The following is a 111,621-nucleotide window of genomic DNA, read 5'->3' as shown; positions in this document are numbered from 1 at the left end:
TATAGATGAGGAAACTGAGGCAAATAAAGTTGTGACTTGCCCAGAGTCTAAATGTCCAAGGTCAGATTTGAATTCAGAAAAATGAGTCTTCCTGACTCCAGGCCTGACACTTTATCCAATGGGCCACCTAGCTGCTTAAGAAGTTATGATTTGGTGAATTTGGGAAAGTGGCTCCCTGGGAACAGTACTGGAATTCTGAAAAATAATTCCTTGAGCTTATGATGTGAACTACTGTTTTATAAGGTTTTTCCTCTCATTATCATGGCATTGACTATGAGACATACATTTTATAATGTAAAGATTTAGGGATATGACTTTGTATATTAAAGTGACCTTTTTATTATTATAATTATCTTCTTCTCTCCTTCCTTCCTTCCTTCTTTCCTTCCTTCCTTCCTTCCTTCCTTCCTTCCTTCCTTCCTTCCTTCCTTCCTTCCTTCCTTCCTTCCTTCCTTCCTTCCTTCCTTCCTTCCTTCCTTCCTTCCTTCCTTCCTTCCTTCCTTCCTGGGAAGTGTGTAGGTTGAGGAACTGAGTGACCAAGATATTTGAAGTAGACTCTATCTATTGAAATCCCCTAGTCTGAGGGCAGGAGTTGCAGAAAAGAGAAAAATTATAAGCCAGGTACTGAATTCATTGAGGAGGAAAGAGGAGTGACCTGAGGATCTGTAGACACTAGCTACCAGGGCTTAGATTGGGTTGTAGATGTGAATAGCATGAACTTGTAAGGAAGAAGTAAAGCTCATGCCTCATTATGTCCTCCATATTTCTTTTCCCTATTCTAAACTGCTGTTACTTGGGATTTTCCCAAGTCTGCATTAAGACTCTTATAAAGGTCACTCAGATAATCAATGGCCAACCCAAGACTAGAACCTGGGTTTCTAGACACTCATCAAATATAAAAGAGCTATCAAATTGATTCTACAGGGGTCCCCCAACACACTATTTAATGTATATGCAAAATTCAACTGTATTGCATATTATGTGCAGTTTGCCTAAAATTTTAAATTACAATAGACATCAAGAAAGTATTGAATTGACACTGGTTTTATGAGTTTTTGTAGATTTACAAGGGGTTTGGGATAAATGTGATGGTTTTTATGGCTCTAGTTTTAAGAAGTCTATCCAGGAAAGTTTAAATATTCCTTTTCTCATGAAAATTTTTAGTGAAACAATAAACATTCAAACTAATTTGAATAACTGAATTCAGTATTCTTGTCTTACCTTACTTTCCATCTTAGAATTGATCATTCTAAGGAAGAAAAGTAGTAAGGGGTAGATACCTGGGGTTAAGTGACTTGCTCAGGGTCACACAGGTAGGGAGTATCTGAAGTCAGATTTGAAATGGGGTCCTCCCACTCCAGGTCTGGTGCTATATAGACAGAATAACCACTGCTCTTTTTGATTGCAACAATTGAGGAATCTACCCATTTAAAGGCCTTAGTAAGGAATTTGGTTGTGAGGGTTTAGAGAAGGGAAACCCCTGACATCAGTTCCTCCTGTTTATTATTCTTTCCAGGTTCTTCCTTCTCTACACCCCTCTTTTCTGCTTTGCACATTAATGGCAGCCTAGAATAATTAAAAAAAAAGAAATCTTAATGGGACAACCTGAGGCAAATGCATATGAAAGAAGGTCTAGGAAAGTTGTACTTCTTTGTTTTGGTGCTTTTGCTGCCACCTCCTCTATGCCTTTGTCCTACCAGAGCCCTAGAAGCAGAGAACAATGCCTAAGAACCAAAGAAGTGAAAAATGGGTGTTAATTAGTAGCCAAAGAGTGAAATGTTTATGTCTTCTTTGAACAAATCAAGTGATAGAACTCCTTCTGACAAACTAACAAGATTCAGAAAAAATATAATGTATAACCCATTTTATTTTAATGCATAATAATAAATGCACCTCAATATTGTTTTTATAAACAAATTGAATGGACATGTCTTTAAATATGTTAAATTTGCAGTACACTCAAATGCACACTTAGTCAAACATGGAAGCCGACACGCATGCATGGGAGCCAACATATGTACAGGCACATAAAAGCTAGCACATGTACTGGACTATATACATGGAAGCTAACACAAGTCTTTAGGTAGAGTATATGAATTTGACCACTTGTGTTCAGTGACTACAGGTCTCTTAGCTCTGTCTCATGAACATCAAAATCAAGTTTTCTAAATTTTCAGCTCTTTTACTACATTCGAAACAATTACCTTGGCATTCCCTTTACGGTTCCCTTTAGGATAGCTGTTCCCTGGGCATGGCCTGTTATACCACCTATTACTGGTCCCTACCTTCAAGTCTTCTTGAGGGCTGTGGATGACCAAAGGCTCTCAAAGGAGAGTACCAATTTTGGCACGTCCTACCAAGCTAGAAAGGCTTCCGAGATCGGCCCAGGGGAACATGGCTCTCTCTGCCAAAGACCATCCTAGCTCAGTTCAGAGAGGCTAATCCCCAGACCGGTTGTGGGCAATGATTTTTTATTTTGGCCCCAGCAGCTTTCCAAGATTATCGACTAAGTCATGGAGAGAGATTGATGTGTTGCGCAGAATAAATTTTATAGAAAAAATTCTCAAGAAAAATTAAAGTAACTGAAAAAGCTCTTCAAGTCAAGATTCCTATATAGAGTCTCCCTAGATTCCTTGAGTACCCAGTGTAGAGTTTGTGTAGATGTGTTTTATATAAAAGTTTTGAGTACTAGTATTTAAAAGATTTGTATTACCTTTCATGGCTCTTCTAGGACTCATTTTCGTAGATCTAAATCTCCTTTTTGGGTCTATCACTTTTTTGTGATTATAACTTTTGACTAATTCAGTATCATCTTCACCATTCTTTTTTCTGATCAGAGTTTTCAAGCCATTATCATTGTTAATGCTAACCAAGCCTCTTTGCAAGCATTAATATAAACTCTACTCAAACTATTTATAGACAAATTAAAAGAGAAAAAATTATCCAGAACCACAGACTTAGAGATCATATTAAAATCTATTATGCAACTAATAAATGAAGTTAATTCTTTTTCAAGAATACTTGACTTTAGACTCATTTGAGTAAACAACACTGTCTTTCCTTTGGAAGTTGTCCACGTGTTCTAACAGGTGCCAATAGCCTTCAAAGCATTCTTTAAAACCCTTACTTTTCCTTGATAATAACTATTGGTTCCAAAGCAAAAGAGCATTAAAAGCTAAGCAATGGGGGTTAAATGACTTGCCCAGGGTCACACAGGTAGGAAGCGTCTGAGGCCAGATTTGAGCACAAGATTTCCCATATCCAGGCCTGGCTGTCTATCCACTAAGCTACCTAGTTGCCCTGCTCAAAGCATTTTAAGAACTGCTGTAGGAATTCCTTTTGAGGGCTTTTTGTGGTACAATGGAAAGAGCACTGGATTTAGAGATGTGGGTTCAAGTTTCATTTCTTGTCATTTTCTACCTGTGTGATATGGAGAAAAGGGATAGAATTTATATGCTGTAAGTTTGGGAGAAAACCTCTGCTCCCCAGAAAAAGTAACTAGAACTTAAAGAAAGGGAGCTACAGAACAGTGTAATGTAAGTAGACAGACTCTCATTCGCTACTTTATTCAAAACCAGAATAAGCTGGGATGTGAGAGATGCTATTTTCTTATTTTTTATTTATTTTTTTAAACCCTTACCTTCCACGTTGAAGTCAATACTGTGTATTGGCTCCAAGGCAGAAGAGTGGTAAGGGCTAGGCAATGGGGGTCAAGTGACTTGCCCAGGGTCACACAGCTGGGAAGTGTCTGAGGTCAGATTTGAACCTAGGAACTCCTGTCTCTAGGTCTAGCTCTCAATCCACTGAGCTCCCCAGCTGCCCCCAGAGAGATGATATTTTGAAGGGGATCTTCCCTAGATGGGAAGCTTCTTGTCCCACCTAGATATTCTGATAGGATGAATAAAAGAGCTCTAGCCTTCACCAAGGGTGGTCTGATGGGACTAATTATAAAGAAATATCCATACCAGAACAAGCCTGATGTTTGGTAACTTCTGAGACGAGGTTAACAAACTATAAACCCAAAGTTAATACATTCTCTGCCCTCAGCCCCAATCATCTAAGCATCTTATCCTGATTATTCAACCTCCAAATAAGGAAAGGGGCTCAGGAGCCTCACCCAGAAGGCTTCTTTGGTGCTCTGTAACGTTATGCCCACTTTACTCTAATGGGGACTTGAGAATACAAAAGCATTTACTGGTAAACCCATTTTTAGGAAGCTCCTCTCCTGGGCAGGCATTTATTGTGAGTCAGGGCCATTTTCATAAGCATGCTCATTCTGCTCCTGAGTGTATGCTGATTAAATATTGATTGCAAGAGACGGCATCATCTTTATGGCCATTATTGAAACCATTGCAGAAAGTGATGTCTAGTGGTAACTGCTGAGCCACATCTGCAAAGCAGGAGTAAATATCAGGACGGAACCTGTTATTGATACTAACAGAAATAGCCAGAGGAAGATACGGTCAAGGACTTGAGCTACAAACTTCCAGTCCTGTACTACCTGCAAAAGGAAAAAATGACATTTTAATAGAGCAAAGACACCAAGTAACTCACTGGACTTCATTTGAAGGATGCATGATGGTAAATTTCAGGTTTATAATTCTTCTGTTTGTAATAAGAGGTAGAATGATAAGATAGTCCATGTTGGACTTGAATTCAATCAATATATATCTTTTAAATCCTTACCTTCTATCTAAGTTTCAGTTCTTTTTTTTTTCTTTAAAATTCTTACCTTCATCTTAGAGTCAATACTGTGTATTGGTTCCAAGGCAGAAGAACAGTAAGGGCTAGGCAATGGGGGTTAAGTGACTTGTCCAGGGTCACACAGCCAGGAAGTGTTTGAGGCCAGATTTGAACCCAGGACCTCTAGACCTGGCTCTCAATACTCTGAGCCACCCAGCTGCCCCCTAAGCTTCAGTTCTAAGACAGAAGAGTGGCAAGGACTGGGTAATTTAGATTAACTGGCTTGCCCGGGGTCACCCAGCTAGGAAGTGTCGAAGACCATATTTGAGCCCAAGTCCTCCTGACTCTAGGCTTGGCACTCTATCCACTACCTCACTAACCCCAGGCAGTAAACACTTATTAAGTACCTCCTGTGTGCTAGGCACTGTTAAGTGCTAATGAAGAGACGTAATATATACAAATTACTGATTTCCCCTTCCTGAATGTTCATAAGGACTATCTGTGCCCAACTCGTGGGAGAGTCTTCCTAACTCATATTGGTCTGATCAGGCACAGTTGAACACACTGAATGCTGACTCTGACATAGTGATGCCAGTTTGATCCTCTTCCAGTTAAAAGGACAACAACTATTAAGCACCTACTATGTGTCATGTGCTGGGGATGCATAGAAAGCCACAATTAGTCCTTTCTACCAAGATGCTCAAGGTCTAATGAGGAGACAATAAACAAACAACTCAACAAATAAATTGCATGCAGGATAAAGTACCAACAGAGGGAATTAAGTTATCAATTAAGAATTAAGAATCAAATTAAGGGGGAGATTGAGAAAAGTTTCTTATAGAAGGTTGGGATTTTACTTGGGACTTGAAAGAAACTCTCAAAAATCTTAAACTATGGTTGGGGTATTGATAAGTTACAGATTTGTGTTAGTGGAGGGATTTCCCATCATGGTTTGTAAGTTTATGCTTTCATATTCCATATACTCTATTGTACTAGCTTAGTATGGGAAAGAAAGAAAGGAAGGAAGGAAGGAAAGAAGAAAGAAAGAAAGAAAGAAAGAAAGAAAGAAAGAAAGAAAGAAAGAAAGAAAGAAAGAAAGAAAGAAAGAAAGAAAGAAAGAAAGAAAGAAAGAAAGAAAGAAAGAAAGAAAGAAAGAAAGAAAGGAAGGAAGGAAGGAAGGAAGGAAGGAAGGAAGGAAGGAAGGAAGGAAGGAAGGAAGGAAGGAAGGAAGGAAGGAAGAAGAAAGAAAGGAAGGAAGAAGGAAAGAAAGAAAGGAAGAAGGAAAGAAAGAAAGGAAGAAGGAAAGAAAGGAAGGAAGAAGGAAAGAAAGGAAGGAAGAAGGAAAGAAAGAAAGGAAGAAGGAAAGAAAGAAAGGAAGAAGGAAAGAAAGGAAGGAAGAAGGAAAGAAAGAAAGAAGGAAAGAAAGAAGAAAGAAGGAAAGAAAGAGAAGAAAGAAAGAAAGAAAGAAAGAAAGAAAGAAAGAAAGAAAGAAAGAAAGAAAGAAAGAAAGAAAGAAAGAAAGAAAGAAAGAAAGAAAGAAAGAAAGAAAGAAAGAAAGAAAGAAAGAAAGAAAGAAAGGAAGGAAGAAAGAAAGAAAGGAAGGAAGAAGGAAAGAAAGGAAGGAAGAAGGAAAGAAAGGAAGAAAGAAAGGAAGGAAGAAGGAAAGAAAGGAAGAAAGAAAGAAAGAAAGAAAGAAAGGAGGAAGGAAGGAAGGAAGGAAGGAAGAAAAAGAAAGGAAGGAAGGAATATTCAAATAACAATAGCTAGCATTTAGATTGTGCTTTTAAAGTTGGTTTGCAAAGCGATTGACATATATTATTTTAAAGATATTTTGTTTTTCTCCAAATTCATGTAGAAACAATTTTTAACATTCATTTTTCAATTTTTTGAGTTCCAATTCTCTCTCTGCTACCCTTCCTTCCCTTCCCCTCCACTGTGAGATGGTAAACATTCTGACATAGATTTTACATGTCCAATGATGTAAAACATTTTTCCATATTAGTCATTTTATGAAAGAGATCTCCAAAATACAGAGAAAAAAATGAATATAGTATGTTTGGTCTTCATTCAAATCCATCAGTCCTTTCTCTGGAGGCAGAAGGCATTTTTCATCTTGAGTCTTTGGGATTGTCTTAAACCACTGTATTGCTGAGAATAGCTACTTGAAATATATTATTTCAAATAATCTTCAAAACAACCATGTGAGGTAGTTTTATCATTTCCATTTTATAGAAGAGGAAAACTGTGGGGCAGAGATATTAATTGCCTTTGTTACCACCTAACTAGTAAATATGAATCAGAATTTGTACACTGGACTTTTTGGTTCAAGTCCTGTATTCCATCTATTTTAAGGCTAATACTAATTTGAATGTATATGCCATTTTATATAATTTATATCTTTTTAGTTCATAAGCACTTTTAACCAGACAATATCTCTTTTGCAGCTAGAAAATGTAGTGTACAGAGAGCTGGGCCTGATTTCAGGAAAATTTATCTTCTTGAGTTCAAATCTGACTTCACACATTTATTTGTGTGACCCTGGGCAAGTCACTTAACTCTGTTTGCCTCAGTTTCCTCATCTGGAAAATAAGCTAGAGCAAAAATGGCAAACCACTTCAGTATCTATTAAAAAACAAACAAAACCCAAAGGGAGTTTCGAAGAGTTAGCCATGACTGAAAGGACTGAACAACAGCAATAATTCTGTTTTTTAAAAAAGTAATGCAATTATTATTCATCCATTTTATAGATAAAACTGACATTCAGAGAGCTTGACCCTGAAGGACTTATGGTTAGCCGGTTACATCAACTCTTTCACTCCAAGTCAAAGGTTTTCTCCAGCACTTAGCACAGTGCCTGGCTCAGAGTAAGTGCTTAATCATCGTTTATTGACTGATTCTCTCTGGCAGAGCAAGTACCGTGAATAAGTCTAGAGTCAAGAAAGCTAGATTTCATTCTCTGTTCTGTCTATATCTGTGTGGTCATAAGCAAATCAAATCATCTCTCTGATCCTCATTTCCCTTATTCTTAAAAAGTGGGTAACTTCATAGCTTAGCTCCCAGAGTCATCGTAAGGAAAATGCTGTAAAACTGAAAGCACTGGATATATAGAAACGATTATAATTTCTTCTGGGTCTTGCTGCTGCTCTAAGATGACTAGAGATTTGGGTTTTAGAGTGACATAAATTAGGATTAATTTTGAAGATATAGATATTAGAAATCTCAAGTGACAATTTATTGTCATGTAGGTGGCTCAGTGGATTGAGCCAGGAAGACTCATCTTCCTGAGTTCAAATCTGGCCGAAGATACTTACAACAATGAGGCCCTGGGCAAACCACTTGACCCCAGTTGGCCTCAGTTTTCCCAACTTTAAAATCATCTGGAGAAAGAAATGGCAAACCACTGCAGCCTCTTTGCCAAAAAAAAAAAAGCCCAAATGGGGTTATGAAGCATTAGATATAACTGAAACAATCGAACAACAAAATCTATTGAATAAGCTGCTGGCAATGAGAATTTTGATACTGAAGAATAAATTGATTACTTCAATATCTCCTTGTGACAAGGAGGTGACTCTGGGGCCTCAAAGGCTATTCCAGCAGAGCACAAACTCTTCCAAGTTCTACTAGGTAGTCTGACTTAGAATACACAACCAGGGTTTGAACATGTGTCAGCCACCCAAGGGTCAGCCTAGCTAAATGGCATTAGTATTTTCTTATCACCAAGTCAGCTGACCACAGCATAATGAATTTTTTGGCCACAACAACTCGTGAAGGCTTGCTAAGTCATGGGGTCGTCTGTGTCCAAGAATGGAGCGCCCATTGGGTGAAATCATGGAAGGCAGCCCAGCACACTGGACAGAACTCTGGTTCTGGGTTTAAATTTCATCATTGGAGCTTACTTCCAGTGGAAATTTGTTTTCTGTGTCTCAGTTTCTTCATATGTAAAGTGGAAAGACTAGACCAACACTAGAGATCCTGAGAGATCTAAATGGAAAATACATTTCATAAAGGATGGAAGAAAATACAGAATTATTTTATGTCATAAGTTCAACTTATAGGGAAAGTCATTGGAAAGCCTTGAAAGCATAATGCTAATGATGATGAAGAACAGCTAGCATTTAGGAACTGTGTTAAGCACTTATCTGAAAGCTGAAAGTATTCTCTTACTCCTCATATTTCCTATGAGAACTTGGGATCCGTCCCTTACCCCCACTTCCATCAGATTCTCAGTCACACTTATCTGTGCCCTCTTGTGTCCCTCTAGGAAAATATAAATTCATTGAGGGCAAACACCAGGTCATTCTTCACATCTCTAGCCATGGCACCAAGCACAGGGCTTCACACAGAGTAGGTGCTTAATTATTTGTTTAATTAAATTAATATTTTATTAAAGATGATCTTATGTTGTTACGATTCTTTGGGTCTGATGAAACTCATTCCATTTAGGCCGAAACTTTCTCCTGGCTTAGTGAGAAGCTCTTCCAAATATGTTAACAAAATAATGTCAATGGAATGAAAAAATTCAAAACCTGGACTCTGAGTTTTTATTCCAAAATCCTGTTGATGAAATAAGTTGTCATCCTGTGAAATATGAGAAACCACCAGAGCTTTGGATAACCAACTTAAAATATAAAATTAGATTACTTAAAAATAGAATAGAGGTCAAACAGAATAAGCAATGCTTAGCCATGATCTTTTCACCTTTTCTCATAGTGTTTCAGCCTGAAAATTCTTGCCTCCATCATATTTTTCTCAGGGTTTACTTATTTTATAAATACCATTTCAGGTAAATAGAAAACTGGAATAATAAAACTTAGTGAACACTGCTATGGCCCTTTAATGTTCTCAAAGTACTTTACATACATTATCCCATTTAAGCCTCATATTAACAACCCATTTATTATTTTTAATATTATTTAGACATTTACCTTCTCTATTACTTTCTTTCTTTCTTTCTTTCTTTCTTTTTTTAAATACTGTGTATTGACTCCAAGGCAGAAGAGTGGTAAGGGCTAGGCAATGGGGGTCAAGTGACTTGCTCAAGGTCACACAGCTGGGAAGTGTCTGAGGCCAGATTTGAACCTAGGACCTCCTGTCTCTAGGCCTGGCTCTCAATCCACTGAGCTACCCAGCTGCCCCCTATTAGTTTCAATTTTAGGATAGAAGAGCAGCAAGGGCTAGGCAGAGGTTTAATCACTTGCCCAGCATCACACAGCTAGGAAGTATCTGAGGCCAAATTTGAACCCAGGACCTCTGGACTGTGCTACCTCACTGCCTTTTATTGTTAACCTCATTTTATGTGAGAGAAAATTGAGAGGTTGGAGAGTTTAAGTGAATTGCTCATGGGTACACAGATGGTAAATGTGGGAGGTGGGATTAGAACCCAATTTTCTTGGTTCTTGTTTTCTTGACTCTCAGCCCAACATTCTGACTACTATGCCAGGAAAAAAAAAAGATGTAAAAATGAAGTAAATTACCAGGCTCCTAAGAGGATATTTGGCAATACTTGCTACAAGGACATTTTTTCTTACTTTAGAATATCCATCACCATCATTATCAGAATAATTTGACTAAAGATTACGCCAGTGAAGAATTGCCAAATTAGCACGCTGTGCATCCTTTTCCTGGTCTAGGATCAGTGTGATTTCCCATACTGAGAGGCAGTGTGTCATAAAGACTACAGGATTGGCTTCGGGCCAGGAAGATCCACCATGGACAATCCCTTATTGCTCCCAGGCAATCCTTGAAGGCTATACAAGTCACAAAGGAATTGCTTTGATGCATTTGTAGAAGGAATTTCCATACTGATTTTTGTATATTGGAGAAATCACAACTATGGATCAAATCCAACCAGTATGAATCATTTTATAAATGACTTAATTATAAATGACTAAATGAGGCAGAGTAATATAGTGGAAAGTGGATATGGAATTAGACTGATGAGAAGTGAGCAGTGGAGAGAATGAGAAATGGTACTTTAAAATCTTAGAAGTGCTTTGAAATCCTTTTTCTTTTCTTTTCTTTTTTTTAATTAGTTGGCAGAAAAGTATATGTTCCTCTGATCTTTCCCAGATATTCCCAGTTGATCAGAGCTTAAAAAGCCAAGCCTGGAGGGGTAGGGGAGCATCTGAGCTTTGTTAAGACTTTTTTCCCTTGGATAAAAGTTTGCAAAGCTGGGAAGGGACACCAAAGCATCCAAAACAACTTTGAAAGCCCGACAAACAAGATCTGGGAAGGAACGCTACCCAGGCATCCTGGGGATCTTTGTACTCCTTCCCTGCCCCTTCACCCAGAACATCCCCTAGAACACCCCTGGGAGGAATAATCTGCGGGAAGGCAGGGAATTCCCAGGATGGGAGGAGGACAATACCCCAGACCCCTAATCAAACCAGTCACTTGAAATCCTGCTTTGGCTTTTCCATCACCCTGGCTATGCTGTCTGTAACATCCTTGAACAAACACTTTCACACCTTAAGATGAAGGGGTCCGAGCTGCAATTCTTTGGACGAGAACCAGCACTTGTTCTCCCACAACAAGGCAACTTGGCATCTAATTCCAGTACCAGAATTTCCTATAGTACTTGTGTGATGTGGGGAAGTCATCGAATTCGTCCATCTCTGTTTCTTCATAGGATCTTTGTGCTACACTAGAAAGGACCTTAGTGAACATCCTCCTTTTACAGATGAGGAAACTGAGGCCTGGAGAAGTGTTTTGCCCAGGGTTGCACAAGTAGAAAGTATCTAAGGCAGGATTCAGGTCAGAATTCCACATCTCCACTGTGCAAGACCTGTGATCTATTCACTGTACCAATCTGTTTTTCATCCATTAAAAAAAAAACGAGGGGCAGCTGGGTAGCTCAGTGGATTGAGAATTAGCCCTAGAGACGGGAGGTCCTAGGTTCAAATCTGACCTCAGACACTTCCCAGCTGTGTGACCCTGGGCAAGTCACTTGACCCCCATTGCCCAGCCCTTACCACTCTTCTGCCTTGGAGCCAATACACAGTATAGACTCCAAGACAGAAGGTAAGGGTTTAAAAAAAAAATGAGCAAGATGAGCTGGAGGAACGTAGTTGGCATATTGACTAGAGCAGGGGTCCCCAAACTTTTTACACAGGGGGCCAGTTCACTGTCCCTCAGACCATTGGAGGGCCGAACTATCAAAAAAAACTATGAACAAATCTGTATACTGCTGTCTGGGATAGTGGAGGCTGCAGCGCTGGCTGTGATGGGTCTGTCACACCTTGCACAGGCCCATCACTGCCACCACTAGACCAGGCAGCAGTATACACAGTGTGGAATCCCCTCCTCCAGATCGCTGCTCACCATGCTGATGTCTTCCATTGTGCAGCCACATAATTCTTTGTGCGGCGCCTTGATCTCATTCAGTTACTCTCAGAACAAGGCACCATACAAAGGATGATGTCATCGGAAGTAATACTGTACGTGAGCAATACCACGCTTTGCAGCACCACCACATACAGTGCTTCTCTTACTGACTACCAATGAAAGAGGTGCTCCTTCTGGAAGTGTGGTGGGGGCCGAATAAATGGCCTTGGGGGCTGGGCTGTAGTTTGGGGACCCCTGGGCTAGAGGATCAGGCCTGGAGTCAAGAAGATATGAGTCCACATCTGGCCTCAGACACTTACTACCTATGTGTCTGAGCAAGTCACTTGACCTCTGTTTGCCTCAGTTTCCTCAACCATAAAATGGGGATCATAGTACACCTTCCTCCCAGGGTTGTTGTGAGGATCAAATGATATAATCATGGAAAAGATAAAAATAAAGGTAAAAATTATTTTCAAAATTGTACAAATAATTATAAAAAAATATAAATGAGATAAAAATTATTTTTAAAATTGCCAAAAATAACAATTGTAAATAAAATTGTAAAAGTAAAAAAGGAAGTACTATAGAAATGCTAGTTATGATTATGATGACTATTTATTAATATTACTAATTATTATTATTATCATAACCTATTATTATCATCATCTCAGCTGGTACTGACTTCTTTATTTTTTGAGTTCACTCACCTCGTTGATGAAATGTTCTTTCTTCACGTGCCTAGAGATGTACCTAATAGACTCAGCAGCCTTTTCCAAAAAGGCAACCAGTATTTTTTCTCCATCTTTCATTTGTTTCTGTCTCTGCTTTGCTGGCATTTTTGCTTTAGCTTCTGGCTGGCTTTCCACCACATCTGGGAAGGGGTAGCGATCAATGGGGCCTCTCATGCAGAGAAGTTTCGGGAGCTTTTGGAGAAACAATCTTTTTACCCAAGGGGCCATGGGGTGGTAAGTGGAAGAAGAACGGTGGTGAACATTGATAACAAAGACTGTGATGATGATGGACAGGGTGACAAAAATCATGATGAATAGCAGATACTCCCCAATCAGGGGGATGACCTTTGAAGAAGATGGGATGATTTCTTCAATCACTAGGAGAAAAACAGTCAGGGAAACTAGAACTGATGTGGAGAGAGAGAGTTTTTCTCCTTCATCAGAAGGCAAATAAAAGACAAGGATGGTCAGGAAGGACAATCCAAGACAAGGGACTATGAGGAAAAGGGTATAGAACAGAGGCAGACGCCTCAGAACAAAAGAATATGTAACATAAGGGTAAGAATACAAACCCTCCCTTCTGTTTCCTTTCATGCCTTTGGCATAGAGTATTTCCCATTCTCCATTATCAAAGAAGTCTTTCCTGTCAACATTCTCATCGATTAAAACAAGGTCAACCATGGTGCCATCATAAGTCCAGGAACCAAATTTCATTGAACAGTTCTGTCGGTCAAATGGGAAAAATGTCACATCCATTGTGCAGGAGCTTTTGTAACTAGATGGAGGAGTCCAAACAATGGTTCCATTGTGTCTTACTATGACCTTGGTCATCAGGGAACCTTCGAAGCGTCCATCAGCACTGAAAGAGACACAGTCACTTTCAATATAAAGGTTTTTCATGTGTAGAATGATTGGTTATTTCTTTCAATATATTCAATATTCAACTGCATTGCAGTTGTATAATTATTCTTCTCTCACTATTAGAATAAATGAGAACCTGGCTCTTAATCTTGGTTCTACTCGTATTACGACCTTATTTAAATAATTTTATTTTTGAGGCTTCATCTCCCTCCCTTCTAAATTAAAGGAATTAGACTCTCTCCTTCTCTCCTTCCTTCCTTCCTTCCTTCCTTCCTTCCTTCCTTCCTTCCTTCCTTCCTTCCTTCCTTCCTTCCTTCCTTCCTTCCTTCCTTCCTTCCTTCCTTCCTTCCTTCCTTCCTTCCTTCCTTCCTTCCTTCCTTCCTTTCTCCCTCCCTCCCCTCTTTCCTCCCTCCCTTCCTTCCTTTTTTTTTTTTGGTCTTAGTAACAACCCTAAAACACAAGGGCAAAGGCTAGGCAAGCTGGGTTAAGTAACTTGCCCAGGGTCACACAACTAAGAAATGTCTGAGACCACATTTGAACCCAAGTTGTCCATATTCCAGACCTGGTATTCTATGCATTGTACCACTTAGTTGCCTCTAAGATACTTACTTTTCAAAAAGAACTATATCAGGAAGCCAAAGAGATTCAGAAGGAACTTTAATGGAGTTTATTCCACCATATTCATCAGGGTTCCAGCGCAATTTGTGGTCTATCCATTCCTGTTGAGAATCAATGACAAAAATTATTAGAACTTTGTCTTCATTGATTGCCTATCCTTCCTACTAGAGATCATATTGGGGATTCCCATGATATGGAGGAGTATGATTTCATGATGAGAAGTGAGTCTGAACACCAGAGAAAGCGAGAAGTCTCTATCTTTGCCCTGAACCTCCAATGCTTTTATAATTGTCATATTTAAATATTAATGTAATAATCACCATCTTTAACTCAGTAGTATGACAAAGGAGATAGAGTGCCAGCCTAGGATTCAGGTCTTGTCTTTGTGTGATTATGGACCAGTTACTTAATCCATATAGCAAGCATTTACTATGTGTGTCAAGAACTATTAATTTCTTGGTGCCCCAGGCAACTTTTCTAAGACTGTAGGTTACAGATAAGTTTCTGAGAATGCAAACCCCTTGAAGTCAGGGCCTGTTTTTGCCTTTTTTAATACTCTGTAGTGCTTAGTGCAGTGCCAGGCACATAGTAAGTACATGATAAATGCTTGTTGACATACTGGGTGATCCATATCAGGGGAAGCATTTTCCATATCAGGATTTCCAAACACTGACCCCTTATAGGGGTCATAGGTCCGACCCCTCAAAAACATTTAGTTGTAAATCCCAACAATTTTTCTTTGGTTAACTTTCTGCAGCTGGATTTCTCATGAAAAATAATATGAATAATAAAGACAGGGAGAATAAACTAAATTAATTCTAGTTATCTAGTTTATCTATGACATCTAACATCAGATCTGAAAAGTATTCGATTGTCATTAGCCTTGAATATTTTCCTTGGCACTATAGCCTTTGATAGATGAATGTGATGAGTAAAAATTCTGAAAGACTAGCTTCCAGGTAAGAAAAAATCAATTTATTTATTAGGCTAGCAATAACCAATAAATTAATGGTTCATGATCATGATTAGAGATTGTTCATCCATATTCCTGAATCATTTAAATGTAATCCTGAGAGCTCATTATTGGACTCTCCTAGAGAGTCCAAGATATCTCTAATTAGTGGATTCTTGATGAAGAGGTGGGCTAATATTTTCCAGTCTGCTGATCCCTTCAGGATGATGGGGTAAGTCACATGCCGCATCACAGGATTCCAATATCTTTGCTGATCTAGATGGAGAAATCCAGTTAGATCTGGTTTCACTTCCATTGTTCACCCCAGTGGAAGTGGGTAAGGACATGGCTGTGTCACCCTTCAACATGTTTGGTCAAATCTAATTTTGTTCACAAGAAAAAATGGAGTTTACATGTTCAGTCAATTATCCCAATTTTAGAAGCTTTGCTTTGGTGTGAGAGCATTCCTATGGTTGTCAGGAGAAAGGAATGAGGAAAATATCTAAACATAAAATGTAATGTTGTAGACCAATCTTAGAATGAAATAATACTGTGTTAAGAAGAAATCTTCTCACAAATTAATGTATGCCAAGATTTTCCTCCTATGCTGTCATCTAAATGCCTTCTTATGGGCTCCCACTTAGATTGGAATCTGGTTATCTTCCATATACTCATTTATGTTTCATTTTTAATAAAATAAGTTTATTAATTATGAAATCAGAGAGTTCAATGAATTCAGGCACCATTTGAAAAATGGGGCAACCCCCCTCCCCCCCCCCCGATCCCAATGACTTACTTGGCTGGATTGTGAAGCATGAGTGGATGATGGATGGATATCACAATTATAGTGCATGTGGCTTTTAATAAAGCTCGAGATACAAAATCTCATGGAATCTGACCTGAAAATTAAATTCTTCTGCATTTCTGTCTATTGTCTGGACAGTGAGCAATTATAGAGTCTCTTGTGGAATGACATTATACTGAATTAAAGAGTCCTGTTCCATGTGATTCTTTCGGGGTTACTGTGACATCCACTCTTATAATTGAGTCAGGAGTATACAAATGGATGATGTGACTGCATGCTAAAATCATAATATATTCATGAAGCCTGAAGACTAATTGACTATGGCAATACAGCCAAGCCATCATCATGATTAATATTTACTATGCTCCCAGATTTGCACAGCATTGTGCTCCATCTTGGAAAAAGAAAGTTAAGTAGATTCAATCCCTTAAAGAGCTTGTAATTGCAGACATAAAAGTTGCATCACCATGGGAAAAGGCCTTCCCATGGACCAACAGTTCTTTAGCACTAGCAGATTTTTTTTTCTGTGCTTCTCTGAGAAGCCTGGACAGGTGGGATACTTCTTTGTGCTCTTTTATTGAAAAGATTTTCTCTCCTTTTTCTGTAGGAATGAAAACATCCCAGTACAAGTATCTCACTAATCTGAATGCTTTCTCTACTGATTCAGAAAATGCAAGCAATCTATGCCTACCTGTCCCATAACACTTGTGCAGATCCTTCCATAAATTCACCACAAGTGGTCTCCTTAATATATTGGAGGTCTTTCTTGCATACTTCTTAAAAAAACACACACACACACACCTTACTTTCTTTCTTCCTTAGACTTAATACTGTGTATTTATTTCAAGACAGAAGAGTGGTAAGGGCTAGGCAATGGGGGTTAAGTGACTTGCCTAGGAAGTGTCTGAGACTAGATTTGAACCCAGGATCTCCTATCTCTGGGCCTGGCTTTCAATCCAGTGAGCCACCCAGCTGGTCCCCTTGCATACTCTTGACATCTTACTCTTCCATGTCATCAAGATAGCATAAAGACTGTCCATAAATTATTGTTCACTTTTTTCATGTGCCCAGTCTATCCTTTTTTATGGTCATATGTACATTGAAATATATGAATGAAAATTCTCTCTAAAAATCTAATCTGTCTGATCTCGATCTGGGCTATTTCCTATGGAAGCAAAAATCTCAAAGATTTCTCCCATAGTAATGTAAAGAGAAGTAATTTCTGCTTGGGAATCATATTTGGGTAGTTACTAGAACTCTAAAATTCTCCTTTACGCTGCTAGTTGCTATGGACCTTTTTAGTACTTAGTTGCTAAGTATCTAAATCTAATTGATAATCAGGAATATTGCTCCAACAATTTATTTCATTGTTGCATTCCTTTTATTCTAGGTAAATTTTTTGTGTTTTTTGTTTATTTTGTTTTTGTAGTTGAGTTCTCAGGGAAGATAATGTATATGAGAGGAACAAAACTAGGGGAAAATTTTAGATATAAACATTACTCATACTTCTTTAATCCCTTATCACGTGGCCTAATGCTTTGCAGTGTTGACCACAGTTAGGATACTATCTCTCTCTCTCTGTGCTCCAATTTAATCAGGAAAATATCAATTCCAGTCCAAAATTGGGAACACATAATGTCACGTTGTTTACTATGCAATTGGAGGACAGATGGTTAGAATATAGACTAGTTGGAATGATGAAAGTCTTCATTTAATTTCCACTTGAGTAGTTCCATCAGAGGAGGTGGTATTTCAGAAAATATCTAGTGGAATGTACATTTATAGGATAGTTCGATTCAATTCAACAACTTTTTTTGAGCATTGATTAGATGTAGAGCATAACTTAGCAATAATGTTTAGTCATATTATTCAAAGAAGAAAGAAACATTTCTGAACTCGGGGCAATTTATAATCTAGTGAAAGATATGAGACATATTCATAAATAACGTGAAAAAGGGAGGAAGTTCCCTTTAGCCCCATGGATAAAATTGTAGAACAGTGGACAGAAAGATGGACAGTTAATATATTAAATAAAATATAAAGATATGTTTATGCCTTGTTACCCTTTTACAAAACATGAAGTTCTTTAAATTTTTATTTTTAAAATATATTTCCATGTTTCCATGATTCATTTTCTTTCCTTTTCCTCTTCCCTTCCCCCTTCCCAGAGCTGACAAGCAAATCTACTAGGTTATACTGTTCCAAATTATTCATTGAAGGAGTTATTCTTGATGAAATCAGAGAGACAACTTGCCATCATATGGCCAAAGATTGGTCACCCCTTTAATGGTTTGCCAGCCCTGAAAGATCAATGAAGGATAGCCAAGGCAGGAAGTGGCTTTGTGGAGTATATAACTCCTATACTTTTATCAGAGGGCAAATTTTGAGGGTAAGATTTACCTCTCCTTCCCAATGGCCGTGCTATCAAAAAACAGAGCTATGCATCCAATAGGAGGCATCATATCACGGAGACATTGAAACCGTGAAATTGGGTCTAAGAGAAATGGCCTTTATTTAGTAGCTGACAAAAGAATTAACTATGGATTCAAGGGAGAATTAGCTCTGCCACTCATGCTGAAGAGAGCAGCAAATCTAGGTAGCAGCCAAGCAATCTAGTCATCCTTTATGCTGAACCCCAGGTAGAAGTTGTGCGAGGAAGCCAAAAAGAAAGGAATAGACATGGCGATTCCTCTAGTACCAGAGGCTCGAGTTGCCTTGGCCACATGTGTTCCTTCCTTGTATGCCTCACAACCAAAGTACACAATGATGTGCCTACTCTTTCCACTGACGATGTATATTTTTGAAGGAAAGAGTGTCCTAGGTTTAAAGAAGAAAACCATGTGGTTATTGTCCTTAATTGCCACCTTTGAAAATACCTTTGCTTTGAGCTAATTATGTCTATTGATTGACTTCTCAAGTGATCTGATTATAGGCCCTGTAAGACAATTGACCACAACCATTTATTGCCCACTTTTTGCTTCTTTGGGGGCATTATCTGAACTGGTCAGGAGAAAATAAAAGAGAAACCTGGTAAAGAAAATAGGTGAGGGCGGTGCATAATAATGGTTTCCAAGAAGTGTTGGCATGGGGATGAAGGCTTCATCTTGTTTTGCCTGGGTTTATGAGGCAAGGCAAAAAAAAAAACAACTAATGAGTAGGAGTTGCAGAATGGTAGATTTAGACTTAGTAAAAGGCAATATTCCTAACCATTAGAATTATCCAAGAATGGAAATGCTTGTCTTGGGAGTTAGTTGATTCCATTTCACCAGATGTTTCCAAGCAGAGGCCTGTTAAGGATATGGTAAAGGGGTTTCCTAAACAAGTATGAGTTGGAACATGTGACCTCTGAGGTCTCCTCTAACCAGGATTCAGTAGTTTAGGGGATCTTGAGTCAAAAAAATGTTTTAGCCCTTGATTTGGAGCAGGAAGCAACATCCTTGAACCTTATTCCATAATAGACTTTTTTGCCGTCAAATTATATCTGTGTCCTACTATCTAAACTGAACCTGGGGTGGGGGGCAGCTGGGTGGCTCAGTGGATTGAGAGTCAGGCCTAGAGATGGGAGGTCCTGGGTTAAAATCTGACCTCAGATACTTCCCAGCTGTGTGATCCTGGGCAAGTCACTTAACCCCCATTGCCTAGCCCTCATACCACTCTTCTGCCTTGGAGCCAATACACAGTATTGATTCTAAGACAGAAGGTAAGGGTTTAAAAAAATAAACTGAACCTGGTGCAAATCTAACCAATACCAGAGTGTTCTGGTAAACTCACAATACACTTTTAAGTTTAATCTGCATTTTTAACATTTTCTCCATCACTTTTTAAAATCTAGACAACTAACAACATAACAAATCAAGCCCCAGTTTGAAGTGTTTGTTGATTTCTAAGGAGTAAATGCTCACACTGAAAATTTGACAATTGACTCTTGGGAGCCAAAAACCAGTGGGCAAGATTAAAGAAGTCAACATGGAATGAGCAATATTGAAAAGTTAGCAATGGGGGAAGGGGGGCAGGAAGGGGGTGTTGCAGCAGCCTGAGATACTCCCTCGTCGTGCAAACCTGGGAACGCCACTGAACGCCCATTGCCTAGCCCTTGCCACTACTCGGTACTGTATCGAATCTAAGACGGAAGGTTACGAGTTTAAAAAATAAAAAGCGTGGTCTTTTGGAGACGCTTTAGGGGGTTTTTCTATTGGGGTCTGTGTGTGATTAGGACATAGTAGATGGCACCAGCTACAGAAGGAGCAAAGAACTACATTTATTTGCAGACAGTGACATGAGCAAATCATGTTAATGACCAGTTCCTGCCCAATTGATCAGATCAGCTGGTAGCTGATTTAATTCCGTAATTAGGGTGGCTGAAAACACTGGACTGACTCCTTTTTGATTCAGAGTTTTTGACTGCCTTGACCCAACCACTAACCCCAGTGGCTTTGCTGATGCGAGCTCTGAGAGAGTCCGTTGAGCACTACGGAACACATGGAGAATTCTGTGGTACCCATTTTGCTGAAAAATCTTAGAGATCAGTCCGTGTAGTGTGCAGGCATGAGGACTTCAGAAAATTATCCCAGAGGAGCTGGGGCTGCTGTAAATGAGAAAACAGTTCCAGAGACTGACCTCTTGGAATTGGAATCTCTAAATCATTTGAGAGTGTGATATCATCTAGTCCAACCTATGGAGCAGCTACCTGTCTCAGTGGGTAGAGAGGCCAGCCTAGAGTCAGGAAGACCTGAGTTCAAATCCAGCCCCCAGACAATTACCAACTGTGTGATCCTGGGCAAAGTCACTTACTTAACCCTGCTTGGCTCAGTTTCCTCATCTATACAATGAGCTAGAGAAGGAAATGACAAACCACTCGAGCATTTTCTTTTTTTTTTTTTTGCTGGAAAAACCCCATCTGGGATCACAAAGAGTCAACATGACTGAAACAATGCATGAAAAAGTCTAATCTATATATGAAAGGAATTCTGAATTGTTTACCACTTCAAAATACCAAAACAATTTATTTAGGAGAGGACTGAAATCTGTGAATCTGTGAGAAGAGACAACAGGGTCAGCGAAACTGTCAGGTCTCCACTCATCTAAATCTTTGAAGGGAATATGATAAGCTGGGTTTGGGTCAGCTTGCCATAGTTGTTAGAGTACTGAATTTGGAGTCAGGGAGACCTGGATTCAAATCCTGACTTAGACATTTACCAGCTGTGTCATCTGGGCAAGTCATTTAACCTTTTCCATAAAATGAGGGGATTAGCAAAGATGGCCTCTAAAATTCCCATCCAACTCTAAAGCCAAGATGCCATGATGCTAACCCTCTCTGTAAGGCTGTGCAAAGAACCTGGAATCTTGATGCCCTCCCTTTCTTCTATGACAAATCCAAAAGGGACTCTGGATGTATCTAGGTGTGGTTCTCCCCAAGACGTCCATGGAAATCTCTCTCATTTAAATTCTTATCAAGTGGGGCAGCTAGGAGGCTCAGTGGATTGAGAGCCAAAGTATAAAGATGGGAAGTCTTGGGTTCAAATCTAGCTGTGTGACCCTGGGCAAGTCACTGTAACCACCATTTCCTAGCCCTTAACACTCTTCTGCCTTGGAACCAATACACAGCATTGATCCTAGGACAGGAGGTAAGGGTTAAATCAATCAATCAATTCTCATTAAGATTCACTTAGTGAACAAAACACAGCAAACACAGTGTTTGCTGATCTCTCTAACCCAAGATTACCAAGGGACAGAGTGAGAACCACAGTGGCAGCCCCGCTATTTCCCCTACATCCTGCCACAATGCTGGCAAAGAGGCTTCAAAGCCACAACCCCCCAGCGTCTTGTTCCCTCAAAAGCCCCAGGAAATTGCTGACAACATCCTTGCTCCCCTGACCCCTGACCTCCTGCAGCCCTGGAACCTCAGGAGGGCTCCCCTCCCTGTCCTCTCCTTCCAGGGGCAGCGTAGAAATAACAGCCCATGTTTGTGCAGCTTGTTCCAGACACGTTTCTTAAAGTCCTTTCCAAATATGAACTTGGGATTATTTAACACTAGCTGCAACGGGAAATGGAATAGGAAGAGAGATGGACAGTGGAACCAAATATTAAAGTTAATCCACGGGAAAAAAAAAAAGACTTGTTGATTCTGAATATGCACTATAGCATCTCCTCCTTCATTTCCTTCCTTGCACATTTACATAAAATAACCTTTGCCTGCTTAGGTTATGATGATCTGAAACAACATTCCATTTAAACCCCACTAAATTGGATTTTTCTCACTGTAAATAAACCAGCCTTCAAAATCATTCAGTTTAAAAGTTAAATCAAACACGACTGAGGCTCAAATATGTAATTCAGAATCACAAGATCAACTTTAGGGCTAGATGAAGCTTTAGCCATCGGCTGGTCCAACACCCATATTTTCTGAATGAGGAAGTTGAGGACCAAAGATGGACCCAGAGATCAGAAACGATTTCCCCAAGGTCCTACGGGTGGGAAGTGAGAGAAATGGGATTCGGCTCAGTCTCCTGATGCCAGAAATAATGATTCTGCCTCCCTCCTCCCCTTTACAATGGACTTTCTCATTGATTTCCAAGTCTTGTGGACCCAGGTTATCTGAAGGAAGGTGCATTGTGAAATTCTTAAAACAAATTTAATTTTGTTTCATTTTAATTTTAAGGTGATTTCTACCAAATAGCCTTTGAGCCTCCTCCCATCATTTTATCTGGGATAATTCAGCTTTCTGTTTCTGGCTGAATAAGAAGTGCAAATGGCCCTCGTAATAAGAAGGGATGCCAAAGGAATGAGTTAGGAAATGTCAAGATAATAACAGCTCAAAACACAAGTGAATCAGAACTGATACATTTAAATAAATGTAGGAAGTTTTGAGTTTATCGTCTAGTCTTTGTGGTTTGATTCTAAAAGTCAGAGGACTTGGGTTCAAATCCCACATCCGTTGCTAACTTGGACAATTCATATAGCTTCCCTGGACCAGAATTTCCTCCTCTGTAAAATGAAGGGGTTGGACTGGATGGCTTCCTGGAAAGTCTCTTCTGGTTCTAGAGTGATAATAGTCAAATGATTTTAGAGGCAAATGTGTGGGGCTGAATGCTTTTACCATTTTGTTGTTATTGTTGTTATTCCTCCTTAATAAAAACAGTTCACATTTATGTAGCACCTCACATAATTTGAGGCAGGTAATTTGGATATAATTCCTCCCACTTTACAGATGAGGGAACCAAGTTCCAGAGGAGAAATTACTTTGCCCCTGATCACATAGTTAGAAAATGGCAGAGCTGGGATGAATCTCTCCTCAGTCCAAATCCTCCATAATACATCATTATACATTTTAAATCATATCATATCATATTATACTATATTAATGACATATTATAATTCTCTCTATGTATGTTTTATTTCCAATTAAATGATAAATTCCATGGGGGAAAGAATCATGCTTTGTAAACTTTCATCAACCCCAGCTCTGGGAACAGTGTAGGACTCTGTTTCCTGCCATAAAGGTTAGTTTTCTTAAAAGGTAAGGAAGCCAGGGGCAGCTAGATAACACAGTGGATTAAGAGCCATGCCTAGAGATGGAAGGTCCTGGGTTCAAATTTGGCCTCAGCCACTTCCAGGCTGTGTGACCTTAGACAAGTCATTTAACCCCCATTGCCTAGTCCTTACCACTCTTCTGCCTTGAAGCCAAGACACAGAATTGATTCTAAGATGGAAGGTAAAGATTTAAAAACAAAAAAGATATATACCACGACTGACTGGGTCTCAGTCACTAAGGGGCATGCAGATGGGGAGAAATGCTAAGGAAGTAAGAACAAAGAATGAGATTCCCAGTATTGGCCGTTAAATGGAATTTGTGGAAATAAGTATCAAGGCAAAGGGGTGAAAAACAAGGAGAGCCACCAGGAGCCCAGTGGTGTCTAGTCCTGGGTCTGTCCGTCTGTCCCTTCATCAGCTTTGTTTGACTTCAGACTTTGATTTATTTTGGCCTGGTCTAGAGAGACCCAAGGCTAGGTAGGACCTCCAGCTTCCTTGTCTACAGGTTCCATTGTACAGAGGGGAATTGTTGGGATCCCAGGATCTCCTAGTGCAAACATTCTGTGACTTCTGCCACTGCCACTGGGACAGATTAAGGAAGGGCTCTGAAGGGATTGTCCAGGATATAGCGGTCTCTGATCTTGTGCCTCTGGTCTTGATGGCCAAGCCCACAATGTATTATGTGCCAAAGACCTCTAACCAGACGACCTCATCACCAGGTGCACAAAGGATACACCAAGCAGCACAAACACAAAGATAACCAGACTCTACCGGTAGAGTGCCAAGATAAGGTCTCAATCATCTTTCTTGTTTCCCCTCAATCAATATTGATTAAGCACTTACTAGGTGCCAGGCGCTGTGCTAAGCCTTCCTATCAATACAGTCAAGCCTATATTATCTATATTATCAAGGCCACTTTTTAGGAACACTAGCCCAAGGACACGGACACACTGGGGGCAAAGTTGTGAATTGATCCAGCCCTTCTGGAGGACAATTTGGAATTTATGCCCAAAGGGCTATAAAACTCTGCGTACCCTTTGATCCTCTAATACCACCACTGGGTGCATCCCAGAGAGATAATTAAAAAGGGGAAAGGACCTGCCTGTGCAAAAATATTTATAGCAGCTCTTTTGGTGGTGGCGAAGAATTGGAAACTGAGGGGATGTCCATCCACGGTGGAATGGCTGAATAAATGGTGATGTGTGTTGGTGATGCAACACTGTTGTGTTAAAAGAAATGATAAACAAGATGATTTCAGAAAAAGCTGAAAGATCTTCATGAACGGATGCAGAAGGAAACGAGAACCAGGAGAACATTATACACAGTAACAGCAATACTGGACGATGATTATCAGTGAAAACTTGTTTACTCTCAGCAATGCAATGATCTGGGACAATTCTGAAAGACTTAGGATGGGGAAGGCTGTCCACCTCCAGAGAAAGAACTCTTGGAGCCAGATGGACGAAGATCAAAGAATACTATCTTTCACATCAACGTTTTAATGGTTTTATTTGGGGGTGGGGTTTGGTTTACACGAGTGTGCTCTTACAACAGTGACCAACATGGAAGTGTGTCTTGCATGATAATTAAAATTAAAAAAAATTTTAAAGGAATACTAGCCCAAGACCTCCTAGCTATTATTTATTGCCTAAAGGTAGCCTCAAAATAAGAGTAAGTCTGATTCTTTTCTTAGAATTGTTGTTCAGGCATTTTTCAGTCATGTCTGATTTTTTGTGACCTTATTTTAGCTCATAAGTGGGTGAGGCCAGATTTGAACTCAGGAAGACTCATCTTCCTGACTCCAGGTCCTAGTTCCTAATAATAATAATAATATAATCATAGCTAATATTTATTTGGGGCAATTAGGTGGCACAGTAGATAGAGTGCCAGACCTGGAGCCAGGAAAACTCATCTTCCTGAGATCAAATTTGGGCTCAAATTACTAGCTATGTGACTCTGGGCAAGTTGCCTAACCTTTTTTGCCTCAGTTTCCCCATATGTAAAAGGAGCTAGAGAAGAAAATGACAAACATCTCTAGTATCTTTGCCCAAAAAACTCCAAACAGATTCACAAAGAATCAGAAATGACAGGAAAAGGACTAAACAACAAAACATTTATACAGTGCTAAAACACTTTACAATGATCTCATTTGATCCTCATAAAAATCCTAGGAAGTAAGTACTATGATTATCCCCATTTTACAGATGAGGAAACTGAGGCAAACAGGGAATTAAGTGACTTGCCTCGAGTCACACAGCTAGTAAGTGTCTGAGCCAGGTCTTCCTGACTCTAGTTTCGGAGCTTTATCCACCGCAACACCTTAGATGGCCCCTTGGTAAGGCAAGGCATTGACAATGAGTAAATGAATAAAGGCACACGTACATTGGAGCTGTCCTTGAAGCCATAAGCCACTTGGTTCTCTTATCAACAACTGGGCTTCCTTGCCTCCCCCAATCCTGCGTGTGTAACTTGGAATAATAATCATATCTGCCCCATTTAACTCAGTCGTGGTAACACTAACCTGAGATGCTACCTGACAGACTACAAACACAGGTCGTTCTGAGAGCGCATCACCACATAGACTGTGGTGGGGATGCTTGGCAAGTTGTAGACATAGTGCCTAGCGGGCATCCGTCTCCCTTGCTCGGACCTTCAAATGCCCCTCACGTGGGTGATGCATTTTTAGCTCCTGACTCCTGATACTTCTGGAAAAGCTTTCACAGGGACTGAAGGGCACACAAACATGCTTATTATTACTACCTACTGAGCTGCGAAGCTTGGTGACTCAGAAGACGACTTTTTTGTTTTTGATGACCCTAGTCCCCTTGAAATGAAAACTTTGCATGGAAGAGGTTGCTTATATGGTAGTTTCTTGAGTGCTAGCATGAACTAATGGGAAGAGCATTAAACTTGAAGCAAAAACAATTAAATTTCAGTCTCACACTGGTTTGAATGGTGGCGCTGCTTTTTGGGACTAGATCTGCCTGCCGTGGGGTCAAGAAGATTCATCTTTGTGAATTCAATTTTTTGATATTTACTAATTTTATAATTAGTATAGTATAGTAATAATTACTAATATTTACTAAAAAAGATATTTACTAGCTGTGTAGTCCTGGGTAAGTCATTTAACTCTGCTTGCCTCCATTTCTTCATCTATAAAGTGATCTGGAGAAGGAAAAGGCAAATCATCCCAGTACCTTTGCCAATAAAACCCCAAATGGAGTCACAAAGAGTTGTGGATTTGACTGAAATGACTGAACAATAACAACAAGCCACTTTGTAATTATATGTTCCTGGACTTTACCTCCCTGGGTCTGGAGTTACTGTTCTATAGCAGAAAGAACACTTGATTTGAAGTCAAAGAACCTGGGATCAATCCATCCCCTAATATCGTTCATCTTCAGTTCTGGGAGAGGACCAATGACATCAGGGTGATGTATTTTGACTCAAGCATAAATTGGGTTTAGGTGAGGCAGGGTTGAATAGTCATCACCTCGCTTTCTTTTCTAGAGTCATCTAAGTCCAGTGGCAAGACAAGGGTGACCGGAGAGGGTTCTGGATGCAGCGGATGACCTTGGCTTCTTCAAGGTTGACCAAGCTCTAAGTTCTCTACAGTACCTGCTTCTGCTACCTTCATGGCTATTGGAACAAATTGTTCTCATCTGCCCCTTCCTCCAGGGAAGCTTTCATATCCTATGTGTTGGCTCTCCCTAGCTCACCAATGGGTTTGATATGGGTTGATTACCCTCAACCTGGTTTATCCCACCTGCCAATATGGTTTATCAGAGCGTGGCCACTGTGTGTGCTACAGCTTTTTGGAGCTACAGGCGAGAATTGAGTGGCAGGTGGATACCAAAGGAGGAAAAGCTGCCTAGAAAAGGACTTGGCAAGCCATTGCACCAGAGGTTCTAGTCTTCCCAGAACAGCCTGTACACCCCATCCTCTAATACTATGTGACTTTGAATGAATTATGTGGGAAAACTTTATTGCATCATTTGAACCAAGTTCTGCATGGTGGAGAAACCAGATGTATTGCTTAGAGAATAGATTTGTTTAATGCTCATCAGGACCTAGGTTGCACTGACCAGAAACTCAGTCAAATCTGAAGATTAGATTAATAGAATGAGTTTTTCCTTCTATACATCTTAAGAGCAACTTGTGTGTCTTATCTGGAAGCTGAATTCTATGTAATTCCCAACTTACAGACTCTCAAAAAGAGTGAGCTTTTCACCTCACTTTTTCACCTCTCCCATATGATGGATGATTTTTTATTTATTTTTAATCAATTTTCCATAGTTACATGATTCATGTTCTTTCTCTCCCCTTTTCTCCTCCCCCCTCCCAGAGCTGACAAACAATTCTACTGGGTTATATAGATGCATTATCACTTGATACCCATTTCCATATTATTCATTTTTGTAATAGAGTAATCCTTTAAAAACCAAAACCCCACACAAACAAGTGATAGATCATGCTTTCCTTCTGTGTTTCTGCTCCCACAGTTCTTTCTCTGGATGTGGATAGCATTCTTTCTCATAAGTCCCTCAGAATTGGAAGGTTTTTATTTTTATTGATTTTTTCAATTACACACCAAAACAATTTTTGACAAATGTTTTCTAACATTTTACAAATCATATTCTCTTCCTTTCTCTCTCTTCCCCTGCCCCCAGGCTATAACTAGTCTGATATAGATTATTCCAGTAGTTTCATGCAATGCCTATTTCCATATGGCTCATGCAAGGACAGATCTTTACAAGACAGTGTGGGGAAGGAAGAGAGCCAAAGTTAACTTTCCCAGTATTTTTTATCTCCTTCCCACTGCCTAGAGCTAGAGCAGGACAGTCAAAACCATGTCTTAAGTGGAACCTGGTAGCAGAGCATATTCCTTCCTACCTGAGGAATGCTTACAGGACGGATGACTTCATAAACCTTTTTCTAAGTTACTTTCAGTCTGGGATTTGTTCTTAGACAATAATTACTTACCCTCCTTGGTCCTCAACCTTTATCAAGCACTTACTATATGCCAAGCACAGTACTAAATGCTGGTAAAGTAAAATGGGGGTAGGGAGGGTTGGACTAAGGCTCTTTGGGGTGCTTTCTAGCTCTAAATCTATGACTTATGCTAAATTATGCACTTTCTCAATTTATAAAAGGAAAAGCTTAGCCTCAATGATATCTAAGGTTCTTTACAGTTCTGGTATAGTCTATGGTATCAGACAAAGGGACCAAATCTATGTCCCTAAGGGAAAAAATGGGTTCGATTTCTCATTTACTTCTAATAGTTTGCCAGTTCTAAGGTTCTTTTAACCTTGGAGAGCAGGATGTAGAAGTTGGGGGCCTCGGACATTCAGTGGTGTCTTGTGTTGGCTCCGTGAGTAGCTATTAATAATATATTTATAGTTTATGGGGTTTGATTACTTTGTAGAGAGCAAGGGAAAGAGGAAAAAGTATACGCAAAGTAAAATCAATACAAATAAAAATAGTTCCCCATAGAAGCTTGCTTTGAATGACTTACTGCTAGACCTCGATGAAGGTCTTTGGTGGGATGAGGAAAGACTAAATAAATATATTGTAGGACAACAGCAGGGAAGGAGAATAAGATATGGGAGGATTTGCTGAGAAGATCAGTCCTTTGGGATTATAGAACCAGCCTTGTTGCTTGCCTCCATTTCTAATTGGTAGAATTTCTGTTTCATGTGAATGGACTGGAATGGAGGAAGTCATGAGTTTCTGTAGGAAAATCAGTTTGAGCGTAACATTTTATTTTTAATTTTAATAGTGGCACAGTCACAGAACCCAGAACCTGACCTGGAGGCTGTAGTAGAGGTTTTAGGACCCTGGGAGAAATTCCTATTCATGGAATGTCAGCATTTGGAAGAGACCTTAGAAATCATTTCTTGCCAGTCCTTCATTTTGTACATGAGGGAATTGAGGCCCAGAGACACCAAGTGATTTACATTCTGACACAATTTGTTATTTCCTTAGAAACTGGGGTCTAGAGGGATCAAGTGACTCAGCCAAAATCACTTAGTAAGTGTCATCACGGGGACTTGAAACAGGGAAGGGTTGAACATTTGTACAATTGTTATCTCATTTGATCCTCACAACAACCCTGGAGATACAAATGGGGAAACTGAGGCAAATGGAAGTTAAGTGACTTTATGAGGGTCATGGAGCTAGTAAGTGTCCAAGGTTAGATTTGAACTCTGGTTTTTCTGTCTCCAAGTTTAGGGTTCTATCTACTGGGCTACCATCTACCTCTTCCATTTTTGTTATTGAGTCATTTCAGCTCTTTGTGATACCATTTGGATTTTTCTTGGCAAATATACTAGAGTGGTTTGTTGTTTCCTTCTCTAGCTCATTTTACTGGTAATGAGCTGAGGCAAACAGGGTTAAGTGACTTGCCCAAGGTCACACAATCAGTAAATGTCTCATACCAGATTTGAGTCTTCCTGATTCTAAGCCCAGTGCTTTATATCCAGGACAGGCCTATATAATAATTCTCATTTCCTGTATTTCCTGGTGACATAGGATGTCACCTGCTGATGACATAGGAAAATACATTTAGAATGAACTTTCCCCATACAAATATTATCAGTGGTAACTGGGTATAGGTGAATTTAAATAATTAGTACTCTTTTTGGGTAGAGTTAGGAAGATGTAGGTAGGACAATATTACTATCTCTAGATATTTAAAATACTGTCACATGTAAAAAGGATTAGACTTGTACTGTTTGCCTCTATAGGAGCAAGGGGAATATGTGCCTCCTACAGCTTGGTGATTATTTTACTTACTTTGCATATATTTTACAATTGCTAATATATTTTACACATTGTTTCCCCCGGAAAAATGGAAATTAAGGCGAAGATTATTATTATTATTATTATTATTATTTTATCCATGGCACCTGGAAATAGTGCCTGGAACATAACTGGTGCTCAACAAACACTTGCTGATTAACTGATTGGATATGATGTGGCCTCCTATGCCCACGATCTGGTTTCTCAATGCTCTTTGGGTGACTGCCATTTAAATTCTTCAGATAATATGACATTCCATGATTCATAGTCTCATATCATCATTGAATGAATACCAATACTACAAATGAGCCTCTGTTTCAGGGAGAAATCTGGGATTGTTAAAAAGTACTGGATAGGGGGCAGCTGGGTGGCTCAGTGGATTGAGAATCTGACCTAGAGACAGGAGGTCCTAAATTCAACTCTGGCCTCAGACACTTCCTAGCTGTGTGACCCTGGGTAAGTCACTTAAACCCCATTGCCTAGCCCTTACCACTCTTCTGCCTTGGAACCAATTCACAGTATTGATCTTAAGATGGAAAATAAGGGTTTAAAAAAAAAAGTACTAGAAGGGGGCAATTAGGTAATTTAGTAGATTAAGGACTAGGCCTGGAGACAGGAGGGTTTTCAGTTTAAATATGGCCTCAGACACTTCTCAACTGTGTGAAATGGGCAAGTCACTTAAACCCCTTGCCCAGCCCTTTCCTATCTTCTGCCTTGGAACTAATATATAGTATTGATTCTAAGACAGAAAGTAAGGGCTTAAAAAAATGGTGCTGGACCAATTCCCAAAGGCAACTGAGCCTGTTATCTTTCTCCTACTACTTAATTCTGAATGCAGTTCATTTTCCATTTCCAATGTCTGTACTGAATTTGTGCACATGATAGACTAGCCTTGTGAGTTGTTTATCAACTACCCAGCTGAAACAATAAGCATCTTTTGTTTAATTACTTTTTCTACTGAATCTCAAATATACCACTCTGGGACCTAATATATGATAGCTGAGGACTGGAATCGTATATGTGAAAGATAGGATTTGGTTATTTAGATCAGTGGTGTCAAAGTCAAATTGAAATGGGAGCCCAGATGGCTCAGTGGATTGAGAGCCTGAGAGGTGGAGTCAAGATGGCAGAGTAGAGGCACAGAAAGCTCAAACCTATCTAAAAATTCTCTCCAACTAACCTTAAAATAATGCTTCGAAATGAATACTGGAGTGACAGAATATCAAAGTGAAGCAATTTTCCTGCAGATAACAACTTGGAAGGTAGGCAGAGAAAGTCTTATTCAGTGGGGGAAGAGGGTAGTGCAGTTCACAGCCAAGGCTTCACTAAGGAGTATCAGCACAAGTCAACAGCAAGCCTGCTCACCCACCATCTACAGCTCTTGGTTCTGAACCTGGGCCCAAGCCAACTTTCAAGACCCTGAGACTGCCTAAACCAACAGTAGAGCAACCTACAGCCACCTCTTGAAGTTCCAAGCCCTTATGTAAGCCTCCAATGAGGCCCCTAGAAAAGAGATCCAGGAGATACAATTTGAGAATTATTGGACTTCTTGAAAGCCATGGGTTTTTTTTTATAAAGTCTAGACATCATATTACAAGAAATTAACAAAGAAAAGTGCCCTGATAATCTTAAACAGAGTATAAAATAGAAATTGAAAGACTCCACCAATCACCTCCTGAAATAAATCCCCAAATGTCAACTCCCAGGCATATTATAGTCAAATTCAAGAGCTCCCAGATCAAGGAGAAAAAGCTGCAAGCAACTAGAGAGAAACAATACAAATATTATGGAGCCATAGGGAGAATTACATAGGTTTTAACAGCTTCCACATTAAAGGATTGGAAGGCTTGGAATTTGATATTCTGGAAGGCAAAGGAACTAGGTTTATGACCCAGAATCACCCATCCAGCAAAACTGAATATATTCTTTCAGGATTTTCAAGCATTCTTGATTAAAAAGTCAGACCTAAACAGAAAAGTTGATGATCAAATACAAAGCTCAAGAGAGCCATAAAATGGTAAACAAGAAAGAAAAAATTTAAGTGATTCAATAAGTGCAAACTGTTTATATTGCTACAAGGAAAAATGATACTCTTAAGTCTTAAATTTTTTATCAGTATTAGAGCAGTTAGAAGGAGAATGCATAGACAGAGTATGAGGGAGTAAGTTGATTAGGATGACATGAAATTCAAAAAAGCCCCAAGGGTTGAAAATGAGGATTGCACTGAGACAAAAAGGAAAGAAGAGGTAGAATGAGGTAAATTAGTAAAATTGAAAGTATGAGAACCATTGAACTAATAAGTAAGACTAAGAGTTGGTTTTATGAGAAAACAAATAAAATAGATATGGTATTGATTAATTTGATTTAAAAAAGGAAAGAAGACAATCAAATTACCAGTATCAAAAATGAAAAGGTTGAATTCACCATCAATGAAGGGGAAATTCAAGCAATAATTAGAAGCTATTTTGCTCAATTATATGCCATTAAATCTGACAATCTAAGTGAAATGGATGAATATTTACAAAAAATATAAATTGCCCAGATTAACAAAAGAGAAGATGGAATCTTTAAATAATCCCATCTCAGGAAAAAAAATTGAATGGACCTGATCTTCTGTTTCTAGTCTGGGCATTAATGAATTTGTCTTATAATTTTATTTCTCTATTTTTTATCTTCCTAGCTTAGGCATTAGTATCATATTTGTATCTTAAAAAGAATGAATTTCCTAAGAAAAAATCCCCAGAGTCAGATGGATTTATAAGTGAATTCTATCAAATATTTAAAGAATAATTAATCTCAATACTATATAAATTATGCAGGAAAATAGGCAGAGAAGGAAACCCACCCAATTATTTTTATAACACAAATATGGTACTGTTATCTAGGAGGAACAAAAACAGAGAAAGAAAATTATAAGCCAATTTAATTAATGAAAATGGAGCAAAAATTTTTAAATAAGATGCTAGCAAGGAGACTACACCAACATATAATAAAAACCATTCACTATGACCAGGTGGAATTGAAACCTGTAATACGGGTCTGGTTTAATATTAAAAAGACTATGAACATAATTGACCATATCAATAACCAAACTAACAGAAATCACGTGACTATCTCAATAGATACAGGGAAAGTCTTTGACAAAATACAATACCCATTCCTATTAAAAACACTAGAAAGTGGAGGCAGCTGGGTGGTTCAGTGGATTGATAGCCAGGCCTAAAGACGGGAGGTCCTAGGTTCAAATCTGGCCTCAGACACTACCTAGCTATGTGACCCTGGACAAGTCACTTGACCCCCATTGCCTAGCCCTTACCACTCTTCTGCCTTGGAACCAATACACAGTACTGATTACAAGATGGAAGATAAGGGTTTAAAAAAAAACACTAGAAAGTATAGAAATAAATGGATCATTTCTTAAAATAAGTAATATCTACCTTAAAACCATCAGCAAGTATCATCTACAATGAGGCTAAGTTAGAAGCTTTCCCAATAAGATCAGGAGTGAAGCAATAGGATGCCATCATCATCACTATTATTTAATACTATATTAAAAATGCTAGCTTTAGCAATAAGAAAAGAAAAACTGAATATAAAGTAGGCAATTAGGAAACTAAACTATTACTCTTTGCAGATGATATGATAGTATACTTAGAGAATCCTAGAGATGCAACTAAAAACTAGTTGAAATAACATTTGTAAAAAGATGCAGGATACAAAATAAATACACATAAACCATCAGCATTTTTACATATTACCAAAAAAAGTCCAGTAGCAAGAAAAAAATTCCATTTAAAATCACTTTAAACAGTATAAAATACCTGGGAATCTAATTACCAAAACAAACTCAGGAATTATATGAACACAATTTACAAAACACTTTAAACACAAATAAAGTCAATTTGAAAAATATTAATTGTTCATGGGTTGGCAGAGAGAATATAATAAAGAGGATAATTCTACCTAAATTAATTTACTTATAAACAATCAAACTACCAAATAATTACTTTATAGAACTAGAAAAAATAATAACAAAATTCATATGGAAGAGCAAAAGGTCAAAAATATCAAGGGAATTAATAGTAAAAAAAATATATGAAGGAAGGTAGACTAACAGTAACAGATTTCAAACTGTACCACAAAATAGTAATCATCAAAACAGTCTGGCCCTGGCTAAGAAACAGAATGGCAGATCAATGTAATAGATTGGATACACAATATACAGGGGCAAATGACCATATCTACCTTGTGCTTGATAAAACCAAAGACCCTAGCTTTTAGAATAAGAATTTACTGTTTAACAAAAACTGCTGGGAAAATTGGAAAACAATATGGCAGAAACTAAGTATAGACTAATATCTCACACTCTATCCCAAGATAAGGTCAAAATGAGTATATGATTTAGATATATAGAGTGATGCCATGAGTTCAAATCAAACTCCCTTGGCCTAGAATTTTCAGACTCTTCAGTCTTTCATTTCTAGAAATCAAGGACAATATTTTCCTTTCTCCTGTCCCATGGGTAACTCATTAAGATTATATATAACATGATTTTTCTTTTTCTTTTTTTTAATTTTAATTTTCAGTTCCAAATTTTCTCCTTCCTACCACCTCCTTCTCCACATCTTGAGATGGGAAGAAATATGATGTTTATCATACATATGAAGTCTAAGACAACATATAGCATGCAGAGAGGCTGCCACCTTGCTCTCTGGTTCATGTTTCAGTTAAATCACAGGCCCTAACTATGTGACCATTATTGGGTAAAGCATGAAACTGAATTGAAGTGCAAACATAAGAACATAGTCCTGTGGTTTTCATGAAGCCTCAACTGTATTCATATCTTGACTATTCCTCAACCTAGTTGTGTGATGCCGTGTCATCTCTTCACTGGTCGAAGACTTACCCATCCTTTAAATCCCAATTCCAAAACCAACTCCTCCACCAAGTCTCCCTGAACCCCTCCTTCCCTCAGTGATAACTTTTATTTTGTACTTGTATATTGTATTTATCATGTAATGTTTTTATTGTTGTTGTCTGTGTTGTATTACCATCTCATAAATCCTTAAGGGCAGGACAAATGTAGTATAATATTTGTTAGCTAATTAATCTGTGTCCTATCTAAATGTAGCATATTCTCTCCCCTTAACCCCCACCCCCACCCCTCACCTAGCACAGTGCTCCTTACACAGTAGGCACTTAATAAAAGGTTACTGTGTTGAATTGAAATTAATTGGGAGATAGTTTAAATTTAAGGATTGGGTTAGGGACTTGAGCCAGATGACCTCAGAACACCCTATGAACAGTTCTTCCCTTATTGTAAAACATATCCATGATTATAAATTCTTCTGGGGAATCAACTTTTCATATTTGTTACCTTTTCATTTTTAGGTTACCTGTTTAAGCCATACATTTGTTGTCATCAGCTGGTTCTTTTCATCCTAGGGAAATAAGGAAAAGACCATGACAATTAAAACAAAGAACCTTCCATGAGGTTATTATTTTGCTAAGATTTCCTTCTACTTAAATGGTATCTTTGGAAGTGTCTCGAATACTCCACAGAAATAGTCATTTCATTCATTCTCAGTAGTTTGCCAGCTACAAAGGGGTGCTTGAGTTTGAGGTGGTGCACAGAAGCTCTTGATGAGATTGGCCACTGATTACCAGGTCAAGCAAATTTTACATATAAAAGTTGCCTCCATCAATGTTTATCTGAAGTTGATATCCAGGATGACACTTTAATTGGTACTGAGGTAGGAGGTAGCTACTTGGTTGACTCAAGAAGCACTATGGATGGAGGAAAGGGGAAGAAAGTTTCTGAAGAACAGGGACAAGTTAAATGGTGCATTCCAGAAGAGGGCAATCAAGATGTTAAAAGGGGCTTGGACACCATGCTATACAAGGATTAGCTAAAGGAATCAGGGCTATTTAATCTAGAAAGGAGAAAACTTAAGGAGAAGACATAACTGTCTTGACGTAACTGAAGAGTTATCACATGTATTGAACTTGGCTCTAGATGGCAAAATTAAGGGCAGTGGATGGAGCTTTAGGCTCAACAGAAGGAGAATTCTGACAATGAGATCTGTCCAAAAATGGAATGGACCTTAGTTCTTCCTTACTGGAAGTTTGTAAGCCAAAGGTGAATAACTTCTTGTCAGAGAAATTATATTTTTGCCCACAAAAAGGTTGTTGATATAATTTTTTTTCCAATTCTGAGATTCTGCAATTCAGGACTTTGAGGTACAGAAATATGGTGGCATTAGGCTAGTAAGTAATCAGGAGACACTTATATCAGATGGCAAAAAGATGAACCTGGGATTTGGGGAAGCTGAGTGAAGGGACTTTAAGCATTTAGTCAATTAAGGATTATCAGTTTCCCTAGAGTTGTTAATATATTGAAGATAAGGATTTAGTGTGTGGACAGATGATCAAATCTCTACAGGTATTTGTTATAGAAATCCACAATGAGTAGATATTCCAGATTTAGCAGTAATTTCAAGGAAAAGAGGTATTCTTTTAACAAGGTTTTGCCAAAGGAATATCCTCTGTTAGACCTTGTATTTCAATTTGGAGTTCAGAAAAGATGGTCCTCATCATTATAGAGGAAAGCAAAGATATAGGTCAGTGTGTTCATTGAGTGAGATGAGGTCTTAATTAAGGGTTCCTTGAAGATGAGACATAGGGCTTGAAGGGTTATTAGTAGTATTCTTACTTTCTAGAACAATAACTCTAGCCAAGTTGGGGCCCTCCTGAAATCTAGTGCTCTTTGTATCATCTGCCCTAAAACAGGAAAAATGTAAATGTTTCCATATTTTTCTCTGCTCTTCCTTTTGGACTCATCCTTAATAATAAAAGTATGGGGGGAGGGATTAGGTTATGATGGGATTTGATCCTAACACAGCAGAATTAATGATGCTGGGAAGAATAGCAATTATCCTAGGCTGGGTCAATTCCAATGGTTAGTCACCCTCTTCTGTTCCCTGCCTTCAATTCCTTTAGGAAATCTGGTACAAGTTAGCCCTTGGTCATATATTTAGAGCTGGAAGGGACCCTATAGATCATGATATAGATGAGTAAATAACCCATTTTATAGTTGAATAAGCCCAGAAAATTTAAGTGATTTGACTACTGTCACATAAAGAGTAAGGAACAGAGCCAAAATTTGAACCCAGGTACTTAAAGTCCAAATCTATTATTCTTTTCATTACACCCTCATTGGATAATTTCCAATGTTGTGCTTTGTCCCCAAACAACTCACTGATTTCAATTTTACTTCCACAAGACTTCTCACTTTTTCCTTTCAAGAATTCTAGTGAGCCTTCCTCTCACAATTTATTTATCTTAATGAGACAACCAGGTTAAATAATTTATTTTTTGGGTGTGGGAGTATGGGTGTGGGGTTACAGAAAGATTTCTAGTGATGGTTACTTACCACATCTACTAACTGAGAAATTTTTAATCCAAAATATACTTTTATGGTGTCATTGGCATTCAATACAGGGCGAACCCATTTCTGGTACCCTTGAAATAACTTCTTCAGGAGGGCATCTTCAGTTTCTGCTATTGAACTGAACCCTAGAGAAGCTATAAGAACAAAGAAAGATTCATATATAAAGCATTTATTCATATATAAAGCATGATACTGGGGTTAGCATTAAAAACTTTTATAAGGAAAAGGATTATGGTGGACAAGAACTTGCTGAATGCTATCTTAATAATTACTTTGTGAATCAAACTTCCTCTGATATTGCTCTGACTTGTGGAGGCAACTGACCTTTCAAAGGCTGACCTCAAGCTTTGGTTCCTGCCACTAAGCTAGAAAGGTTTCAGTAAAGATTCACTCATGGTTGGTGCTTCTGACATCTGAAGTCCAGACCCCAGAAACTCATCAGCAGAAGGTTGGCTTCCAGGAGATGAATTTTTCCAGTCAAAATCTCTCAAAATTATAATCTACCAAGGCAGGGTCCTGCTCTTAACTTTTAAAAAAATATCATAAACCCCTTTGGCAGTCTAGTGAGGTCCATAGGTCTCCTTTGAATAAGGTTTTAAATAGTTGAAAGAAATGCTAAATTTCAGTTAGAGATCAGCAAAAATAAAGATGTAATTTTTTCCCCATCTGAGTTCTTGGACACCCTGAAATCTATCCATAAACCATGCACCAAAAGTTAAAAAACCCTGTTCTAATCTGCAGGGATCTAGGAGAAAAATCCACAAGCAAAGGACAAACTATGTGAGTAAAAACACCGAGGAAAAGCAACTGCTTGACTATAGGGGTGGAGGGGCTATGACGGAGGAGAGACTATAAATGAACACTCTAATGCAAATAACAACAACATGGAAATGGGTTCTAATCAAGAACACTTGTGATACCCAGTGGAATCACGTGTCGGCTATGGGATGGGGGGGGGGGGGGGAAGAAAATGATCTTTGTCTCCAATGAATAATGCTCAGAAATTACCAAATAAAATAATGTTATAAAAAAAAAACCTGTTCTAAGGTATAGTAGCTGTGCAAATTAAGACACTCATTTTTTGAAATATGGAAATTCAAATAGTCAGTCAGTTAATAAACATTTATTAAGCACTGTGAATTTTAGATTTACTCCACCCTGCTTAGTCTCACAAAACAGGAATGTCTACACCCTTACTTAAGGATTAAGTATTGAGAAGGATGGCCTATGACAGATATGTGCTAGCAAATGACAAATCAGAAACAACTGACAGACCCCTGGGCTGTCCTAAGTCAAGCTTAAGCTACCATTGGTACATGTGAGACACAGGAAAGTGATGTAAAAACGGTTTATATATTTGGCATCACTTCCTCTCTCTGGCCTCTTTTCACAGAGAGGTGGTTCTGGCAGCAGCATGCTGAGCATCTTGGAATCTTGGTGTGGTGGCAGCTATTGTCCAGGTTTGGCAGTAAGAGTCCTTGACACACTACTGGGGAAGCTTAGTAACCTGGTTCAAGTGAGGCGTCTTCTCTGAGCTCTCTCAGAGTTTAGACTGATTCTTTTCTCCTTTACCTTCCAAAACACTATCCTCTTAGGAAAGCCTCTAATCTTCTGAAAAGACCTCATGGTCGAGGTCTCTTTGAAGTCTCCCTGGCACAGGCCAGGCAGGAGAAATCCTATACCCTTTCCCTCTCTCTTCTCCTTAATTTCTTCCCTCTATATTAATTAAACCACCATAAAATTTCCAAAATGACTTGGGTGTTTTTGTTTGGGATTCCTTCCCTGGTGACCAATTAAATTTAGATTAAGTCACAACCCTAAAATTTCCCCTTGCAGCACCTACTATGTGCTATATGCACTGTGCTAATTTCTGGGCATTCAAAGAAAAGGAAAAGATAGTCCCTACTCTCAAGAGAGTCAGCCTTGTGTCCTTAATCAGGCATAAGAGATGTGTCATGTACTTCCTGAGACTTGGGAGAACTTTGGTGAGAGAACTGAAGTTGATAGAAACCATAATGCAAGAAGAATGCACCTTGGTGTATCCCTGAGTTTGAGATGCAATGCTGAGAAAGCACCTGCATCTTGTGAATCTTAAAACTGCTCAGACTCTACCTTAGAACATTTGGTTAAGACTATTCCCTTATTGTAACAATGGAGGTACTTGATCAGGAATGTATTGGGAATTTTAACATTACTCCACCCATACTTAGGAATACTTTAGGGGAAGATAAAGTTGTAAACTCCTGATGGAACAATGAAAAAGTCCCTAACTCATACTTATAGTAAAGCTAGAACCTTAAGCTAGGTCTATTTTTAGATCTAATACAAAAGGGTGCTAAGTACCTATAAAGGTTAAATTAATCACTAAAAGGTCAAGCAATTTACAAAAGGCAAGCTTAACAAAAGAGGTGTGAAGTTTTAGTCTACCCAGAGAAGGTGAGAACTAAAGAGTGGTGAGAACTAAGAATGGGCAGTCCTGGGAAAAACTCTACTGTGATTGATAGATGTGAAAATTTAGGGGAGGTGACACAAGAGAAAATTTCTTTAAAAGGAAGGGGATTTCGAAATTGAGAGGAGTTCAGCTTTGGAAGCTGAATTAGAGGTTAGGAGTCAGAAGAGGCTCTCTGAAGTAGTTGGAGTTTAGACTAGTTGAAGTTTTGGAGTTAGTGTGGAGTTGCTGGCTCTCTGAACTTACTTGGAGTTTTGCTTGAGACAAAATCTTGTGGTGAGTGGATAAAAGACTGACTAGTCTCTCTTAAAGCTCAGGCCTAGGCCATTTGGCCTAGGCCCTTTCCTACTATTTCCTCTTACTCTGTCTCTCTCCCTTCCCTTAATTCCTTCATTCATATTAATTAAAATCTCCATAAAACCCAGCTGACTTGAGTATTTCATATTTGGGAATTTTTCCCATGGTGACCATTTATTTTTGATAAAAATCAAGACACTAAAATTATCTTTACAGTTTTGGCAATTCACAGTCTTGAAAACCATATTTTTCATGGTCACAATCTCCTGCCAGGACAGAGAGCTCCTGGGATATCATTCCCTCCTGTTCTGAAGGAGATGAATCTATGATATGATTTCCTTTTTTTACTTTTTATTTTTTAATTAAAATATATTTTCCTTCCCCAATTATATATAATAATAATTTTCAACACACATTTTCAAATCCCCTCCTAATCCCTGGAGAGAGCTATAATTGGTGATGTGGACAGAACCACCCTGAGGCAGGGACTATGTAGGCCTTTCTTTTGTAATGGGACTTTGGTATATACTTAGATCATCTAAGATGGAAGCTTATCCATGGGGCCCTGCTTCTGGGAGGACTAATGTATATGTGGGCATTTTGCTTTGGCCTATCATTGGATGCTTACCTCTTAGATGATCTTGGCATGTACTAAAACCCCATTACAATCTTTATCCTCAGCTTTTAGCATAGTACCGTACACATAACAAGCACTTAATAAATTCTTCTTGACTTGATTTAAAGTAAAAATCCACTCTTTGGTTCAAAGTTTCCCATCTGGCTTTTTTTCTCATTAGAGCAATTGACAGACTGATGAAACCTATGAACTCTTTCTCAGACTAATGTTTCTAAATGCATAAAATAAAACACATACTATTACAAAGAAATTCAATTACATTGAAATGCAGTTATCAAAAAATATATTTTTAAAAGGTCTATGGACCTCAGGTTAAGAACTACTACATTAGAGCATCAATACCCTTAGCCCCAAGCAGTGACATAGAGACTAATCAAATGTAAATGATACTTTTCTCAGTTCTCCTTATGGTGCCTTGTCTCATTTCATTTCTTTTGTTGTTGTTGTTGTTGTTTTTGCAGTGAAACATTTTACTAGTTGATTATATATAGATTTAACTTTCCATAAAAATCCTTGAAATACTTGCTAACATCAAATAGTGCAAAACAGAAAACCAATTAAAGAGGAAAAAAAGATAAAGAAAATCTTGCTTGCCATAAATAAATGAAAACAAACCTAGGAGAGCTCTTATAACAAAGCTATTCACTAATTGCTTTGAGAATTCCTTCTCATTTTATTAGTGTGGGTAGTTTCTTAATCAAGAGTATTATTATTATTACCTGTCAAATGAATTCTGGTGGAAGTTTCTGGCCTTCCTCAAATGCTGGAAGGAAAGTGGGCTATGATGCCTAAATAATTCCAGTAGAGTTCTCTTTGTGTAATATTCTCTGAAAAGTAAATCATTCCAGTAGGGAGATTTCATAGAAACAATAGATCATTTCCTGGAATTATTTCTGAATTATTTATTCATTAAGTGGGCTGGAACAATTTCTGAATAATTTATTTGCTAACCAGTCATTTATCTAGTCTCTTTTTGGCTAGAAGAAACCACTTTCCTCTTCTTAAAATGGTTTTGTCTCTTTTATCCTAAATATATACCAGATAAGAACCAATTAAATGAAAGAACCACCATCTACTGTATTCCGTGATTTCTTTCATTTCTTGATAGCTAGGTTTTTTCTTCCTCTTTTTCTCTGTTTTTTAAAAAGATACTTTACTTTTTAAAGAGATATAATACTTTGCTTCCCTCTGAGCCAGACAATCACATATTTCTTTTTCCTTGATCCTTTTGTATGCTTTGAATGAGCGATTTGGTCTTCCATCCCGTCCTCCACCAAGGTCTAACTCATTCCTGACCCTTTCGGTTCCTTTGGCTTCTTCTTGAACTATTGAGTTTATCTCTGTCTTTTGTTTTGACTCTTTGAGAAAAGCTTTAGAGCAGAAACTCTTAACATGGTATCCATGAACTTAAAAAAAAAAAAAGGTTTTTCATAACTGTGTTCCAATATAATTGATTTCCTTTGTAATCCTATGTGTTTTATTTTATGCATTGAAAAACAAGATCCAGACAAGGGATCCATAAGTTTTGTCAGATTGCCAAAGAGGTCCACACACGTGCGCACACACACACACACACACACACACACACACACACACACACTTAAGAACTTCTTTGTAGGGTAGAACTTCCCCAGAATTCCATCCTATTAGATGGTGTCTATTATTCTTCTGATTTCAGTCATGTATGCCACATACAAAGCCAACTCCATGATTTGATCTATACCTTTCCTGAAACCCACATAAGTGTGTTTATGTCGTTCAGTTTTTCTTTAGACCCTATGTACTTCTCTTTGAGGGCCTTAATATCTTCTAAAGTTACCTTTTCATTTATTTATTTATTTATTTATTTATTTGTTTATTTATTTATTTATTTATTTATTCATTCATTCATTCATTCATTCATCCATTTATTTATTTATTTATTTATTTGGAAAAAAAAAACAAACCCTTACCTTCCATCTTAGAATCAATACTGTGTATTGGTTCTAAGACAGAAGAGTGGTAAGGTTGGTTAAGTGACTTCCCCAGGATTACACAGCTGGCAAGTGTCTGAGGTCAGATTTGAACCTAGGACTTCCCATCTCTAGGCCTGGCTCTCAATCCACTGAGCAACCCAGCTGCCCCCTAAAGTTATCTTTTTAAAAAACAATCTCTAGTTCTTGTCCTGGCAGAACACACTTGATTCTTATCTACAATTCATTCTATGATGCTTCATAGCCTACTTCTTGTCACACTATACAGAGTAGATTTTCCTCAGTACCTGGAAATGCCCCCGGTGTAAAGATAATTTTAGGATTGTAACATAAAATCTAAATTAATTGGTCGCCAGGGAAAAAATCCCAAATAAAATACCCAAGTCAGTCAGGAAATTTATGCTAATTTTAATTAATATAGAGGGAAGGATTTTAAGAAGAAAAGAGGAAAGAGGGTATTGGATTTTTCCTGCCTGGCCTGTGCCAGGGGGAGTTCAAGATCTCCGCTGCTAGGTCCCTGAAGGAGATTAGAGGCTTCTAAAAGGAAAGTAAAGGAGGGGAAACTCAGTCAGAAATTCATCACCAAACCAGACAATAGCTGTAGCCACGCCAAGATGTCGAAAGGCTCAGCACGCTGCCACCAGCCACCTCTCCATCACCAAAGGTACCAGAGAGAGAAAGTGTCATGAAATATATAGACCTTTTACTCTTCTGTCCCCTCCTCTACATTTTCACATTTACCAATCATATCAGAGGCTTTTCTCCAGGACTGCCCATTCTTTAGTTCTCATCTTCTTTGATTATATTATATCTTTAGAGTTACTTAACACTTCTTTGTTAAGTTCACCTTTTGTTAGTAACTTAACCTTTTTGTGATTAATTTAAGCTTTATAGTTACTTGACACCTTTTTTGTATTAAGTTCTTAAAATAGACTTAGCTTAAAGTTCTAGCTTCACTATAAAGTAAGAACTAAGTACCTTCATTGTTCAATCAGGAGATTACTATTTCATCTTCTCCATAAAGTAAGATCTAAGTACAGCAGAGTAATCTAAATTTCACAATCCCCCCTGATGATCATTGAGAGACTAGCCTCCCCATTGATCATTTAATATAATCATCTTGTAGTCCTAAATACTTCTAACTACAGATGTATACAATATTCAATCTCTAAGAAGAAATTACAATAGATAGGGAGGAATAGAAAAGAGAGAGAGCAAAACCAATGTTTTGCTAGGTGCAGTGACAAAAAGCCAAATTAGGGGCACTCCCCTTTGGCATAAAAGTATACATTTACAATACATGTTCAATCAAACTTCACTTTAATCAACCACACCCCAAGTTTATTCTTGATCTTCTTGATATAGTGTAGGGTTTCTGGCATCTTTCTTCAACAGTTCATTCTCTGGATTTAGGAGTTAGCAAGCTTCTTTCCTTGAAGATCTTTCTTGAACAAAATTTTAAAATCTTAGATTTTTATTAAAATACAATCCCACCCCTGAAGTGGGTGTTAAGAAACATCCAGTTCAGCTCAGGATACATGGTTGAGTTATGGGGGTGTATGAGTCAATTATAAAAAAAAGACAAAAACAAAAGACAAAAACATAAAGAAGAGAAAAAATGGAAGAAAGTTAGCCCTTATTTGGGTTTAATAAATTTCTAACAGGCCCTTGTATTAGGGTCCAATTAAAGTAATTTCTAATCCCACAAGTCTGTAGGACAGAATGCAGTAATATCCCACTTACCCATTTGCAGCCAAGACTACAGGAAGTTGCCGTAATATAAGAAAGAAAAAGAACTAGAATTTTATTTTGATAGGGAAGTGTCATCATTCCCTGGTCTGATTTCTGTCATTCTCAGGAATATGGGGAGACAGGATGATAGTCAAACTTTGGTACTTGTCTGAGTACTTCACAAAGAGTGTGGATACAAGGAAGTCCTATGACTTAACATATGTCAAGCATCTCAACCTCGAGTCTCATTATAGTTTGTACCTGTGTGCTCTTTTTGGCACTATTCAGGTTAAGTCTGTGCTCCTTGTTTTTATCCCATTTCTTAGAATCAGACATAAACATTAATCATAGTCCCATGACATTTTATCAATAAATACTGGCAGGTTCCCACAGTTTAAAGCTTTTAGGTATGCATTGATATTATAGCAAGTGTATATATATATATATATATATATATATGTATACATATTAAACTTATATTACTGCAGAAAAAATAATATTAATTGTATGTACCTTTAGTACAAGAAATGAGAAAAAAAGGAAAAAATCAAATATTCTAATCAAAATAAAAGAAAAGTAATAATAAAAATGAGGGGAAAGAAAAAAAATCATGAATTCAATGTGTTCTCAAAAAAACCCAGCATCCACTTGACAATGGATTATTATCTCCAATGCATGTGATAGGATACAGTCAATCAGTCTCAACAGAAGATGCTCTCTTTCCATGTGAGCAATGAATCCATGAGTCCTTCTCTCCAATCTTTATAGATGTTGGAGTAGTTAACAATATTTGGAATGGCCCTTCCCAGGAAGACTGAGTTGCTCCAGTACGCTGGCAGTTCTTCATATACACCTTGTCTCATGGGTTCAGGTCATGAAGAGAAAAGTCTAGTGGTCTGGCTTGTACTGCAGCTCCGGATTCATGGAGTTCACACAGTTTGTGCTGTAATTCCTGTATATAGGCGGCAATAGTAGTATCTACCCCTAATAGTGATGTATATGCAGGGGTAAAAGGCTTAGCCTGTATAGGTAGATGTCCAAAAAGCATCTCAAATGGTGAGATGTGATAGTCTCCTCTAGGCCTGCTTCTAAGATAAAATAGGGCCAGAGGGAGAATTTCAGGCCATTTTAAATGTGTCTCAGTGCATAATTTGCCAATCATAGTTTTAAGTTCTCTGTTCATTCTTTCAACTTGGCCTGAGCTCTGGGGATGATATGAAACATGGAATTTGGGAGTTATCCCCAAGCAAGAATATATATGATTTATGACAGAATCAGTAAAATGACTTCCTCTATCTGAATCAATACATGCTGGCAGCCCAATGAGAGGAACAATTTCTTTTAAAAGCTCCTTAGCAACAAAAGCCACTGTGCCTCGGGGTTGTAGGAAATGCTTCTGGCCATCTGGTCAGTTGATCTACTATGACGAGACAAAATTTATAATGTATGGCTTTTGATATTGTAATGAAATCTATCTGTAGGTGCTCAAAAGGTGTGTAAGCCAGAGGACTCCCTCCAAAGGCATGTTGGTTATATGCTTGGCAGGTAGAGCAGGCTGTACACACTTTAGAGGCTATAGTACTTATACCAGGGGCTATCCATACTCTCTTAACAGATTCCATGATGCCCTGGGTGCCAAAGTGATCATTTTTATGAATAGATTGGCAAATTTGGTGATAGAAACTTCTAGGGAGCAGGGGTTTTCCTTCAGATGACACCCATACTCCATTAATCTGTTTTGCTTTGAATTTTTGCTTCCATTTTTCCACTTCCTTTTCATTATAAGAAAGTGATCAATTTAAGTCATCAGTGGTTGTTAATGTTAAAATTAGTTCAGGCCCTTCTATGGCTGCTAGCTTTGTAGCGGCATCTGCTCGATCATTTCCCCTAGAGACAAGGTCAGTGCCACCTGTATGGGCAGAGCAATGAACTATAGCTAGGGCTTCAGGCAGCTGGAGAGCAGAAAGAACTTCATTAATAATTTCTGCATTAGCTATAGATTTCCCAGCTGAGGTTAAAAATCCTCTCTGGAGCCATAGCATCCCAACTGAGTGACAAATACCAAAAGCATATCTAGAATCCGTATAAATTATTGCCTTTTTATCCTTGGCAATTATACAGGTGTGTTTCAGAGCTATGAGTTCTGCCCCTTGAGCACTAATATTAGAGGGCAGTAAAGCTGACCACTCAGTGGAAAATTCTGTGACTACAGAAGCTCCAGTGTAGCGTATGCCATCCTTCATAAAAGAGGAACTATCAGTAAATAAGACCAGATCTGGAGGTACAACATTCCTACCATCTGGGGTAGACTGCAAGGTCAACAGCTCATACAGGTTGGCAGTGCCAAACTCTTGCTCATCCAGTTCCAGGAGCTCTATCCCAGTCAGGGAACAGGAAGGAGCAAGCTCTGGTAGGCAATCAGGGAAAGGGAGGTCTACAGGACCACTCCCCCCCACCCCCGCCCCCAATCATCTAGTGCTACCAGCACATCACCTCTTCATTTCATATGCTCAGAAGTCTTCAACAACAGTCTATTACTGATCAAGTAGAATTTGCTTTTTTTTTTTGTCCACCACTTAAGGCTTTTCTTATCCTTTGGATTTTATTTGATACTACTTCTCCCTCTCCTTCCCCCCATGCACTATGTACCAGTCAACCTGGATAACAGATACTTGTTAACTGTGTGACTTTGGAAAAGTTACTTAACCTCAGACTGCCTCCATTTCCTTATCTGTAATATGAGAATAATAACAGCAACTATCTCCCAGGGCTGTGATATGAATTCAATGAGATAATGATGATAAAGCACTTAGTCCAGTGTCTAACACATAGCAAGGGCTCTATATGTGTTAGCTATTATTATTTTTATTATTTGCTTTAAAATGATCATTGAACTGTATAAATGGAGATTTTGAACCTTTGACTTCATTCCCCAGAAGTCCCTAGTATTTCCTCAAATTCCCTATAATCTCTCCTGCATCTCCATGTTGGTGAGATCACGTTATTGGTATTTAACTGTCGGTAATGCCTCCCAGACTCTCTTTTTTTGCATGATGTAGCATCAGCAGTGATGGTGGTAAGGTGGGAAAAATTTGAAAATGGCTAACCAGCCATAGGCATGTGGTTTTTATTTTGAATCCTCTTTATTCCTTGATTTCTAATGATCTTTAATAAACCTCATAAAATATAATATTTTTATTATTAGAGATATAATTTTAGATTTTCCAGAACCTGTGGGAGTTGATGAGATCACCAAGGGAAACAGAAAAGCAAAGCAGACCCAGGAGAGCCTTGGGGAATATTCATACCTAATGAGAGGGAGAAGAAAGATAATCTGACAAGGAATTCTGAGAAGTGGTCAGACAAGGGGGACAGGAACACAGTGTCACAGAGGCCAAGAAAAATATGAAGAATAAGGACAGTATTCAACAATGTCAAACACTGCTTAGAGATTCAGAAGGCTAAGGACTAAGAAAAAGTCCATTGGGTTTAGCAGCTGAAATGTTTGTTAATCTTCAAAAAAAGAATTTCATTTGAGTGGTAGGATCAGACTGTAAGAGCTGAGGAGTGACAGGAAAGGAAATAAAGGCAATGTGTAAAGTAAGCTTTATCTAGGAGCTTGATGATAAAAAGGGGGGGGGAAACATATTGGACCACAACATAGGGGGTGGTAGTATCAAGGAATGGGTTTGTTTGTTTGTTTTTTTGTCCTTACCTTCTATCCTAGAATCGATGCTAGGTACCCACTCTGCTACAGAAGAGTGGGTAAGGGTTAGGCAATCATGGTTAAGTTACTTGCCCAGGGTCATACAGCTAGATCGTGTCCGAGTCCAAATTTGAATCCACAATCTCCCAACTCCAGGCCTGCTGTTCTAGAGATCCACTGTGCTACCTAGCTGCCCCTGAAGCAAAGGTTTCTTAAGGTCTAGGGAGATGTGGGCATGTATGTGTAGACAGCCAGGAAGGAGCCAATGGATATGGGGAAATAAAAGATTAGAGAGAGAGAGAAGGAAATAATTAAAAGGATGAGCTCTTAGAAGAGGCAGATGGGATAGTATTAAGGACACAAGTAGCAAGGGGAGAGATTAGAGATCTGGAAGGAACCTTAGTGGCCATCTGGTCCAACCTCTTCATTTTACAGATTAAGAAACTGATGCCTTAAGTAATCTTAAGGGACCTTAAAGGGAAGGCTCCAAGCTGATAGAGGTAGGGAGCAAAAGAGGCAGGATTTGAACTTAACTGTGCTGATTCCTCAGCCAGTGTCTCCAGGGCCACCATTTTGTTAGAGTCTGGAGCAAAGAAGGACACAATGGGGTAGGGGTAGGAAGGTATAAAGTGGTTTTGAGGTGTGGAGAAGAGGAAGCTCATACTGACTGACCTGTTTTTCTCTAAAGCCAAAGGTAAGAGCTTGTGCTAAGAGAAAGGGAGAAGATTCAAAACAATTGCTGTGGAGAATATGATAGTCATTGTGGTGAGAATAAAAGAATCACTGTGTATCAGTGGGGCCCAACTGAGATAAGATATAAACTTGGTGCGGACCCAGAACATATGGTGATCTGTATTTCTGCAGCACAGTTCTGCAGTATCTAATCTCAGCAGTACAAAGATCCAGGACAATTCTGAGGGACTCATGACAAAGAATGCCCTCCACCTCCCGAGAAGGAACTGTTGGAGTCAGAATGCGGATGAAAGCATATGATTTGTCAATTGTTTATTTGGGGATATGTTTGGGGATTTTGGTTGTATAAGATTACTCAAAAATGAATGATATGGAAAAAAATTGTAAATATTACTAAGGGAAAAAAAAACAAAGCAGGGAGGAAGTTTTAAGGGGGTCCTTTAGTTCCTCCATTTATTTCATAGAATGTTGTACTTAAATTCTATAGATGAATAAATAACTTGCCTATCCTTCCAAAAATATTCTACAGCATCAAGTAACATCAGAGAGAGCAAGTAGTTGTGTCAGCCCAGAGTTTGGGTTTAGAAAGGCATGAGCAATAACGATACTTGAACCAGCCAAGTATAGTGTCTAAACTGTGATGGGGAGAATGTTAGACCATGAGTGATGGAATGAAAGGACAGAGACAGGCAGCTGGGTCGCTCAGTGGATAAAGGGCCAGACCTGGAGTTGGGAGGACCTAGGCTCAATCTGGACTCAGACACTTCCTAGTTATGTGACTCTGGTCAAGTCATTTAACCCCAATCACCTAAACCTTGCCACTCTTTTGTCTTGGAAATGATATTTAGGATTGATTCTAAAACAAAAGGCAAGAGTTTAACTATTGGTGGGCCTCTGAACTGATAAAACAATTCTAGAGAACAATATGGAACTACATCCAAAGGGTTATAAAACTATGCATGCATACTCTTTGGCCCAGCAATACCACTTTGAACAAGTAGATCTTTTCCTTTTGGGATAAACCCTATCTGGGCTAAACACTTTACAATGATTATCTCATTTGATCCTTACAACAACCCTGGGAGGTAGATGCTATTGCTATCCCCATTTTACAAATGAGGAAACTGAGGCAAACCAGGGTGAAGTGATTTGCCCAGGGTAACACAGCTAAGACACTCAATTCACTGTGCCACCCTGATGCCCTTAACTGATGATTGTCTCTTGTTTTACAGAGACCAAATAGTAGTTCTGGTGGGAGCATCTTTTCTTCCTAGAGGAAAGATGTCCTGCTTAAGTACATCTCCTTTTTTTCAATTAAAATAGGTTAAATGAAATAAACAAATTATGGAGAATCATCTATAGCTGCCAAGGATTTCCTAGCGGCTCTGCTCACTCAGATTAGGTGGCATTTGAGGGGCAGAACCCTAGCGTGGATGAACCACCGGACTGTGTGTCTCCTAAGAGAAGGGAAGATACTTCCTCAGATTGTTGGAGGACTTGGAGGGAAGCGATTATGAGAGAAACGGGCCCATTTCCAAATGGCCAGCAGAGCAGCAGACATGTAGGGAGCCAGCCCCCAACCTGTCCTTTGACTTAGCCAGTTTAAACTCAGAAATGGAAAAGAATATCTTCCCCAAGGGCAGCTGGGGGCTCAGTGGATTGAGAACCAGCCTTAGAGATGGGAGGTCCTGGGTTCAAATGTGACTATAAACACTTCCCAGCTGTGTGACCCTGAGCAAGTCACTTAATCCCAATTGCCTAGTCCTTACTGCTTTCCAGTCTTAGAATCATTATTTAGTATTGATTTTATGATGGAAAGTAATGGTTTAAATACACATAAATATAGATATATAAAATATACTTCAATATATAAACACATAGAAATATAGAATAAAAAATGTATATATATAAAATTAAAAATATATTTAAAGCCTCACTTAAAAAATTAAAATATAATTTATTAATTTATATATTTCTTAATTAATATCTACATATAAATTATTAAACAATTAAATATAATTTATTAAATCATTAAAATATAATTTATTAAATTAAATTATAAATTAAATCTAAATATATATACTTTTAAACTCTTACTTTCTATCGTAGAATATATTTTATATATAATTATACATATAATATATATTTATTTATATTATATATATATAACACATATAAGTAAATATATATTTATTCTTAGAATATATATATATATATCTGTATATTCCCTAATGGTGAATTTGAATATTGTTGCCTTTCTTGGTTTGACCTGAGATCTTATCTTGCTTCCAGTCAAAGAGCCTATTTATTTCTATGTGTTCTTGCGCTCTTTGACCTTACCAATTTTTGTGTACTTTTCTTACTTTGACAAAGAGATTTACTAGCCTTTTACTATGATCCTTTCTGTAACCACATGGAAGGGCAGGTGGTGATAGTGAGCTAGATAAACCCTCTCCCTTGAGGATGATTTGGGAAAGCAGAATTTAACCTGTGCCCCAAAGTACGATGCCTTTGATGATCAATTTTTGAGGTATGGTGGACAGGTATAATTCTAATCCAAACCCTTTTTGAAGGGAGAGGAGGGAAGAAGCAAGGGCAGAGTCCAGACCCTCCTCTTGCTTCCCACAATATGGCAATTGCAGTCTCCTTTGGAGAGGGGTGGGTGGGATTCCAGCTTAGATATCTAATTACTGCCTATCCCACACATGAGCTAACTTGTATTTTTATTTCAACAGCAATCACACATGTCTATTATATATTTAATAACATATGTGTAAAGATGTTGAATTAGCGCCTTTTGAATCTCAACTTCGGCATGGCATTGCCTGTTGTTGCCTATATTGTTGACAACAGGTATAGATAGACTCATGACACAGGTGAGTTGCTTCAAGATGATTGTTGTATTTGAATATAAAATGTGTAAACTTGAAATCAATCAATCTTCATGTGAAAGTTAAAAGTACCACAACTTGTATTACATTTCTTAATGTCCTTCATTTTGATAATAATGCTACAATAAGGTGGTTAAAAAAAACCCCATCACTTGAAAAGTAGAAATAACTGGAGTGATAAATTGAATTATAAATTGTTATTTTTCTAAAGTTTATTTTTCTAAAAGTTTGGGGGAGGCTAATAACTTATTTGTTTTAAAAAGATATACTGTATGTATAAAAATATTGAAAGCAGCAGTTTTTGTGGGGGCCAAGAATTGGAAAATGAAAGGCTATCCTTCCGTTGGGGAATGCTGTGTAAGTTATATTATATAATTGTAATGGAATACAATTGTGCTGTAAGAAACAGCAAGCAAGAGCAGCTCAGAAAAACCTGGAAAGACTTACATATGAACTGAACTGAGTGAAATAAACAGAATCAGGAGAACATGGTACACAGGGACAGCAATACCGTAGGATGAACAACTGTGAATAACTTAGCTATTCTCAGCAATACAATGATCCAAAACAGTTCCAAAAGACTCAGGATAAAAAAATGTCATCTGCTTCCAGAGAAAGACTTGATAGAGTCTGAATCCAGGGCAAAGCAAACCTTTTTCACTTCTTTTTTTTCTTAGCTGTTTTGTTTGTTTAAGTTTCCTCCCACAAAAGGATTACTATGGGGAAAGGTTTACCTGATTGCACAAGTAAAATCTGTATCAGACTGCCTATCATCTCAGTAGGAGGAGATGGAGAAGGGAGGTGGGGAAAGAATTTGAGACTCATTTTTTTTTTAATGTTGGAAACTCTTTTTACATGTAATAGGGGAAAATTAAACTACACAAAAATTTTTAAGGGAGGTATTGCTTTATAGTTTGGAAATCCCTGTCTTAGTTGAGGGTTATAGGATTTGAGAAACTCATGAAAAAGATGCCAATTGGTGGTCAGCCTTCTGGCAATAATTTTATCTTTCTACTCAGGAAGACGAGTCCTCAGTTGACAGACATGCAGTCTGTGTCTGGAAATGTACTGGGAGCCTTTCCATCTTGGTAGGATCTGCTGGAGCTTGGCCTCTGCAGGGATAGCCTTTGGGAACCCAGGGTCTGCTCTGCACAATGAAGAAGCAATGGAAGTTCCCAGTGTCTGGTACATAGTAGACACTTAATAAAAGGCTTGATTGGTTGGGAGAAACTTTCATAAAAGTTTACAAACCATTTCCCTTCATTTTTAGCTCAGAGAATATGATCACCTCAAATGGAGGAACTTTGCCTAAATTTCTACCATGTTTTCCCTGCCATCCTCCCCCATCCCCAATCATAACTAGGAATTCCTATTCCTGGGGCAAAATTGGTTGAATGTAGTAGGGAGCAAGGCAGGGCAGAAGTGACAGTTCAGGTGCAGGAACTGGGGAAAGGATCTGACCATCCCTTAGAGAACTTGGATGTTGCCCCCACAAAGCCTGGAGGGAAGATGGACCCTGGAGAGGGCACACTATGGAGGACAGCTGAGGAGTAGTTATTGACACCCAGAGGCATTGACCAGCAAAGGACCCAAGAGAACAATTGCAGGTAGAGCAACCACCAAGAAAACAGTCCTAAGTCTGTCTTTGCTCAGGACAGTTCAACATAGCTTCAGAAAACATAATATTTAGCTCTGAATTAAAATAATGAATTCTCTCTTGATGAACTGGAGATTTCCCTCTTTATCTCCATTCCCCATATACTAGACTCCCTTCTCTTCACCTGCCCTATATTTGTGCCTCATTTTTATTTATTGGCTGATTTCTTTTGGGTCCAATCTGGCAAATGCACAGGCAGGCAGTTCTCCTTCCTTAGTAAACAGAACTCTCTTCTCCCTCTAGGGAGGTCACAGGCTGAGAAAGCCCTTGAACTGAGGCATCTGCTCCCTTCAGCAGCACACACCAGGGCTCAGAAGGGTTAGCTGAGCTGTCAAGCTTTTCTCTCAGCAGAAGCAGAATCATAGAATTATTTAGTAGTCAGCCTCAAGAGGCCGTATGCCATTGGGCAGGCGGTGGGTCCTTGAGGGGCCTGCCAACCTGGGGTTCAGTTAACAGTGCTACCACTAGGGTTGCCATTCAGCAGGCATCTGACCAGCTTGGCTACTGTTTTCTCCTAGAATCCAGCCGCTTCTGACTGATGAGGGTTATGGCTGGTTTTCCTTCGCTTTACATTCTGGTAATTCTAGTTACTTTAATTGCTCACAGTGGCTAGAGCACTGGGTTTGGAATCAGGAGAACTCATCTTCATGAGTTCAAATCTGGCTTTAGACACTATTTGTGTGATTCTGGGCAAGCCATTTAACCCTGTTTACTTCAGTTTCCTCATCTGTAAAATGCTCCAGAGAAGGAAATGACAAAACGCTCCAGTATCTTTGTTAAAGAAAACTCCAAGTAGGGTCACATTTAGACATGACCGAAAAGAATCAACAACAACAGTTACTTTAAGCAACATGGCGTGGCAGTGGTTAGAAAGCAGGATTTGGAGTCAGGAAGATCTAGATTCAAAAATCTGCTTCGGATACTTACTAACTCTATGACACTGGGAAAATTTCTTTATCTTGCTGTCTCAGTTTCCTTATCTAGTTAAACTGAAGGTGACCTCCTGGGTCTCTTCCACCTTTAAATCTTTGCTTTCTCAACTGGACCACCATCTCTACCTTCTTCTGACCGCCTCACCTCCTCTTTTCACCTTGGACTCCATCCATAATCTCCTCCCCTCCAAAGGTGAGCTTAATCTTATCTTGCTGGGGTCCAGTCACTTTCTGACTGTTTACTCACCCTACCCCTCATTCCCTCTAGCACAATTTTTTTGTAGTCATCCCCTATTAGAATATAAGTTTTTCAAGCAATTTGATTTACTTGCTTGTATTTGTATCCATAGTTTAAGACAATGACTAGTACATGGTAAGTGCCTAATACTTGCTTAGCCTATTTTTAGCTATCTCCCTTACTCTCTTCCTCAGTTTCTTTAATCTATAAAATGGGGGAATATTAGTTGGACTTGATAATTTCTGGCTCTTTATGTGTCCCTATCTCTCCCAGGTTGGAAGGGCAGCAGCCCCTCATGGGTTCTATGCCCCTACTGATCAGTATAGAAGCTTTGTTCTGATTTCATTTTTCTGACTCAGGTCCACTTTCAGGGGCTCACTATTTTGGTGCCAGACTTAAGTGAGATAATCAGATTGGCTTTAACCCTACTGTGGCTCCAAACTCTTCAACTCAATTGACCTACCAGACTCAGTCTTCCCAACAGCCAGGTCTGTTGCCATGCCCACAATTGTATATGGTTCTGAAACATTTGTTACTATTGATGCCATTTCCTCTGGGAGGATTTCCTTCATCTCCCTATTTAGAGGAGATCATTCCTTCCCAAGGCTCTCTGCCCCGCTGATCTTTCCTCTGGATTTTTCTCATTCTTATTCATATCATCCATAATCTTTATGTGTCTCACCCTTCCCCCTCCCATCAATTTTTAAGCACTTGAGGGCAGAGGCTGTGCCATTTTTGTATATCCAGCATCTTTGTATACTTACCATGATCTCCCTCAATCATCCATGATTTGAATGAATTCAAAGACTAACCTCCGAAGGCAGACCCTTCCCCCATCATGATGGATTCCATTTATGTAGTGCCTTAGGGTTTACAAAATGCATACTGGAAAGAGATACTTAAGGTATAGCCATCCCTCTCTTGGTGAGGTCAATAACACCAACTTCCCATCTCTTAGTGCCACAGATAGCCCAAATGCCTCTGAACTATTTCTAATGTTCTTATGTAACACCTATTGTACAGAAGCACTGATGTCCATAGAGGGTTTGTATTTTCTGCTCGTATGAACCACAATGTGATTTTTTTTCTCCAAAGAAAAGAAAGGTAAGAGTCCAGTTATTTTATTAAAAAAAGATAAACACTTAGGAATTTAGATGAAAATTGATCGGAAATGCAAATAGCAAATTTACCTGAAAATCCACTTCCTTATTTTTTTTTATTATAAAGAGCCATTATATAGTAAAGTAAAAACAGAAGTTTGACAAATTCAGTGGTATTTGAAGCAATAGAAAAAGTGAATTAATTAAAAAACCCATATGGTTAATAATGGCTTCTCCTTTTCTCTCCTCTTTTCCCTCTTTCTTCCTTTCCTGTTACTGAATATTCCTCATCCTTTGACCCCATCCTCCTCTGCTTTCAATAAATCTGTGTGCACTTATATGTAATAACAGTTAAGAGGAGGAAGGATTTAAATCTTGTTCTTCCTTATTCCAGTCTATTACTTCACTTTTATCTATAGAAACATATGAGTATGTATGAGTAAGTATATAACATGACCCCCAAACCTAATTCAGATATTTACTCCAAAAAAACAAGCCTAATTTTACACAGATGGAACAGTTATCATTGGGAATAATTTCAATAGATAGATCATAGACTTCTGTACCAAATATTATCATGCCAGCTTTTGAATGTTATCAATTCTTTTTGCAACTTTTAGAAAAACTTTTTTATGTATTATTTATTTCTAAAATTCTTTGAAAAATGTTTTTTGTTACTTTTAGCAAGTTTTTTTTTTGTTGCCAGTATCACCTATTCTACTAAAATACCAGCTCTGAATTAAAGGAATATCATGATCCCAGGTGCCCCAGGGTACCACAGATGTTCTCAGAGTTCTGGAACAGCTGATGGCATCTTAGAAACATTTAGGTTCCATGACACTGTCAATCAGATCCACACTTAGTAGCTGTCATTCGAACTTCCTGGTAAATACACTGTACATGCCAAACTGCTGCCATTCTACCCTCCCACCCTTGATTTTTAAGTGAACAAGTTGCCTTACCTGAGGGGCTCATGGCCAGGATGAGGAATACTGTATAAAAATCTGGAAACATCTTGATGTCTATCAGTCTTTGGAAGAGGGTCTTTTTCCTTTCCCCAAACCATAAATCTCCTTTCTAGAAAGGATTTTGAATAGAAAGCACAATCATTCCCAGTTTAAAAAAAATTTTTTTTAAAAACCACTTCTACCTGGAGAGATGAGCAAGAGGAATTCATACTGTATCTCCCATCAGACTGATGCATCTTAAAGCACATTTCATTGATTTCCAGGCAGCTGTCACGTCCTCTAAGTATCCCTGGGTCCTAACTCCTGACTTATTTATTTACTGCTGGGCAGTAGAGACCTTGTGAAGTTAGGAAACTAATTGTAGCATGAGAGCTGGAAGGGAAGTTTACAAGCCATCTCAGGCTGTAGATTTCTTCTTTTGGTTGCAGATCTCTGAGAAGGAGAAAAACAACAATGTGTACATCCTTCCAGGAGACTTGGAAGAAGGGTTCTCGGTGGTAGCTTTTCCATTTGAGCTCAGATTAAAAAAAAAACAAAAACTACTAAGTGTATGAGAATATGCTTCCTACTGTTTCACAGGTCTGTGGTTCTCAAGGATTGTCATCTACTAGCCCTGCCCTGAGATTCCCTGTGACCCCACCTTGACCCATTGCATTCCTATTTTCTCAGAAGGAAAGAAGGTGATATTTCCATGCTTTTGAGAAGGGAACAGCAATAATGGGGTCTGTGTGCTTCATATATCTCAAATTCTTGCCTTCTGCAATGCTGGAATGTTGAATGAATAGATGGGCGCCTAAGGTGTATTTAAGGTGGTCCTGCAGGACATGCCCTAAAGTGGTGCCAGGGAGAGGACTTGCCTTGGCCTGAAAATTTTGCCAAGGCCTCTTCCTCTCAAGTTCATTACCCTAACTGCCTCTCTCATCATTGTGGAGTCTTTCAGTCCTGTCCTGAAGACTCTTTGTGACCCTATTTAGGGTTGTCTTGGCAAAGATGTTAGAGTAATATGCCATTATTTTATAGATGAGTTAACTGAGGCAAACAGGATTAAGTCACTTGCCCAGGGTCACACAGCTAGGAAGTGTCTGAGGCCAGATTTGAACTCAGGAAGATGAGTCCTCCTGACTCTAGGACTGGTGCTCCATCCACGGAGTCACCAGCTGCTTAATCCCTTCTCTCACCTTGCAATGATGACTTCTCTAGGGTAAATGGAGGAGCCACTATGCATTTAATGGATTCCAAATTTCATAGAGCCTGCTTGGGTAGTAGCTAAATATCAAAATCTGAAAAGAAAGAGGGCCTTGAACAGTGTGAACAGAGGGGTCCCATGGTGGATGTGAAGAAAAAATGACTGGTTGGAAAGTAGCAACATAGGGAAGGAATAGAAGAGCATGGTTGGTCATGAAGACCCAAAGTGGGTTGAACAAGACATTGGCTGCTGATCTGGGAACTAGAGAAAAGACAAATTCCAGGGTTAAACTGAATCTGAGGAAGCAGCTAAAAAAATGGTCTCAGAATAATAATAGTTAACATTTGTTTGGTGCTTTAACGTTTTCAAGTCACTATATCCTTGTTATCTCACTTTATCCTTACAACAACTCTGGTAAGGAGATAGTATTATCCCCATTTTTATAGATGATGAAACTGAGTCTGAATGACTTGCCCAGGGTCACTCAGCTGATAAATTTCTGAGGCAAGATTTGAATTCTGGTCTTTAAAAAAAAAAATTCAGTGCTCTTTCCACTGTACCGTCTAGCTACCTGGAGAGTTTCTTCCTCAGCAGGATAAAGAGTTTAATACCAGGTGAATAGTTCAACATTCAGTTTCTGTGTGCACATTCATATTCATGCTTCTTTGTATGAGCTCTAGACCTATAGTCTAACATCTTCTACACCTGCTGTAGCTGACTATTTCTTTATAATAGCTGACTTTATATAGCACTTTAAATGTATACAGAGTACTTTATTATTATTATTTTTCACCCTGACTTTCTGTCTCATTAACAACTCTAAGACAGAAGGACAAAAATTAGGCAAACAGGGCTAAGTGACTTACCTAGGGTCACCCAACTAGATATCTGAGTCCAAATTTGAAACCAGGTCCTCCCAACTCTAGGTCTGTCAGTCTATGTACTATGCCACCACCTGGCCCCACAAAGTACTTTAGAGACTTTTATCTCTACAATTCCTGATGGTCTCTCTCAACTCACAGGTGACTTCAGAATTCAAGTGCTACTTAGGCAAAACAATAACTCATGAGCCCCCACCAATGCCTTTATCTTTAATAGTCAGCCAGATGATACAATTGATACAAAGTAAAAATATTTAAAGAAATGGTACAGTAAGAAAAGTAACAACAAAACATTTCACAGCAACAAACGATTTCTGCCATAAGCCAGAAGCAACACATTCTGCCAGGATGTAGTGTCAGTGGGAAGAGTGGACACACATAAGAAACACCTTGAGCCAGGACAAATGTGCCGAGGGTGCTCGTGATCAGGAATAAATATAGAAAGAATACATGGATGGGAGGCAATTCATTCCTCCACAAGGATGCTGATGTATGCTGGTGATGTCACTGACTGCTTCCGCTGAGCTTTCATACTCTCCATTTGGCAGGGCTCAAGCAAACTCATCATCTCTGCCAGGTGCTACTTCATTGATGGTCTCTTTACCCAACACTAATCAGTCAGACACTTGTCTCTGCTGGGTGATGCTCAGCTGGACATGATGTCTTGAGTTTCTGACTCAGCTAAAATCCTTAGTTCTCTCTTTAAAAGAAGGGCAAGTGCTACCATGCTCTTCCAAATTAAATAAAAGCTTTTGGCTTTGCCTAGTTCTTTTAAAAAAGTGAAGAAAACTCTTTCCCTAGGGCTATTAGACTATTGGCTCCAGAGACTTCTCACACTTCTCCTGTGGGAGATTCTCAGTCCCCAGTGCCAAGTTCTTTGGAATAAAGAGCAGTGTTCTCAGCTAGCTAATAACTCTAGGCTTAGATTTCCCTTTGTTCCCTCTGTATTCCAGGACCTGGATTTCTCTGTTCAAACCTCAGACCAGTTTATGGCAAACATTTAATATGCTTCCCAGTTTTCAATTTAACATAGGGAGAGGACACAGGCCTTTGAAGGTTATACTGTAATCCAGGTAATGGTCATTTGTCCAACATTTCTGGAGTTCAAGATCCTCCAGTTTTCAAATTCTTAAGTCTTTTCCATGATCGCACATAGGTGAATAGGTGAAGAATAGACAAAGAGGCAAACTAGGACAGAGGCAGCAAGATCTTTGCGTTTGTTACCCGCCTAGCCTGCATTTTTGGCCTTTTTTGCATTCTACACCTGATACCTTTACCAGGTGAAATTTCCTCTTTACAAAATCATTCCACCATCTAAAAAAGAGGCAAACAATCCCTAGACACCTCTATTGACTTACTCAACTAAAGGCATAAACTAGGTACACAGTGAATAAAAACAGACTCACCCCACCCAGGAAACCTCTTATGATTGGTTACAGAGAGTCGTTCACACCTTGTAGGACTTTGCATCAATTCCTGGAGGTCATTCCAGTTCACTTAGAATTCCTCCAGTTCTTTATTCCTTTCAGCAAAATAATATTCACCCACAGATACCACAATTTATTGAGCCATTCCTTGTAGGACTTTGGTTAAAGCATCAGGCCAAATGGGAATATGACATTTCAATAATAAACCCACCTAATAATGAAAGAGCTCTAGCCAACCCCCTGAGAGGGAATTGCTTGGGGACAGGAAGGTAAGATGGGGAAGAGAGAATCTCTGTTTCCCTGTCTCTCCCTTTTCCAGAGTAAAGCCTTATAACCATCAAAAAGTTGGTACTTCTCATGGCAGCAGTGTCCCCAGAATAGTGGTGGCTGATAGCAACATCTGAACTGGATGCTGAGGACAAATTAAATACACCAAATATAGTCAGCCTCAGGACTCTATAAGGGAACGAGTTTGCAGAAAGCTCCAACCACCTTAGAGGAACTTCATAATGATTACACAAAGGGAGCACATACAGCTAAAAGCTGGGAATTCCAAACAAGCTCTTATCTTGGATCTACTTTCTTCTGGACTCTGTATATACTTATGAAAGAGTATGTTCCAGACTTTTGAGGGAATGGTTTTGGGCCAACTGTTCTTGCTATTCTACCTTTGTATAATCTTTTTTTTTTTAAGTTCATTTATTATAGTCTAACTACTCAGATTTATAAGGAGATAAATCAATTGTATAAAAAATCAAGCCATTCCCCAATTGATAAATGGGCAAGGGACATGAATAGGCAATTTTCAGATAAAGAAATCAAAACTATCAATAATCACATGAAGAAGTGCTCCACATCTCTTATAATCAGAGAGATGCAAATCAAAACAACTCTGAGGTATCACCTCACACCAAGCAGATTGGATAACATGATAGCGAAGGAAAGTAATGAATGCTGGAGGGGATGCGGCAAAGTAGGGACATTAATGCATTGTTGGTGGAGTTGTGAATTGATCCAACCATTCTGGAGGGCAATTTGGAACTATGCCCAAAGGGCACTAAAAGACTGTCTGCCCTTTGATTCAGCCATAGCACTGCTGGGTTTGTACCCCAAAGAGATAATAAGGAAAAAGACTTGTACAAAAATATTCATAGCTGCGCTCTTTGTGGTGGCAAAAACTTGGAAAATGAGGGGATGCCCTTCAATTGGGGAATGACTGAACAAATTGTGGTATATGTTGGTGATGGAATTCTATTGTGCTCAAAGGAATAATAATAATAAAATAATAAACTGGAGGAATTCCATGGGGACTGGAACAACCTCCAGGAATTGATGCAGAGTGAGAGGAGCAGAACCAGGAAAACGTACAGAGACTGATACACTGTGGCAAAATAGAATGTAATGGACTTTTCTACTAGCAGCAATGCAATAATCCAGGACAATTCTGAGGGACTTATGAGAAAGAACACTATCCACATCTAGAGGAAGAACTATGGGAGTAGAAATACAGAGGAAAAACAACATGGGTCGATGGGGATATGGTTGGGGATGTAGACTCTAAATGATCACCCGAGTGCAAATATTAATAATATGGAAATAGGTCTGGATCAATGACACATGTAAAACCCAATTGAATTGCTCGTTGGCTATGGGGGTGGGGAGGAGGAGAGGAGGAAAGAACATGAATCATGTAAACATGGAAAAATATACTAAATCACTTAATTAAATAAAAAATTTCAATTAAAAAAAAAGCTTATTTATTCTAGCTGTCCTATTGATAATCAATGAGGAGAACACCAGTGGGGGCTTGTCAGTAATTATATTACAAAACCTTCTCTGACCTCTCAGAGTTACCCCCAGTATGCTGAGAGTAAAAGTAATAGTTGGCTCAGTCTACTAGTTCAAATAGGAGTTGGGGAACTAATCTAGACATTGAGAGGAACTACCTGTGGAAAGGTAGAATGTTTCATATTGGGAACAGCCTACAAAATCAGCTTGATTGGAATGTAGACCACATATGGGAGGGCAATGGGAAAAAAGACTAGAAAGGGAGGAGACAGCCATAAGGTGAAGGACTTTAAATTTTAAAATGAAGATTTTGTATTTTACCCTAGAGGCAATAGAAAGCCACCAATGATTGGTTGTATTTATGATATTGATGATGGTCATATTTATCTTTTAGGAATAGCCATCTAACAACTGTAGGGAGATGGAATAGAGAGGAGAGTGACCAAATACCCACCAGGCATACCCAAAAAGAGGCTAATTAACATGGAAGTCACAAGAGCTACTTGGCTTTTACTTTAAAAAAATAATAATAAAGCAAGCATAGAGTTCAATGTTGGAAGGCACCTTCAAGGAAAAATCCCAGGACCTAGGATGACCATGGGCCTGATACTACACATATTTCTGTCATCTTTAATAATCCTTTTGTTGATCCCGCCCCCGTGACAAGACTACTTTACTCCATCCCAAAAACCTGAGCCAACAATTATTGAAACAGATAAATAAACAAATGTAAGTTAGCAGCCACCTCCCTGATAGACTAACTTTCCCTAATGAAACATGCAATCATCAGTTAATTATATATAATCCTTGGGTTGAGAATAGAAATCGTCTGCTCTCTATATTATAGTTTATAGCAATGTACAACATAGCCATTAAGAAATGTTTAATAACCATTCAGCGTTCAGTAGAGAAGGCTGCCACTTTTAGGTTATATCTCCCTCAATACTTCAAAGTTTTGAAATTTAATCTGTGTGAATATTCCCATCACTATCACAGATCACAGCTCCCCATACCTTTAGCACTTAAGAGTTGCTTTGGGGGGGCAGCTGGGTAGCTCAGTGGATTGAGAGGTGGGCTCAGAGACTGAAGGTCCTAGGTTCAAATCTGACCTCAGACACGTCCTAGCTGTGTGACCTTGGGCAAGTCACTTAACCCCCATTGCCTAACCTTTACCTCTCTTCTGCATTGGAATCAACACCCAATATTTATTCTAAGATGGAAGGTAAGGGTTTAAAAATAAAAAGAGTTTCTTTGGCAGAAGAGTTCTGTGTTAATGTATTTCGCTATACTTAGCTAGGTTGGTCCTTGGACAATGGAAATGTATATGGTCATCAAATATTTCCATTTCCAAGAACCAACCTAAGGGTAAAGAGGTTCATCTCATAGGATTGGCCAGAGGGTGATGAATTCTTCTGCCAAAGCACCTCTAGTTGTGATCTGTCTATAAGTTAAATTTTATCAGTTTCGTAGGATCATGTTGTGCCATTTGAGAGCCCAAACATGTCACCCACATCCACAATAAAAGGACTATATCTGCTTCATTAATTAGATAATAAGCCTTTATTAAGCACTTCCTGTCTCCCAGGAATTGTGCTAAGTCCTAGGGATACAAAGAAAGTAAAAAATACAGTTCTGCCTTCAAAGAGCTCCCTTTCTACTGGGGAGACAACATTCCAAAAAATGTACCAACAAGATTTATACAGTGTTAATGGAAAGTAATTTCAGAGAAATGGTACTGGGGAAATTGGGAAAGGAAAGGGCCTCTTGAAAAAGGTAGGGTTTAAGCTGAGACTCAAAGGAAGCCTGGAGGCAGAAGGGAAGAGAGAGAACATTCTAGGTCTGGGGGACAGCTAGAGAAAATGCCCAAAGATGAGTAAAGTTGTCTTTGACTAAACATTTGCATTTGTTTGGCATCTACAGAGTCAGCTTTATTTCTCTATGACAGTTAATAAGATCAGGGAAGCGTAGAGTTGAAAGGGAATTTAGAGGTCCTTTTATCTAATCCTGATCTGAAATATAAATTCCTTCATGGAAGTTCTTGCCATAAGACATTGGAAGCTGAACTTGGTAGTTCAGCATTTTAGGAATAAGTAAATCTCCCCATCTAAGAAGTATATTATATTTCTGAACTAAATAGGTGAAACAGCTGAAGATTAAGAGGCTACAGCCACATCTGGGTATATGTATGTTAAGTATGGAAAGTGTTGTAAGATTCATAGAAAGTTAGAGCCAAAGGACCTCAGAACCTATTTTGTTCAACCTCCTCATTTCTCAGAGGAGGAGAGAGCACTGATTTTTGTGCCAAAAAGACCTGGGTGGTAATTGTTGTTTCATGTCCTACTCTTTGTGACTCCATTTGGAGTTTTCTCAGCAGAGCTACTGGAGTCTGCAGCCCATTTTGCAGATGAGAAAACTGAGACAAACAGGGTTAAGTGATTTGCCCAAGGATCACATGGCTAATATTTGTCTGAGGCTGGATTTGAACTCATGTCTTCCTGACTCCAGGACTAATACTCTTATCTACTGTGCCATGTAGCTGCCTCAGGTTCAAAATACTGGGTTCCTGTCAGCTATTTGCTATCTGTGTGATCTTGGTAAAAATCACTAAACTTCTCTGGGACTCAGTTTCTCCCACTATAAAATGAGGGGTTTCACCAGATAGTCTCTAAAGTCTATCCCTTCCAGTTCTAGAGCCCATCTATACCCCTAAGGGTCTTGTCTGCAGTCTCATCGCTCTATAATGAAAGAGCTGAGACTAGAACCAGACTCTCTTGACTTCAAGTTCAGCAGCATTTTTAGGAGAGGCTTCACCTCACTAGCAAATTCAACAGGATGACCAGTGTTTTTTTTTTAAAAATCCTTAGTTCTTGTCTTAGAATCAATATTATGTATTGGCAAAAGAGTGGTAACAGCTAGGCAATGGGGGTTAAATGACTTGTCCAGGGTCACACAGCTAGGAATGTCTGAAGTCAGATTTGAACCCATTTCTAGGTTTGGCTCTCAATTTACTGAGCTGCCCCGGAACTAGTGATTTTATTTTATTTTATTTTAATTACCTTTTTTTAAAAAGGACAAGTTGATTTTAATGTACATGCTTCTTTTTCTATTTGGTTGTTTTTTTTAAATTTTTTATTTGATCATTTCCAAGCATTATTCATTAGAGACAAAGATCATTTTCTTTTCCTCCCTCCCCCCATCCAACCAGTGATTTTAAAATAATTTTTAAAAAATTAAAATAAATTTTTATCACTAGCTTTTGTTTTTATTTCAACTCTATTTCTGCCTGAATCCATCCCTTTTCCAGTTTCTAGAGACCAGTCCCTTATAACAATGGATTTTGAGGCTCAACTGGTTATATAACAAAGGCAGAAATGTGGGAGAAAAAAACTGGATGAGGTTGCCACATCCAAGGGTCTCGGCAGTATAAGGTTGAAAAGAAACTTAGCATCCTAGCTCTCCCCTTCTCCTTTGCCATTTTACTAAGGCAGATTCGAAAGGATTCCAGTTAGGGATATAGCAGGGGAAGACAAAATCAAATACTACATGTAAAAGTTCTATATAAACATCATCTTTGTAATTGTCATCCTCCTCATCCTCCTCATCACCATTACTATAATTATTATTATTTTTAAACCTTTACCTTCTTATTCATTCTAAGACAGAGTATTGATTCTAAGACAGAAGGTAAGGGTTTAAAAAAATAAAAATGAAATGAAATAATATTTGATACTGTATATTGATGCCAAATCAGAAAAGTGGTAAGGGCACTGACTTGCCCAGGGTCACATAGCCAGGCAGTGTCTGAGGACAGATTTAAACACAGGACCTCCTGACATCAGACCTGGTGCTTTATTTACTGTGCTACCTACCTAACTACCCCTAATACTATTTTCTAACTCCAAGTTCAGTAGAAGACCAAGATCAGAGATTCTAGTCTTAACTCTTATTAAAGAGTTTGAAAAAAGTACAGGTATATTGTCCCCGTGATGATTTTCCTTATTGGTTTCAATATATCACAGGTTGGCATAAGACATTAAATTGGAATTTGGGGGGAGTTTTGTGGAAGCCACAGAGGTCACAGAAAAAAAGTTTAGAAATTAGATAATCCTATAACCAAATATTTGACCCACATTTTACTATAAGTCCTATAAATGCCCTATAGAAGAAAAAGAAAAAAAAAACTCAGACTTCCTCTGTGGTATGAAGGGAGGGCCAAAAAATTTTACTCATTTTCCTGATCACAGGTGTTCAGAACCCCTAACCCCCATGAAGTGAAGGAATGCTTGTAATTAAAATTTTTTTAGTTAAAAATTAAATTTAGTTTAAAAAAGGAGATTTGACCTTAACCTTTACAAGACCTTTTTGCTGGGGCTTCTTGAAAGCTGCTTTTGATAGTATGAAGGGCTACACCTGGAAGAAGTTAGTCCCCTCCTGGAAGGGAAGGGCTGTCTGGCAGATGGACACAAAGGATGATGCCCAGTAGTAGTGGATGTATCCAACAAAGAGGACTTTGGCACAGTGCTCTGCTTCAAACCCCTCAAAACTATTTGCCCAAAGATATCGTTGATGGATGCTGGATCAGGAACTGGGAAAACCTGAGTTTCAATTTATCCTCAGATCCTAGCTATATGGGGATGCCACTAAAAAAAAAAAAAAAAAACTGCCTCAGTTTACCCATTTGTAAAATGGGGCCAATAATACCTACCTCCCATAGTTGTAGTGATAATAAAATAAAATGTTTATAAAGTACTTTGGAAACTTTAGAGCTCTCCATAATTAAGTGCTCGTTGTTATTTTATTCATCTGAGTGAACATATTTTGTGCTGTTTCCTGAGCATTTTCTAACGGGGATGGGGGCGTGAATGAGTGGGGAATCAATTTAGAGATGTAAAGGACCTTAGAGCACCGACTCCGTCCATTTTATAGATGAGGAAACCAATCTAGAGGTCAAGACTCAAAGCTGGGTGTTCTCCATCGGACTGATTTACACTGGGGGAGCGTGAGGGGCTTGGGGCTGGAGAAAGCACTCTTCACAGTTTTGCTCAGACGGGTCTTAGTTATGTAATGAACATCAATTCATTCTTCCCGGAGAGTAAAAGCGGACCATTCTCAGCCCAAGAAGTGGGCCTTGGGCACCATCTAGTGGTTCTTAGTTGCAACGGCACACGTTAGCAAAGCCTTTCAGCTGCCGGAGCTCTTTAAGTGGCTTCGTTTTCATTTGAGCAGAAAGATCTCCAGGTGTGGAGTCAGGGTTTGGGTTAGAAGACTAGCGCTCCTTCCCCGTATCTTTCAGCCACATTCTTTCCCTTACACACTTTCTAAGTCTCCTGTTCTCTTCCTCCACCAAAATTTTTGTGTAAAAAAATTACTTTTTAATGATCTAAGTTCTTGCTTCCACACAAACTTGTCATGTGACCAAGCCACCACCATCCCTGTCTTTTTTTTTTTTTTAACAGCAAATTGCATGACCAGGACACTCTGTTAAGCACCTGGAATATTTATTTATTTATCTATTCATTCATTTATTTATTCATTCATCCATTCGCTTATTTATTTGTCTATTTATTTATTTGTTTGTTTGTTTATTTATTTTAGTTTCTAAAACCCTTACCTTCCATCTTGGAGTCAATACTGTGTTCTAGGGCAGAAGAGTGGTAAGGGCTAGGCAATGGGGATTAAATGACTTGCCCAGGGTCACACAGCTGGGAAGTATCTGAGGCCAAATTTGAATCCAGGACCTCCTGTCTCTAGGCCTGGCTCTCAATGCATGGAATATTTATTTTTAAATAGATCCTTTGACCCAAAAAATGCTCACAATATAGTTGGAAAAAACAGAAAATACAAGATACAATTAAAAAACATGCAAGACCAAAGATGTAGGGGACCTTCGTGGCTGTGAGATCCAATTCTTTTATTTTATAGATGAGAAAACTGAGGTTAAATGACTTGCCCAAGAAATGCCCAACTGCTTGTGTAATGATACAGAATGAAAATGCTTTAAGATTTTAAAAAAGGGCTGAGTAGAGGAGGCTTTATGAAAGAACTAGTTCAGTTGGGGGCAGGTGGGTAGCTCAATGGCTTGGGAGCCATGCCTAGAGACAGGAGGTCCTAGGTTCAAATTTTCCAGCTGTGTGACCCTGGGCAAGTCACCTAACCCCCACTGCCTAGCCCTTACCACTCTTCTGCCTTGGAACCAATATATAGTATTGATTACAAGACAGAAGGTAAGGGTTTAAAAAAAAAAAGAGCTAGCTCGGGAACTCCTAGAAGGATAAATATCAGATATAATCAGAGCTATAACTAGGGTGAGACAGCTGAAACTCCAAATCTGGAGAGCTGGGCTTCCTCTCCCAGGCATCCTTCTATCAGCGCAGCACCATAACCTTCCTTACTCCTTTGGGAGACCCCAAGTCATTACCCTGAAAATGGGTCATGTTGATATTTTGTCCCCTTCCCGGGAGTTACTAGATGGACTATCACACTACAAATATTCTGGTCCTCTAGTCACAGGAGACAGTTGCTTCTGTAAGGTCTCCCTTTGTTGTGTGCCTAGTCTGTTGCTTTTCCTCCCTCTGTCTCCTAAGAAAGGTCTGGATGCATGGGTTGTACACTATGGGGAATAGGCCATTCCAATGTTTTATATATATAATTATTTATGTGTATATAAAACCTCCCTGGTATGATGCACATATAAAAACATATATGTGTCTATGTATATTTATGGTGTATTTTTATATTTATATATATTTATGGTATATTTATTATATTTGGTATATAATGGTATATATTATATTTATACATTATGGTGTATATATGCATATATATGGTGTGTGTACGTATGTATGTGTGTGAGTTTCTCAGGAATTTCCTCTCTTCCTCACAAGCAGAGCTACTAGAGTATTTTTCTCTAACTGATTTCCCAGATGAGGAAACTGAGGCAAACAGGGTTAAGTGACTTGCCCAGGGCCACAGCTAGTGTCTGAGGCCAGATTTGAACTCAGGAAGATGAGTCTTCCTGGCTTCTCACCTGGCACTCTATCCACTGTGCCACCTAGCTGCCCCATGGTCAATGGTACCATTGTTGTTTCCCTTAATGGAGGAATAGAACAAAGAATGATATTGTTGTGTGATTTTTTCTATTTTCTTTGGTTATTTGCTCCCAGTCAAAGACTTTACTTTTAAGTTTGTGACTGTCACTCCATCAGTGGGTAGAAAATAGGAACTAAAGATATATTTCTATTATTAGTTTAAAAAATCAGACTAAACTTGGGCTAGCAAAGGGTTCCAGAGATGAGTGGAACGCGTATTACATGGGGACCGTTTGAGGAGAGATGTTATATGCTACTCAAGCATTTAACTACAACCACACTGTGGCATCAGAAGACAACATAAAGCAAAATTTCCTTCAGGAAGCAAGGTCGTAGCAGGAGACTGTGGGTAGAAAGCTGTGGGTAGAGCATGTTCCTTGTGTCATTTAAAAATAATTCCGAAACAATCTTCCAGTGTTCCTATATGCCACCAGCCTTTGTTTAGCACATAGGTAGACAACAGTGGGTGCCAGTGATCTCTCCTTTATGCCAGAATAAGGATGAGAGGGAAGGGGTCAATTGAACCAATTAATCAATCACAAGATAAGCAAACCGGTATTGAATTAGTCAATCTAAGGCATTAGACCAGGCGCAAAAAAAGTTCTTAGTACATCTGGAAGAAGCAAAAGTCTTTGGATAAAATGAAAGAAACCTACATAGGAAATGTATTGGGCCTGATTAAAGAGCTTCAACCAAGTCCTCTGGGTGTGAGATAAGTAGCAAGCTAATTTAGAGACCTGGATATCACATCAGCCTTGAGAGGACAACTTCATCCAAGTCCTTGAGAAAAAATTGCAGAGGAGTAAGAGAGGAGGAGAAAGGTTCTGTCCTCCCGCTACCCCAGCTCTCCCCCCCCCCCCCCAATGTCTTTGGCCAAAAGATGATCTTGTGAACTTGAAGAGGCTGGAATATTTTGGACTTCTCGTGGGCATCCTAGCAGTGGCTGATATAAGTATTTTCACTGGGAGCCAAAAGCAAAATAGTCATACTGAGAGAAGTCAGCTTTAAGGACTCTTTAAGTAGCCCAGTAGAAAATTATGTTGTATCTAAGGGGAACTTTTTAAGGACCCTGTGAAGGGGAGAAAAAGACCTGGGGCAATGAGGAGCTTTATTCCATTTGTACTTTAAGCTGAGCCCACTTTCCCCTGAATTCTGTATGTGCTTGTGTCCTCCCTTTTGGGATGTGCTGGTATTAAACTCTTCTTACTATACCACCTTAAAAAATACCTATTTCTAAAGCTAATTAAGTCTAGCTAATTGATATTTATTAGCAATCAATGGGGAAGCACACTCCTGGGGGCTCATGAACAATAGTAATAGGGAAAAAATGTGCTTAAGTTTTGACTAATGATTATTTCTGAAAATAAACTGATGTTGCATTTGGGAAGAAGAAAAAGAAGAAGAAGAAACACTCCCAATCCCACAAAGTCATTTTAGAACTGAAGGGAGAAGCAGCAGTTACCCTGCGGGGACCTAACTTAACAGGACAAGTTGGAGTTGGGGTCGTGGCCTTAAAATCTGTAATATACCATATGGCTTAAAAATTCAGAACTTGATCAGTTCTAACTACAGTAAATCTGGCCTGTCTTAATAGAAGGTATTTTAAAAGCCTGTATTATTATTGATTTGGTATCTATCATGTTCTTTTCAGATGATCACAGCCTTAAGAAGCTAGAGTGAGAGGAGCATAGAACATATAATAAACCAATTTGTTATACTTTTTTAATGAAATGAACTCATTTTAATGAACAAAACTGCACAGCAATAATTACTTTATATCATTAAATTGAAAAAATTTATTAAACACGTATTGTTTACTGAGGCATCATTCTAGGAACTGAGAATTTGTTGTTGTTGAGTCCTTTCAGTCATGTTCTAACTCTTAGTGACCCCATTTGAGGTTTTCTTGGTAGAGATACTGGAGGGGTTTGCCATTTCTTCTTCCCATCTCATTTTACAGATAAGGAAACGGAGGCAAACAGTGTGAAGTGACTTGCCCAGGGTCATACCATTAATAAGTGTCTGAGGTATTTTTTAAGGTGGTATAGTAAAGGGGGCAGCTGGGTAGCTCAGTGGATTGAGAGTCAGGCCTAGAGATGGGAGGTCCTAGGTTCAAATCTGGCCTCAGACACTTCCCAGCTGTGTGACCCTGAGCAAGTCACTTAAACCCCATTGCCTAGCCCTTACCACTCTTCTGCCTTGGAGTCAATACACAGTATTGACTCCAAGACAGAAAGTAAGGGCTTTAAAAAAAAGGTTGTATAGTAAAAAGAGTTAATACCAACACCTCCCAAAAGTGGGGGCACACTCTCCCACGAGCACATACAGAATTCAGGGGAAAATGGGCTCAGCTACTACAAGTATTATCATAATTCTAGGGGTAACTCTGTGTGTGTGTGTATGAGTGTGAGAGACATTCCTACTCCTGTAACTCTTTAGTACCTACCAGCATGTTTCCCATTAGCAAATCTGCCAGCTGACTAAATTAATTTTTAACAACAGCATTTACTCAAATAACAAAGCAAGAACCATAATTACACAGCATTCTTCCCATTAACCTGAGGTGTATTCTCCCACTAATGCATTATGTTTGTATGAAGCCTCATTCCTGATGGAGCCGAGACGGGGAGAGTGCTGCATGTTCTCCAAAAGGACAGCTGAGACTGGGATTTGTAGAAACTTCTCTATTCCTTCTTTGTCCAGACTCTGAGGAGATCCTACTCTGAAATAGCAGGTTGCAATCCAGAGAGGTATTGTCCTTCCTTTACCAGTCAACATTTTCAGGCGGCAGGTGGCATTTCAGGGAAGTACTCATCCAGAAAACCTTGAGATTATTGTATATTTTTAGACAATCTTTTTTGGGTTCATGGCTGGTCCTTCTCAGGGAAAAACCTTACTCTTGCTCATAGTAACAAATTAGTATTTATTACCAGTCTTCATCTCTGCCAATGAAGCCATATTCAAGCAATTTATATTTGTCCAATAATCACAAATTTCCTGTTGCATTTTTAAAATTAATTTTGTTGATCTATTTCTCGGTTACATTGGAATCTAGGGCAGCTCCTGAGTCCCATGTTTGACACTTCTGCTCTCGAAGCTTTTTAAGGTCTCTTCTAGCGCTCAGTCTCATGATCACCACCTCAGACTCAATCCCAGGATCCTCTTTTTTGTTTTTAGTTTTTGATACCCAAGATTTGGGACCATCTTGGAGAAGTTTGGAGAGCCTGGGGAGAAATCAGTGGAAAAGAACAAGAAGGGAATCTTACAGGTTCAGACTGGTCTTAGTGACAAAGATCCCTTAGCACAAAGAGATTTTAAATTCTGTGGATAAGTTAACTTACGTTGGCAGTAGAGTTTCCATGGATTACACATAGATGATGACGTCGATCCACACATTGCCAGAGCCAGCTTAGTGTTTGGGAGGCTCTGAAGGAAAAGTGTGGAAGAGAAGACATATTAGGCTGCCTACCAAACTGAAGATCTATTGAGCAATATATTGTGCTCACCTCATTATTGTATGCCTGGTGCACCATGGACGATCTATCAGTGGCATGCCAGGAAATTGAATCACTAACATTTGAATTGTTTTAGGAAGATTCCGAAGATCATCTGGCAAAATGAGGTACTAGATCTTGGGGTCCATTCTCAAACTGAACTGCCAAGCATTCAGCCTCTTCTGCAGAGAGTGCACCTCCGATGATCTGGTCGCATTGTTCAAAGGCCAATCATAGATTTGTCTAAAAGACTATTTTACAGAGAACGCACACAAGGCAAGTGCTCACACAGAGGTCAGAAAAGGTGACACCTGGACACTCCACAGGCCTTTCTGAAAAACCATTTGGTGCAGTACCAGCCAGCCAGCCAGCCTGGAAAGTCCACATCAAAGAAGGCACTGTGATCCATGAGCAAGGCAGAATTGCAGTAGCTCAAAAGAAATGAGAGATGTGCAAATTTAGAGACATCTCCATTCCAAATGTGTATTATGCCCCTCACAATCGTGGGATCAGTCACAGTCAGACATGCTATACACTGACCCTGACTTGGTGATGTCATTTTGGTATAATACCAAATAATATAATAGCACAGCAACAAAATAATTCTTGGACCAAGTGGAAGAGTTCATTAACAGAGAAGAGATTATAGCCAAGGAACACGGAGAAACAAAGTAAAGGAAAAAAAACAAAATAAGGAAGAGCAAACTTAGACGTTTATCTTCATTTGGTATTCTGAGTTATGTGGACTATGTAGATCTAGGTAAGGAGGCATCACCTCTCTATCATCCCTAAATTCTCACCTCTTTGGAGAGGCAAACTAGTATTAGTTCAAAGAGGTCTGAATAGGTCCCTGGGGGAGGCAGCAGCATCTGGAGTATTGGGTTCAGCTCTGGATGCCACAGTTCAAAGAGGAAATGAATAAGATTGAGTGTCCAGAGAAGGCAACAAGGATGGCAGAGGGACTTGAGTCTATATTGTAGAAGGATTGATTGAAGGAATGTGAGTTGTTTAGTTAGAATAAGGAAAGATGAGAGAATATCATTGCTATTTTCAGATATTTGAAGGTCTGTTGTACAGAAAAGGAATTAAGCTTGTTCTGTTTGGCCCCGGTGAAGAGAACCAAGAATAAAAGGATGAAGTTGCAAAGAGGCATGTTCAGTCAGTCAGGAAAAAATTCCCAATAATTAGATCTGTCCAAAAGGGCAATGGAAAGCTTCAATAAGAGGCCAAATGTCCACTTCTAATGGCAGATTAATTCCTTTTGGGTATGGGCTGGAGTGGACGGACACTAATGTATCCTTTTATCTCTGAAATTATATGGTTCTCTGACTGGGACCTCTTCCCCCTAGGGCAAGAATGGCATGCTGGTAGAGTTCCCTGGTGAAGATCTTGGAGGCCTCGCAAAGAAAGAAAAGTTGTTTTGACTATTTATTGGCTCAATTGTGAGTTCTTTGAGATTTGTGTGTTTCTCTCTCCCCTCTCCTCTGGCTCAAATAAAACCTGTCCTGTAGTGTATGTATGTATGCATGTATGTATGTATTCTTATAAGGAAGAGAAGGTTATAGTAAGAGATGATGGTCTGCAGAGGACAAATGCATGGAAAAGATTCTGGAATATTGAAAAGGAAGGGTTGAGCTGAGAACTCAGGAGCTGGCAGTCTCTCTGGGGGTTTGCTGACTGCAAGCACCTGGAAGGATTTTGCTGTGGAGTTCCTACACCTGTCCTTGCTGTCCATACCTGTGTTTCCCTTGGAAGAAGATCTTTGAACCTGAACCAACATCCAGTCATATATAGACCATGAACTCTTACTATAACCCTCTCTTCCTTATAAGAGTATGTGTCTGTGTATTTACATGTGTATGTACATATACGCTATGGGACAAGCTTTATTTGACCAAGAGGTCAAATGTATATACATATGCATGTGTATGTACATGTATATGTATATACACACATATACACATAGTATATCTAGAGATGCATAATTATATATCATATATCTGTATGTGTATGTATATATGTATATGCATATACTTGGGGTGTATGGGATGTTCAGGAGGGGTAGCACCTTGGTATGGAGGGCTTGTCGTGCCCTCTTAGGGCAGCTTTCCAGCCTCTGACCCCCACCTGACCCCCAGCTCTCACTTGTGGCTCCCAGTAGCTGCTAGCATGCGGCAGCGGCCACACCCCGGGCAATGGCTTCGACAGCCAGCCAAACCTTGTGAGGGTAGCCATCGGGTCGTCGACCCCTGGTGAACCAGGGCTTTGCTCACCCAGCATGTGAAGACTGCTTCGGCCAAATAGACGGAAGAAACCAATAAGAAGGTTCAACAGCTGAGATGGCGACGCAGCAAAGCACTGTGGAGTGCTCAGGGCGTGTTGGAGCACAAAAGACAACACGGCCATCCAATGCAGCTGAGGAAGTCTCCAGGTGTAACGACTTTTCGTGCCACTGGACCCAGGCTTCCAACGCCGAGAGAGTGGGACTGTCTCTGTGCATCGACTTTTCCACTTACATCTCCTTCATGCACAAGTGTCTTTGTGCACAAAAACACACAAAGACAATCGTCATCCTCGGTTACCGAGAGACTACTACTATACTTGTGTACATATATATACACATGCATATATACACACATATGCAAACACATTATTTTTTATTCCATTTTAAATTGTTTTTTTTTGTCTTGATCTACCAGTTATAAATAATTTCCTGTCATCGTGACCATCATTATACTTTCTTCAAGTTCTTAAATCAAGGGTATCCCTTTGCTTCTGTCAGGACATTACAACTTTTCATTCTTGCCTTCCAGAATTTCCATACCCATTTGATAAAATGCATTCTTTTACCTTTTTTGATACATTTTATATCTGTCCACTTCCTCTTTGTTTCCTCTCCCCTATTTTTTTCCTTTTTTCACCTTACTTTTTTCTCTAAGCATTTCCCCATGTTCACTTGACCTGCTTCATCTCCTCCATTTCATGGCATAGTTTCCAGCCTTTTTGAAGGTGGGGATGCCTTTTTAATGACAAGAAATGAAGAGGATCCAGTGCTGATTGAGTATCTGCTGATTGAGAAATATATGATGATTAAAAAGTTATTATGATTTTAGTAACACACTTAAATGAATGTATATTTTACTAATCCCAGGTATTTACCTATGTACTATGATAATTTAACACTAGCCTGTATCCCTTTTTTGGCACTCAATTTTTTGGGTTCTAAAAAGAGAGAAAAGTTTAATATTAAGACTGAAGTTGGGGCAGCTAGGTGGCTCAGTGGATTGAGAGCCAGGCCTAGAGCTGGGAGGTCCTGCTTTAGAATATCCAAAATGTGTATGTCTCGTTTGGCATCTTGAATCCATCACTTCCCTATCAGGAGGCAAGCAAGGTTCATCATTAGTTCTCTGGAACTGTAATTGGTCAGAATCTTTAAGTCTTGGAGGCAGTGATGTGGTTCACTACATTGAGAGCCAGTCCCAGAGATGAGAGGACCTGAGTTCAAATTTAACCTCTGACACTTCTTAGCTGTGTAACCCTGAGGACAACACTTATTTGCCTCACATTTACTGCTCTTCCATCTTGGAACCAATATAAAATATTGATTCTAAGGGGAAAGGTATGGGTTAAAAAAAAAAAGAATTCTTAAATCTTTCAAAGTTTTTTTTTTTTTTAAACCCTTACCTTCCATCTTGGAGTCAATACTGTGTATTGGCTCCAAGGCAGAAGAGTGGTAAGGGTAGGCAATGGGGGTCAAGTGACTTGCCCAGGGTCACACAGCTAGGAAGTGGCTGAGGCCAGATTTGAACCTAGGACCTCCCATCTCTAGGCCTGGCTCTCAATCCACTGAGCTACCCAGCGGCCCCCTCTTTCAAAGTTTTTATAATGTTATTGTATAAATTGATTTCCTGATTCTTCTCACTTTACTCGTATTCGTTTATATGAGCTTTCCCAGGTTTCTCTAAAATAATATCTTTTATCATTTCTTATGGCACAGTAGTATTCCATTATACCCAGATATCAGAACTTTGCCATTCCTCAGTGGGTGGGCATCCCTTTAGTTTCCAGTTCTTTGGCACCATAAAAAGAGTGGCTATGAATACTTTTTGTTAGATAGGGCATTTTTCTCTCTCTTGATTTCTTTGAAGTATGGGCCTAGTGGTGATATAGGTAGGTCAAAGGGTATATGCAGTTTAGTAACATTTTGGGCCTATTCCAAAAGTCTGAGTTAATAACTATATGTATACATGCATACATGCATACATACATACATATATATGTATAAATATGGAGAAAGAATATAATCTTTAAGTATTGAATTTTTTTTCCTAAAAATTTAAACTAAATTGTTGCACAATAAAGACTATTTGAACTAAAATGTTACAAGGCCTTACCACAAAAGTTGCTTTCCCAATAGCATAAAACCACTGGGCACCTCTCTGCCTCTCCATTATATTTCTTTCCTTTTTTTTTTTTAATATAACACTTACTTTCTACCTTAGAATCAATATTATGTATTGATTCTAAGGCAGAAGAGTGGTAAGGGTTAGGCAATGGGGGTTAAGTGACTTGCCCAGGATCACACAGCTAGGAAGTGTCTGAGGCCAGATTTGAACCTATGGTCAACCTCTTGTCTCTAGGCCTGGCTCTCCATCCACTGGGCTACCCAGCTTCCCCTCTCCATTACATTTCTGAACCTTAATTTTAATTTAATTAAATTTAATTTTAGAATTTAAGAGTTTTAGAATTTAAGAATAACTGATCCTAGAAAGTCTACTAGTATCAAAAATTAAGATCCATGACACTATAGCACATTGATCTCAATCCTAAATGATCTCCCAATTAAAAAAAATGTAAACCCTTACCTTCTGACTTAGAATCAATATTAAGAATCAATTCTAAGGCAGAAGAGTGGTAAAGGCTAGGCAATTGAGGTTAAGTTACTTGCCCAGGGTCACATAGATAGGAAGTATTTGAAGTCAAATTTGAAAATGGGTCTCCTGAATCATATCTTTTTTTAAAAACTTGCTAGCTAGTCACCCTCTGCTCACACCTTCTCCATCTTCTCCATAAAAATAGAACTTAAAGATACATTATTTTACTCCATTTTAAGCAAAAACCAGTTGAAAAAATTAGGCCACAAACACCTCTTCCCTTTCTCCTTAATGAATGTGGAAGGGATCAAGGCAAAACGTTTTTTGTTTATAAACCAGTTTGCTATGTAAATATTTACCAGCCCTCTTACATATTTTAAGTGCCTGGGACACGTGGGTGTCTTCTTAATTATGAGGTTGGCCTAAAAGTTACTAAGTTCCTACAACTTGGTTCAAATTCTCATTTACTCAAATAAATGCTTTGAGCCCCAATTTCCTTTTTAACTTTTTCTTTCAATTAACAAATCTTTATTTTCTCTCTGTCCCATCTTACTTGCCCTCCAGAAAATTTATAAGAAAAACAAAATCATTGTAACAAATATGCCTAGTTAACATAATAAACAAATTACCTCAATGGACATTCTAACAATTTATAACTTATTCTGCTTTGAGTTTATTGTTCCTTTATGAGAAAGTGAATCATAGGCTTCTCTCCAGGCTTCTGGCTGTTTTTTTTGCATTGATTAGAGATCTTAAGACTTTTAAAGTTGTTTTTCTTTATAATATTGTTATTGTATAGTCTGTTTTCTTGGTTCTCCTCATCTCACTTGGCATCAATTAATACACATCTTCCCAGGTTTCACTGAAACAGTCTCATCATTTTTTTTATGGCAAGGTAATATTCTATTCCATTAAGATATCATAATTTGCTTAGCCATTCCCCAACAGATGGGCAAACCCTTAGTTCCCAAGGATTTATTTTTTGCTCCTATATTGGATCTGTACCCCTTTCTTTGATAGCTTTGAGGTACAGGCCCAATTGTGGTCTCATTGAGTCAAAGCAGTTGTATGCTTAAGTGACTTTGGGAGCACAATTCTAAATTCTGAATTCCAAGTTTCTGGTCTCTGTATCTCTCCTACTCCAGACTGGTTACTTTCTTAAATATGTGGCAGCATATCGGAGTGGCAGAAGGTGATAACTTACTTAAAATAGAAATGCAGGCTAAAATTAGGACAGTGCAATAAATACTCTCAAAGCCTACTTTCCAAAGCAGGCCCCTCTCCACACTGGGGCTGGAAAATGAGATACCTAACAAAGAATGATAGAATAAAGGTCCTCCCTTTCCGCGGGGGAAAAAGAAAGCACCAAAGAAAGCTTTATTGTTTCCCCTGACAATAGCAAGCAGGTGAACAGGCTCAGGGGTAACTGGCTAACCACCCCTCTCTTTCCTAGCCTATCTACATTTCTTTTCTTGGCTTGGATTCTTGCTTCTCTCTAAAGGCCTTCCAGCTCAATCTTCTCATTAAATCTGCTCACACAAAATCACCACAAAAATTGGGCCACCTGCTCTCTTATCAAAATCAATCAAAATGGTGTTGGAGGGATGGAAATGACCAAATTTGCATTACTAAACTAGTTTAAAAAACCTATTCACTATTAGACTGATGCCTTAGATAGTTTATATTTTAGAATAGTTAGAATTTTGATTTAGAATAATTAGAGTTATTACTCAAGAAATAGTTACTAGAAACTTTATTCATTTAAAAAATAAAAGAAAGGTTTTGTCAACAATAATTATAACTGAATCTTTTTCTACAGCTCAGTCATGTTTGTCTGAAATGTGAATGTTGCCAAGATGCAGAAATGTCATGGGCAGGGTCAAGCCTCACTCATGACTCCAGGGGTTCCTGACAGGTGGCGAATGAATGATTAATCAAAAAAATAACAAACGGAAGACAGCTTAATCATTACAGCCACCGGACTGCTTTGCATCTGATAGCTGCTCCACCATCCCCAGGCCTGGTGTTTATTTTTATACCCATTTTCTAGGCACACAAATACATTACCTAACACACGTTCAAAGAGATATAATTAGAAAAGTGATACATTAACTTTTAATAAATCACTTGATTAATATTATATATTCTTATATTGTGATTACAGATAGCATACAAGAGAAATGATTTCATCACAGGTGGCTTAATTTTCTCATTATCCTGTGAGAAGTTTTGGGCTTACAAACAATCAAGGAAAATTACTTATTGCTTTTAATAAAATGGAATAATTAATCAACAGTTCTTAAAAGACAATTCAACAATCATATCATTGAGGTTGAGGGGTACTGGGAACCCGATTCAAATTTAGACTGATCATTTCTCCGGGTTTTTACTAGCGAGTTCCTGAGTTACTGGTTTGTGAAATCGAGTCATTGAGGCATAATGAAGCTTGATATACCTGTACGTATTGTATGGGCCTCTATGATTGATTTGTGTGCTGGATTCCTGAGAATAGGTTTCTGTTAGTGGGAAAGTTCTGGGCTTGGCTTGTAGCTGCAGTTTTGCTGGGAATTATGTACCTAAATAAAAGTTAACCCATGATAGTCTTTTGGGATAGGGTTTGAGGGTCTGATCTTTTGGTAATGTTTTAGAGAATTAGGGTGCAGGTATTTTGCTCTTACATTATTCCTTTTGAGACTAAGGGGAATAGTAATCATGTCAATTCATAGGTAAGGGGTATTGATGAGAGAGTTCATGTAAAGGGGACTGAGTGGGCAATCACATCTTGCCAAGGGCCACTCTGTGGCCTCCTTAGCTACCATGTGTGACTCTGTCAAGGTGCTGTGGCCTGATAGCTCCCAGCACAGTATAAAAAGAACTAACATTGTAAATATATATACATATAAAATAGAATACAATTAATTTTATTTACTGTCTTTGGATCCATACTACGTATTGGCTCCAAGGCAGAAGAGCAGGAAGGGTTAGGTGATTGGGATTAAGTGACTTTCCCAGGATCAAACAGCTAGGATGTTTCTAAGGTCACATTTGAACCCAGGACCATCCCATTTCCAGGCCGGATATTCTGTCCACTGACCCACCTAAGTAGCCCTTGCAATTTAATTTTAAAAGCAAGTTTTTGCTGAAGGATTGTGTTTTTACATCATTGCTATTTCTGGATAGATCCCCTCTCTATTGAACTCTCCCTTGTAATAAAGGGAAAAAAATGGATCTTTTGGATTGAATCAAACTAATGTAATATAGAGACTTGCCTATAAGAGTCCTGGAAGTCTGGAAGTTTTTAAGTTTTGTAAGTCTGTTTCTGTGATAAATGATGCAAAATGAAAGAGAATTTCTTTTTAGTGCAATTTTAGTTTATATTATTGAAGTAATTATATGTATTATTCTCCTGATTTTGCTTAATTATGATTAAATCAGTGTATACTCCCCTACCCACTACTAACACGTTTGAAAATGTTATCTCCTTCTATTCTCCCCTATTTTTTAAATGAGTGATCTTTTATATTTAAATCATGTCTCTTTGGAATTTGTTGTAGACTATTTAGTGTAAAAAGATGGCTTAAACTTCATTTCTGACAAATTGCTTTGCAACTTTCTCAGAATTTCTTGCCAAATAGTGAGTTATTCCCCCTGGAGTTTATGTCTTTAGGTGTATTTGAACATTGGCTCAGTGTTAGATTGTTTTGGGGTCTTGCTATCTGATCTATTCCAATGTTCTATTTTTTAAAAAATCAGTACAAAATAGATTTGAAAATCAATAATTTATCATTTAATTTGAGGTCTGAAAATGTTACACAACTTTCATTTCTGTTTTCCCCTCCATTCTGTCCCTTGAGAATAGATACTTTTTGTTCATCTGACTTAATTTGTTATTGTCTTACTATTTCTATAAAGTAACTCCTTGGAAGTATGGCTGGTACAGTGAGATGGAGTGCTGTGAAGGTAAATAAGTAACCCAATTTACTTAGGACACAGAGTGTATGAAAGGGAGTGATGTATAGTGGGCCTGGATAGATAGACTAGAGTCAAACTATAAAGGTCTTTAAATGCTAAATAGAGAATTTTGTGTTTTATCCTAATAGCAGTAGGGAACCAGTGAAATTTCTTGAGCAGGGAACTGGTGTGGTCAGACCTGGGATTTAGTAATATCCATTTGGAAGCTTTGTGGAAGATGGATTGGAAAGGAAGGGGTTAGATGCAGGAAAAACAATTAGGAAGCTATTGAGAATTGGTGAAGATCTAAATTAGGGTGATGGTCATGTGAGTGGACAGAAGGGGACATGTGAGAGAGGGAAGTGACCAGCCTTGCCAAATTATAACTGATAGAGTATAGAAAGTGAGTGAGAATTAAGACCTTAAGTGACTGGAAAAATAGTGGTGCCCTTAGTGGAAGCTGGGAAATGTTAGGAGGTGAAGCAGATTTAGGGGGGAAAGATGATATCCACTTTGGACATGCTTCTCCTGGGCTGCAAAATACCACTTTCAGGAATTCTTTTCTTGCTAATTGGATCTGGGAGGAGAGAGGGAAGAAGGGAGGGAAAGAAAATGAAATATGTAAACACAGAAATATATTTTTAAAATAAAATTAAAATAAAAAAATATAACACACACAAAAAGGAATTCTCTTTTCAAACCTCATGGATATACAGGTATCTCTTTCTGCCATGCTTCTGCTTCAATAATGACTTTCCCTACAATTATTTGTCTTCTTATTTCTGTAAAAAGTGTTTTGTAATTATATTTCTATAAATACTACTTCATTTAGCCTCAGTCTTCCTCATCTGTAAAATGAAGATGCTAAAAAATTCACTCTCTACAAAGTTGTGAAGAAACTGCTTTGTAAAACTTAAAGTGCCCCAGGAAATGTGGGCTATAATTGGTTATAGGGTGTTAAAACTAGAAGAGATTTTAGAAATTAGAACCAGGCTCAGAGATGGGAGGTCCTGGGGTCAAAATGACTCTGGACAAGTCAATTAACTCCATTGCCTAGTCCTTGCCACTTTTCTGACTTGGAACCAATTATACAGTATTGATTCTAAGATGGAAGGTAAAGGTTAAAAAAAAAAAGGAATTAGATCTCAGAAATCATCTAGTCCAACTCCCTTATTTTACAGATGGGGAAACTTGAATTCAAGCAAGAGTGGTTGCAGAAGGCATATGTCTTCTGGTTTATAGTGGTGGTCTTCATTATGAGAGATGTCATCTCTCTTGAGCTGCTCTTTAATAACTGACCTTTCAGAGATAAGTGAGCTACTGAGCTGCCCCTTTTTAACACTTTTGTCATTTGAAAAAAAAATCTTATATTATTTGCTTTTATATTCCCTACATTTCCTAATATATCCCTCTTTCTTTTCCCTTTCAAGACCATCTCATAATGAATTTTTTTTAAAGAGAAAAACAAGTAAAAATAACCACTGTGTTGAAGAAATTTGACATTATAAACAATCCACAGTCCCCTACTTTTGCAGAGAAGAGAGGCAGATATCTTCTCATATCTTTCCTCCAGGGCCAAGCTTAGTCATTTAGAAGAATGTTTTAAAACGTCCTTCTTAGTTCAATCAAAAATAGTAAGAAATGAATTATTTTTCCTGTCTAAAATTCTTTCTAGACTTACTGAAAGGGAAAAAAAACTTCATCAATATTTCACCAAATTTCTCAGAAAATAAGGACCAAGACTAAAATCCTCTTCCTCAGGCCTAACCCTTTTCTTTCAGGAAAGAGTGTAAAAGGTCAAAAATGAATGCTAAGGCATTGAAAATGAATTATGGGTGGTAAGCAAACTTAGAACAAGAAATACTTCTTTGTCCAGTTTGTCCATTGCCTTCCCCATTCTCTGAAGAGATTAGAGTTAGGCCCACCTAAGAGCTGTTCCTTCTTTCCCCATTCTGAAGAGATTGATCAGAGGAAGGAGGCCCCTTTGTTTACCTGAGGAATGGTAAAATAGGAATGAGAAGTTTTAGGAAAAGGACTTCTCTTAGACATTCTGGAAAGCTTAAGTAACTATCTATTTAATAAAACCTTAACTTAAAACTGTGTTTCATCATATTAGGACATTTTTCTTCTTCAAGATTCCTATTAATGTTACTTCAAAATATCTTATGGTAAAGAGATATACAATGGAATGAGGGGATTCTTCCAGCTTCTCTCTAAGCTCATCTCTCTGAGTTCAAATCTGGCCTCAGATACCTAGCTGTGTCTGCCTTGGCAAGCCACATAACCCTATTTGCCTCAGTTTCCTCATCTATAAAATGATCTGGACAAGGAAATGTCAAACTGTTTCAGCATCTTTGCCAAGAAAACCCCAAAAGGGGTCATAAAGAGTTGTACACAACTGAAAAACAACTAAACAACAACTCTCTAAGCTAGAAATGTTTGGATTTAGAATAATGTTAACTTAATAAAATTTGTTTCAGTCAGTTTTTTGCCCCAAACCATTGAATATAGAATTAATATTTTTCTTCAGCAGCTATCATAATTTCTCAGCACTGTTTCCATTGTTTAGCTATTATTCTTTTGATTCACATTGTTGTAGTCAATTAATATCTTGTTCTGTTTCTGATTATTTTCTCATGTCATTTGTCTTCTGATATTTATCTGTAATCCTCATACTCAATGTTTCTCGTTGCTCAATAATAATTCACTTTAAATTTTTGTGAGTGTCATGGACCCCTTTGATGGTCTGGTAAAGACTATAGTCTTCTCAGGATCGTGTTTTTAAATTCATAAAGTAAAATATATAGGATTATCAAGGAAACCAATTATATGACAATATAATGATCAAAATATTTTTTAAAAAGGACAAATTCACAGACCCCAGGTTAATAACCCCTGTTTTTGCAATCGGGTGCCATATTTTGATTAGTCATTCCTCAATGGATAGGTATTTATTTGTTTCCAGTTCTCTGCTACTAAAAACAATATGGCTATTAATATTTTGGTGTATATAGCCCCCTTTTTAATGCAATGATCTTCTAACTCTGATTTCTGAAAATATGCCTTGGGAAAGAGACAGATGAGTTATATAAATAAATCTTTTCTCTCCCCCACCCCCCACAAAGGGCCATTTTATAAGAATTAAAGGACTGTTGCTATCTAGCATGAAATCCTGGGACAACATTGATCAAGCGTTTCTTGAAAACCATTCTGGAACAAGATTTTGTAGGGGATACCACATAAGTACAAAGCAATCTGTCCTCATGAACCTTAAAAATTCTCCTTTGGGCAGACCAAAAGAAACAAAGGCTATGTTATCAGAGTATTTTTAGTTGTGTTTCAGTTGTGTTGATTTTTTGTGATCGCTCTTCTCTATTAGCCTAGCTAGTCCCCATCCCAATTATTCCCATTCTCCTGATCTCAAGGGCCTTGAGACCAAGATTAGCTATGTTGGATCTCAGATAAGCACTTCTCAATGTCTTCTACATTATGTCACTCACAGAACGATGTTCGTAAAGACACTGAGGACAGATCTTGATCTCTGCTATGACATTTGAATTTACTTGGACCTCATTTTTATTTTCTCATTTATTTCCCTTCTCATCCCCACCTCAGAAAGATCAACTATTCCCCAAGTCTGGATGCTCCTTTCAGTGATGCAGATGGCAGCCCTAGTGGATGACAACACCATTCATGAGTGACTACAAAATTATTCATTTTACAGTTTGCAATGTTCTCTACTTTTCCCATAGATCTGACAGGTATGCTGTTCTATGTTCACTTAATTTATTTATGATCTTGCTATTTATATTTAAGTCATTCACCCATTTTGAGTTTATCTTGGTGTAGGGTGTGAGATGTTGATCTAAACCTAATTTCTCCCATACTGTTTTCCAATTTTCTCACCAGTTTTTGTCAGATAGTGAGTTCTTGTCCCCAAAGCTGGGGTCTTTGGGTTTATCATAGACTGTCTTGCTGAGGTCATTTGCCCCTAATCTATTCCACTGATCCTCCCTTCTGTCTCTTCTCCAGTACCATATTGTTTTGATGACAACTGCTTTATAGTACAGTTTAAGATCTGGTACTGCTAGGCCACCTTCCTTCGCATTTTTTTTTCATTAGTTCCCTTGATATCATGAGTGACTACAGCTGGAAAAATTCAGAAGGTGAATGACCTGGGTCGGGTGAGGAACCTACCCAACGTCAGCCAGAATGGCCCTTGAATGACAGCCTTGAAATTCTTCTCTGGGTCAATACCAAAATCTTTCCAGCCTGGTAGAACCAGTCATAGCTTGCACTGCCTTTAAGAATCCAAGGTCACCTCTTCCTCCCTGTGATTAAATCATCAGAGAAGTACCTTAGATGTGTGACAGACCAAGCCAGCTATTATCCAAAGAAAAGCTGACTATGAACTACTCCTCATGGGAATAAGAATATGTTTCACATGTAACAAGGAAGAAAAGAGAAAAATACTATTTAAGCATAATTATATTTCATTAAGACATAACAGAACTAAAGATAGGGGGAGAAATGGGGAGTAGAGGGAGATGTGCCAACCATGGAGTGTTGAGGGTGACTTACCACCAAGACAACATGTATTTAAGGTTACTAATTAACCATGGCTCCAATTAAGAATATAAAAGTTTCTTTCTGAAAAACCTCTGTAATTGTGTTTGCAACATGGACTTCTTGTCCTTCCAGTGGGGAGAAAAGATGGAGAGATTTTGAGGACCAGATGACCCCTAATGTCCCTTTCTAGTTCTAACAGCTGGATAGCACAGTGCCATCTGGAGCAAAGGCCTGGAGTCAGGAAGATCTGAGCTCAAATTCAGCTTTAGACATTTAACAGTGTGACCATAGGCAAGTCACTTAACCCTGTTTACCTCAGTTTCCTCATCTATTAAATGAACTGGAGAAAGAAATGGCAAATCACTTTAGCATCTCTGCCCAGAAAACCTGATGGGGTCACGAAGAGTCAGATGTGACTGAAAAATAACTGAACAATAACAAAAATGGAAATAATGATAGCACCTACGTCCTAAAGTTTTTATGAGGATCAAATGAGTTAATATATTTTTTAACTTCTTAAATTTTTAAATATTTTTCCTTGGTTACATGAGTCATTTTTCCTCCCTCCGACCTCCTGGAGCTGACAAATGATTCTACTGGGTTATGCATGTATTATCACTTGATACCCATTTACATATTATTCATTTTTGTAATAGAGTAATCTATAATACATGTAAAGTACTTAGGGCAGTGCCTGACACAAAGTAAATGTTAATAAGTATTCACTATTTTACACATTTTCAAATTTTTCATTGACTTAATAATCAGGATTGTTTTTTTTTTAATTTCCTCCTCTGTTTTAAAATTTTTTCTCCTTTAAAATATTATTGGGGGCATCTGGGTAGCTCAGTGAATTGAGAGCCAGGCCTAGAGATGGGAGGTCCGGGTTCAAATTTGGCCTCAGATACTTTCTAGCTGCTGACCTTGGACAAGTCACTTAACCCCCATTGCAATACATAGTAGTGATTCTAAGATGGAAGGTAAGGGTTTAAAAAAATACATACATACATATGTATATGTATGTGTGTATTTTATATATATATATATATATGTATATATATATAATATGGGAAGGCTCTCTACGAGAGGAAGAGAGATTGATACTGGGAGAATTTTTGGTGAACTAGAAAAGAAAGATCAATAAACTTAATTTAAAAAATTGTGACACAATACACATTGATTTGTTAAGGGGAAAAACCCACAAACTGATTAATTTTTTATAACTTAAATCAAGGTGTTCTATAGTTTATTTAATTTCCATCTTGAAAAATGACTGCCTAAACAAGTGAAAGTACATGGTATTTCATGGAATCCTAGAATAAAGCTAAAGTATCCTAGAGAAGGAAGGACAGTTGGCATAATCATTGAAGGGACATTTTTTTAAATCACACAGATGGTATGATGAGACCTGAGGCTACTTGAGACTCAGTTGTCTACTCATTTCCTGGAAGAGTCAAAAGAGGACATCAGGGTGAAAAACCAAACTCTGTGATACACCTGGCTTGGCCTAAGCTCTATTTTTCAGAGTCTATAATTAACTCAGCATTATAGTGTCAATCCCATCATGCTTTGCTTTGAAGTTTTGCTGGGGATGTGCCCAAGGCAGTTCGACGAGTGAAAAATACATCAGTAAGAAAATATTTCAATCTTTTCCTTTCTAAGGGAGGTAGCACCCAAAACAACTGCCACTTGGCTGCAACTTGGTCAACATGACTCTAAAAAGTGATAGAAAAGTAAATGATAATTGGATCATAGTAAATGTTTAGAGCTCAAAGGGTCCTTGGAGATTGCGTACAATTAGATCTCAAATTGGTAGGTTTAATGAATTGCATGTATTTAGCTAGAACCAATGACCATATTTTATATAATTATAACTTCAAATTCAAATACACATGATTGCTTTAGGGAACTCATTATTGACACTAATCAATGTGGAATTAATTATTTATACCAATTTTCTTATAGTAAAAAGAGGTCATATGACTCCCTCTTTGAGATTTGAACCCAAGTCTTTTGACTTTACAGACAACATTCTTTACATTATATAATCCATTATGTTCCTTGTGCCTGAGCAAAAACCCCATCACAAACCAAATCCTCAATGAGATCTTCTCTCTTTTCAGTGAATTAATTTAAAAACCTTAACCTTTTTATAGACTCAGGCCCATAGAGTAAAGGGCAGTAATGGCAAACCTATGGCACAGAGCCAAAGATGGCAATAAAGTGCTCTCTGTGGGCACATTTATGTGCCCCTCCCCCCTCCCAGCAGTTCATTACCAGATAGGCAGAGGGCCTCAGGCAGAGCTGCTCCCCTCCCCCTCTCCACCATGCCTGACATTTTTTCACATGCCCCACCCCTCTGCCCCATTGTAAATGGGATCTCACAGGAGGTGAGGTGGGCAGCTCATAGAAGGCAGAGCTGGAGGGGAGCAGAACACTGGTGCCTCTCTCCTTCCCTCTCTATACTCACTGAGGACATTCCTCACTTCCCCCATCCCTCTGCCCAGCAGCCAATGGGAGTGCTTTCTCCCTCCCCTGTGTGTTGTAAGGGGGGGGTGACACTCCATCTGGGGGGGTGGATGAGGTCTGGCACTCCATTTCTAAAAGATTTGCCATCACTGGTGTAGAGCATTAGTGAGATCAAATCTCCTTTGTTTATTATTCTCCTGAATGTTATGAACTGCCCCAATTCTTTTCACACATGTACACCAGCCCTAGCCCTGTGCAGTGCAGAATCTTCATTTCTGTTTGAATAATAATGATAAAATGAATGAGTTGTTCCTTTGCTTTGACCTCAGCTATGCAGTTTTATCAGAATTTGCTCAACATTTATTACAAAATCAATGGGCATCTAGGTGGCACAGTGAAGAAATTGCTAGGCTTAGGGTCTGGAGGACTTGGATTCAAATCTGACCTCAGACAGTTTTGAGCTATGTGACCCTGGGCAAGTCATATAACCCTGTTTGCCTACCTCCTGTCCCTCTTAGAGTTGTAACTAAGACAGAAAGTAGGGCTTTTTAAAGAAATAAATCACAAAATCATGCTTTATCAATATCTAAATACTGTCTACAGATGCCCACTGTAGATCCTCTGGACTACAGTAGATCTTCTATATGAGTTGCTGCAACTCTGAATTTTGTTAAGCTGATTAGTCAGTCAGTCAACAAGCATTTATTAAGTCCCAACTATGTGCCAAGGTACTAGAAGCAGTGTATTGATGGACCCATCCTCAAAGCCTTTCTTTCTTGGTGTCTATTGACATATTCTTCAAGAAACCACTGCACATGAGAATGTCAAAAGAGGATTTTTTTCATCTTAGAGTAGGACTTACTTTTTTATTTTAAAAAATACATATTTTTTTCAATTATATGTAAAAGCATTTCCCCCCCATGGTTACATGATTCATGATCCCCCACCCCACCCCCATCCCCACTCTTCCCTCCCTCCTCCTGGATCTAACAAGCAAGCCTTTCCATTGGGTTATACAAGTATCATTGTTCAAAACCTATTTCCATGTTATTCATATTTGCAATAGAGTGATCTTTTAGCATCAAAACCCCAATCATATCCCCACCAAACCATGTGATCAATCATATGTTTTTCTTCTGTATTTCTGCTCCCCCAGTTCTTTCTCTGGATGTGGAGAGTGTTCTTTCTCCTAAGCTCCTATTGATTGTCCTGGATCATTGCATTGCTAATAGTAGAGAATTTCATTATATTCATTTGTGCCACAGTATACCTGTCTCTGTGTACAACATTCTCTTGATTCTGCTCCTTTCACTCTGCATCAATTCCTGGAGATTGTTCTAGTTCACACGGAATTCCTCCAGTTCATTATTCCTTTAAGCACAATAGTATTCCATCACCAATAGATACTACCGTTTATTCAGCCATTCCCCAATTGAAGGGCATCCCCTCATTTTCCAATTTTTTTGCCACCACAAAGAAAATGGCTATAAATATTTTTGTACACACATTTTTCTCTATAATCTCTTTGGGGTACAAATCCAGCAGTGATATGGCTGGACTAAAGGGCAGATAGTCTTTTAGCTTTTAGCATCCTATTGGTATAATTTCAAATTGCTCTCCAGAATGGTTGGATCAATTCACAGCTCCACCAGCAATGCATTAATGTCCCTACTTTGCCACATCCCCTCCAACATTTATTGCTTTCCTTTGCTGTCATGTTAGTTAATCTGCTAGGTATGAGGTGATACCTCAGAGTTGTCTTGATTTGCATTTCTCTAATCAGGAGGGATTTAGAACACTTTGTAAAATCAATTTTTAACCTTAATTTAAAAAAATTTTGAGTTTCAAATTCTTTCCTTTTCTCCCTTCCTTCCCACCTCCTTAATAAAAACCAATTTTATGTGAGTATACACATGCATTCATGCAAAAGATATTTCTATATTAGTCATGTTGTGAAAGAAAACACAGACCAAAAACAAACAAGAAAAATAAAGAATGCTTCTAACTGCATTCTGGCTCCATCAATTCTTTCTCTGGAGATGGATAACATTTTTCATTGTAGAAACTTAATTTTTTTAATTGATAAGCATAAGGGATGGATATTTGATTTCATTGATTGAAATTACTCCCAGATGAGGAAGTATCTTCTTCCAGTGCAAGTAAACAACTTTTTTTTTAAAACCTCTAATTTTCTAACATATGATTTATCATTTGTTTATATGGGTATGTGAGTTGGGGTTTTGGCTTTAAAAGATTGCTCTACTGCAAAAATGAATAGTATGGAAATAGGTATAAGTGATAACATTTGTATAACCCAGTGGAAGTGCTTATTGACTCCAAGAGTGGGGAGGGAAGAAAGGAGGGAAAGAAAATGAATCATGTAAACATGGAAAAATATTTTTAAAAAGAAAAATAATTTAAAAAGAAAAAATAAAACTCAAACTTTCTGTCATAGTATCTATTCTAAGACAGAAGAGTGGTTAGGATTTGGCAAATGTAGTTAAGTGACTTGCCCATGGTCACACAGCTAGGAAGTATGAGGTCAAATTTGAACCTAGGACCTACTGACTCATACTAGTAGGTTGGATCCCCAAAAGGCAGTTGCTATAGACCTATTATGAAGGGTATTCAACCTTCCCCCTCAGACTTCTAAGAGATCTTGAGGGATCTGATGGATAGCTCATAAGTCCTATTTGTGGAATTTTCTCACAACACTCAGTTGGTATTACCAACCGACCTTCCATTTTAAAGAGGATGCTCAGGCACTCATGTCTCCATCCCTCCTTAGGCTCCATGCCTGACTTTCCTCTTGGACTTTCTCTATAATGTCCCACACTGAGTACCTTCATTCCCCACTCATTTCATCCCCCTCTTGTCCTCACTGAGCTTCCTTTTATTCATTTATTAACCCATTAGAACATAAATTCCTTCAGGTCAGGTACTGTCTTTCTTTCTGCTTATCTTCATATTCCCCAGCATTATTACAGTTCTAGGCATATAGCACTAAATAAATACTTGTTGTCTTGTTAATATTAATTAGCCAGTCATACTTAATTAACTGTTAGAAAGGGTATTTAGTAAAGAATGCAATAAAAAAGAATTAGCAGGAAACATCACCCTAGGACACTGTGACCAGTACAAACAGAATTCAGGGGAATTTAGACTCACAGGGACCACATATGGAGTAACTCTTAATTCTTGATTGCTAGAAGCTCTTTTCACTGATTTATGATAAACTCATGACATTCTCCTTCTTTATGGTATAGTTTTTTAAATTAAAGAAAAAAAAATTTTAAACCCTTATCTTCTGTCTTGGAGTCAATACTGTGTATTGGCTCCAAGGCAGAAGAGTGGTAAGGGCTAGGCAATGGGGGTCAAGTGACTTGCCCAGGGTCACACAGCTGGGAAGTGTCTGAGGCCAGATTTGAACCTAGGACCTCCCATTTCTAGGCCTGGCTCTCAATCCACTGAGCTACCCAGCTGCCCCCAGAAAAGAACATTTTTAAGCCTTACCTTCCATCTTAGAATCAATACTAAGTTCTGAGGCAAAGAGCAATAAGAGCTCGACAATTGGAGTTAAGTGATTTGCCCAGTGTCACAAAGCTAAGAAGTATCTGAGGTCATTTTTTAACCCAAGACCTCCTGACTCCAGGCTTAGTGTTCTATCTGCTGTGCCACCTAGCTGCCCCTCTCTTTGTAGGGACTTAAAACATCCTTTCCTTATTGAATTTAGTATATTCTCAGCCTCTGCTGCTTTGAGGATTTAAAAAAGTTGGCTAATGGGAAACCCAAAGTCCTCAAGACCTTTTGAAGTTGACGAGGTTCTCCTCTGGGTAATGGTGGAGGAAGAGACCAAAGTTTGCCTCCTTCGGTTTGTTCTTTCCTCTCAGCTGCCAGGCACTCAAATGCCCATGTTCCAATCCAATTTGTGATTTTATAGTAGTCTCACAAGCTGGCACCCAAATTCCTCAGCCAATGCCAACACTCATTTGTATAGAAATATTTGGACTGGTTTTCAAGGACTCATGGTGACTCTATAGTGCATTTGATTGAACCATTCAATGGAGCTATCTAGGTCTTGTTCACACCTCCTATATACCTCAGAGTGATTCAGTTGAGAAGTCTGGGTGATGCCCACCCTTACAAAAGCACATACAATTATTGTTAGCACAAGTAAGATAGTGCAGTGAATCTAACAAGAAGCATCTACTGTGTGAAGTCCTGAAATATGTACCAGAGAAACACATTTAGAAACAAGGCAAGACTTGCTCTCAAGAAGCATACAGTCTTCTAAGGGGATATAGCATGTCCACAGATAGGTCAATCCAATATATATATATATATATATATATGTATATATATGTATGTATACATACACACACATGGTACAGTGATTGGTGTGCTAGTGGATGTAGGGAGACAATTTTACAACTGTAGGGGTCAGGAAAGGTCTTTTGAAGGAGCTGGTCCTTGAGTTGGGCTTTAATGGGTAACAGCAATGTTCATTGCAGCGTACTTCATTATATAGCCATATCCCAATTTATATAAGAATTACCATCCGGTTGGGCATGTACATTTTTTCTTGTCTTTCAATTACACAGTGATGCTATGAAAGTTTTTATATAATCTTTCTCATCGCTGTTAAACAGAAACCTATACTTAGAATTTACAAAGTACTCTCCTCAAAGTAGTAAATAAGGAAACTATTATCTCCAATTTACAGATAAGGAAGTCAAGGCTCAGAAAGGTGAGTTATAGTGAGCGTAGGAATGACTGGTTTGAGCCTGAACTTGGAACCAGATTCTCTGACTCCAAATCCAGGCTCCTTTCACAATACCTTGGTATAATTTTCCCCTACCCCTAGCATTTCACAAAGACACTGGTGAGTACCAAACTAAAGGTACCCACAAGAAGGACAATGAAGGCAAAACTAATAAAGAGGTTTTAGAATTAGGGTGATGGACAGAACAATAAATATATTGAGTCAAAAGGACCTTTACTCCATGGCACTGAAGACAAAGGGCACTTTTATATAGAGGATGCTGAAAATGCCAACAGTCCATTGGTAGCATGGAAACAATAGAGCTTAGTATCTTAATCAGCAAGAATAATTGGTTGAAATACTAAGCAAACTGCATAGCTAATTTGGAAATATGTGTTGCATGATTTAACATGTATAACTGATATCCTATTGTTTGTCTTCTCAGTGGGTGAAGGATGAGCAGGAAGGAGGTAAAAATTGGAATTCAAAAAAATTTTAAATGAATGTTAAAAATTAATTAAAAGGAAAAATAAAAAATAAAATGCTAAACAAAACCATCATCTGATACTAGCCTCCTACCAGTCTCCCAGGATCTTTGTACCGCCTTCCCCTTCCAGTGAGATACTATTCCTTCCTCCCAAGCTGCCAGTCCCCCAGACATTTAATGGCCAGTTTCATGCTGTTTTTCACCAGGCACCAGGTGTCATTTATGGTACTTGCCCCAGGCACAAAAAGCCCTCTTTCTGACTCTGATAAAGTATTCTAAGGAAATCTTTGTGTGAGAATATTTTCTTCTTCGTCTTTTTTTTCCTGCCTTTTGGTTTACTTTTCATTTCGTATTCCAATGGCATTTCCCTTCTTAGTCTACCAAACTTTGATTTCTTCAGAGGAGCTTTTCTCCCAAAGCCAGTGCTAAAAGAGAGCTGCTGCCACATTGCTGCATTCATGTTTGGAAAGGGCTTTAAGAGCCTTGACTAGAACAAGCTGCACAAACATGGGATGTTATTTCTAAAATGCTGCTGGGAGGGAGAGGAAGGGACAGGGAGGGGAGCCCGCCTGGGGTTCCTTTGGGCAGCAGAAGATCAAGGGTCAAGGGAACAAGGAAACTACTAACAATTTCCTGGGGCTCTGGAGAGAGCAAATCCATGGGGGTAGGGAGGAGTTGCTGCTTTGAACCCTAACCACTGCCACTGTAGACTAGAAGACTGTAGAGTGACTATGGGACTATGTCTCTCCTACTCCCCCTTGGTGATCCTGGGATATAAAGACCTGCAAATACTGTGCCATATGTACATCCTGATAAGAATTTCAATGCGACTTATTTCCATGGGCATTTCAGGGAGAGTCTGACCTTGGATACATGAAGGAATGGATGATCATTTATTAAGCATTTCCTATGTGTCAAACACTACAATGACTACTTAAGGATACAAATACAAATGTAATAATCCCTCAAGGAAGTGTTACTCTCATAGGAGAAGATGATACATAGAGAGGAAGAATACTTGATGAGTTTAATTGTTTCTGATTTTTTCTTATCTAGGCTGTTCGACAGTTCCATTTTTTTCTATTTAAAAAATAATAATAACAGTTTGAACAGTATTGTTTTCTAATGTGTTTAAGGTTCTGGAAGTGTTATTCCTCATAGATTCCTATGCTTTAAAAAAAAAAAACCATGATTCCCTTAGGATTCTGGATCTTTTGTTCTTCCAAATAAATGAATAAATAAATTTGTCTAATAAAACACCCCCCTAAAAGTTTGATTGATATAACAGAACAAATAAATTTCAAAATAAAAATTATAGACTATAAATGAAAATATTCTCCAAAACACTGAGTAAGAAAAATGCAAATCAAAATAACTAAGACTCTTTCCCCTCATCCAATGCACATCGACAAAGATGGTACAATGAGGACAGTCAGTGTTGGAGGGGATGAGGGAAGACCAGCAGCACACTGGTGTGTTATTGCTGAAGCTACAAAGTAGGTCAGACACTATGGATTTAAATTTGGAACTGTGTAAGAAAGATGGCTATAGTGCATGTGCTCTTTTACATAATGGTCCCCACTACTGTGCATACATCCCTAGGAGCAAGAATCCATTGCAGGGCAGAACTAGAAACAAAGTGAATGCCCAGAAGCTGAAAAATCTAGGGTATATAAATGTAATGGAATAATATTAGACACTAAACATGATAAATATAAGGAATTCTGAGAAACATGAAAAGATTTTTTAAAAATATTAATTGATATTAATTGACCCTCTAATTTCTGAATGTTCCCTTCCTTCCCATTCCCAACATTGAGCTACAGAACATGAGATGATTTATATGAGTAGATACAGGATGAAATAAGAGAAACATGAAAACGATATATACAATAACTACAACAATATAAATGAGAGAGGAAAATCACTAAAAGGAAGTCAAAGGGCAGGGGGCAGCTAGGTGGCTCAGTGGATTGAGAGCTAGGATTGAGAGTGGGAGGTCCTGGGTTCAGATCTGACCATAGATTCTTCCTAATTGTGTGACCCTGGGAAAGTTGCTTAACCCCTATTGCCCAGCCCTTATCACTTTTCTGCCTTGGAACTGATACACAGTATTGACTCTGAAACAGAAATGTTTTTTTAAAAAAGGAAGTCAAATTGAGCAATTGAAAAATGAACAAAGATGCCTGAGAACAGATAATGAAACTTACCATTTCTCTCACAGCAGGAAAGCTAGGTGAATATTTTTTTTAATGTTGTAAGCTAGTATATTTGGAAATTAAAAGATTATTTTGAAGAAAGTATTCAATTGATTAATGAAACTGGAAGCCAAAATGTGGAAGGTTTAGAGCACTTGTGGCAAACAAATAGAAACTATACCTGCAGTCTACATATTGAGTTAGAAATCCACAAATTAACATTAACTCTGTTGTAATATATTTTTATTTATTTTGTTAAACATTTCCCAATTACATTTTTTATTTATTTTTCATTGCTGGCTTATTTTACTTATTTATTGGCATGCAAAAGACACTTCTATACTAGTCATTGTTATAAGAGCAAACTCATACATAACCCAAACCCCAAAATAAAATAAAAAGTACACTGACTCAAATGACTTCAACAGTTCTTTCTCTGGAAGTAGATGGCATTCTGGGGAAATATTTAGCCAGAACATTGTTGGTACATTTTCAGATACAAGGTAGTAGTAGTAGTCTCTCGGTAACCGAGGATGACAATTGTCTTTGTGAGGTTTCATCTATGGTGTATAGATGAGTGTACACAAAGACACTTGTGCGTGAAGGAGATTCAAGTGGAAAAGTTGATGCACAGAGACAGTCCCACTCTCTCGGCGTTGGAAGCCTGGGTCCAGTGGCACGAAAAGTTGTTACACCTGGAGACTTCCTCAGCTGCATTGGATGGCCGTCTTGTCTTTTGTGCTCCAACACGCCCTGAGCACTCCACAGTGCTTTGCTGTGTCGCCATCTCAGCCGTTGAACCTTTTTATTGGTTACTTCCGTCTGTTCAGCCAAAGCAGTCTTCACATGCTGGGTGAGCAAAGCCCTGGTTCACCAGTCGTTGATGACCTGATGGCTACCCTCACAAGGTTTAGCCGGCCTGTCGAAGCCGTTGCCCGGGGTGTGGCCGCTGCCACATGCTACTAGGAGCCACAAGTGAGAGCTGGGTATCAGGTGGGGGTCAGAGGCTGGAAAGCTGCCCTAAGAGGGCACGACAAGCCCTCCATACCAGAGATACTACCCCTCCCTGAGCACCCCATACACCCCATGCTATGATGCTTGCTTTGAACATGTGAATTTGTTCTAAGGTAATTGATATATTAGGGAACCATGTAAGTATAACATGAATTTAGTGTTTGCTTATACTTGAATTTGTCATCTAGAAACATCAAAAATACAGAAGACTCTACCATTTCACTATAATTCACAAAGTACTACCCTTCTGACTTCTACTTCCCAAGCAAATCAGATCTTTTTTTTTTTTTTTTAAAGAAAAGTGCTATATTTATTCTACAGGTTCTGATGTTTTGGTGCAGCAGGAACTATAGTTGGAGGAGGACTTGTCTGAATCCATGCACTCCATCCCCAAGCCCCATTTTCATCCTGGCTACTCTTTCCACCCCCAATCTATGTAGTATTGTTTTATTTTGCCAGCCTCCCCCAATCCTTAACCCTTTAGAAACCAGGATATGGATGGAGTAGCAGTTCCAAGACCTCAGATATGCACTCCCAAACTGGAATGATATTGTCTCTAATGTGGGTGCCATTTAGTATATGGCTTTTTTTTTTTAATCTAGACCACTATTCCTTCTAGCATCAGTCCCTGAACCACCACCTAATTTATGGGTGTCTAGATCTATGATTTTATGTAGAAAATATCCAGGGTGGAAACACCCATTCTACACTTTCTAGATCATCCATTAATTAGTCATTTATAATCTTAGATAATTGCCTGGGCTGCTGAGAGGTTAAGTGAACTGCCAGATCTTTTCAACTCCTAGACTGGCATGTACTGTCTCTCCATAATGATAACTCATCTAGCTCCCCTTCCTCTAGCTCACAATACCACCTTTTTTCATTAATTGTAAGTCTATAGGGGGTGTATGGGGTGCTCAGGGAGGGGTAGTATCTCTGGTATGGAGGGCTTGTTGTGCCCTCTGAGGGCAGCTCTCCAGCCTCTGACCCCCACCTGACACCCAGCTCTCACTTGTGGCTCCTAGTAGCATGTGGCAGCGGCCACACCCCGGGCAACGGCTTCGACAGGCCGGCTAAACCTTGTGAGGGTAGCCATCAGGTCATCAACGACTGGTGAACCAGGGCTTTGCTCACCCAGCATGTGAAGACTGCTTCGGCTGAACAGGCGGAAGAAACCAACAAGAAGGTTCAACGGCTGAGATGGCGATGCAGCAAGGCACTGTGGAGTGCTTAGGGCGTGTTGGAGCACAAAAGACAACACAGCCATCCAATGCAGCTGAGGAAGTCTCCAGGTGTAACGATTTTTCGTGCCACTGGACCCAGGCTTCCAACGCCAAGAGAGTGGGGACTGTCTCTGTGCATTGACTTTTCCACTTAAATCTCCTTCACGCACAAGTGTCTTTGTGCACACTCATCTATACACCATAGATGAAAACGCACAAAGACTATCGTCATCCTTGGTTACCGAGAGACTACTACTGTCTTATGACTTGACAGCAGTGTTCTCTAGTCTTGTAGCCCAGTCATTGCTGGCTAGTACTTTAGTGCCCTTTATGCCTAGCACAGTTTACAGCACAGTTCAAATAGACAACTTTCCTCAGGGTCCAATACAAAACAGGGGACATGAACTCCAATGCCTGGGAAACAGACTTTCCAGAACTGCAGTGCTCTACCTTCAGAGGTGTCACCTGGCTCTCTTACTTGCCTGACAGTTCTCCCTTCCTCCCTTCTTTCCTCAAACATCATCACACTGCATAATAGACCAGCCTACAAAATCATGCTCTTACCTATTTTTATACACTGCCTGAGGCAGCCTTGAAGTGGGAAAGATACTGGTGATCTCATTAGGACTATTGGCAGAAGTTGCTATCTCCCTGTACCATAGATGAATTGTCTTGCCTTTCTGAATGTAATATATTGTCCACTATAATTGTTTAATGATATTTAGGTCTTGGTTTGTGTAATTGCATTCATACAGTTTTTGCCTTAATGCGCTTTTTTTGGTCAATTTCATTAATCTGAACATCCTTATCTTTCTAACATTTACTACATTTGATGTTAGTTCTTCTTGCTAGAAATTATTTGATCTAGTTCTTTTACTTAGGTCTGGAAAATGAGAATGGCCACTAAAATGGTTCAATGGTGTGTTTTAATGTACTTTTCCAGTGATTTTTTCTAAGATAGACTTTGATATTCAAAAAGTTGTCATGAAAGAACCCTAGATTGGGAGTTAGGAATTTGATGTTCTAGTCCCAAGTCTGCCATTTATTTGCTATATGACCATAAAAAAATCACTTGATTTCTTTAGGCCTCAATTTTCTCATCAGTGAAATAAAGACTGAATTAGACAATGTCTAAAATTCCTTCCAACTTGTATGTTCTATGAGACTTTCCTGGTTGTTTAAGTCAATACAAGATATTAACAACTTTGACATGATTATCTTTATAAATCTCAGTTATCTTGTATCCCTTTTCTTTGTATCCATGGTTTATTAATCCACAGAATATCTATTTTATTATGACAACTTCATTTTAATTAACAGAAAAATTAATTAGAACATAAAGAATAATAAAATTTTATAACCTCTTCATGGAAGTGGAGACTAGGAAGAACTATGATGTGAGAGAATTTTAAGAGAGAGAATTTTTTTTTGCAGGAATAAATCTATTTTATTTCTGCTTTTTAATCTGGATGAGTGAGGGGGATGGGGGTGAGGGGAGGACTGACACTGAAGTCACTGCTCTGGCCTTCCCATAGGCAATGCCTCCAGCCAGTGGAGATCCCAGCTCTCTCTCCTGAGTAACCAGAGTTCCAAAGTCCATTGGTATGGAATTATTTCCTGATTGGTAGAGTTCAATGCCCCCATGTCCGCAGAGTTGGCAAGAGAAGAGAGAAAAGAAATATACTTTCTTGAATCTCTTTGAGCTCTTCTGGCTTCTAGCTTTGAGAGAGATGAACAATACCAACTCTAGTTCAGTTCACTGAAGGAAGAAAAGGACTCTGGGAAGAAGCCAACATGAAAGGAGCTAGCAATCTCCATCATGTCCCTTTCTCCAGCTTACTACACTAAAGACTGCAGGGAATTTTTCTCCTTGAGTGATATCTGGGACTCTCTCTCTCTCTCAGTTGAGCTGAGTTACCTCACTCACAATGAGAGAGCTGTTTCACTTTGTCTTATCTGGTATATGTTCTCCTATGCATACTTTCTCTGATTTTTGTTGTACCATTGACTTGGATAAATTAGTTTCTTGGTGATTTCCTATATGTGTTCATTATAGAACTACTCTGGTGGGAAGGAAGTCAAGCCTTGAACATGAAGCTTTGGGCACTTCTTATCCTGTTAAGAAATAGTGATCAGCAATTTAGACTGAACCTGAACATTACATCTCTTAGACTAACAACATTTAAGGGATATAATTCTAGCCCAGTACCTCCTCTCTCTGAGGAGGGGGAAAAGGCTAGCCAGAGGCTGTTTTCCCTCCTGGTAAGAATTAAAGTCTTCATTGGAGAAGAGTATAGGGAAAGAACTCTAGATACATATCTAGTCTGGATTCCTGCCCCATATTACAGGAACAAAACTAGTTTACTAAGAAGAAGGATGTGGGTAAAGGGGAAGGGTGGCTAGAGAAGACGGCCTGGAGTTGAATAAGGAGAAGAAAACTGAGAAAATGATTTGGAGGGCTTTGGAATAATAAAGAAGACCAGAGTGTAAATTTGGAATAACTTAAGGGAAAGCTGAAGTAGAGTCCCTTGAACTGAAGGAGGTAAAAGGTTTGAAGGAAAAAAATATTAAGGAGAATGAGGAAGAGAAAGATGAAAAGAGGGCAGTGTTTAAGAGCAGGAGAAAGTCGTTGAAAGCCTGGTGAATAAGAAGGAATAAACAAATTATACATAGATAAGAAGTTAGTGAGTGAAAGGAAGTTGGATTGGGTTACTTGTAAACTAGGTGATAATCACCCCCTGACCTTATGGATTGAGAACTGGTCAACTGGCCAGATCCAAAGGTGGGTTATTAATGGTGGCAGGAATTTTTAAGTAGAGTGACTCAGAAATTTGTATTTGTCTCTCTGCTATCTCAGCATTTTTATCTGTGATTTGGATAAAGGCATAGATGCCATCTTGTCAATTTTGCAGATGGCACAGGGTTGAGAAGTACAATTAATGACAATGGATGGCAGTCAGCATCCAAAAAGTCATTGATAAGTTAGAATACTGAATTAAGTATAAGATGAAATCTAAAAGGGAATAATATGTCTGTGATGTGAGTTTAAAAGAATAGACTTCACAAGTAGAAGATGAGAGATGAATGATTAAACAGAAGTTTGTCTGAAAAAGTTCTGAAGGATTTTGGTGAACTTCAAGTTATACAATTCAGTAGTATTATCTGACAACCAAAAAAAGCCAATTCTGTCTGTAGTAAGAGAGGGATAACCGCCAGGGATAAGGAATACTCTGATTTGATCAGACCGAATCTAGATTATCATGTTCAGTTTTGGATACCACATTTTGAAAGGAAATTGATAAGCTGCAAAGCATCAATAGATACTTTCAGGATGCAATCAGATATAAAAACATCACATGATAAATAAATTAGAGGAACAAGGAAGAAATTGTCTTTTATTTCTATGAATAGGGGAAGAGTCCAGGAGCAAACAAGGAATTGAGATGATCACAGTAGATAAAACAGATAGTTTTGATTACATAAAAATAAATATTTCTATACAGACAAATCCAATGTGGCTAAAAAGGGAAATGGCTGGCAAAAATCTTTAAAGATAATTTCTCTAATAAAGATCTCATTTTTAAGATATAAAGGAATAACTCAAATTTACAAAAATAAGAACTATCCTTCAAATTAATAAACGATCAAAGAATATGAACAAGTGATTCTCAAGGAAGAAAATTCAAAATATCAATAGCTAGATGAGAAAGTGCTCCAAGCACTCAAAGGGAATTCCAATGAAAGAAACTTGGAGGTTTTACGTATAAGGAATTTAATGAAGGGTTTGACTAATTATATGAGAATTCTACATTAATATTGTGGGCACTGATTTTAAAATATTATAGGTCAAGCCAAAATGACTTCTAGTAGCTTTATTTACAAAGAAATGTAAGAAGAGGGTAGAGAAGATGTCCAGCCTATCATACTAAATGTTGCTCCGATTCCCAGCTCAGCTGGACCAGAGGACCTGGTGTTTCACTCATGTGGTCTCCTCCAAGGGGGAAGGCCTCTCTGTAACAGATCTCTCCAGAAGTCAGGAAAGGAAGGCCAGCTATTCACTCATTCAAGAGGGATTACAAAGGAGAAGATCCAGGAGCAGTCCAAGAGCCAAAGTCCCAGTCCAAGCCGACTCACCAGGAGAAGATCCAAGCCGAAGATCAAAGGAGGAGTCCCAAAAGCTAAGGTCACCTCCAAGAGGCAAGTCACTGAAGCTGCAAGCCAAAGATTCAAGCCAAAGACCACTTGGACAAGAAGTTCATGACATTTTATAGTCCTTGTCACTTCCTGTCCCTTCCCCTCTTCACAGGGGCCAATCACAACTTCCAAATTGCCTAGCACTGCCCAGGGCGGGTAGTGTCTGTGGTATCCATCTCTCATCCTCTGAGGGTGTAAACTCTTATCAAAGGATTCACAAGTTGTGAATAGAAGTTGTCACCTATTTTAGTTAAGTTACTAGGGAATTCCCTTACTTAGTGTTATGTAGGCATGTTTAAGTTTTTGGTTGATTAATTTAGAATAGACAAAGAGAATAAAGAATCCCCTTTCACAATCACCCCTGTGATTCTTTGGGAGACTAGTCTCCCCAGTGAATCATTTAACATAACCAGCTTATACCTCTAAAGGTCTTCTAGCTAAAGATACATACAATATTGCACTTTTCTAAGAATAAATTACAGCAGTTAGAGATAAGAGGGAAATAGAAGAGAGAGAAGGCAAAACCAATGTTTGCTAGGGGCATTGACAAAAAGCCAATTAGGGGGCAATTCCCTTTGGCATAAGAGTTTACATTCAGAATAAATGTCTTCAACCCCCTTTGGTTCAATCAATTACATCCCAAAGTTAATTCTGGATCTCTTAATGCAGTGCAGGTTTCTTTATGGTACTTTCTCCAAACAGTTCATTTTCTTGATTCAAGGAGTTAGAAAGCTTCTTTTTCTTGCAATTTTTCTCAAAAAATTTTAAATCTTCAATTTTATGAAAATTATACATACTTCATACTCATTAAATCAGCAAAATTGACCAAAAAAAATGGAAAATGACAGATATAGGAGGAACCTTGGGGAAAATAAGCACATTGATTTACTGTTGGTGGAAGTGTGAATTAGTCTAATAATTCTGCAAAGTAATTGGAAATATGCCTCCTAAATTGATAAACTGCATACCTGTGACTAAATCAATGCCAAAAAAAAATCAAAGAAAAGAAAAGATACTATATATTTTAAAATTTTTATTGCATCTCTTTTTATCATGGCAAAGAACTGGAAATTAGGATGATGCCCATCAATTGGAGAACAACAGAACAAGCCACCATATAAGAATGTAATGAAATATTGTTGTGACATTGATATGATTTATTCTTTTTTTAAAAAATCCTTATCTTACCATCTTAGAATCAATATTTTGTATTGGTTCCAAGGCAGAAGAGCAGTAAGGGTTAAGTAATGGGATTAAGTGACTTGGTCAAGGTCATATAGGTAGGAAGTATTTGAGGACAGATCTGAACCCAGGACTTCCTGACTCTAGTCCTGGTTCTCAATCCACTGTGCTACATAGCTGACCCTAAGAGGATTTATTCTCAGTACTGTATCATTTGTTTTCTTATATTACTGCGTAATATTGTATTTTATGTTCAAGTCTTTTCCTCATTCCTTTGTCCTGACTGACCTAGGAAAGTTCTTACATTCCTTGCCCCAAAACATCTTCTAAAACAGAGATAATTAAGATTGAGAATTTAAGTGCCATTCTTCCCTGTAAACAAGAACTAATTTTGACCAAACATGTCCATGGACAGCATGGCTGTGTCCTTGATTTCTTCCATTATGATTAATGATGGAATTCAAAGAATCAGTTCTTACTTGATTTCTCCATATAAATAAGCAAGGATACTGGAATCCTGCAATTAAGCAGGTGACTTCCCCTCATCATCATGTGGGGATCAAAGTGGGATTAGAAAATATTATCCTACCTTCTTATGAGGTATCCACCAATCAGAGATATCTTGGACTCTCTAGGGGAGAGATGAATAATGAGTTTTAAGATTTTATTTAAATGATTCAAGGCTGTAGATGAATTATCTCTAATCCCTCAGAGAGATCACAGAATATTAATTTATTGGTTATTGCTAGCCTAATCAATAAATTGATTTTTCTTATCCAGAACACAGTCTCTCAGAATTTTTACTCATCACAAAATAAAGAGATAATTTTGGGGACACCTGTGAAAATTTTACATGAATTAATGTAGAATGAAGTGAGGAGAACCAGAAGAAGAATTTATATCATTGTATCAATGTTGTAAAAATGGACAACTCTGAAATACTTAAGAACTTTGATCAATGCAAAGACTGAACATATTTTTTCTTATTTTTTGCTCATTTTTCCAACCTATTTCTTGAAGTCTACTCACCTTTGGAAGAAGAAGGGATCACTGTCCCAAGCTTTAGGCTTTTTCAAGCTGCTTTTCACAGTTGGTACAGAATGGGGAAAGCCTATAAGTTTAGTTTAGTTTTTTCCCTGAGACAATTCAGTCATTTTTGTTAATCTTTTTTTCATCTTTTAAAATTATTATTTTTATTTTTTCACATTATATGTGGATACAATTTTTAATATTTATTTTCTGACATTTGGCAATTCATATCCTCTTCCTCTCTCTCAGCGCTTCCCCCTCCCCAAAGACAGGTAATATGATATAGGTTGAACATATATTATTGTACAATACGTCTTTTCATGTTTGTCATGTTGTGAAACATATTGCTTACACTAGAGAAAAATTCATGGAGGAAATTAAATAAAGAATGGTATGCTTCCATCTGTGCTGAGACTCTGTCAGTTCTTCCTATGGGGGTGGATAACCGTTTTCATCATAAATGCTTTTGGAATTATCCTGGATCCTTGCCTTATTGAAAATAGTGAAGTCATTCACAGCTGATCATCATACAATATTGTTGTTACTGTGTAGTGTTCACCTGGTTCTGCTCACTTCACTTTGTATCACTTCATATAAGTCTTGTCAAGTTTTTTTTGTGATCATCTAGTTTGTCATTTCTTATGGTGCAATAGTATTCCATTACAAGCATCTACTACAACTTGTTTAGACATTCCCCAATTGATGAACATCCTTTCAGTTTCCAGTTTTTTTGCCACCACAAAAGAGCCACAAAACCCTTTTAATTTAATATAGTCAAAATGATCTATTTTACATCTTGTCATGTTCTCTATGTCTTGTTTGGGTATAATTCTTCACTTAGCCATGGGTCTGATGAGGTAATTTGTTTTTCACTCCCCTAATTTGTTTCTAGTATCACCTTTGTTCTAAATCAAATATATATATATGTATATATATTTAAACTTTGCCTTAGTACTTTTTTTTGTACAGATAGATCCTTTTCCCTACCCTTTGATTTTTTGGGGATATAGACCTAGTAGTGGTATTGCTGAGTCAAAAGGTCTATAAGGGCTTTATGGCCCATTGGGCATAGTTCCAGATTACTCTCCAGAATAGTTTGATCAGTTCATAGCTTCACTAACAGTGTATTAGTGTCCCAACTTTACCATATCCCCTGCAATATTTATCATTTCCTCTTTTTCATGTTAGCCTGATAAGTCTGATAAATATGAGGTAGTACTTCAGAGTTGTTTTTATTTACATTTCTCTAATTAATAGTGATTTGGAACACTTTTTTCATATAATTAAAGATAGTTTTCATCTCTTCATCTGAGAATTGCCTGTTCATATCTTTTGACCTTTTGTCAACTGAGGAATGCTTTATATTCTTATAAATTTGACTCATTTCTCTATATATTTGAGAAATTGGGCCTTTGTCAGACACCTTTGCTATAAAGATTTTTTCTAATTTGTCATTTTTCTTTTAATCTTGGTTATGATTTTGTTTGTGCAAAACCTTTCAGTTTAATGTAGACAAACTTATTTATTTTACACATTGTAATGTTCTCTATGTCTTGTTTGGGCATAAATTCTTTCCTTATCCATAGTTCTAATGGGTAATCTGTTTTGTGCTCCCCTAATTTGTTTATGGTATCACCTTTTCCTTCTAAATCATATATCAATTTTAACCTTGCTTTGGCATATACTGTGAGATGTTGGACTATGCCTAGTTATAGTCCTTGTCAGTTGTCCCAGCAGTTTTTGTCTATTAGTGAGTTCCTCTTCCAAAAGCTTGGGTCTTTGGATTTGCCAAGCACTAGGTTACTATGGTCATTTGACATTGCATGTTGAGTGCCTATTCTATTCCACGGGTCTACCACTCTATTTCTTAACCAGCATCAGATTATGTTGATAGTGGCCACTTTATAATATAATTTGAGATTTGGTACAGTTAAGCCACTTTCCTTCATATTTTTTAATTAATTCTCTTCATATTTTAAGTCTTTTGTTTTCTCAGATGAATTTTTTATTATTTTCCTAGCTCCATGAAGTCATTTTCGGGTACTGCAATTGGCACAGCACTAAGTAAGGAAATTAATTTAGGTAGAACTGTCATTTTTATTGTATTAGCTTGGCTTATCCGTGAGCAATTAATGTTTTTCCAATTGTTTAGACCTGACTTTATGTGAAAAGTGTTTTGTAGATGTGATAATAAAGTTCCTAGGTTTGCCTTCACAGGAAAACTCCCTGTTTTTTTATTCTGTCTATATTTATTTTAAATGGGATTTCTCTCTCTCTTGCTATTGGGCTTTCTTTAAAGTATAGAGAAATGCTGATGACTTATGTAGATTTATTTTATATCCTGCAACCTTGCTAAAGTTGTTAATTCAGTTTTTTGGTTGGTTCTCTAGGATGCTCTAGATACACCATCATATCATTTGCAAGGCTTTATTTCCTTATTACCTAGTCTAATTCCTTCCATTTCTTTTCCTTCTCTTATACTAGCATAATAGCAGTGATAATAAGCATCCTTGTTTCACTCCTGATCTTATTGGGAAGGCTTCTAGCTTATCCCTATTATGGAAAATGCTTACTGATGGTTTTAGATGCTATTTATCATTTTGAGGAAGGTTCCATTCCAATATTCTCTAATTTTAAATTTCTTTTTTAATTCAAAGATATCTTATTTTCCCAATTACATGTAATAATAAATTTCAACATACATTTCCAAAATTATATGATCCAAACTATCTCCCTCTCTCATCTCCCTCCCCCCACTAGGAGATGGTATACAATTTTATCTGGGCCATCCATATATTATCACACAAAACATACTTCCATATTGGTCACTGTTGTAAGAGCACATTCATACAAAAACAAAATCCCAAAATAAAACTCTAAATAAACTGATGTGAAAGATAATATGATTTGATTACATCCAACTCCAACAGTTCTTTCTCTGGTTGTAGATAGCATTTTCCATCATAAGTCCTTTAAAACTGTTCCAGATCATGCATTCACAGTTCATCATCAGACAATATTTTTGTTACTATGTACAATGTTCTCTTGGTTCTGCTAATTTCTTTCTGCATCAGTTAATGTAGATCTTTTCAGTCTTTTCTGAAGTCATTCTGCTTATCATTTCTTAAAGAACAATAGTATTTCATTACCAATACATACCACAATTTGTTCAGCTTCCCCAACTGATGAATAACTACTCAATTTTCAATTCTTTGACACTGCAAGAAGAGCTGCCATATGTTTTTGAACAAATAGATCCTTTCCCCATTTTTGTTATCTCTTTGGGATATAGACCCTTATCTAGTATTTTTAGTGGGAATGAGTGTTGTGTTTTGTCAAAAGCTTTTTTTGTGTAGCTATTGAAATAATCATGTTGTTTCTGTTGGTTTTGCAATTGATGTAGGTCAATTATACTTATGGTATTCCTAATATTGAAATATCCCTGCATTCCTAGTATAAAACCTACCTGGTCATAATGTATGATCCTTGTAATATATTGCTATAATCTCCTTGCTATTATTTTGTTTAAAATTTTTACATCAATATTCATCAGCAATATTGGTCTATAGTTTTCTTTCGCTGTTTCTTCTCTTCCTAGTTTAGGTCCCAATACCATTAATAATGAAAGGTAATGAAAGGAATTTGATAAATTTGATAAAGTTTCTTCCTCAGCTGTTTTTTTCTGAATAGTTTTTATAGTATTGGAATTAATTGTTCTTTAAATATGTGGTAAAATTCACTTATGGCCCTGGGGCTTTTTTTTTTAGGGAATTCATTGATGGCTTGTTCAATTTCTTTTTTCTGGGATGGGGTTAAGTATTCTATTTCTTCTGTTAATCTGAGCAGTTTCTATTTCTTCACTTAGAGTATCAGATTTATTGACATATAATTGTGCAAAACAGCTCCTAATAATTGCTTTAATTTCCTCTTCATTGGTTATTTCATCCTTTTTATTTTTAATATTGGTAATTTGGTTTTCTTCTTTCCTCCTCCTCCTCCTCCTCCTTCTCCTCCTCTTCTTCTCCTTCTCCTTGAAAGAATATCCATCAGTGGGGGAACAGCTAAACAAATTGTGATTATGATGGAATACTACTGTGCAATAAGAAACTATGAGGGAGACTGATGCAACTGAACAGAACTAGGATTATCATTGTACACAGTAACAGCAATATTGTAATGATGATCAACTGTGAAAGAAAGATTTAGCTACTCTCATCAATACTTTGATACAAGACAATTCAAAGGACTCAGGATTTAAAATGTTCTCCCTCTCCAGAGAGAGAACTGATAAACGCTGAGTACAAATTCAAGTATAATTTCCCCACTTTCCTTATTTTTCCTTCCTTTTTTTGATGACATGGATAATATGGTAGTATTTTTGTATGATTTCATATATATAGTTGATGCCATATCACTTGTCTTCTTAGTATGGGGGATGTGAAGAACTGGAGAAAGGGAGATAATTTGGGCAAAAAAATTTTAAATATTAAGAATAAATTTAAAAATTTTAAAGTAAAAGAAAAAGAGCCAACCAAAAGCCTAATGAGCTGCCTCTGGAAGTAAGGGTTTCCTTTACACTATAGGTCTTCAGACAAAGGCTGCTTGACCAACTATCAGGTATGTTGTAGAAGAGACTCTTATCTAAGTATGGGTTGGAATTCATGGCTTCTGAAGTTCCTTCAAACTCTATGATTTTATGATAATACTATAATTTTGTAAGAATTTTGGAGTTCTTGGCAGTTGAGAAATCAAACAAGTTGGTGTTGTACCAATAGTGACAAGTTCATGGGAAAGAGCCAAGGGGAAAGCTATCTCTTATTTGACATGAAACACATACACTGTACATATTCATCAGAGTCAATTATATGTAGTGGAGACTTTTCAAAATACTTCCTCTGCCCCCTAATGAATATGTACTATGTGGGGAACATTGAATTCCCCTCTTGGCTTTCAATAAACAATCAACAGTGTCTGATGTCTATAATCTAGCATTTAACAGTCTATACTTATGATTAAATTGTGGATAAACCCACAGCCCCATAATCCTTAGAAATTGCACAATATTTACCACCATTATTACTTATCTCATCATTCATCAAAATGATCCAGGATCTCAGCCGAGCTGGCAGGTCATTCTGTGGGAGAACCCAGTGATGGGAAGCAAAATCAGGATCATAGGGTCATAGCTGTGGAGCTGAGAAAAAGAGAAATTTAGTCCAACTCCTTCATTTTACAGATGAAGAAACTGAGGCTTACAAAGAGGAAGTGACTTATTCAAGGCTATATCAGATAATAAATTAGTTGTTTAGGATTTCAACCCAGGTCTCTAGGTCCATTCTCTTTCTGTACTATACTACATACAACCACCTCTGAGAGTCCCGTGGAAGCAAGAACAGTTTGTGCCAGACACAACTCATACATTTATTCCTAATGTTTTTCCTGAACTCCAGGTCTACATCTCCATTTATATGGAGACAACATATAGGTGGAGATGTCCCCTGGGTATCTCAAGTTTAACATATTTAAGTGAAACTTTAGAATTGAAGCTAAGTATTGGTTCCAAGGCAGAAGAGTAGTAAAGCAATTGGGGTTAAGTGACTTGCCAGGGTCACAAAGCTAGGAAGTATCTGAGGCCAGATTTGAACCTAGGATCTCCTGTCTCAAGGCCTGAATCATATCCACTGAGTCAAGTGGTTGCTCCTAATTTCACATTTCCTCCAGAATTATCCATTTCCATAAACAATGCCACCATCCTTAAAGTCACCCAGATTTGCAAACTTAGAATCATCCTTATCTCTTTACTCTTCCTTACTCCCCATATCCAATGGTTACAAAGTCTTGATTCTACCTCCACAGCATGTTTAGTGTCTATTTCTTCTTCACTGATGTGGCCATTATCCTAGTACAGACCCTCAACATTTTTTACCAGGACAATTCCAATAACTTTGGATTCCTAAATTGGATTTCCTCTCTTATTCATCTTCCACACAAATTGAAAAAATAATCTCCCTGAAGAAAAGTCTGACCATGTCATTGTTCTACTTAAAAATAGTCAGTGATTCCCTGCCGACTCTAGGAAAAAATACAAACTCCTCAGCTGGTCTTTTAAAGACCTTAACAATCTGCCTCCAGTCTACCTTTCCAGATCAATTGTATGTTACTGTAGTTCCTTTAGGACACTTTCTGTTCCAATCAAACTGTCCTAGTATTCCCAGAATTTGGCCTACTATCTTGTCTCCCTGTTTTTGCATAGACTGTCCCACATACTAGGAATATAATTCCTCCTTCCTTCTGCTCTTAGAATCTTCATTTTCTCTTAAGGCTCAACACAATTGTCATTTCCCATGGAAGTCCTTTACTAATTCCCATAGTTGTTAATATTCTTTCCTTTCTCAAAATATATTATATTTACTTATTTCTTAAAAAGTTGTTTCACCTGGTAAATTGTAAGCCTTTTGAGGGCAGGGACTGCTTTAAAAATTTTTTTAATCTTTGTATCCCAACTATACATTCTTCATTATAGGAACTTAATACTTGAATGAATGAATTCAGATCAATCAGGGTTTCTTAAGAATATGCTACGTGCAAGGTTCCCTTTGTCAGGCACTTGAAATAATACAAATATGAAAGAAAAATTCCTTGCCCTTTAAGAGCTTACAACCTAGCTTGGAGTGAGGGACATAAGACAAATACTCAAAGGAGGGATTCAGACAAAATTCACTAGTGAAGTGAGGAAAAAAGTTCAGGGTGGTATAAAATGGTACAGAAAGGTCAGGGAA

General features: G+C 38.3%; 1 protein-coding gene across 1 annotated transcript; it reads right to left on the bottom strand.

Moving 5' to 3' along the window:
- Positions 1-1,852: 1,852 nt before the first annotated feature.
- On the bottom strand, positions 1,853-57,263 carry CHRNB3 (cholinergic receptor nicotinic beta 3 subunit). The gene is made up of 6 exons (XM_007476412.2): positions 57,021-57,263; positions 37,737-37,888; positions 35,701-35,745; positions 14,208-14,317; positions 12,714-13,596; positions 1,853-4,501 (listed from the first exon to the last, which is right to left on the bottom strand). The coding sequence occupies exons 1-6, from the start codon at positions 57,070-57,072 to the stop codon at positions 4,367-4,369; spliced, it is 1,377 nt and encodes a 458-aa protein (XP_007476474.1). The 5' UTR covers positions 57,073-57,263; the 3' UTR covers positions 1,853-4,366.
- Positions 57,264-111,621: the final 54,358 nt, after the last annotated feature.

This window comes from Monodelphis domestica, chromosome 1 (genome assembly GCF_027887165.1).
Source record: "Monodelphis domestica isolate mMonDom1 chromosome 1, mMonDom1.pri, whole genome shotgun sequence".
Taxonomy (NCBI): Eukaryota; Metazoa; Chordata; class Mammalia; order Didelphimorphia; family Didelphidae; genus Monodelphis; species Monodelphis domestica.
The sequence above is the reverse complement of the archived record's forward strand: the minus strand, read 5'-3'. Positions and strand labels throughout refer to the sequence as shown.

What these genes read in the sequence shown, in the direction of transcription:
- CHRNB3 (XM_007476412.2), bottom strand. Translation starts at nt 57,072, where the DNA reads ATGTTTCCAGATTTTTATACAGTATTCCTCATCCTGGCCATGAGCCCC. An exon ending in CCTGGCCATGAGCCCCTCAG is followed by an intron (nt 37,889 to 57,020) that starts GTAAGGCAACTT and finishes TTGTTCTTATAG; the next exon opens with CTTCTCTAGGGTTCAGTTCA. An exon ending in TTTCTCAGTTAGTAGATGTG is followed by an intron (nt 35,746 to 37,736) that starts GTAAGTAACCAT and finishes TTATTTCCCTAG; the next exon opens with GATGAAAAGAACCAGCTGAT.